The 144,179-nt window shown below is 42.8% G+C and overlaps 2 protein-coding genes across 4 annotated transcripts; one reads left to right on the plus strand and one right to left on the minus strand.

Annotated features, from left to right (window-relative positions):
- Positions 1-17,914: 17,914 nt before the first annotated feature.
- On the minus strand, positions 17,915-18,874 carry LOC116979398 (gamma-gliadin-like). 3 transcript variants are annotated; one of them, XR_004413710.1, is made up of 4 exons: positions 18,860-18,874; positions 18,569-18,754; positions 18,348-18,449; positions 17,915-18,228 (listed from the first exon to the last, which is right to left on the minus strand). XR_004413710.1 is itself a non-coding variant. In XM_033030970.1 (3 exons), the coding sequence occupies exons 2-3, from the start codon at positions 18,441-18,443 to the stop codon at positions 17,947-17,949; spliced, it is 378 nt and encodes a 125-aa protein (XP_032886861.1). In that variant the 5' UTR covers positions 18,444-18,449; positions 18,569-18,764; the 3' UTR covers positions 17,915-17,946. The 3 variants fall into 3 exon arrangements, 2 of the variants coding, with proteins under 2 accessions (XP_032886861.1, XP_032886860.1); XM_033030970.1 differs by lacking the exon at positions 18,860-18,874 and having other exon boundaries at positions 18,569-18,764; XM_033030969.1 differs by lacking the exons at positions 18,569-18,754; positions 18,860-18,874 and having other exon boundaries at positions 18,348-18,510.
- Positions 18,875-21,074: 2,200 nt separating this feature from the next.
- Positions 21,075-72,238, plus strand: LOC116979077 (TNFAIP3-interacting protein 1-like). Its single transcript, XM_033030525.1, has 8 exons — positions 21,075-21,190; positions 21,227-21,833; positions 40,195-40,369; positions 48,808-48,951; positions 54,612-54,734; positions 58,111-58,356; positions 62,059-62,184; positions 68,458-72,238. The coding sequence occupies exons 2-8, from the start codon at positions 21,703-21,705 to the stop codon at positions 68,710-68,712; spliced, it is 1,200 nt and encodes a 399-aa protein (XP_032886416.1). The 5' UTR covers positions 21,075-21,190; positions 21,227-21,702; the 3' UTR covers positions 68,713-72,238.
- Positions 72,239-144,179: the final 71,941 nt, after the last annotated feature.

Here is a 144,179-nt window from a genome sequence, read left to right on the forward strand (position 1 = left end):
GCCCTCTGGAAACCAGTCCCTTCAGCACACAACACCCATACTAGCGCTCTTGAAAGCCCCGCCACCCTAACTGACCACCAATATTAGAATTGGTGGAGAGGTGGAATATTGCGTTGGATGACCAGCCCTCCTGTGTGATGCTGGGACCCAACGGGTCCCACTTAGTCTAGTATCAGATACAAATTGTCTTCTGTCACTGAAAATACTTTTAGGAACATGTAAAACAGGCTTAGAAACCCAAATTTCCAGTTGATTATCTTTTAACCTCACATTTTATAAATTGTTCAACTAGTTCTGCGAGACTAAAGGAAATTATTTATCTTGACTGTGCTGCTCATTCCTAACGTTGACACAGTAAAGGTGAGTTTTGAGAGCAAGTACAGTGAATTCAAATACGTTCAGGGGTTACAGATTAGGTGTGCTCTGTCTGAGAAATGGAATAAGAGAGGGACACAACATCGGCAGAGAGCAGGAGAGGAGTGGATAGGCTAAAGGAAAAATAATTCAAGCAACATGCAAAAATCTGGAGCTTTGTAAAGGGCTTGGCCTGTCTACAATTCAGGAAAGTCCAGTCTTTTGCACATTGTTTGAACTATTTTTCTCCATTATGGCAATCCCTAATTCCCTTTCAACTGGTTCTGATACATCTCCCACACCCTTCATCTCACCATTGGCAAGGACGACTCCTGCAATCCAGGGTCATATCATACTGTACACTTATTAGGGTTCGGAGTTCTATTAAAATGAAGCTCTGTCCATAATAAGGCTGGAGTGTCAGAATAACACCTAATGTTATGCAGTCGAGGAATCAAATCTTTAGAGCTCTTTATGCATTGTTACTTTTTGCCCCCTTGAAGTTCACTTTTCTCAACCAACATTCTTTACCTTGATGCCTAGGGCTTCTCTCCCACAAAACCCAGAATGCCTCGCCATGTGGGGAAATGCGTGTAGCGCTGGTTTCACGAGCTGTTTACTGAGTAAGAATGGACAGAACAAACATGCATAGATATCCCCACAATGCAGACAAGTGCAGATTCTTTACATTCCTTTAACATCAGCTGAGAAGTATCGACATGAAACACTGTAGTTTTGCCCCCTGCACATTCATAATTTAGCCTACAACCAGATGTGAAGAATTCGAGCCCATTGGATAGGCAACAGAGTGGGGCCTAGCTGGATAGAAGTTGTAGAAATTGAAGAAATATTGGACTGCTTTAAGTGTTTTGCAAATATGAGTTCCAGAGTCTGCAAGAATAATTATTTCATATCTAGCAAGAAATGTTGCTTCCTAGTAATAAAAAGGAACGGTAGTGGCCTGGGGTCACCATTTGTTGTCCAGGCCGAGGTCAGGAAAAGGCCAGACGTCAGGCAGGTTCAACAGTAGTTTTTAATGTCACAGCGAGAATACACACATCCCCAAGCAGGACCTCGGGAAACCCCGTGGCAGACCAACTCCCCTGTCCCTCAATAGCCAAGGGGGATGACCCAAAGAGTGGCCTAACCCCCAGGGACTGCCACAGAACTTCAGATGCTGGTTTATACCAAAGATAGACACAAAATGCAAGAGTAACCCAGTGGATTAGGCAGCATCTCTGGAGAAAATGGATAGGTGATATTTCGGGTCAGGACCCTTCTGTCCCGACCCGAAATATCACCTATCCATTTCTCCAGAACTGCTGCCTGACCCGCTGAGTTACTCCAGCATTTTGTGTCTATTTATAGCTTCCTTCAATTCTCCCTCTGGTCTGTGTTTGCAATTCAATTTGCATCATTGATTTGCCGATCGAATATTAAGCTACATCCATTTCAGATCCACAATCAGTCCACATAGACATTAATCTCACTCTTCCCCTCACACGGAGAAGCAGTAAACTTCCACACTCCTTTACTGACTCATCGTCTACTGCTCCCAAGATTTATAATGCTCCGGAGATTCAGATTTATAAATTAAGCATAAAATCTCTCATAATACCATTCCAAAATCTGTTGTTTTGAATATGATTTAGTCTCCTACACATGCTCTGCCTGTTAAAGGATTACATCTAAGTGCAACCGTGAATGTTGCTGGACTGATAAAACCAACTCTGGAGAAATGAGACTTCTAGATTTTCTTTAAATGTACAAATTATCCCTCATGTGTAGGATAGTGATAGTGTGCAGGTTCGCTGGTCAGGGTGGACTCGATGGGCCAAAGGGCCCGTTTCCGTACTGTATCTCTAAACTAAACTAAACTAAATATCAAGGAGGATATTAACATCTAAGTGCAACCGTGCAGACTTTAACAATAAAGCAGACTTTAAAAAAAATTGGAATTCCCATTCTCTGTTCTGCTCCTGTGTCTCTGGTCACTGCTCTCTGGTGGTGACTGTTCTCTCCCTGGTATCTGTCCTTCACTCTCATCTATCCAGGGCTTGTTCTTGATCTCTGATCCAGACTCTGCCCCTGGGTGTGTGCTGCAGACTCCTAGTTTCCTCCTGTTCTATGGTTTCCCATTTCTCATTATATCCCCAGTCTCCAGCCCCTTATCCTTGATACCTTACTTCTCCGCACCTGCACCATAGGTAGTGCTGCTACCTTTTTTTATCGGTTGTGAAATTACATCAATTGGTTTCTTAAATTGCAACCAGTAAACAGCTTGTATACACTGCTGACAGATGCCGGTTAATGAAAGGATGCAGCATTCATTTCCATCATAGTTCAAAAGTCGATTCTCAGTGAAAATGAAGGCTTGAAACAATTCTCAAACCTTTTAGTCTATTGCAATAAATTCACCTTACCTATATTCAAATATAGTTGTGCCCAGTTCCAAATTTTCCAAGGACACCAATTTCCTTGCAATACACTCATATACTGGAATTTCCAACGCAATCATTTGATGGTGTTTTCCTAGTTACCACCACACCACTCACTCAGACTGACTGATCAGTTAATTGAATCACATGTTGCTGTGGTTTGGTAGTTTTTTTTGGCAAGGGTTTAGATTGGGAGGATTGCTTCCTGTATGAACATTCCTACCATGTTTCCATGTTTGCAATATTTTGTTTCCATGTTTGCAATATTAACCGACTTCTAAAACACTACTTGAAAAATAGAAGAATGTAAATGTTGCACAATATTATTTTTATTCAAATTAGCCAGCAACATTAGGGAATAAATGTGAATGTTAAAGCTCCTAAACCGGATGGTTAATCTATACTGCACCCCAATGGTGACCACTTAGCCTCCATCCTTTTAAAAAGTATATTTTGTTGGATATACATATTGATTGCTAAATGAACTCATTACATTATCTGTGTAGGAAGGAACTGCAGATGATGGTTTATACCAAAGATAGACACAAAATGCTGGAGAAACTCAGTGGGTCAGGCAGCATCTCTGGAGAAAAGGAACAGGTAACTTTCATTGGTCAGAACCCTTCTTTAGACTGATACGACCACATCATTACATTATCCATAGTTACTAGTGAAAATACCCTTCAAATAGTGATCCTTGTTAATGCTGCCATTTAACTTCACAGACCCAGAAAAGTGGCCTCTTATTCCTTGAATGAGTAAACTATTCTGCCTACAGACAGGAAGTGATACAACTGGCAGCCTGGTGCCATCGCAACAACATGGAGCTCAATGCTCTTAAGAGAGTGGAATTGATAGTAGACTTTAGGAGGGCTCCCCCTCCCCTCACCCCACTCACCATCAACAACACCAGTCACATCTGTGGAGTCTTTTAAGTTCCTGGGAACCATCATCTCCAAGGAGCTTAAATAGGGGGCTACCATCGACACCACAGTCAAAAAGGCACAACAGAGGATGTACTTCCTGCGGGAGCTGAGGAAGCACATTATGCCACAGGCAATGATGGTCCAATTCTATACGGCCATCATCGAGTCTGTCCTCACCTTCTCCATCATGGTCTGGTTTGGCTCAGCCACCAAGCGTGACATCCGGAGACTGCAGCAATTCGTCCAATCACCTGAGAAGGTTATTGGCTGCAACCTTCCCCCCATTGACGAACTGTACACTGCAAGGGCCAGTAAGCGAGCGGGTAAGATCATCTCTGACCACTCTCACCCTGGCCACAAACTCTTTGAATCACTTCCCTCTGGAAGGTGACTCCGGACTGTCAAAGCTGCCACAGCCAGACATAAAAACAGCTTTTTTCCACGAATAGTAGCACTACTCAATAACCAAAAATCTGTAGCCTCCTTTTGCTCTGGTATTTTATTTAATTCACATGTTTAATCAATAATGTTTGATTATTAATGTTTAATGTTTTATGTGTCATTCCTAACTGTCACTGTATGTCATTGTCATTTGCGGGCGGAGCACCAAGGCAAATTCCTTGTATGTGAATACTTGGCCAATAAACTTATTCATTCATTCATTCATTCATTCATTCATTCATTCATTCTATTGCTAATGACAGGGAAGTCCCAGTGAATCCCCATCTCCCCCATCACAGATTTCTTGTAGACATTTGCTAGGAGGCCCAGGATAGTCCTCTTCTAGTCCAGACCAATTATAGCCCTGTTTAAATAATTTTCGGTCTACCCTGGGGACATCCACAGTGTGGTTTCTCACTAGATATATTCAATTAGTTATCAGGAATGCCCTAGGTTTATAAATGTTGTCTCATACCAGATGTTATCATCTGTACAAATATATTAAAAAAAGGAAAAGGTGTGATAAATCTCATGTAAAATGTGTTTGCCCTGGAGCTTTTCTCAGTTTTGTGGTACAGTGTACTAATTATGTTAATTTTCAGTTTTGTTTATTTAAAATAATTACAATGTTTATATTTTACCTGTATAGTGGTCAAACAGACGGCTCATAGGGGAGAGAATGAGGCATGAGGCCTGATGCACAGCAGTCCCGAAATCCATGTTCAATAAATTAGCTATTCTCAGCAATGCAGAAGGTGCCACAACCAGATGCAAAGCATGTCTGAACATAAAACAATACTGCAGTACAGGAACAGGCCTTTCAGCCCACAACATCTGTGCCAAACCTGACTAGATTTCTACCTCCAATTGTTAAACCCACTTTCTACCTCTGAGCCATGAGTTGCATCATCAAGCCAATACTCAGGTGCTTCTTCGCCATTCATCCTTTGTCACCCATTGGAAAATTGGCTGGATGAGGTCTGCTGTGAAACCTCTTGGTGGTTTTGTGCGAATGATCTGCGAAAATTAACCCCTTCCAGTATATTACATTGACCCCTCTTGTGATTCCAATAGGACGCTTATCCTTTCAATCTGGGAATGACAACTACTGTTCCATCTCTCCACCTTCACTTTAATTTTAGACTTATTACACCAGAAGCCCACATACATAGAAACATAGAAACATAGAAAATAGGTCCAGGAGTAGGCCATTCGGCCCTTCTAGCCTACACCGCCATTCAATATGATCATGGCTGATACTGCTCTGCATCCACATTTATTTGATATCATGGTGCACTCTGCAGAAGGATAGTATGGAAAGGGAAAGCCTTTGATCATACAATGTATTTTCAGTACTGCACAACGCTGACTGGCACAAGGTACTAAACTTTCAACAAACCCACCATCTGAAGAAAGGATCAGTCTGAAGAAGGGTTTCGACCCGAAACGTTGCCTATTTCCTTCGCTCCATAGATGCTGCTGCACCCGCTGAGTTTCTCCAGCATTTTTGTGTACCTTCGATTTTCCAGCATCTGCAGTTCCTTCTTAATCAGAAGAAAGGATGCCAGTTCACAACAGCACGGTTGCCATACCATACCACTTCAAGGCAATTCTCGCTTTCAAATTTTCATAGCTAAGAAGATAGCTTCACACTTCTCCACATTACAACTCCATGGCACCATGGCGCAGCGGTAGTTGCTGCCTAACAGCACCAGAGACCCGGGTTCGATCCTGACTATGGGTGCTGTCTGTACGTAGTTTGTTCTTTCTAACTCTGACTGTGTGAGTTTTCTCCGGGTGCTCTGGGTTCGCACACATTCCAAAGACATGCAGGTCTGTAGGTTAATTGGCTTCTTTAAATTGATCCCTAGTGTATGGGTGGCCTCGGTGGGCAGAAAGGTCTGTTTTCACATTGTATCTCCAAACTAAACTGAACAAAATTATTCTGCCACACTTTTGCCAGATCACCTAACCTGCCATTCTCCCTAAATCTAAATTAAATTCCATATGAAACAACATTTCTATTTCTGTTCGAGCTGTGGAACTCTCAATGGAATGCCTTAAAATGTCGTCAAATTAATTTACTGTTAAATGTTGGTTAGCTGAACCAAAACTCTCAAAACATTATAACCAGGTTGATTGTGAATGCAAGTGGTAAAGGGGCCACTGTGCGACTGAAAACACATTATGGTAGACTTCTGGTTTAATTTAGTTAAACATAAAAATAAAAATTCATTCACAGAACTCGAATCGAAAATGATGCAGCTCTGTTAATAATTGGGTCGCCTACAATTTTTTTTTGGTGTGATTTTTGTTTCTTCCAACACTTTTGTGCTCGATCCCCTCCTGACTGACATTATTAGTGCTGCCTGCACACAGTAGGCCACTCAGTACCCTCAAACCTGTCCCGTCATTCAATACGATCGTGACTACTCTGCCCCAGGCCAGAACTCCGCTTCTATCCCGATGTCTCCAGCTATGTTTACAACCTGAATGTTCTTATTCTATGAACAATAACATCTTGCAATTTCCCCAGGAACTAAATAACCTATACTGTAACATTTTTAAAAACGGAGGCTGAAAATATTGCCAAAAAGAACTTGTATTAAATGAGATAATATATATAAAATATCACAAACTCCCTGCTGGACCCTCTGCAGTTTGCATATCGGGCCAATAAATCTGTGGATGATGCAGTCAACCGGGGCCTGCATTTCATCCTACAGCACCTAGACCGCCAGGGGACCTATGCGAAGATCCTGTTTGTTGATTTTAGCTCTGCATTCAACACCATTGTGCCAGAGATACTACACACCAAACTTTCTGAGTTGACTGTGCCTGAACCCCTCTGTTAGTGGATCATCAACTTCCTGACGGACAGGAAGCAGCATGTGAGGCTGGGAAAGCACATCTCGGACCCACAAACACTCAGCATAGGAGCACCGCAAGGCTGCGTACTCTCTCTGCTCCTCTACTCTCTCTACACCAACGACTGCACCTCCACAGACACCTCTGTCAAGCTTCTCAAGTTTGCGGATGACACAACCCTGATGGGAAGGAATCTGCCTACAGACAGGAAGTATCACAGCTGGCGTCCTGACGCCAACGCAACAACCTAGAGCTCAATGCTCTTAAGACAGTGGAATTGATTGTAGACTTTAGGAGAGCCCGTCCTCCCCTCACCCCACTCACCATCAACAACACCACAGTCACATCTGTGGAGTCTTTTAAGTTCCTGGGAACCATCATCTCCAGGGACCTTAAGTGGGGGCTACCATCGACTCCACAGTCAAAAAGGCACAACAGAGGATGTACTTCCTGCGGCAGCTGAGGAAGCACAATCAGCCACAGGCAATGATGGTCCAATTCGACACGGCCATCGTAGAGTCGGTTCTCACCTTCTCCATCTGGTCTGGTTTGGCTCAGCCACCAAGCACGACACCTGGAGGCTGCAGCGAATTGTCCGATCAGTAGAGAAGATTATTGGCTGCAACCTTCCCTCCATTGATGAACTGTACATTGCAAGGGCCAGGAAGCGAGCGGGCAAGATCATCTCTGGCCCCTCTCACCCTGGCCACAAACTCTTTGAATCATTTCCCTCTGGAAGGTGACTCTGGACTGTCAAAGCTGCCACAGACAGACATAAAAACTGTTTTTATCCACGAGTAGTTGCTCTACTCTACAGCCAAAAATCTGTAGCCTCTCTTTGATCTGGTATTTTGTTGGTTCACATGCTTGATCAATGGTGTTTTATCATAAATGATTTATTATTATTAATGTTTAGTGTTTTCTGAGTCATTCGTAACTGTCACTGTATGTCATGTTGTTACTTGTGGGCAGAGCACCAAGGCAAATTCCTTGTATGTGAATACTTGCCCAATAAACGTACTTAAATAACAAGCAAACATAAACAACGGCAGATATGAGTCTCAATACAAGAACACAGGAACATAGGAGAAGGAGTAGGCCACTCAGTACCCTCAAACCTGTCCCGTCATTTAATAAGTTCATGACTACTCTGCCCCAGGCCAGAACTCCGCTTCTACCGCAATTCTCTGATCTTTCAAAAATGTATTTACCCCTTTTAAAATACATCCATTAATATAGCCTCACAATCTTCTTGAGTATGAAATTCCAGAGAATCGCAACCTTCTGTGAGAAGAAGTTCCCACATACCTGTTTCAAATAGCTGGTAACTATGTCTCCTTATTTGTGACTCTCCCAGTAAAGGATGCATCCCAGTGTCTACTCCATCATGTCCCCTTAGGCTTATATGTTTCATTAAGATGTTTCCTCATCCTTCAACACTCCAAAGAGAGTAGGTCCAACTTTTTTACCTATTCATGGACGATTCTCTCATGGTAGGAATCAGCTGTGGTGCCCTATACATGGCGACTCTGCATACTTTCTGTATAGTATGCAAAACAATGAATTTCACTGTGACATATCACAGGTGATAATAAAGTATCAATCAATCAACCCCCAGATGTAGAAAGCAGAGGAGTCACAAAAGTAAAATGGTTCTCTTAGGGCAGGGACAGGAGTGATTATGTTGTGGAATGAGGAAATGGCTGGTATTAAAAGAAACTTTCTCTCATAGAGAACAAAAAAACATACATTCCAGGAACAGTGGGAAAGCAAGTCTGGTAGCAATGAGGAACTTAAAGAAAATAAGTACAAAAATAGTGCAAGAGAAACTCATTAGACCTATCACCTGCAAACTCCCATTATATGCTAGCTGAATCAAGTTTTCCAAGAGGCGGTTGCAGAGAAAGTGAGTCCATTGACTATGATCTGGCAGTTTCCCTAACTTTAAAAATCTTGTTATAAATGGGAAAGCAGTAGATATGACCCCATCTTCCAAGACTTGAAAGAGAAAGCACGAGCCAAATTGATCTGAGAGTAGTGGGAGGGAGAAAGCTGGGTTCTATTAAACCATTGGTAAAAGACCACATTGGAGGAATTGGCTCGCTATCTATCTAAGCCCAGCCCCTGTTCGCCCCATGGACCAGGCAGAAGGGAGTCAGAGTCGGAGTTGGACAGAATTTTATCCTCCGGCTCTAATGGTAATAAATATTGGATTAACATTGGTATATTCCAACAACATTAATCCGGGTCCACATGCAGATTTTGCTTGTCCAAAGTCTTGACTTCTAATATGGAATTGATGAGTTGGTGAGAGGGGTGGGCAGGAACCCTATGAAGTATGCAGTAAAGGAAGAGGGCAGCCCAATTATACAAAGCTATATTCTAATACAGCTTTGGAGTTTCTAAAGCTATATTCAATATTGATAAGTGGAGAATGATAAGGGAAGGGATGGAGTACACAACATTTTCTGAAGTTGTACACAGAAGTAGTTAGGGAATTTCTGTCCCAACTAATGGGTGTTTCTGTTTCCATTTGTCTCCCTGTAAGGTCATGTCTGAGCTACGTTTATCATCTCCAAAAGCACCATCCAAAAAAGGGAACTCAATTATGGCTGCAAGCCCACTCATAACTGAAGAGCCAGCCTTTACTCTGAGTATTGGGGGAGTTTTAGCCTGAATGAGTTTTCACCAGCAGCAAAGTGGTGACATTGGAGCGACTAGGACTTTATTCCTTGGAGCACAGGAGGCTGACGGGTGCTCTTATAGAGGTGTATAATATCATGAGGATGATTGATAGGGTAAATGCACAGTCTTTTATCTAGAGTAGGGGAATCGAGAACTGGTGGACATAGAAACATAGAAAATAGGTGCAGGAATAGGGCATCCGGCCCTTTGGGCCAGCACCACCATTCAATATGATCATGGCTAATCATCCAGAATCAGTACCGCTTTCCTGCTTTCTCCCCATATCCCTTGATTCCATTAGCCCTAAGAAGTATATCCAACATAGGTTTAAGCTGAGAGTGGAAAGATAGGAACCTCAGGGGCAACTTTCTCACACAGAGGGTGGTAGGTATACGCACTGAGCTGCCAGAGGAGTAGTTAGGGCAGGTACTACAAGAAGGCATTTGAACAGGTACAGGGATGGGAAAGGTTTAGAGGGATGTGGGCCTAACGTGGGCAGGTGGGACTAGTGTAGATGAGGCATTTTGTTCGGTATGGGCAAGTTGGGCATAAGGGCCTATTTCTGTGCTGTATGACTCTATATCATATCATATACTTATTACAACTCTGATCTTGTTAGTGTGTATATGTGTGTGTATATGTGGTTGTCTTTAAATCTTCATGAAAAATCTACGCGGTAACGATAACATTATTACATATTCTGGTTGATATTTTTCCCGTTTCTCGAATTATTACTGATTAAAATTTAAAAACATCAAAGGACTTTGAAATTAAATCCACCGGCTTCAAATGATGATGTCACAATGGCTCAGCTGGCAGAGAAAACCCCTGAATGAAGATTTCATCCTATATTTGACACGTTATTCACGATTAAAGCTTTAATTTCACAAGACTTTTACATATTCTGATTCACATTGTTCCCCTCGGGGCAGAGATCACGTTCACTGAACATTTTATGCTTTATTTCTCGACTTATTACTGATTAAAGTTTTAAAAAATCAAAATACTTTTAATTTCAAACCAACCATTTCAAATGATGATGTCACATTGTTCGACTAGCAGGGGGAGTGCTAATTGCTATTGCAACACGCAGGGCAAGTGCAATTGGAATTTTTTTTAAAGATCACTGCTGAGGAAGACAAGGGGATCTTACGTTCGGGGACGGCTTGAGTTGGAGGACCAATCCTCCCGTTGGGGAGTATTATGCAAAGTAATATCTGGGAAACATAGAAAGTCAAAATGTTGTTTGGGTTATTCAAGGTCCCATATACAGATGAAAAAATATAAGAACAAACATGGAAGGCAGAAATATATTTGCTCGCTTCTCCGTGATTTAAAAAAAATGGAATATCAATATTATATTGGCAGCAATTCAGACAAATCATTGATAGTAACTTATTTGATAATCTAGTCAATTGGAGAAAAGTGCAAAGAAATTGCAGAATATATGAAATTCTTATTTCCTCCACATTCTCTGTTTAAGGATTCAGCATTAACTTTCTCGAAGCAAATGTATGTGGTAATTAGTTCCCAAAATATGAAGCTCATCATTACAGGCCTTTATCTCATATTTAAATATGTGAGGTTGAAACTTAGCTGGAAGATACAATCGGGGAATGCAGACACAGTTTGTACTTTCCCTATATTTTACTCACCTTGTACTCACTGGGACACCCTGGGGCTGCCCAGGACCCATGCCATGATGAAATTATGTGGAAATGGGGCTCCATGGAAAATCTTTCAAGCAACCGTTCAATTTCCATCTATCCCTGTTATTGTAATCTTTAATTTAAAAGGCTACTTTGTGTTGCAAGTACTATTTACTATTTTTACCAGCCGGTTGCTGTGGTACATCTAGGTACCAATTACATAGTAGGAGAAAGGATATGTTTACAACATGAGTTTACAGAGAGAGGCAGCCCTTTAAAGAGCAGGATCTCACAGATTGCAATCTCTTGGCTGTTCCCAGTGCAACGAGCTACTGAGTATAGGAATAAAATAGGATAGATCATATGATGGCGTGGCTGACAGGATGCTGCAAGAAGATAGGCTTTAGGTTCTTGGATCACAGGGAATGTTTCTCAGGAAGTTAAGACCTTTACAAGCGGGTCATGTTGCACCAGAGTGGGATCAACATCCTTGCAGGGAGGTTTCTTCATGCTCATGTGGAAGTCAAATGATCCTGAGCGGTATAAGAAAGCTTGCTATAATCTCTGCAAAGCTATCAAGGTTGGATTAGTAGGTTAATTACTTTAAATTGCTCTTAGTGGGCAGGTGGACTGGGGAATCTGGGGGAATGGATGGGAATGTGGGGAGAATAAAATGCAATTAATGTAGGATTTGTGTAAATGGATGTTTAATGGTTAGCGTGCACTCACAATCTCACACACGTCATGTCTGCTCCCTATTCATTATCATATCTCATTTTCACTTACTGTCCAAAAATCAATCAACTTGAGTCTTGGAAATATTCAACAACTGAGCATCCTTGGCTATCAGAGGAAGACAATTCCAAAGATTTACCCCTATCTGTGTAAGTAAATTTATTTTCATTTATCTTAATTGGCTGATTCCTTATCCTGAGACTGTGCTCTAGTTTCAGACTCCAGATTATTTTTTGTCTCAGTTCATTCTGGGGGACAATTTCAAATAACTCACTCGGAATCTGCCTATGACACCAGCCAACTATAAACTATTCAGCCCAACCTTTCTCCCACCTCTCCCAGGCTTATAACAACACCTTTCAAAGATCTGCATCGAGATTGAAGAAAATGTGAATCATTTGTCAAATCCCAGGAGACACCACTCACTGAAGAGCAATGATGAAATCGGCCAATGTCATCCGTACATTGACCATCCATTAGCACAGAGGAAAATCAAGTTGAAGATCAAGTTCTCAAACCTAGCACAGAACTAATGGCTAACAGTCATGATGGAGCTCTATAGGACTTTGGTTAGGCCGCATTTGGAAGATCTCGTGCAGTTCTGGTCACCCCATTACAGGGAAGAATTTAAGGGTTTGGAGATGGTGCTGAGGAGGTTTACCAGAATGCGGCCTGGCTTGGAGGGTTTCAGCTACTGGGGGAGGTTCGATAGACTTTGATTATTTTCTCTGGAATGTTGGAGGTTGAGAGGAGACTTGATAGAAGTATATAAAATTATGAGAGGCATAGATAGGGTCAGAACCTTTTTCCCCAGGGTGGAAATGTCTTACCCTGTAGGGCTTAGCTATAAGGTAAGAGGGGGAAAGTTTAATGGGGATGTGCTGGCAAGTTTATTTTACACAGAGAGCAGTGGGGACCAGTAGTGGTGAAGGCGGATACAATAGTGGCATGGAAGAGGCTTTTAGATAGGCACATTGAAGTACAGGGAATAGAGGGATATGGGTTATGCACACACAGATGGGATCAGTTTAAACTGGGGTCATTTCAGCACAAACATGTGGCCAAAGGGCCCATTCCTGTGCTATACACTTCAATGTTTTATGTTCTATATTCTAACAGGTAATTGGTACCCACCTATATGGTTCTGAGTTATGGTCTACATACCATAGGCACCTCAAAGGTTGAAGTGATGCCATCAATGCTGCCACTGCAAAAATCCCTTGGCAAGATTAGCAAAGGAACATGGATATCCTCACCCAGCAAGGAGACCCTTAGGCACTCAGCCACCTAGCTCCTATGTCCAGGCCATTTTATTCGTGGTTGACTTCAAACACTCCATTCCAAGTTTGGTCGGGGAAAGAGCTTACCAAACAATTAATGACTCACCGTACAATGACATTCTCAAAGACTCCTTGAAAAAAGTGTAAGACCCGTAACACCACATGGGGATGACGATGGTATCAGGAATCCCAGGTCCCTAGATTGAGAACACATACTTCTAGTGTAAAAAGTCAAAGGAGCACCACTCCTGAATTGGCACCTTCCCCCCTCCCTACAACATCAGTAGGCCACACATGACGAGCCTCATCAACCACCCAACAACCCACAGAAACATTTCATCCACAAACCCGAGGGATTACCCAACAGGATGAAGTAACAGAATGAACAGACAGAAACCAAGGGTAGTGGTTAGACGTCAGACAAGAAAAAAAGAAGTGGTATTTGACAGAGATCATTGCTGACACCGTTGTGGTTAACAATTTTCATAAATGGTTTGATCTCATGAATTGCAATAACTAAATTTCTGAAAATGAAGGGGACGGCCTCCTCTCCATCACCCCCGCCTGATCATCTGTTACACTGGTGGGTGGGCTTACTCTCGCGGAAGCCACGATTGGCCGGCCCTCCGCTGCTTTTCACCATCCTCAGATCGCTCCGGGCCTCACTCTGGGGGGGAGGAGAGGGGAGAATAGAGGGGGGGAGGGAGGAGGAGAGGGGGGATGACGGGGGGAAGGGGCCCTCCCTCTCTGCCCCCCCCCCACTCTGTCCCCCTCCCTTTCTGCCCCCTCCTCTCTGCCCCCCCCCTCTCTGCTCCCCGTCTCTCGGGAGTGGTGAATATTGGGACCTATGGGTGAGTGGGGGAGTATTGCATTCGGGAACCAGCCCTCCCCTGTGGTGCCGCACCCCCGCACCCACCCCTCAATCTCTACCCCCCTCCCTCACCCTCTCTACCACCCTCTCCCTCCCTCCCCACCAGTTGGGGGCTATGCGTGAGTGGATAGGGGTAAAAGGTTGGCCTTGTAACAGGCGTGATCTGCCCTCAGACTTGATTCCGTTTCATGCATACCATTTTGTTGTAGTTGGTTGAAGTAGATGGATTAGTCTTAAGGGAAAACCGAATCGTAGTCCCCCAAAGCATGCGCTGGCAGATGCTGAATGCGCTACATGAATCACATCTGGGAGTAGTGAAACTTAAACAACGAGCCCGCAATTTATTTGCGTGGCCAGGAATTAATGCACAGATTGAGGACACAGTGGGAACTTGCTCGATATAATAATAATAATAATAATAATAATATCTTTTATTGTCATTGCACGTCAGTGCAACAAGATTTAGTGTGCAGCTCCACTGATGTACAAGAAAGGTAAATAAATACAATACATAAATATGCAAGCTGAATTGATTGACGTGACCATCTGAGGGAGACTGTCCAAAGGGGGTGGGTGGGGGGGCACTCATTAGGGCCGGTCGACTAGGAAAGCACAAGCAAGCTAGCCGCTACAACCGCACTTCATCTCTAGCAGGCCTTGGTCTAAAGTTGGGGCAGACATCTTCCATCTGGATGAAGTTGACCATTTGCTTGTAGTGGACTATTACTCCAATTTCCCAGAAATAGCATAACTGCCAGACATGATGTCACATTCGGTGATATGAGAGATGAAGGGCATGTTTGCCCAGAATGGCATTCCTGACTTGGTGATGACTGACAACGCTAGACAATTTGACTGTACTGAGTTTCGCAAGTTCAAGGATGAATGGGAAAATATCCTCAGAGCAACGGGCAGGTGGAGCGCTGTGTGCAAGCCATGAAAAATATCATGAAGAAAGCCAAACGCAGCGACCGTGACCCGGTGTACGCCATCCTCGAATACCGCAACACCCCCCTTGACAGGCGGTTATGCCCCCTCACAGCTACTGAACAGTAGACTGATAAGAAGCAAATTGCCATCGCCTCTATCGCTCCTACTGCCACATCATGTACCTCCCATGGGACTGCAACTGGCCGTCCGGCAAGAAAAACAGGCAACATACTTCAGTAAGAAGGCAAGCGTCGAGCTGCTGCCATGCCTGGAACAACAACAACAGGTGAGGTTTCGTGCCAAACCTACCGAGTGGCAACATGGCTGGATTGCACGAGAAAATCTGGCCCCTCGGAGCTACTCCATTTCTACACCGAGCGGTACTGAGTACCGCAGAAACAGGAAGGACATACGATTATATATTAATGATCTGGATGAGGGAATTGAAGGCAATATCTCCAAGTTTGCGGATTACACTAAGCTGGGGGGCAGTGTTAGCTGTGAGGAGGATGCTAGGAGACTGCAAGGTGACTTGGATAGGCTGGGTGAGTGGGCAAATGTTTGGCAGATGCAGTATAATGTGGATAAATGTGAGGTTATCCATTTTGGTGGCAAAAACAGGAAAGCAGACTATTATCTAAATGGTGGCCGACTAGGAAAAGGGGAGATGCAGCGAGACCTGGGTGTCATGGTACACCAGTCATTGAAAGTGGGCATGCAGGTGCAGCAGGCAGTGAAGAAAGCGAATGGTATGTTAGCTTTCATAGCAAAAGGATTTGAGTATAGGAGCAGGGAGGTTCCACTGCAGTTGTACAGGGTCTTGGTGAGACCACACCTGGAGTATTGCGTACAGTTTTGGTCTCCAAATCTGAGGAAGGACATTATTGCCATAGAGGGAGTGCAGAGAAGGTTCACCAGACTGATTCCTGGGATGTCAGGACTGTCTTATGAAGAAAGACTGGATAGACTTGGTTTATACTCTCTAGAATTTAGGAGATTGAGAGGGGATCTTATAGAAACTTACAAAATTCTTAAGGGGTTGGACAGGCTAGATGCAGGAAGATTGCTCCCGATGTTGGGTATGCACTGTGTTAATTGTGGTGCTTTATCCACATTAAAATGATTAAAGGTTCAAGTTATTAGTATTGAAAATAAGTTGTATTGACCCCAAAGTGAATGGGGGGATGTAATGTAAATAAATCGAAGGGGGAGATGTAATGTAAATAAATCGAAGGGGGAGATGTAATGTTATGTAATGTAAATGCCAACGCCCCCTGAGGCCAAGAGCAGAAGCTGGTTTATGTGCCTGTGCCTCGTGACTGAGGTCAGGTGACCTTCTAGAAGTTTCAGTTGGTTTCAGATTAAAGCTTTCTTACAAGATGTCGGACGTATATTCATTGTGCTAGTCACAACAGGATCTTACAGTGGACATTACAGGCAACATCACACCAGGCTCATGGAGAACTGGAGGACAGGCTCCACCAATGGTGGGACTGGAGAGATTGCCAGGAAACACCTCCAACAAGAGAGCCAAGGACCAGAGAGACAATCTCTGCATTTACCATAACTCCGAACTAGGCAGTGTACCATGGCAGAACGACATGATGTGAAGACCAGCAGCAAACAGCCCACACCACAAACAGAAATCCACCACTCCAGGAAGAGAGTACACAACAGACCACAAGAAAAGGCCCTTTTCAGGGCCACCCACATCCTCCCAAAAGAGTTTAATTTCCAATGCAGTACAATGCTTGTATTTGTGTTTGTTTTATTGATCAAAATATATGAAAAGAGTTTGCTTTTCAAAGCAGTGCAATGCTTGTGTTTGTGTTTGTTTTATTGATCAAAAAATTATGACGGTAAAATAATTGAAAGAGATTCCATGAGACACTACTCTGAAATATAATACATCAATTTGCCGTCAAAATGTCAAGTATTTCCTTTATTGATATTGAAATAAACAAAAGTTTTAACAACAAGAAAAGGTTGATAAGAACGTACAACAGTGTATATACAAATATTATAATCACATAAAATTTTAAATTATCTATAATAAATCTATAACAACAAAAAAAGTTTGATTTATTATTAGAAAAGGCAATCATGTAGCGGCGCCTGTTAGCGCACGCAGATATCGAACCCGGCATTCGGAAGCCGCGTCACGTGACTCGGGAGGGGCTTTGGTTTTTCCCTTGCACGCGTTAGTTCAGCGCTGACCACCGTTGTAGGCAGACGTGTCTGATAAGCCTGTATGCTGCAACTTGAACTTTTGACTAAAGATCTGTTGAAAACTCCAGTAGTCGTTTCTCAGACCACTAAAATAATATCAAATAATGGCACATCTGTGACATTGTATTTACATCTATTCACAACGTTCCCTGTATTTCTCTCCATAAAACTTGTAACTTCAACGGGTCTGGCAGGCATGTTACAGATACCTTTAACTAACATTTTACAAAATAGACTGATTATAGAAAGCTCAAACATGACATTACAAAGATGTGAGATACAAATAAAAATACAACATTTCAAAATTAGAATACACCAATACTCGGGTTATCTTTCCTTCTTTCTTCATTTTGCTTGTACTGATAATGAGATATTGTATGACCTTTGTGTATATGTATTGTTTTTCAATTATTTATCTACTCCCATACCCCAAGGAAGGTTGTTGAGTTTCAATAAACTTCAAACATAACACAAGTACAAAAACATTCAACATCATTTATAGACACATTACATCGATGGGTGATCTGTGTCCTGCAAAACTCAATTCCCCACTTGCGTCCTGGGTCTCTGTTTCTGGGGCACCCCCTGGTGGCACTGGTGCAGATCTGGGTGTGTCAAGGCTGGGGTAGTCTGTGAATGCAGCTGAGAATGCAGAGAAGCTACTATTTTCAGTAGAAGCTGCTGTTTCTGTGAGTACTGCTGCTGTGAGTAGGGCTGCTGCTGTCCTGTGGAACTGGGTGACCTGCCCATGGGTGAGGTGGCCATTGGTGAGCATGACATCATTGGTGGTGGCATCTGTGGTGGTCCCATCAGTGACTTTGGCTGCAACACAGAAACATATCAATATTAAGTGGCAGGCAAATAAATCAAAACTTTTCACAAGCTGTGTGTGACAAAGAATTTCAAGTCCAATTCCCAAAAAGTATTATAAAATTAGATACCTGGTGAGCCTGCTGATGTGGTGGTCCCATAAGTGGCATCTGTTGAGGTAGTCCCATCTGTGGCTGTCCCATCTGTTGCTGTCCCATGTGTCCCATCTACTGCTAAGTCTGCAACACACATGAATTCATTGTGAATATTTAATACAAAAACATAAATTTTAAGGTCAAATATTAAAACTAAATTTTCCCAAAATTCCACAAAAATTATTTTTAAAAATTACCGGCTGGGAGAAGTTATAGGCCATCATCATGGTAGCCAGTGTGTAGTTGAACCACACGTTCTCTGGTACCTTGAGCAGCTCAGTCTTTAAGAATCCCTGGAAGGTGTCAACAGCCCTCTCTTGTGGTGTCTGGGGCTGTATCATGGCCTGTCTGACCTCCTTGGCCTCTGTTGCCTGTTGCATGAGCTGCAACATAAATGAGTATGATACAGGTAAGGAACTTTGGGATAAATAAGATGGATGGATGGATGAGAAGGGAAATCTGCCAAAAAAATTCCCAAAAGTACTTACCGCCTTGATCAGCTCAGTGCGACTTGCCTCTCTCCCCTACCTCATTTGCATTTGAGGTGGAGCCTCCAATGGAGCTGGCAGTGGTCCTGCTCCTCTTACTGTGCTGCTGACTGGTGGAGAAGGTGGATCCAGAGGTTCCCTCAAGTGGATCAAACTCCTCTTCACTGGACATACTGGGCAGTGGCTTCTTCTTGTCAAACTAGAAGAAAATAAATGTGTTTTACAAACTTTGTAAACCATCAGGACATGGCAAGCAAGATGACAATCAAATTATCAATTTCACAATAACAATTTTATAATAAATACCTTCTTGGTGCCGTTTTTGCCAGCAGATCCTGACTTGGTCCCACTATGAGGCAGCTTGCCATATCTTGATCTCTGTCCTTTGAACCACAGACAGAGTTGGTCATCTGAAAAAATAAATAAATAAAGAGCAGTGTGAAATGCCTGCTTGCAAGAGAATGGAAGAGCTACTGCTTGAAACTTGCAAGTTTTAACAGACTGTACATGTTAGCACATATGGCAAAAAAAAAACCCAGAAAAAAAATAACCCCAAAAATACAAAATGCAACTGGTAGGCAAAATGTACAGGCAAACCTGCTGGAGTCTTATGGCACTATTATCTATCCACAATGTCATGTCTTGGTAAACAAGATGACAAACACATTTTTAGTTTTATAGTTTCATTGATTCTGGATCAGGAGACAGCAGCAGCAGTAGTATTAGTAGTCAGTAGTTTTCATTTTATTTTTATGGCTGCTATGCAACATGAAATTGCAAATTTCTGGAGCAGAAACACACATACAAACAACCCAGTAAGTAGGTACTTACAGGTGCAGTCGGGGAACTCCTTGGCCTTGGAGTCACCTAGTGAGTTTTTCCTGTCCTTCTTTCAATCATGTTGGTAGTTCTTGTCATACAACTCTGGGTTTGACAGATACCACTCGACCAGCTCTCCTTCTTGTTCCCTGCTGAATTCATAAGAAACTACCTTGGGTCTCCTGCATTTCTTCACCTCACTTGAGGCATCATTGTCCTGAGCATCATCTGATGGTGAGTCTGGGTCAGCAGCAGCAGTACTTGTAGTCTTAGCAGGGTGGCCAGTCCGGGCTGAGGTGATGGGGACACGGGCCACCTCCCTAGTCTCCTCCTGGGCCTCCTCCTCCTGGGCCTCCAGTCTTCTCCTGTCTGGTGGGTGGGGATGGGGGATGGGGGTTGGGCCCAGCCCTTGGGCTGCCCCTTCCTTCTCCTTGGAGCCATGTTGCACTATCCAATGTCCCCAACACAATATGCACAATGTTCACGCACTATAGTCGCCTGACCATGTGGAGCAGTGGACGAGATTTTCCAATGCGCCAATGGAATTCACCTTAGTCAGCACCGGCGACAACCCATGTTAACCTGGAGACAACCTACGTTAACATGGCGACAACCCACGACAGCACCTATGTCACATCCTACAAGATCCATCCACCGACAGTGCTGCACTTTACACAATGTCCGCAAGATGTCTATGGTATTGTATGCACCCACCACGGCAGCGCAGTATAGGGAGGCTGCACGGCAGTCGAGGTCAAGACCCGTAACCCATACTGTTGCCATGCTATGCCTTCTGGAGTACATGCGGTGAACTGCAGGTAAACACCGTGGCAGCGGGCCCGTCTTCTGTCCCCGTATCGGGGTGACGGTGCAGTGACTCTGGGTGGGCGGAGGGACCAAACTGTCCCCAACTCTGCTGCAGCTGACGGGGATGTTGCCGCGTTTTGTCCCCGTGTGTCCGCTGCCCGGAGCTGCGGCCCCGCTCCACCCGGCCCCATGTGTGGGCGCTGCCGATGACAGTACGGCCGCACAGGGGGGGGGACGGGGCGGTGGGCGGCCGTGGCCGGACAGCGCTGACCCCGGGGGGAGAGTGGGGGCTGGCCTGAGGGATGCGCTCCTTCGGCCGCTTACACCTTGCTGCTCGGGTTCAGAGCAAGGATACTAGAGCATTTGGTTCAGAGCGCTCGATCATCCTCCACAATTATTTACAGCGCAAAAATTGACCATTTCGGTGGTTTTTAACAGGTAAGAAAGCACGCGTTTCGTATGTTAACAGTGTATGCCGAGGCTGCCATGTCCTCCAGAAGCATTGAGCTGCTACATGTGTCACGCCCTTTGACCCAATTACCTTACGTGCAACATATGTGCATCTGTGCCTATATAAGAGGCGCAGATGCAATGCCTCGGGTTCACAGAAACTCTAGGGGACTTTCCAAAGCATAAAGGAAAGCGGAAGGAGGGGAACTAGGACGGATGGGCGGTGGGGGTTTGCGCTACCTTTTGCTGGAACAAGTAGTGGTGGCCAAAGATCCTATAGCGGAGACTTAGGTGGTGGCTTGGGGCGAGAGAGCTTGTCATGGATAGCCCGGGCTGACCTCCCCGCCCACCCCCTTCCTGCCTCAGGCCGCTGCATGAGAACTACTTTCGTGCCCCCTCCACCCTAACGACGGGGAACTGTACTTTCCGAGACGTTTACACGTTGATTAAACCTTAAACGGTGTACTTTCCCTTAAAAATAAATCGGCTTGAGCTGTGAGTCAGGCTTGCCCGATAAAGCGAATGTATCCATCATGTGGAGCGAGTCATTTCCAGTCACGTTTATGGTCGATGGTTACTTTGATGACCGGATTGTTTTTAATATAAAAGTTTAAGTGTTGTGATTGCCAACTACCGGGCGGTCCGGACACAGTTACTAAGCTGCACCCGACCTTGAGTAAACGCAACACTTCCCCTTTATAATCAGTTCGGGCGAAGCGGGGGTGACAAGAGGCTGTGCAGTGAGTGAGCTGGAGTATCGGTGGAGAATGGATACAGGGGCAGCGCTAATGCCCCACTCTGCTCCCAACCTGGCGATGTCGCCGACACTGGACAAACCTTTCCAGTTCCAGCGCCTGGTCATAAGCAAAGGCACCGCGGCACCAGAAGCTGCTTTTGGGTAAGTCATCGGAGAGATTGCTCCACTTTATCGAGATTCCTCTCCGTCACCCGGCCAGTTTGGACATTAAGATCCTAATTTCGAATATACCAAGCTCCTCGTTATCCTGGATGGAGGACGCTGTCGGTGGAGGGGAGTACGGGAACAGCGGGAGAGATCCTTTCCCCCCCCCCCTGGGTGGAAATTCAGAAGTTCATAAGCTCATAAATTATGATAGCACAATAGGGCCATTCGGCACATCGTCTATTCTGCCATTCAACCATGGCTGATCTGTCTTTCCCTCGCACCCCCATTCTTCTGCCTTCTCCCCATAATCCCTGACACCCTTACTAATCAATAATCTGTCAATCTAAAAAATATCCATTGACTTGGTCTTCACAAACGTCTGTGGCAATGAATTCCACAGATTCACCACCCTCTGACTAAAGACATTCCTTATCTAATGTCGATGACTAGAGGGCATAGCTTTAAGCTGAGAGGGTTCTTTAGTTGACCAAAGAAACCCACAAAATGCTGGAGTAACTCAGTGGGCCAGGCAGCATCTCTGGAGAATATGGATAGGTGACATTTCGGGTCAGGTCCCTTTTTCCTATTTAAAAAAATCTCTTCAAGGTAGGGAAAAGGGACTGACTTGAAACGTCACCTGTCCATGTTCTCCATAAATGCTGCCTGACCCACTGAGTTACTCCAGCATTTTGTGTCTTTTTTTTGGAGATGTACAGGGTGAGTGTTTTACACAGCATGGTGGGTGCCTGGAGCACACTGGAGGCAGAGAGGATTATGGCGTTTAAGATGCCCAATCTAAGTTACCCCCATTTGCCTACGTTTGACTGATATCCCTCTAAACATCTCCCATCCACTAAAGAGAAGTTCTTAGAAATTTTACAGCAAACAAAATCATAATGCACGAATTGTCATTGAAGATGCACCAGTGAGAGAGGCCTGCAAATCAGAAAACAGTTGGACCATTTGTGAACAACATTAGTGAAAAAGGTATTACTAATATCAGAGCCCATGACAATGTTTAAACGTATATCTAGATTATATCTAGATTATATCTAGGTGCTGGCTCGAAGGGATGAATGGCCTACTCCTGCACCTATTGTCTATTATTTTTCAAAGAAATTCATTTTTCAGGACATAGGCATTGCTGACAAAGCCAGCACTTATTGGCAAACGGCATTTGCTCTTGAAGGTGATGGTGCTTCATGAACTGCTGCTGTGGTTTCTGGTTGAACATGGAGGTTTTGCGACAACTAAAGGACTTTACAGGCTAATTCAGAGGTCACTTAAGAGACAACCACTGCACTTTATCTAGAATCCCATACAGGTTAAACACCAACAGCAGATTTCTTCCCTTGAAGAACATTATTGAACAAGATGAATGATACAATGATACAATTTATTTGCTGTCATTTTAACCTCATTGAGGTTCAAACGAAATTTGGTTTCTGCAGTCATACACACAAGAAAAAGAACCAAGACTCAACACAATTTACACATACATCCATCACAGTGATGGAAGGCAAAGTCTTATCTCTCCCCTGCACTCTTCATTCTCCTCCCGATGTCAGAGTCAAAGCCCCCGGCGGGCAATGGTAAGTAAGTCCCGCGGCCATTAAAGCCGCGCCGGGCGATGCAAGGCCACGCTCCGGGTCTTGGTGTTGGAGCCACCGGCGTGCGCTAGCAAGTCCCGCAGCCATTTAAAGCCGCGCCGGGCGATGTAAGGTCCCGCTCCAGGTAATTTTCAACCCCGGTCGGGCGGGAGAAGTCGCCGGTGCGGAAGCCCCGAAAAGCGGTCTCCCACGAGGGACCCGCGGGCTCCCGGTATTACTGTCCACCAGACCTGCGGTTGGAGCCTCCGAATCTCCAGGGTCGGGCCGCAGCACCGTGCCACCACAGCTCCTCCCGCTCCGAACTCGGCCAGCTCCGCGATGGTAAGCAGCTCCGTGACTGGAGCCCCAGGTCATTCCGGTTGGAGACCGCTCCACGGTGCTAGGCCCCAACGACAACGGAGACCCGACAGAGAAAAGGTCGGGTTCTCCGTGCAGGGGAAAGATTTTAAAAGTTTCCCCACCCCCCGCCCCCACACACATAACCAGTTATTTTTAAAAAAGCACTTTAAACTACATTCAAACGAGACAACATTTTTTTAAAAACAACAGACGGACTGCAGAGGCCGCTGCGACGTGAGTCGCGCCGCCCACCCATGATAATCCTGTCTCTAACCTAGTATCAGATATTTACCCGTTAGCGATTTCTAGGGTGGTAGAGTTGGTAGAGTTGCTGTCTCACGGTACCAAAGACTTGGGTTAATCCTGAGCTTGGGTGCTGTCGGTGTAAAGTTTGCATGTTCTCTCTATGACTGTGGGATGTAGAAATTTCCTTCTGCATCCCAAAAGACATGCAGGATGTAGGTTGGTCTTTGTAAATTACCCCTAGTGTTGGGAGTGGATGAGAAAGTGCGATAACATAGAACTAGTGTTAACAGGTGATCAATGGTCGGTGTGGATCCGGTAGGCCGTAGGGCTGTTTCCATGCTATATCTTTCAATCCAATTCAATTAAAGATGCTGATGCCTTTCAAGTGGAAATATTTGTCTTGTATGAGTGTAAAATAAGCCAAATGTGATAAATAATATATAATTCTAGTCTCTGACAAGCCTTCTTATAATGTAAGCCCTTCTCTGTTCGTTTTAATTTCAATATTTGTTTTTTTTGTAAAAGCTAATTTAACTTTTCATTTTATTTCCCATTTGAAAATGAACATTAAGCACTTTTGAGTATCTTATCTTTTTTTCAGGCTCCCACATTCCATTCTTGAGATGTACTAGAAAGATTACCTTTTAAATAATTTTGATTAAAGATTCTTTGTTTTCAACTCATTCAAAAGTTCGATATTATAGTTAAATTTTATTAATAGTTATGGTGGCATGTTAGGTTTAGTTTAGCGAAAACTTGGATAAAGTTATAAAGTAAATATGCTTTTAAAATTATTCTTAATTAAAAAAAAATAATAATAATAGTTGTTGAGTTCGACAAGTGCTCATGGCAAAACCGACCGAACCTCAGTACATATTACCTACTCTGCCAGTTAACACTTTTATGTGAATGGATAAAACCAAGGATGATGTAATTAACGATTCCATATCTACTTGGAGCTTATGAAAATAATTCAGGATTTTATGGCAGAATAATACCTCCTGCACATTTATTTGTAAAGACACATTAAAATGGAAGTAAAAGTGCTTTGTAGATCAGTTTGTTGAAATGTATGCATTGAAATTGCAGACAATCTTTTGAAGTTGTGATCGCACTGCACAGTATTTGTAACAAAGTTTTAATATTTTCACATGATATTCACTTTTTGCTACATTAACAAAAGAATGACGCCTATTTGAAGTTACTGTGTTTACATCTGTGCCTTGCAGTTCTCTGCTCCACTCCTGTCTCCTGCTCTGCACTAATCTTTGCGTTCCTGATAACCTTGTGACCGGGCCATCATAACCGTTCTGTGAAGTAAAGTGACTTGCAAGAATGTCTTGATTAGAGTTTTCTGATGCTCTACTGACACTGCCCTGATGGCATCAGATGTTCATTAAATTATTAAAATAAAAAACATTAAACTACTATGAATAAATTGTACCCAGCACAGTGCTGCTGCTTATAGAGCTGCTGTCTTGCATTACCAGCAACATTGGTTCATTCCTGATACTGAATGTTGTCTGTGTGGAATTTGCAATGGAATTTGCAATTCTCTAGTGTGGCTGTGAATTTCTCACAGATGCTCCAGTTTCGCCCCCATATCCCTGAAATATGCATTATGGCAGATTAATTGACCACTGTAAGTTGCCCCTAATTTGCAGATCAGTGATAGAATATTTGTGGAGGATTGTGGGAGAGGTATGGGAAGAATAGAATCGGTTAGGTTGGGAATAATGTAAATATGGGTGTTTGATGGCTGGTACACAAAAATGCTGGAGAAACTCAGCGGGTGCAGCAGCATCTATGGAGCAAAGGAAATGGGTTTGATGGCTGGAATGGACAGGGTGAGAGATGGGGAATATCACCTTGTGTTATTATCTTTATTCTGTATCTGTACAATGTGGCTTGATTGTAAACATGTAGAATCTCTCCACTGACTGGATAGCACACAACAAAAAAAAACTTTTCATTGTATTTTGTTACACATGACAATTGAATTGAATTGAATAAATGTTATTAGCCAAATATGTATACATGCAAGGAATTTGCCTCAGTGCTTTGCTCGCAACTAACAACACGATGTAAGGTAAACAATTCAAAGTAAAACATAATTTAAACATGTGAAGAATTAAATAAAATACCCGAGCAAAAGGAGGTTACAGACTTTTGGCTGTTGTGTAGAGCTACTGCTCATGGGGGGGAAAAGCTGTTTTTATGTCTGGCTGTGCAGCTTCGACTGTCCGGAGTCACCTTCCAGAGGGAAGTGCTTCAAAGAGTTTGTGGCCAGGGTGAGAGAGGTCAGAGATGATCTTACCCGCTTGCTTCCTTGCCCTTGCAGTATGCAATTCTTCGATGGGGGGAAGGTTGCTGCCAACAACCTTCTCGGTTGATCGAACGATGCGCTGCAGTCTCTGGATGTCGTGCTTTGCGGCTGAGCCAAACCAGACCATGATGGAGAAGGCAAGGTCAGACTCTATGATGGCAGTATAAAACTGGACCATCATTGCCTGTGGCAGATTGTGTTTTTTCAGCTGCTGCAGGAAGTACATCCTCTGTTGAGCCTTTGACTGTGGAGTCGATGGTGGCCTCCCAATTAAGGTCCCTGGAGTTGATGGTTCCAAGGAACTTAAATGACTCCACAGATGTGACTGTGGTGTTGTTGATGGTGAGTGGGGGGAGGGGAGGGAGAGCTCTCCTAATGTCTACAATCAATTCCACTGTCTTAAGATCATTGAGCTCCAGGTTGTTGCGATGGCACCAGGCCGCCAGCTGTGTCACTTCGTGTTAGTAACTTAACTAACTAAGAAGTGAACATAGTGTTGACTAACTATGGCTTTGTACAGCTATTGCATACTTTTATCTTTAGTTAGCTGATGCTACAGCGAGCATGGAAAAATAAGAATTGGGAGGTGGGGCACTTGTGAGGTCAAATTCACAGTCTTTAAGAGGGTTCTGGGGCTGAAGCGATTTACAGAGATACAGAGCTGGGTTTCCCCACCGCCTAGAATGTCAAACTGGCTTTTCTCTGTTTCATTTTCTGTCTGCTGGAGATTGTGTTTGATCCCAACTTTTCAACCTGCCCTTTTGTTTCTGTCACTTTATTTCCATTTCAGAACGTTATTGATAAGAATCTGTCGCACTTAGAATTTAACTGCTTAAATAATTCTATGAACATTGAGGGAACTGCAGGGCTGCCAACATTGGGTGAGAGTTGAGAGTGAGAAATTGCGAGCGTAGCGACCGAGGGGGGGAGGGTGTGGGAGGGGGTGTTCCCCCTCCCATAGTAGGCTCCGGAGGCGGCACCAACGCCCCCAATCACTCGGTCCGCTCCTGGCTCCGGGCCGGGGTTAAAACTCCATGGGGTGTGGATAGAGCGGTCGACGGACATAGAGCCGCCGGAGGTGAGGGTGGGAGGTGTGTGCCATGCCTCAGGGAGGAAGGGGGAGGGGGGTTGGTGCTGGTAGTTTGATAGCCCTACTTTAAACCAATCCCCTCTAGTGCTTGAATCACATATCCTGGGAAAAAGACAGTGCATTCATCTGATATTCCCCTCATGGTTTTTACTCACCTCTAAAACAATTTTTGCCTTATTTTGAACTTTCAGCACCCGCAGATATTTGAGCGAGAGAAATCTTGTGATCAGCGTGAGAGCATGAGAATTTTGTGAAATACGTGAGAGTTGGCAGTCCTGCTAATAATGCAAACATTTTATGCAAGTTCCAATTGTTTGGACAAAAATCACTTGTTACTGCTTTATAACAGTTAAGTTACTTTAAGACCATTTCAGAAATTATGGCACTCAACAAACAATCAAATAACAAATTAAAGCAAACTAAAAAGAAATAACATGTTCCCTTTCCTGACTCTACCTCATAAGTACTTTAACGCTGTTAACAGAGCAAAGGGATATTAATCTCAAGAATCAAAATGGGGAAAGTGGGGGCAATTTTGCCTAAATGGTCATTCTAAGCCCATTCAGATCTTCATAGACTCAGAGTTATACAACATGTACATGGCTGGCCCAATTTGTCCATAATGATCAAGTTGGCATTCTGCGTGCCCAGGGACTGGCTGCCGTTCAAAGATCGGACAGACACACACACACACACACACACACTCACACACACACACACACACACACACACACACACACACACACACACACACACACACACACACACACACACACACACACACACACACACAGAGACAGACACACACACACACACAGGGAGACAGACACACACACACACACAGGGAGACAGACAGACACACACACACACACACACACACACACACACACACACACAGGGAGACACACACACACGGGGAGACACACACAGACACGCACACACACACAGGGACACACACACACACACACACAGGGAGACGCACAGACAGACAGACACACACACACACACAGGGAGACAGACACACACACACACACACACACACGGAGACACACACAGGGAAACACACACCTTTCCTTCCCCCCCCCCTCCATCCTCCCCCTCCCTCCCTCTTTCCTCCCCTTCCTCCCTCCTCCCTCTTTCCTCCCCCAATCCCTCCCTCTTTCTTCCCCTCTCTCTCTTTCCTCACCCTCCCTCTTTTTCCTCACGCTTCCTCTTTCTCCTTCCCTCCCTTCAATCCCTTACTACATTCCCTCCCCCTGTCTCTCTTTGCCTTGATCCCTCCCTTTTTGTCGTTCTCTCTCTCTCTCTCTTTCTCCCCTCCCTCTCTTTCCCCGGCCGCCCAATGGGGAGTCTGGCGGGCACGGTGTAGCGTGGATTGGCGGCGCTGGCGCTGCCATGTGAGTTGAAGGGCAGGAAGGAGGGAGGGAGCGAGGTTGGCGCGGCAGCCGGAAGCACAGCACTCGCAGACGGCGCACAAAAGCGCTGATACCCGCTGCCCGGGACTGACGCGCTTCCCAAATCCGTGCAGATCGCTGTCATGTGGCGCAAAGAGACAAACTGTGCAGCGGAGCCCCGCTATAGGATCTTTGCTGTGCAGGGACCGAAGACAGCGTGAGAATTCTGTCTTCAGCGCGAGGGCGTGAGAATTGGCTGAAATGCGTGAGTGTCAGGCTCAAAGTGTGAGAGTTGGCAACCCTGGAACTGGTATCTATTGGAATTTAATTTTGAAAACTGGACTCATTTAAAAAAAAAACGATTTCATTCACTAAACTAAAATGTGTAATCATGGTGTTTTTCTCGCTCGTTTCATACACTTTTATATAAAAATAAATGATATGAAAGGTTGTAGAAAGTGCTGGACCTCCAAGGTAAAACATAGAAGTCTGGAGAAATTAGGCATACTGTATGTGCTCAGATTGTGCAACAAAAAATTATCTCTGAGAGCCCAACTAAGTGAAGTTAAGGGCCCGTCCCACTTGCGTGTCCTTGGCACGCAAATTACGCAACCTCATGGTCGCATTGAGGTGCACGGGCATCGTATGGCCGCACGAGGCCGGTCCCACTTAGAAGCGGGGAGGGGTATGTAGTTGTGCACGACATCGCGCGGGGCTCCGAAATTTTTGTGCGCCATCGGCCTGTCGAGTAACTGACGGCCAAAGTGGGACAGGCCCAAGATCCTGGCGCGACGCAACGTCTCACCTCCAACAGCAGCAGAAGCAGGCAAACGATTGCCGAACTCGGCCTGGGGATCATGGCCGTTGCGGTCCGGATCCGCCCCCACTCCTACTCCCTGAGCGGGGCCAAGAAAATTGAAGATGGTCACAAAATGCAGGAGTAACTCAGCGGGACCGGCAGCATCTCTGGAGAGAAGCAATGGGTGACGTTTCGGGTCAAGACCCTTCTTTTCAGACTGAAGAAGGGTCTCAACCCGAAACGTCACCCATTGCTTCTCTCCAGAGATGCTGCCAGTCCCGCTGTGTTACTCCAGCTTTGTGTCCATCTTCAAATGACGTCACGCGCTCCAGACGGCTGTGCGTACGCATGAAATCGCGCGCAACCTTCGCGTGACCATTGCGGTTTAACGCGACCACGAGGTTGCGTAATTTGCGTGCCAACGACACGTAAGTGGGACAGGCCCTTTAAACTATCTCTTGTTATTGGAGGAGGTTTAAATCTAAGTTACCATTTTGAAGGAATCTTGAATTTTAAGATTTTGGTTACCTCTGTAGATAATTGTGTCTGAATAAAGAGTATCAGATATGTACTTAAACCATTTGTGGGAATGAATTGCAAAGGTTCTTTGTGGCTTTTGAGGTGTTCATCATTTCCAAAGTGACTTCTTTTAAAATGGAGGTAATGTTTGTGGTTTATTCTGGACTACCAGATATAATGCTTGAATGAAATTACTAGCTAATACTTACTTAAAGGGCAGTTAAACATTATGTGTGGATGGTTTTGGAGAAAAATTACAAATTAAAAGACTTTTCTAAATTGATCAGCAGTACCTGCTAGAAGATCATTGTGATGTTTTTTCCATATAAAACAGCTTAGATTAACCAATTTGCATGTTATTTTATGGACAAATCTAAAGTTTATTTTGATCTGTAAAGGAATTTTCTTAATACTGCTACTGTAATATGATTTACATTGAAGCAATATTATCTATCTGTATTCCTGCAAATTGCCAATAATGAATTGCCAATAAAACCACTTGAACGGGAAAATAAATTCTGGAAAATGTTGCACCTATTATTGTGTTAGGCTTTTAAAATATGAATCAGGTCCCTAAATTGAATAAATTATAATGTCACCCATCATTGAATATTAAGCAAAGCTCACTGCAAAAAATAATTTATTCTCCAACAGATACAAAGGGAATGTGGGACATTCTTACTGCCATAGATAATATGAGGGAACTGAAACTTTGTATAAAAATTGTTTGATAAATTGAGATTACCAAACATTCCATGAATTTCAAAAATTGGTCATTAAAAAATCGTTAGTAAATTGCCGACCAGTGATACACAAATCTCATATTACCAACTTCAGTACGGCAATGAAAGCATGTCAAGTCACAGTCACAGTCAAGAGAGAACAACAGGAAATTGAGTCAATATTGTTAGAATTGTCACCAGGGAAGCATTATAAATATCTGTCTTTGGCCAACCAAGCATGTGACTTGATCCTGCTTTAGAAAAATATGTGAGATTTACAGTCCTTAATGCCTCACTTCTGCATAGTATGGGTAGTATACCTCATGTGTTGAAAGATTCTCAAGATAGATATGATTTAAATCCAATTTATAACCATATAACCATATACCAATTACAGCACGGAAAATTTTAACAGTAATTTTTTCTTCACTTTATAATTTTGAGCTGTACTATAAATATATTGGCAGATCTGCACCTATATTTAAACCCCAAGTCTACAGAAAACTGCCTATGGTTTTGCTAGTATTCTTTGTCTAATAATTATTAAAATATGTTGCTTTACCAGATACTTAATTCACTACATAACACTGCATTATCAAGGACTGAAAGTGTTAGCACAGCAAGATCAACGGCAGAAGTTGGTCATTTCAGCCTAAAAAGTAACATTTATCATCCCACAATAATGGGAGGTCTTCTACCCCAGTTGCATCATCCTGCAATTCATAACCCTTCATTTTCTTATTTTTGAAATATCTACTAACTTCTATAATGTAGCAGCCACAATCCTTTAGGATAGAGAATTCCAAGTGACATGACATAACTCCCTCACGTTAATAACATAATTATTTCACTTGTAAGCAACAGGCTTCCTTTTATGTAAGACTGATACATTCTTCAAATTGGGCTTCTTGGGAAAACATGCTTTCCGTATCTACGCTGTAAAAAAAATCCCTTCGGTGATTTATCTGTTTTAAGAAGATCACCAAAACTCTGGAGAATATATGACTAATCTCGTTATTAGGAAAATTTCTTAATTCTTGAAATCAAGCCAGTGAGCCCTTATTTCAGTTCCCCTTCTTAATCCCACACCGACTGTCTGCCCTTGGTCTTCTCCACAGCCAGTACGAGGCTAAGCACAAACTGGAAGAACAACATCACATAAATGGCGGCATGGTATCGCAGCCATAAAGTTGTGGCCTTACAGCGTCGGACACACGGGTCCCAGTTTCAATCCTGACTACGGGTGCTGTCTGTGTGGGAACTTTCATTTCCTCCCACAGCACAAAGGGGGTTTACCAGAATGATGCCTGGATTAGGGGATATCAGCTACAGGGAGATGTTGGACACACTTGAATTGTTTTCTCTGGAACGCTAGAGGTTGTGGGGGAACCTGGTAGAAGAATATAAAATGATGAGTAGATAGTCGGAACCTTTTTCCCAGGATGGATCAATGGGAAAATTAAATACTAGAGGGCATAGTTTTGAAGTGAGAGGGACAAAGTTTAAAGGAGATGTGCAGGGAAAGTTTTCTTTACAAAGAGTGCGGTGAGCGCCTGTTGGGGGTGGTAGTTGAGGCAGATAGGATAGTGGTATTTAAGGGACTTTGGGATAGGCACATAGATATGCAGGAAAGAGGGGATATGGATTATGTTCTTGGCACCTGAGTTTCTGGAGAGGTGTAAACTATTAAGGAACGTGGCAATATTCTCAAGCATGGAAGAAATGGTGCAAGGCAGCACAGCATGACCTTTGATCGGCCTTCATAAGTTGCTTTATTGATGTCTAATTTAATGTAAACTCATCTTCCCACTTCCCCATTTGAACCTGAATGGGAAAGAGAAGTGAAACTGTCATTATTCCATTGCTCATCGTAGACTGATCATCATGAGCTGTAAACTATTGTTGGGCATGATGTTTTCCAGAAAACCATGGTTACAACATAGAAACATAGAAAATAGGTGCAGGAGCAGAACATTTGGCTCTTCATGGCTGATCATCCAGAATCAGTATCCTGTTCCTGCTTTCTCCCCATATCCCTTGATTTCGTTAGTCATAAGAGCACAAAGATGGATCTTAATTCCTCTTTCAGATGTTCAGTGGTGGTGACTCCACATGCTTTATTTCTAACTGCTTTGAATGGCTGTTGAATAATACTAACATGTTTGTCCCTGCTTTTTTTAACAAAAATTTACAATGGCACACACGAATGATGTTGCAGGTCATGACAAGATCTTCAATATCAATGTCCATGCAAAACCAATGGACAAATCCACAGCTGCGGTCTCAATATTTCTAATCCCCAAGTGTCCTCCAAGTTATTCCATAATCTTGCTTTGCAATTCCTCTGGTATCCTTACCCAGGGTTCCCACAATGCAATAACAATGGTTGTTGAATAAGTCATAGCACCTGAGGCAATGGGTTGATGGAGATCTTCATTCAGGTCGAAGGTAGACACAAAATGCTGGAGTAACTCAGCGGGACAGGCAGCATCTCTGGAGAGAAGGAAACGCGTCCATTCCTTCTCACCAGAGATGCTTTAATTTTGCATCATGGCTCCTTTGTAAAGAGTTTCAACAAGGCATCAACTGTTGCACTTTGCTTGGATAGTCCAAACTCAATGTCACAGCTGTATTGGAACAGTTGGAGGCCTAAATCTGTATCCTTGACATTACCATTATGGGAATTGCTGACTTTGGTTTCAGAATGGCAAACAATGGTCAAAACCGAACATAACTAGTCGTCCCAGTAAGAATAAGCAAAATCTTGCAAATATATATATATGTATAATTATCAGTGGCCCCTTCTCATTATGAGTTTTTCAAATTTTTGAAATGCAAATACTAGCTTTTTCATGACTGCTGTATTTGACGTGACCAATCACACCAGAACTTGATAATTTGAACAACTGTAAGCTCAGCATGCAAATGATATAATAATGCACCAATCAGGACTCGCACATTTCTTGCACATATTGGTGGCCTTTTGCTAATCTATCCTTCACTGATATGCTTCATATTGGTGGCCTTTTGCTAATCTATCCTTCACTGATATGCTTCATATTACTTCAACACTGGATGACGTGGTTCGGTACCGTGGAAGGTTTGCACAGAAATCTGACGGCATTGATACTTCTCTACAAATGTCCAGAATTGGGTAAATGTTGAGGTCTTTGTCTTTGTCTTTGTCTGCGATCTGAAAGAAAAAAATTCTACCCATCTCAGTTTTAAATAATTGTCTCCCAAATTGAAAACCATAGACTCCCCCATCAGTGAAAACATGTCCCCCCCCCCCCCCCCCCGTGGTCTCATATATATTTGAATAAAGTCATCTCTCAGTTTTCTAAATTCCAACTAATACAGAACCAAACTGTCTAGCCTCTCCTGTGAGGATAAAACTCAGACCAATTTGTTCTCATTGTATGAGGCACATCAAGTGCCACTACTTTGGCTTGCTGTACAGTGTAACACAGTAGGTAGAGGTCATGTGGTCTTCATTACTATATTTAAAACATCTCGCTTCTATGAACTGACCTTCTTGTTTAGTTTGGTTTAGTGATACAGTGTGGAAACAGGCCCTTCGACCCACCGAGTCCATGCCGACCAGCGATTCCCGCACACTTACACTATTTTAAACACACTAAGGATAATTTACAATTGTACCAAGCCAATTAGCCGACAAACCTGTATTTCTTTGGAGTGTGGAATTAAAAACCGGAGATCCCGGAGAAAACCCATGCAGATCACAGGGACAACGTGCAAAATCCGTACAGACGTCACCCATAGAACTCTGGTCTCTGGCGCTATAAGGCAGCAACACTACTGCCGTGCCGCCCTTGTGTTGAATGATTCCCATTACAATAGTAACAGAGCATCCCGTCAAACTTGTTATCTGTGTTAAGAGCCTATCCCACTTGGGCATTATTTGCGCATCATTTACGCGTCATGATGCATGACGCAACATCATTTACGCATGACGTGCACGTGAAGCGCGCATGACGTGCATTACGCGCGCATGGCGTGAGATGAGACGTGGTGGCGCAGGCAGTTGCGCGTGGTGCCCTAGGATTTAGGGATTCACAAAATCTTCACGCTCCACCTGCATGATGCGCAAATGACACCCAACTGGGACAGGCCCTTTACTCGCTCCCTATCAATCTAGACTCAGTGTTGGATTTCACAGCATTACATAGGGCACTTGTGGTATTTATTAACATTCTATGCCAGCAAAATCTCCTTTACGTCATTAGAGGTGATTTCCCTTTATGTAGATTTCTTACATACCTGTTCTAATGTTGGCTCTTGCACTGACGAGATATTAATGTTCATTAATTTGCACACAAATGTATCCATCAACATGCCATCCAAGAATGTGTTGAAGTTTCAATGCCGCATTAGCATTTGGGAATATTTAACTGTGTAAGCATGAATCATTTCTCCTGACCTCTCTGTGGTTGAGATTTGTGCTTATTGAGTTGAGATTGTATCGCAGCTTTTCTATTGGTTTGTTGAATGGAACATCAATCTCCCACAATGCTTACATGAGTCTGCCAAAAGTTAATCATAACTGGCTGTATATGGGGTCGTAGGATTTCTGTCTTATATTTGTATCTTAACTTCATTCTGAACATTTTTGTCCTGGCCTATTTCTTTATGTACATATGGAAGGGTTTTTTGAATTTGTCATCACTACTGAGTCATCAGGAGGAGGAGCCATCTTGGGAAACAGCTGCTAACCAGCAGCCGTCCGTTTAATTCATTTTTTTTCCAGTTTTTAGTTAGTTTTGTTCGTCGTTTTTTCGGAGAAATGGACTTCTTATTGTGGGGGGAAGGAGGTTACCTTACTTCTAGGTCCCTACCTGGTCGGTGAGGCAGCTTTTTCTCTGGGCTGCCCGTCGACCCGTCCTCGTGGCCTACCAGCGGGCTTGGAGCGCCGTTTCCTGGTGGGGACTGCCCAGCACCTCGGCTTCGGTGGCGGCACAGCGCTGGAGCGCCATCGCGGAGCGGAGCGGGCGATGCCTTGCCTGGGTCGCCGCGCTGGATCGATGCGCTGGAGCTCCGGTGAGCTGGACCGCCGAGAGCAACACCTCCGGGCTGCGGGTCTGCGGAGCGGAGCGGGCGGCGCCGACATTAACATCGGGAGCCTGGGAGCTCCAACTCGGTGCGTCCTTGTCGGCTTCGGAAGCCGACAATCCCCTGCTAGGAAGCGGCCGTTCCAGGTGGCCCAGCCGCTGTGAGGACTCTCCCGACGCCGGGGCAAGACCACCCGGCTAGAACGGCCAGGAACATCGGGCCTCAGCGGTGGCCTTAATAGGCCTGACTTTTGGGGAACTGGGGTTGGGGACTGGACTTTTGTGCCTTCCCCCACAGTGGTAACCACTGTGGGGGGATGATTTTTCTGTGTGTAAGGTACTTTGTTAGTCTGTGTCCAAGATGGCTGTCGGAAGTGAGAGTGGACACTGGCGCGCTTTAGCTGCCGCTGCTCTCTGTTCACACTGTTTTTTTTGATTTTTTGATTTTGTGTCTTTGGAGCGATTTCTATCTATAATTTGTGTATTGATGATGTCCTTATTATTTATTTTTCTCTGATTATATATTTTTTTTCTTCTGTTTAATCTTTGTAAGGTGACCTTGAGATTTGAAAGGCGCCCGAAAATAAAATTTATTATTATTATTATTATAGTCATAGAGTCTAATGCCATGGATGCAGGTACTTTAGCCCAATTTACCCATGCCAGACAAGATGCCCATCTATGCTAGTTCACCCATGTTTGATCCATATTCCTCTAAACCCTTTCGTTCCATGTACCTGTCCAAATGGGTTATAATATTACGTAGCTCAACCAAGTTGGCTTGTTACATTTATAAATCACCCTCTGTGTGAAAAAGTTGCCCTTGGGTTCTTATTAAATCTTTGCTCCATCACCTTGTACCCATGCCTTGATACCCTAACCCTGGGAGATAGACTGCATTCACCCTATTTAATGTCTCACAGGATTTTGTACACATCTATAATGTCACTCCTTGGTCTCAAATGCCCCAAGGAATAAAGTTCTAGACTGCACAATCTCTCCCTATAACTTAGTGCCTCAAGTCCTGGCAACATAAATCTTTTTTGAACCCTTTCTAGTTTAATGGCACCTTTCATGCTAAAACATGACTAAACGTGAGCACAATACTCCAGATACAAAACAAGATTGCGCCCAAGCCCAACTAGCATAGGGATGTTCGATGATTGGCATAGACTCGGTGGGCAGAAGGGCCTGTTTTCATGCTGTATCTCTAAATTAAACTTATGAGCAACTTGCAAATGGCCTCTGCAACCATCGATGTTCATGTGCATCTTAGAGAGCAGTTAGTCACATAACATATTACACCTAGGAAACATTACTGCTCACAATCTACTGTATATTAGATGCACCACTATAAAACACACTAAATAAAACACCACTAGCAAACACAGTGAAAAATTGATGAAACATAATTTATTTTGGAAATTAAAGTAAAATTAAAGTATATTAAAATTTTAAATTTTAAATTAAATTAAAAATAAATAAAAAATTAAAAAATAGGGCGACATGGCGGAGCAGTGGTAGAGTTGCTGCTGTACAGCAAATGCAGCGCTGGAAAACTGGGTTCGATCCCGACTAAGGGGGCTGTCTGTATGGAGTTTGTACATTCACATCCGTGACCTGCGTGGGTTTTCTCCGAGATCTTTGTTTTTCTCCCACACTCCAGATGTGCAGGTTTGTAGGTTAATTAGCTTGGTAAATGTGAAAATTGGCCCTAGTATGTGGAGGATACTGTTAATATGCGGGGATCGCTGGTCGGCGCGGATTTGGTGGGCCGAAGGGCTTGTTTCCGCGCTGTGTCATTAAACTAAACTAAAGATGTTTGGAGAATAACTGAGAATAAATTAGTGTTTTGTTTAAACGTTGACCAGTTGCTGAACATATAGGCCTCAGTAAAGCTCATAATGCTGTGCTTAATCTGTGATTGTACACTGTAAGAAGTTATATTGCGTACCACAATTTATTTCAGTAGTTGTGCCATGGAGTGAAACATAGTAACATCATTTCACGTTACCTTGGAAATGCAATCAGACAGTTAAGGACATGAATCACACTTGTGAGTCTTGACATGATTTCTGCATTAAATTATGTTATTAGAACATAGCTGGGAGTTGATGGAAAGGGGGATGGGGGTGGGGAAGGGCAGGATAGTGATGGAGTGTTGATCCATGCTGTCTAGGGAAAGACTTTTAGGATAACAAGCTGTTCATAAAATGATGATAACTATGAGCCCATTGAGGTAAGGGAACTAGTTAGAAACATAGAAACATAGAAATTAGGTGCAGGAGTAGGCCATTCGGCCCTTCGAGCCTGCACCGCCATTCAATATGATCATGGCCGATCATCCACAATCAGTACCCTGTTCCTGCCTTCTCCCCATATTCCCTGACTCCGCTATCTTTAAGAACACTATCTAGCTCTCTCTTGAAAGTATCCAGAGAACCGGCCTTCACCGCCCTCTGAGGCAGAGAATTCCAGTCTATTTCCCAGGATTAGGGTATCAAGAACTAGCAGGCATAGGCATAAGGTGGGAGGACAAAGATTTAATAAGGACTCGAGGGCAACTTTTTCACACAGAGGGTGATACATATATGTTACAAGCTACCAGAGGTTGAGCCACATAATATTTGGAGGAACAGCATCTTATATTTTGCTTGGGCAGCTTACAGCCCAGTGGTATGAATATTAATTTCTCTCACTTCAGGTAGCCCCGGCATTCCCTCTCTCTCTATCACTCCCCCATCCAAGTTGCACAAGCTTCTCATTTTCACCCTACAAACAGCTTACTTTCCTGTTTCCTTTATCATCGTTATTATTTCGCATATCTTTCATTCATTGTTCTTTTTCTCTCCACATCACCATCTATATCTCTCATTTCCTTTATGATTAACCAGTCTGAAGAAGGGTCTCGACCCGAAACATCACCCATTCCTTCTCTCCAGAGATGCTGCCTGTCCCGCTGAGTTACTCCAATTTTATGTGTCTACCTTCGGTTTAAACCAGTATCTGCAGTTCCTTCTTACACATAATATTTAAAACTCATTTGGGACAGGTACATGGATAGGTACACCGATCACTACACTCGAACACTTAGTTCCTGACCGTCAAGTTAATATTATGGAGGAGGATGGTATTTAGTTTTTTTTATTTTGTCTCCTGCAGAGTATGTAATTGTTTTGTCATATACTTTAAGACAGGTACCATTATTGTGAGAAACAGCAGCTTTGAAAGATGAATACTGGAATTTAATGTTAATTTGGTAAATTAAATTAATTGAAGTGAAAATGTCTGAGTTAAAGATCGAAATTTGATTGAAGAGTTTGAACATTGTCGTCAATAGAAACAAGATGTTTATCTCACAATAGGAAAATTCTGCACATACAGTCTGCTGCCAATAATACTTGCTTTGACTTGGAGTTAATTGGTAATTACAATTTAAAAATCATTCAATCACATCTACAAAAAGCCAACCAAAGACTTCTGACGCCCGAAACGTCGCCTATTTCCTTCGCTCCATAGATGCTGCTGCACCCGCTGAGTTTCCCCAGCAATTTTGTGTACTCTTCTTCCTCCGCCAGCTCAAGAAGTTTAGAGTAAGGAAACACCTCCTAATCCGATTCTACACAGCCATCATCCAAAGCATGCTCACTTCATCAATTACAGTCTGGTTCAGCAGTTTAGACACTCACTCCCGTAATAAATTACAGCGCATAGTTAACAAAGCATCCAAAATCATCAGCACTCCCCTTCCATCAATAGAATCACTCCATCCACAACGGTCCGTGTCAAGGGTGAAGAAAATAATCTCTGATCCCTCCCACCCAGCTCACCACATCTTCCACCTGCTGCCATCAGGAAGGCGCTACAGCTCACTGCCCGCCAAGACATCTCGATTTAAAAACAGTTCTTACCCTCACGCAATCCGAATTCTGAACACACTATGATAACAGCACATATCCTCCCCATGCATGTACTGTATATTGTATGATGTTGTGTTTTATGTTATGTTTGACGGGAATCAGCCTACCTTGTAACATCCTGTACTGAACCTGAATTCCACCAGCTTGACTGTGTGGTCATTAAATAATCTAATCTAATCTAATCTAATCTAACTTTGTCTTCTGAATCCATCCAGATTACCTAAGTTTTACAGTGCTACTGATTTTGTCCTTTGTATTGTATGATTGACAAAAATATCCCAGTTAATAACCTCTGATATTAAACAATATCTTTTTGTTTAGGGGAGGCATCGCAAGAAAACCAAGTGAGCCATTCCAGTTGGGACAAAATGGGACTGAGATAGGAGAGGAGGAGAATCTGACCTCCATCACAGATAGCATGAGCGTTACTGCAGCCGATGAGGAGAAGCTACTCCTTTTGAACAGGAACACTGAACTGAGACGTATTAACCAAAAGGTATCTGCCCTCTTGCACTTCTCTATTTTGTTAAGGAACTTGTGCACTATTTAGTTATTTGCATAGGCAAAGTCTATTGAGTAACAGCCTGCTGATGTTTCACTTCTGTGTAAAGTACAAAGCAGAAAGTGGTTTATAATTAGTACAGGCTGCTTCTCAGCTGCTAAGTAATCAATCACATGTCTTGACTGCTGAATGCTTGCCCTTTTGATGTCAATGGTATTTCCAGCATCATTGCACATTAGTAACTGGAATGTCAAGTCCATTATTATCAACTCATTGAGGGAACGATTGCTTGCTGTTGTTTGTTGCAGCAAGATATTTGTCTCTTTTTTTGGTTTCACTCAATTTCATTCTCTAATTAAATAATTTGCTGTTTGTTTCTCCCTGATTAATTAAGCAAACTATCAATCTGGGTGATTATTAGAAAAGTATGAAGGGTAAAAAATGTCCAACTTTTAGAAGATATAGTAGAGGTGAGCGCACTTTTTGCTCTCGCTCTAAGCCTATCACCAGCCCCTGGGATAGTGAAGTTTGATATTCCCATCTAAACTAGGTAATAGGCTATAGGCTGACAGCACACTGCAGCTGACAATGACAGGCCTATACCATTGTGTCCAATTTATTTAATGACCTTAGGACATCCTAAGGCTGGATATAATCAATGAATGTCATAATATGATTGTTGTTAAAATGGAACCACCCTGTGCATGCACAGCAAGTTTCAAATTAAACCCAATTTCACAGATCACCTATTTTAAATGTGATTAGAAAAACAAAATAAGCTTGGTGATTGGAGAATACTTCTGTTAGAATATTTGAAATTTTATCAAGTTTGAATAATTCAGATTCTACCTGTTAAAATCCTATAGAAATCCATATAGAGAGTAGCTATACAGTCAACATTGTGTTTTAATGTTAGGTGATCTTCTTTGTGTAAGAGGGAAGTGCCCAACCCAGTCGACTATTTGCATGCTAGCCACAGAAGCAGATCTACAAACTCGTATTATAATTGCTCCACACTTAAATCTCTATTGTTACAGCAACATGTCTTCCCTTTTGTATCTATTCACTGTATATGGATCAATTGTAATCATGTATTGTCTTTCTACTGACTGGTTAGCACGCAACAAAAGCGTTTCACTGTACCTCAGTACACTTGACAATAAGCTAAACTGAAACAAAGTAAACTTTGTTTCGGGGGCACTGTGATTTTCAGCAGAATGTGTCCACTGGAGAAGCTTGTGTTTGGCAGAGCTATTCTACTCACTTTGGGGTATTTGTTAATGAGTATTGTCAAGAAAGTCAGTGGAAGAGAGGAGATAGACTAATTTTAACAGTGCATGAAAATATGTCAGAACCAGGGGCGTGCCGTCAGGGTGGGCAAGGCAGGCACTGCCTACCCTGACTAAAATTATAACATGGTAATTATTAAATACAAATAGTAAAGGCATGGGAAAATAATGCCTACCTAAGAGATCGATCTCTTAGGTAGGCATAATTCTCCGTGCTTCATCCGCAGTGCATGTAACAAGTCAAGTCAAGTTTATTCGTCACATACACATACGAGATGTGCAGTGAAATGAAAAGTGGCAAGTGGAGGTCTGTGCAGCCCACGTGCCGTCGACGATGTTCAAGCTGTCAATTTCCAAGGGACTGAAGACAGCTGAAATTCTGCCTTTGCAGTACTGCACATGTGCATCAGCCTACTGCGCATGCACAGCGCAAGTTTCTTGGTGGGTTTTTCCAAACATGGATTGTCATTATCTTAAGAATATCTTAGGAAACAAAGAGAAAAGAATGGAGTTTGTGTACAAATTAAGTGGTAAGTAGATTTCTTGGTGCTATATATTTTTAAATACCGTATTTCCCAGCAATGAAGACGCTATTTTTTTACCCAAAAATAAGGCACCAAAATTTACATGTGTCTTGGAAGCCGAAGTTGGAAGGTTGTTAGCCAAGAAATATAGACTTGGCTATCCCTCAGTACAGCAACATCAAGAACGATGTTGTTGTACTGAGGGATAGCCAAGTCTATCCGTCATTGCTGGCAGCTGATGGGAAGCGGCTGTAAAAGGACAGCACCGCTGGGGATGGGAGAAGGAGGGGGTCAGGGATCATGCCAGCAACTGACTTGCCGCGACGCTCCAGGCGCGGAGCCACTTCATTGTGTCTGGGGGGAGAAGTAGCTCGGGTGGCTGCGAGTGGCCGCCGGGACCGGACAGCTCGGGTGACTGCAAGCGGTCGCCACCTCAGCTCCTTCTGCCGGCCCCCGCTCACCTCTGGCAGTGCTCTCCGTCTGAAAACCTCTCTCCTGCCGTTCGCCAGCCTCGCTCATGTCAGCCGCTTCCCGCAAATCCTTAAATTCCGACAGCGCGATCAAGGGACCAATTGAGGTTACTCGGCTGTCGGAATTTAAGGATTTGCGGGAAGCGGCTGACATAAGCGAAGCCGGCGAGCGGCAGGTGAGAGATGTTCAGACGGAGAGAACAATTGGAGCATGTGCGGTTTAAGATTTTTTTAAAGCTGACTGACAGCCTACCCTGAGTAATTACTCACGGCACGTGCCTGATTATAACCTTGGGAATAGAGATACACAACTTAACCTGGGCATACTTAGCGATTGGTCAGATGTCTTGTCTAACACAAATGTCAATTTCGCCAATTTGAGATGGCAGTACTGTATTTGACTATACCTTGAGATTAGAAGGTAATTTATCAGTGTACTGTTTTAATGTTCAACGTCATTGGGAGAGATTGCTTACTTTGTTCTTTACTGTTCTCTAAACAATACTTTATATTCATCAGGTGATTACGGAAGGTAATGATACAGGTTGTTACCACTCAACATATATGCCCATGCAAGATATTTTTTATGTTTATTTCCACAGTGAGGAGAGGACAACATAAATTGCAGAGAAAAACATATTGGATTTACTATGTAATAAAGTGAAATGGACAAAATAATGTAATTTTGAATAATAATCCAGAGCCTAATTTTATAACCAAGGGAGGAAATTAAAAGTGGGAATTGCAAAATTACTCATTGTAATTTTCACAGTTCTCTAGAATGGGCTTTTATAGAGTTCGATTGGAAATGCTATGATGTTACTTCATTATTTAAGGCAGGAGAAAGAAATTAAGTAACTAAGAAACGTCACCTGTCCTGAGTCACTCCAGGACTTGTGTCCTAAATTTATGTTGAAAAGGTGCGAGTGGAGATTCTCCAGAATGGTTCTATTCAAAAGTTAGATTGACTGGTAATTCTCATGCATCATAGAGTGATAAGCATCCTAATCAAGATTTTAAGATGTCAAGGGGATTTAATAGAACATACAGAGAAAGCTTTTTCTGAACTGAGAGTACTGTCAAGTAGTGTAATCAATGATCTGAATTGATGGTGAAGTATCATTCATATAATAGTAAGATTAAACGAGAACTTACCAGTTTGAAGTTTGATCTTTATTTTATGAGGAGGAACGTTGAGGGAATACGTGAAGAACCCCGCCTACGGCGCATGCGTGTCATTCTTCAAAGCAGCGGTGTGAGGTCACAGATAGAAAATAATGACCTAAGATAGTAAGATTATTAAAGAGATACCAGTTTAAGATATGACCATATAAGGGTGGGAGCGGAGGGCACGTATTCCCTCAACGTTCCTCCTCATAAAATAAAGATCAAACTTCAAACTGGTAAGTTCTCGTTTAATCTTACTATTTTACTTCGGAGTCACGTGAGTGACTTCGTGAAGACTTCAAAGCTCTGTGACCTCATGCCGTGGAACGAGTCCAATCTTCACAACTGCCTTGGTAGTTTGGGAGAAATTGTTACTGGTATTTAAAAAAAAAAAACACAATGATACCAACATTTTTAAGCAAAAATTGTAAATAATATTTATTAAATCAATTTATAAACCTTATAAGCTTCAGGTGTAAATTAAATAGAACTCAAAATTTTGCCCGAAAACGTTTCTTCTTTTCTAACTGGTTTGTTGTAATATGTGCGAAACGTTTTCTCTGATGACCATCCTGCAGTTCTGAGGATATTGTCCATCGGTACCTCCAGGCGATTAGCTGCTGATGTAGATGCAGCCCTGGTGGAGTGAGATTTGAATACATTAGTGTCCACTCCTGCCTGAACTAAGCAATATCTCAGCCACCGTGAAATGGTCTGAGTCGAGACTTTATGGTATGGCTTCTTATGGCTAATTAAAAGAGCCTTTTCATTGCCTCTGATAGCCTTCGTTCTGTCCATATATAACATGATGTGTTTTACTACACAGAGACGTTCATCCTGTGGATAGGCTATGAACTCTATCACCTGACCCGCTGATCCTGGTCTATTTTGCTTAATAAGGCCCTGGATCACGAAAATCAGCCTTCCTGTCGCCTCCGTCAAGTTATCCAATCTTAACTTCTGTAATGACTGGACCCTTTGCGCTGTGACCAGCGCCATAAGCATAACCATTTTCATAGTTAGATAGTTTAGCGGTAATGCCGTAGCCGGTGACCAATTCCGTAACATTTTTAGGACTACGCTCACATCCCAGATTTGGCTATATCTAGCCCTTGGTGGGTTAGTGTTAAAGATGCCTCGTAGCAGTTTTATTACTAGAGGATGTGAGCCGACACCCTGTCTTTCTGTGCCTTCCCATAAATAACTGGACAAGGCACTCCTAGCACTATTGACCGTGCTGTAACTGAGTCCTTCAAAGTGCAGGCTTGTGAGGAATTCTAGGACAGCTGGAATATCCACCTTTCTGTGGTCTAGATTGTTGTCCAGGCAGTATTTAGTCCATTTCTTGACATGACATAAATATTGTTTTTGAGTGGAAAGTCTCTGTGCTGCTGTGATCATGTCCACAGTTCTATCAGATAAACCCATATGCCGAAATGGTTCCTTCAGAGTCTACAAACCAATAAATTTAGATAATTATGGCAAGGATGGCTGTCCCCAGTCACCGGATGCACCAGCAACTGAGGACTATGTTTTAAAGTAATATATGGTGTAAGCACCAAATCCTGCAGCACCGAGAACCATGGTTGGGTAGGCCAATCAGGTACTATGAGAATCCCAGATGCCGAGTCTAGCTGAATTTTCCGTAGTACCCGATTGATGAGGCAGAAAGGAGGAAATGCATAAATGAACCATTTCCCCCCAGTGCAAAGAGAATGCATCTGTAGCTTCTGCCTCAGGATCTGGTTCCCATGATATATACCTAGGTAACTGATGATTTAACCTGGATGCAAAAAGATCAATATCCGGCCTTCCGTACTTTGCTGTGATATCAGCAAATATCTTTCTGTCTAACATCCATTCCGTATTTTCATTAAATTTTCGTGACCTGGCGTCTGCCACTGAATTAAGTATCCCTGGTAGATACGTAGCCGATAACCAAATATTCCTTTGGATACACCATTCCCAAATATGGTTTGCCAATTCATCACAGGATATTGATATATTTCCACCCATATGATTTATATATGCCACCACCGTGGTATTGTCTATCTGCAATCTAACATGCTGGTTAATCATTCCCGAGCAATAAGATTTTAAACCATAAAAAGCACTCAACATTTCTAAGTAATTTATACCCTTTGTGGTAAGTAGGTTAGTTTCCTGTATATTCCATCTCCCTCCAGAGCTCGAGATGGTATCCGTTGCTCCCCAACCCAGTGCACTGGCATCTGTTTGTAATACCACAGATGGGTTTGGAATAACTATTGGGTTGGAGCTATATATAACATTTTGTTCCCACCATTGTAGTTCTTTTATAGCTCTAATTGTTAGCTCCATAGGCCTATCAAAATGGCCTCTATTAATTTTTAGTGCTCTAATTTTTTCTCTCTGTAAATTTTGGTAATGCAATCGTCCAAATTGAATGGCAGGAAACGTGGCTATAATTTTCCCAATAATCCTGGCTACCCGTCTAATGGATGGTTTAACGGTATTAATAAGCTCTGTGCAATCCTTTTGGAACTCAGTGGCTTTCCCTATAGGTAAAGTCACTAACATATCAAGTGTGTTAATAGTGAACCCCAAGTAATCAATATTAGTTGCAGGTGTTAATCTTGACTTAATTGGATGGATAATGAATCCCAGCTGTTCCATCAATTTTCTTGTGGCAACCACTGCTCTACTAGCCAATTCATAAGTTTTCCCCACAATCAAGATATCATCCAAATATGCCATCACTCCATTTTAAAATGAGCATATTGTACAAACTTATTAAGTGTTGATAAATCAATAATTATCCGGCAACCCCCATCTTTCTTATGTCTAATGAATATATTTGAGACAAATTCCTGTTGTTCATGTTTGGTTTTTTCAATTACTCCTTTCGTGAACAACCTTTGTATTTCAATTTTTGCTTTAGCTCTGTCTAATTTGGTAAGCATATAAGTTCTGTCCGGTGTATGTTGTACTGGAGGTTCTTGTATGTGTATAAACTCTATAAGATATCCCTTAATACTGCTAAGGATATACCTATCCACAGTTAACTTACACCATGCTTCCAAATGAAATTGCAACCTCCCTCCAAGTTCTGTGCTCCTTATTAATTTTTGAGGCACAGACCCACCTACCTCCATGGTTATCGGTGGTGTTACTTTCTTGGTCTTAACCGAGGTTGCGGAGGGCCTTGAGGTTGAAAGTGGGGTAAATGTTGAAGTGGAGGCTTCCGCATTTTCCATTGTGGGCGTCCCGGGCCAACCCCTAAAAAAGGACGCTGTTGCTGGTTTCCTCTGGCCTCTCTCCAATTTTTCGTACTATACATACTAGTACTTGCTTTTTTAGTCGTCCCATAAGGATGATACCGTTTTCCGACATATCCTTTGGTCGCTTTTATTAGGCCCAACGTTTTGGCCTCTTCCTCCAAATCTTTGACCTGTTTTGATAGGTCACCCCCAAACAACAAATTTTGAGGTTTTATGGCTTTCTGTTTGCACAGGATTGCAAATTTTGGGTCTAACGTTGGCTGAATAGCCCCTTTCCTGATGTTGTTCAGTTCAAATTGAACATTGCAAAACAGTGCTAAAGCGTCTTTCATGTCATTGGACATATCCACATTTTCCAGCGTACGGGCCAAAGCTGTTATACCCGCCGAGAGTCCTTTACTAGCATTCTGTATTTTTATATCCAGACTCCGAATATCCTGCCCCACGTGTCTCCAAATGCTTCGGTTCACCTTGGGTACATTCAGAGCCGCACAATTTCGCGGAGGTAAATGTCTTGCCCATACCTCAGCTAAGGTATCAGTTTTGAGGTGATGGGTCGTCATATAATCAATGCTGGCCGCCATCCTGGCCTCTAGGTCTTTTCCAGTTTCTTCTTGCTGGAAATATGTGTGCACCATGTCCAGCAACTGTGTTCCCTCATCCTCCATATGGGAACGTGGCTCTGACTCTTGTTCAGAGTCCGAGTCAGGCAGCCCTTGAACACCCTCTTCAGATGAGGATGATATGTCCAGCAGCCTTTTCTGGCCATGCTCTGAGGGACTTACACCTGTATGTGTGCGGCTTTTATCCATTTTCTGGAGCCTGACACTATGGAGATGTTCCTCCCACAACCGCTCCAGCCGACTTTCGTGCTCTCCCGCACTAGTCGCTCGCGGGTGTTTCTTTTTAGCCCACCGCTCCTGCCGACTTTCGTGCCCTCGGGCACTAGTCGCACGCGGTTTAAATCGCAACTCGTCGCCATGCCTACCGGCTCTGGTTGCTCCCGGCCGCTGCAAACGCCGTTTTTCGCCGTCCCGGTACTCCTCCAAACAGATAGATGACGGCCCCACATGCTGCAGCCACTCGTACTGTTTTCCGAGCTCTGCAGATGCGATCGCTGCCGGCTGCTCTATGCCCTGCAGCTGGTCATCATCACTGCTATACAAGTAAGTATTTACCGGCGATTTTTCGGGCTCACTTTCCCAGCGGTTCGTTTTGCGTTTCGCCTTCCCGCCCGGTCTAGAATTAGTTTTTCCCGGCGCGGGGTTTGAACCTGGCACAGCTGGCTCAACGCAAACTGCCTGTGCCGTCGGCTGCTGCTGCGGGTCCCCGGCACCTTTACCGCCGACATCCTGCAGCTTCTTCACAGCCTTTCTGCGTCCTCTATCCATTCCTAAAAAACGGTGAAAATGCAGAATCACTTACCTGCCGTCGACCGGCTTTTTTCCTCTCCCGTTCAAGGGGACGTCCTCCCCAGGTCCGACACGTTCAATGCGTGTATGCGATATGACACGCATGCGCCGTAGGCGGGGTTCTTCACGAAGTCACTCACGTGACTCCGAAGTAAAATCACTCCTCTTTGCTCACTAAGGCAATGATGGGCAATTGATTGGGAATTCTCTCCAGTAATTCATATCATTCAGTAAAGACAAATTGAACTTACTGAACACAAACTAATAGCATTATTTTCTTCCATTCTTATCATATGCGTTCTTCTTTCAGCTGATGAAACTCAACCAAGACTGGGACCAGTTCTATCGAGTCAACACCAGTGAACTTCAGCAAAGAGTGGCAATACTGCAGATGGAGGTTTCTGAGACCAACCAACATGCATGTGCACTTTCTAAGAAACTAGACAGTGAGCAGGTACAGACAGTTTACTCTGGAACACATCGGTTTCTAGTAAATTATATGAAGCATTGGGTCTCGCTGTCTTTCACAGTTTCTGGGACAAATCAATCTCACCAACTGGCAACACTAGCTATCTCTTGAGGTCACTGGAATGGACACCAGTTGGACCTGAGTCCAGTTGGACCTGGCCCAGAATACCATAGATAAACATTGTAAGCAAGAGCAAGAAGTCCTGCATAGTTGTCATTCCCTGTAATGAGATTGCCAGGCCACGTTGGGGGAAATGAATAACAAGGCGAAAGAAGAAATGTTTGGCAAGAAAAAAATGGCAAATGTTACAATATGGAATGACATTTAAAAAAAAAAATAGATTGTAGAAAATGGGATTGGATGTGAATGAAATGGGAAAATTAGATGAATGGGAAAATTATTTCGTTTGGAATTTTTTTTTTTAAACTTTGAGCATTATCACCTTAAAGTTGCATTTTTTTTCAAAGCACATTTTAAAGTTTATATATCCTGAAAAAGTTATCATCAGAATTGCTAAATTGTTAAAGCATCCATTAACTATATTATCTATTGGCAAATGAGGGAAAGGTTATGCTTTTAGTTCAATCACTGTAAAGGGAGTGCAAGCAGACCAATAGAATCTTGCAGTTCTAAAGTATCCCTTTGACTGAAGTCAATAGCAGATTACTTATCTCAGTTGTGTTGTGATGAAGGTCATGCTACTGAGTCTGTGGTGAATGCCAAAAGTAATTGCAACATTGTGCTGGATGGATTTAACACAACACTGCCTTTGTTGTTACCAAACACACAGTTGCACAAACAAAGGCATTATGTATTGTGGTGCTGTAGTCTGTGTCCCTGTTTCAAGCAGATTGCTTGTGATGAAATGGTAATCAAGAAAGAACATATCATTGGTGATCACTCAAAGTCGTCCTGGTGGGTCCTTTCTGTGGTTTAGTTCTCGGGATCTTGGGCATATGAAAACTTGACCACTACAAAGTGGGAACCCTCAGAGAAGAGGAAAGAACATAAGAGACAAAGTTCTTTCCTTTTGAGCAGATTAAGTATTCTGCTTCTATCTAAAACTGCTCAGTGAGTTCTACACTATCTTTGTGACTCTTCCACATCGGATTCCTACTGTTTACCCATCTTACTCCAGGGTAACATTCCTGCCTCTTAGAAACCTGAGGGTTCAAAAAACATATTTTTTAAAACTGTAAATGCTCGAAATCTGATCTAAAATATGGTGTTTGCCTGGAAATTCTGGAAACACTTAGCCAGTGAGTAAGGGAAATAATTTGCATTTCAGGTCTGGGATCCTTCAACAGAATTGGGAAAGAGAAATGTTAGTTTAGGTAACATAGAAGTGAGACCAGGTGACAAAATGCATGGCCGTCCGAAGGCGGGGGTGCGTTGGGTGCGAATGCACCCCCCCTCCCCCCCCCCCCCCCCCCCCACCAGAGTAAGAAAAAATCAAAAACAATTTTTTTTTAAATCAGCGTTTCCACTTTGGAAACGGCCAGTTCTCCGTTCTCCCGTTGCCGGGCGGGAGTGGCTGAATCTGAACCCAGCGTCTGTAACCCCAACACCAGACGCCGCTGCGGCAGGGCCCGCTCCCCTCGCCTCCTCCCGCCGCCAGGGCCCAAGCCATCTCCTGCCCACGCCATCCTTGCTGACCCCCACTGGGCCCACGCCACCCCCGCTCACCCCCACTGGGCCCACGCCTCCCCCGCTGGGCCCACGCCACCCCCGCTGACCCCCACTGGGCCCACGCCACCCCCGCTGGGCCCACGCCACCCCCACCACCCTCACTGGGAGGAGATTGATAGATTCTTGATTGCTACGGGTGTCGGAGGTAATGGGGAGAAAGCAGGAGTCTTTTGCCCAGAGTAAGTGAATCGAGGAGCAGAGGACATAAGTGAAGGGCAAAAGATTTAATAGGAATCTGTGGGGTATATTTTTCACACAAAGGGTGGTAGGTGTATGGAACAAGCTGCCAGAGGAGGTAGTTGAGGCAGGGACTATCACAACATTTAAGAAACAGTTAGACAGGTACATGGATAGGACAGATTCGGAGGGATATGGATCAAACGTGGGCAGGTGGGACTAGTGCAGATGAGACATGCTGGGCCGAAGGGCCTGTTTCCACACTGTATCACTCTATGACTCTATCTATCTTTCCCTCTCAAACCCATTCTCCTGCCTTCTCCCCATTACCTCCGACACCCGTATCAATCAAGAATCTATCAATCTCCTCCTGAAAAATGTCCATTGACTTGACCTCCACAGCTGTCTGTGGCAATGAATTCCACAGTTCACCACCCTCTGACTTAAGAAATTCCTGCTCATCTCCTTCCTAAAGGAATGTCTTTTAATTCTCAGGCCACTTGCCCTAGACTCTCCCACTAGTGGAAACAGCCTCTCCACATCCACTCCATCCAGGTTTTTACCAAGCTGGGACAGACGGCAACAGCTTCACACCGTGTCCCAAAGCTTGTGTCCTGTCCTGCATCACCCAAGGCAGCAGAGACGTTATAGGAGAGGGCAAGCACCGTAACAAAGTAGCTCACGATGGTTTGGGTAACATTGAGGAATGTCTATGCATGTCACATCATGAATATTTCTGAAGAATGGTCTTGACCCGAAATATAATCTATACCTTTTCTCCAGAGATGCTGCCTGACTCACTGAGTTACTCCAGCACTCTGTGACATGTCACCTTTCCATGTTCTCCAGAGATGCTGCCTGATCCGTTGAGTTACTCCAGCACTCTGTGAAACGTCGCCTATTCATATTCTCCGCAGATGCTGCCTGACCCACTGAGTTACTCCAGCACTTTGTGACTATTTTCCCTACAACCATCTGCCCAAGCCCACTCTCCCTCCTCCTTTCCAATGTTCCTTTCCACCCATAAACCCCTTTCTGCCTTTACATTTCACTCCACTTTCAAATCTGTTCTACTTATCTACATGCATTTTTGTTCTTAATTTTTTAGTCATAGAATGATGCAGTGTGGAAACAGGCCCTTCAGCCCAACGTGCCCACACTGACCAACATGTCCCATCTACACTAGTCCCACTCACACGCGTTTGGCCCATATCCATCTAAATCTGTCCTATCCATGTACGTGTCCAAATGTCTCTTAAACATTAGGATAGTCCCAGCCTTAACTACCTCCTCTGGCAGCTCGTTACATACACCCAGCACCCTTTGTGTGAAAAAGCTACCTCTCAGGTTCCTGTTAATTTCTGAAATATTGGTCATGAATTTGGTGCAAAAATGCTCCAAAATAAGGCTCAGAATGCATCAGAGAACATCTAAAACCCCTGAGCTTCCAGGGCCCTTATGCGTGCCCTGGACCCTGGCATCGAGGGACTTCACGCTTTGCGCCCATGATGTGCGCAGTGCGCACATTATTTCACATTAAGTTTTTTGTAATCCTGTCATGCCACCCCCCTTTTTGAAAAGCTTCGTATGTGCCTGAATTGTGGCAGTAAAGGGGCAGTTATGATCAGATTAAGCTTCTTGCCTGTATAATGTGTTGCTAATGGAAAGCCCGGTTGCTCAAGGGTTCAAGCTCCATTCCAGAGCATTAGTCTAAGTCTTCACTGCAGTACTGAGGGAGTGATGTGCTGCCATAGCTGCCAATTTTCAGAAATGATGCTGAGCCGAGGCCACTACTGTTTCCTACATGTAAATTAAATCTGGCACTGGCTTGATAAGAGAAGCAGGCAAAACCTCTTGGGTTCCAGGTCCCCGTTCACAGTCTATGTGGTGATTAATCTCATTGCTATATTCAAAACTATCTGCCATGTGATACTCCAATTAAACTGGAACTGTACTTCACAACTACATTGGTTTAAAGCAATTTACGGCACATTGAGAACAAGCAGCTGTCCTTATCTAGAGCTATTGATATCAACAATTGAGAGTTGGCGAGAAATTCAATTAACTGCTGAAAGATTCAAATACCATTCACAAGTGAAACCATTTTATACTTGCATTTGTTCCTAATTTCATTCCAGGTTGCTGAGTGTTAGTTTACTTCAGGCATTTTAGTCACAGACAAGTATAACAAATTATGGAAATTAAATTTCTAAGTTTGTTCATTGATTTATCGGCATTCAAAACATAATAGTAGACCCTGGCATTGTAGAGAAATTGCTCTCCTCATAAGAGTGATTTACTGACATGGGAAAAGCTGGATATTGAAGTTCACTGATCTTTGGATAATTCCAGAAGATCTTGTGAACAATGTTTAAATTAACCGAGATCATTGGAATTCTATATGCGTCCGAATCTAAATTTTTATATCGGTTAAGTCCGTGTAGAAATTTGAGGCTTGTGGTCTGAGCAATTGTTCCAACACAATACAAAGCTTAGTTTAAAAAGAAAACAATATTGAGTGGACATACCCCATATGTTGATGTTGCCCTGGATTTTACTATGAAAGGGAATTAGATTAAAATGCTTGCATGCCTTGATGTCCTTTATGTGTAACATGCTGCTGAACTGTTGTCTAAGGCGGTGCATTTAAACGGAACAAAATACAAAATAATTTTTGAGTTCCCTTTTGTTAAATCCTATTCAATTCTCACATGTTCTCTTTACTGGACTAATTTCCTTCTGTCATTTTTTATTCCTCATTTCAATTTATATTTGGCTTGGATCTTGCTTGAAGAATTTACCTGATGTGTATTATTTTTCTTCATTTTATTTTGTTCTGCATTTCCCTCATCATTCAAAGTGTGCAGACTTTTATTCATCTATCTTTTCCTCCAATGGGAATACACCTACCTTGTACCTAAATCATGTCCCTCTTTGAATGTTCTAGTTTTTCATTACATGTTTACTTTCAATCTTGTCTTCCTTTTAATCCTTTCTAAATCCTCTCATTCCATTGAAGTTAACCCTCTTCTAATTTATTTTTGATTGTTTCTTTCCCTTCTCCTTCACTAATGTAAACCTTATCTCACAGTGACCTCTCATTATATTCCCTAGTCAACTATTTGTACTTGTAATTTGACAGCCTCTTGCACCATAGTTTGTGCATTTACATTTACATTACAAATTGATCTTTGAATTCCTTATAGTCCTTCCTAGTTTTTCCACACCTGGGATCGCACCCATTCTCCCCTTTTCCTTCGCTTCCACCTATATTCGTTCCTTTGGCTTCACAATTCTCACCTGTTCTATCTTTATCTCTCATCTTTTATCTTTTCATTTCTGACCCTTTGACAAACCATCTGCCTATCAACCCCCCCCCCCCTCACCTGTGTCCACCTGTCACTTGCCAGACCATCCCCCCTCTCTTCCAGCTTTCTCCCCTTCATCGCCATCACCTATCTATGTTCCCCAGAGATGCTGCCTGACCAGCTGAGTAATTCCAGCATTTTGTGTCTTTCTTTGCAAACCAGTGTCTCCAATTCCTTGTGTCTACTCTCTAATCCTTCCTGGTCTTCTCCATTCTAATGCAGTACTACCTCCTTATCTAATTCCAGTGCTCTCACCCCATAATGACCATATTTCTTATTGCTGGTTTTCTATTAAATATTAGCACCTTCCCACCCTCATGTCAGTTTATATGATGCAAAACATTTTGTTTGTTAATCACTGCTGAATACTCATATTCAATCACTCCACATTTTTATTTATTTTTAAATTAGTGCAAAAGGGAGTACTATGAGCAATGCTTTATGCAAGAGATGAAAAGGAATCAACAGCTCCAAGATTATGTGAGACAGCTAGAAAATAATTTACGCACCACAAGAGGAGACCAACTACCACCGGTGAGTCTTTAACCTGCAGGTTGCTGGAATTGTACGCTGGGCAATATTTATCAGCCGCACAAAGGTTGACTGGAAAATTTAGCTTCAAGTTAGGGACAAAGACTACATCCCCTCCAGGCTTGCAACTCATAAAGTATTTAATTGAATTCCATTTTAAATTATCTTAATATTTCTAACACTAAATTAAAGCTCAAACGATTTGATGAAATGTAACATCCTGTGAATTTATATGCTTAAGCTATGTAATAGAATTGGCTGCAACAACATCTTGGGAGTAAAAATAACCACTCAGATATTTGGACAGGTGAATGGATGAGAAAGGTCTAGAGGGATATGAGCTGAACACAGGTAAATGGAATTACTTTAGATCCGGCATCTTCATCAGCCTGCCCAGTCTGTGATTCATGATTCTAACATTCATTTATAATCATAAGTTGCAACAAATATGCCACAAAATATATTGTGATCCGACTTGCTTTTCTAACAGTTGCTGTCAAATTAGTTATATTTCAATAATTTCTGTTTTGTGATATGACTGGCTTGGCACAACATAATCTGCTAGTGTAAAGCACTTAGTGTAAATGCTATGCACGCTCACAACATCAGCACCATTATGTCTATTTAGCTTCTGATATCATCTATTTCATTTAACACGGGGTGGCACGGTAGCTCGATGGTAGAGTTGCTGCCTTAGCGTCAGGGACCCAGGTTCGATCTTGACCACAGGTGCTGTCTGTACAGAGTGTGTATGTTCTCCCTGGTTTCCTTCTACACCCCAAAGATGTACAGGTTTGTAAAGATTATAAATTGCTCCTTGTGTGCACAAGAGTGTTAGTGTATGGGGATCGTTGATCAGCGTGGACTCGGTAGGCCAAATGGCCTGTTTCCACGCTGAATCTCTAAACTAAACCAAAATGTTCAGCATCCTTCATACAGCATCTCTTGCACATCGCTCTAAATAAGATGGATGATGCATGTCTAGTTTTTATTTTGTGTGTTTGTATGTGTGTGTGTACATACATGATACATCAGTGTTTTATAAAAGCGCAGACTAGTAATGTTACAATGTTTAAATTTTTGCAAGCTATTTTCAAATATTCTACTTAAAGGGCCTGTTCCACTGTACGAGGTAATTCAAGCACTCTCCGAAGTTTAAAAAAAAATCAAACTCGTGGAATGTACGTAGCGGCTACGTTGGAGCTCGTGGATGTCTCGTAGCGGCTCGTAATGCTAACGGCAGGTACTCGGGAAACGCTGTAACTCGTGAAGTTTTTTCGGCACTGTGAAAAATGTCCACGAGAGCCCCGAGTACCTACGAATGGCTATTACCGTATTTCTCCGTTTGAATCGGGGGAAACTCGGGAGAACTCTTGAATTACCTCGGACAGTGGGACAGGCCCTTAAACCTCTGAATTATTACTTCATGAAAGATTGATATAGTACTTGAGCATTTATAGAGAAGATTATTTGCAGCAAGTTGTAGTTATTTTACACTTTTAACATCTAAAAATATTCCAAAAGCTTCATAATACTTTAAAAAATTGACACCAAATCCTGAGAACAATGATCAGAGAGACCATTTTAAAAGAGGAAGAGTAATACAGACATTTAGAGGGAAATTCCAGAGATTAGGGCTTTGACAACTGAATGTAATGGACTTGAATGTTCTGGAAAATTTCACCATCAATTCAAAACGATTCATTTTGTTTGAGATTCAGAAACTCCAGGAAACTGATGCTTATAACTTCTGCTTTCGTATCCTTCATACCAGTGTCCAGTGGTAGAAATTTAGCAGCACTCGACCACTCCCATTCACTCACTGGGACGACAGATGGCACAATGGGCTAAGTGTTCGGCTGGCGACCGGAAGGTGGCCGGTTCGAATCCCGCTTGGAGTGCATAATGTCGTTGTGTCCTTGGGCAAGACACTTCACCCACCTTTGCCTGTGTGTGAATGTGTGTGAGTGATTGGTGGTGGTCGGAGGGGCCGTAGGCGCAGAATGGCAGCCACGCTTCCGTCAGTCTGCCCCAGGGCAGCTGTGGCTACAGAAGTAGCTTACCACCACCGAGTGTGACTGAGGAGTGAATGAATAATGCGATGTAAAGCGCCTTGAGTATTAGAAAGGCGCTATATAAATCCCATCCATTATTATTATTATTATAATGATGCTCTAGTTATCATAAACACATTCCTTTTTGTCTGGGCTGAGTTTGCTGAATTATCAACAACAGACTCTGAGCAATTCAGATGTTGCTCGATTCCCAGAATTATTATTCAAACTATCTGCTGATTGCCTGAGGTGGGGGCTTCCTCCAGAGACGTAATTGGATTTTAAATCATGATTAACTAACAGCATATATGTTCCGAATGCCGAACATGCTTTGATTTTCCTTGGAGTGATGTTATTTGTTTATTAATATTAATTGAGCTTTTGCTGCAGGCACAATAGGCATTAAGAAATACTCAAATGTTCAGAGTCAAGCAACTATTAAGAAGGTCACACAGAGTCACAAGGAACTGCAGTTGCTGGAATCTTGAGCAAAGCACAAAGTGCTGAAGGAACCCAGTGAGTCAGGCAGCATCTGTGGAGGGAAAGGTCCTGAAGAAGGCTTCCGATCTGAAACGTCACCTATCCATTCCCTCTACAGATGCTGCTTCATCCGTTTAGTTCCTCCCGCATTTTAGGTTTTGCTGTTTGATATGCTCAGTTTTATTTCAGAATAAACTCATCAGTTACATTAAATGTGACCAGAGCATTTCATCCAAACAGACTTCTACCCATTCTGACTTCATCAGATCGGTGCTAATGTCCCTTTACAAGATTCTATTACAGAACACATTGTTCAGTTTAGTCTCATTCCATGCTTTCTTGAATACCTGTCTAATGCTCTTGACTGTGCTCACTAAATCGTTTCAGAATAAAAGGATATACCTTTAGAAAGGAGATGAGGAACAATTTTGGTAGAAAGACAGTGGTGAAACTGTGGAATTCACTGCAACAGATAGCTGTGGAAGCGAAGTCATTGGATATTTTTTAAATGGATAGGTTCTTGCAGGTTCTTGATTAGCAAGGATGTCAAAGGTTACAGGGAGCAGGCAGGGGAATTGGGTTGAGAAGGAAAGATAGATCTGCCCTGATTGAATTGCCATGGACTCGATGGGTCGAATGCCCTAATTCAGCTCCTATAATTTCTGAATTTATGATCTTTTTGATTGACTCTTCTGACAATTCTTAAGTATGTAATTGGAGGATTAAGGAAAATAATAATCTAATTTGTAGCATTTGCCACTAACATCATGAGGCACCACAAATTCTAAGCTAGGTTTTACATCTGTTGACATCGTATGAACTTCTCGTGTGTGCATCTTGTTTAGAAAGATGAGCCATGGAGACCAATTGTAAACGATGAAAAAGCTGCCAATGGCCCTCAACAACAAGAAGCAGATCAAAAGGAAGCTGCACCCTCACCGGCAAAACATGTGCGGGTCTTGGCAAAGTCAAAGGAACAAGACCAATGCAAACTGACAAAGCCGGATGTGGTTCAGCATGTATCTCCCTATGAGATCTCCCAGAAAGGGTGTAAAGAGCTTCTGGATCAAATGGCTGCTCTTGTGTGTCAGGTAGGGTGTAATTCTTATTTTCTAGGAGTTTGTTCATTTTGTTCAGTCTGCAGTGGTATTCCGATTAAAATGCAGCTGAAAAAAATATTAAAAAGATAGCCATCTCTAGCCTAGCATTGCTTTAGGGAGCAAACAACTGAAAATAACAATGAAAGAATCTGAAAAAGAGTCTTGACCCGAAATGTCGCCTATTTCCTTCGCTTCATAGATGCTGCCTCACCCGCTGAGTTTCTCCAGCATCTTTGTCTACCTATGAAAGAATCTGACCTCTTTTACCATCCGAATTTTGTTCACTCTTGCCTTTCATTTACCTTAAAGCTATGTTTACATACCTGTTGTGCTGCTGCAAATAAGAATTTCACTGTTCTGTTTCGGGACATATGACAATAAAACACTCTATACTCTTTTTATACTCTAAATACCGAATACTAAAATTAAAAAAAAATTAAACATGCAGCGGTATCTGACTGACAGTATAGCAGTTAATTCTTTTGTTTCGGAATATTCATGTAACAGAAACAAACTGTTGCACAGACACAGCTCTATGGACTTTGCATTCTTGTTAGCCAAGACCAGCCACTGATTGTAGTGTAAGCTGTTGACTACAGATAATTCAAATCCAAAAGTAGTCCTATGCCCATGAACGAAAGGCTGGCTTTTGTAGATAAATGGCAGCAGTCCAAAACAAGGGAAAATCTGGGACTGATGCAACCACTGGAAAGTGGTGAAATCATTGGACAAAGTCAGCATGGATTTACGAAAGGTAAATCATGTCTGACGAATCTTATAGAATTTTTCGAGGATGTAACTAGTAGAGTGGATAGGGGAGTGGATAGGGGAGAACCAGTGGATGTGTTATATCTGGACTTTCAGAAGGCTTTCTTAATGGATTGGACAGGCTAGATGCAGGAAGATTGTTCCCGATGTTGGGGAAGTCCAGGACAAGGGGTCACAGCTTAAGGATAGAGGGGAAATCCTTTCGAACCGAGATGAGAAAAACATTTTTCACGCAGAGATGGTGAATCTCTGGAACTCTCTGCCACAGAAGGTAGTTGAGGCCAGTTCATTGGCTATATTTAAGAGGGAGTTAGATGTGGCCCTTGTGGCTAGAGGGATCAGGGGGTATGGAGAGAAGGCAGGTACGGGATACTGAGTTGGATGATCACCCATGATCATATTGAATGGCGGTACAGGCTCGAAGGGCCGAATAGCCTACTCCTGCACCTATTTTCTATGTTTCTATGTTTCTATGTAAATGCATTGCTGAACAATATGGAGTTCTTGATCTGTCAATACCTTGTGGTTTGGAGAATCAGCTCTTGGATTTTGACCCAGCTTAGATGTGCAGGATTCAAATCCTTGTGAGATTTCAATTGCTTTCTGGAAGCAAGGCATGAAAATTGTTCTCTTTCTTTTAATCCTTAAATAGTTTGGGATGTCAGATGCTTTCAGAAACCTTTAAATTCCATGCAGCCAATAACTCTAGAGGTAGGACCTTGTCGTATGTTAAAGCTATTAAAGGACTTGAGAGGCCAGGCCCCAGCAGTGTGCAATTGGAGGCCTTCGCATCCAGAGCAAGTAAATTCACATGTAAGGTCATCTTGATTTGTGATTGCAGGAGGGAAGCCCATGTCAGCATGATCTATTCAAGATCTATGATTAAACAGGAACTAAAATTTTGGTGTCTACAGTGGCTTGCAAAAGTTTTCATACCCCTTGAACTTTTCCACATTTTGTCACGTTACAACCACAAACGTAAATGTGTTTTATTGGGATTTTATGTGATAGACCAACACAAAGTAGCGCATAATTGTGAAGTGGAAGGAAAATGATACATGGTTTTCAAATTTTTTTACAAATAAAAAACTGAAAAGTGTGGCGTGCAAATGTATTCAGCCCCCTTTACTCTGATACCCCTAAATAAAATCCCGTGCAACCAATTGCCTTCAGAAGTCACCTAATTAGTAAATAGAGTCCACTTGTGTGTAATCTAATCTCAGTATAAATACAGCTGTTCTGTGAAGGCCTCAGAGGTTTGTTAGAGAACATTAGTGAACAAACAGCATCATGAAGCCCAAGGAACACACCAGACAGGTCAGGGATAAAGTTGTGGAGAAGTTTAAAGCAGGATTAGGTTATAAAAAAATATCCCAAGCTTTGAACATCTCACAGAGCACTGTTCAATCCATCATCCGAAAATGGAAAGAGTATGGCACAACTGCAAACCTACCAAGACATGGCCGTCCACCTAAACTGACAGGCCGGGCAAGGAGAGCATTGATCAGAGAAGCAGCCAAGAGGCCCATGGTGACTCTGGAGGAGCTGCAGAGATCCACAGCTCAGGTGGGAGAATCTGTTCACAGGACAACTATTAGTCGTGCACTCCACAAAATCGGGCCTTTATGGAAGAGTGGCAAGAAGAAAGCCATTGTTGAAAAAAAGCCATAAGAAGTCCTGTTTGCAGTTTGCCACAAGCCATGTGGGGGACACAGCAAACATGTGGAGGAAGGTGCTCTGGTCAGATGAGACCAAAATTGAAGTTTTTGGCCTAAATGCAAAACGCTATGTGTGGCGGAAAACTAACACTGCACATCACCCTGAACACACCATCCCCACTGTGAAACATGCTGGTGGCAGCATCATGCTGTGGGGATGCTTTTCTTCAGCAGGAAAGCTGGTCAGAGTTGATGGGAAGATGGATGGAGCCAAATACAGGGCAATCTTGGAAGAAAACCTGTTAGAGTCTGCAAAAAACTTGACACTGGGGCGGAGGTTCACCTTCCAGCAGGACAATGACCCTAAACATACAGTCAGAGCTACAATGGAATGGTTTAGATCAAAGCAAATGTTAGAATGGCCCAGTCAAAGTCCAGACCTAAATCCAATTGAGAATCTCTGGCAAGACTTGAAAATTGCTGTTCACAGATGCTCTCCATCCAATCTGACTGAGCTTGAGCTATTTTGCAAAGAAGAATGTGCAAACATTTCAGTCTCTAGATGTGCAAAGCTGGTAGAGACATACCCCAAAAGACTTGCAGCTGTAATTGCAGCGAAAGGTGGTTCTACAAAGTATTGACTCAGGGAAGCTGAATACTTTTGCACGCCACACTTTTCAGTTTTTTTGTTGTAAAAAAATTTGAAAACCATGTGTCATTTTCCTTCCACTTCACAATTATGCACCACTTTGTGTTGGTCTATCACATAAAATCCCAATAAAATACATTTACGTTTGTGGTTGTAACGTGACAAAATGTGGAAAGGTTCAAGGGGTATGAAAACTTTTGCAAGCCACTGTAGGTATCTCCCAGGTACTGTGGCTGACTGGCGAGGTCCTAGGTGTCTCTGGTAACCCTCAGACCACATTGGCCTTGAGGACCACAGAGCCTACAGGAAGGAATTGACACCAAGTTTCCCACTGTTTCCAATGTGGACAGATTGGGATTCAGGATCAAAATCTGTGAGTTTTTCAAAAATGTGTCATCTTGTTCGTTTGCGATCCCAAAATCTAGTTTGACTGAGTGAAAATGATGCTAGCATTGCAGACGATCTCTGAAATAAACCATTAAACATTTTGAAAAAGACTATAGGCCCTTTCAAACCCGAGGGGACAATTTTCTCTTTTTTGTGACTTTTTATATTAACAATGATTGAAATGAATAAAATTTGATCCAATGTTGAATTTCATTATTTATTTAAATGTAGACAAAGCTCTTTGAATCAGATTATAAAACAGAGCGCAAAGATCGACAACATACTCAAGCTGAAAATGAGAAACTAAAGAAAGTATCAGAAGATATGTATTTGCAGATGAACCTCCTTCAGGAACAGGTTTGTTGCACTCATTTTAATTCCCTCTATCACCACCCACCCTCCATGATGCAGACCTTAAGTAAATTCTGGTTACTGCTTTTGATGCATCATGAATCTGTTTGGTCATCGGAAGTAGGTATTTGACAGAAGACCAGTAGAGAGGTACTATTTCTGTTTGCAATTTCCATCAACATTTCATCGGATACCAACTAATTTTGTGAAGGGTTCCTAAACTCGCATGAGGACCTTTCCCTCTATAAAACTGTTGTCGTGCCACTTTTGAGCGCCTGACCTGGACAACAACTTGTTGCACGGATACGCTGCACTTCAAGAGAGGAATGAAACATGGCAATGCCATTTTTAATGCTTAATACCCATTTTCAGCTTTCAGGACGCAATGTCTAGGCACTAGTTTCACTCGTACAGAGGAATGGGTAAGTGCTTTAGAAAGTGGATATTGAATATGAAGAGAAGATTTTAAGGGGCTGTTGAAGACGCTTTTTCCAATATTTTTTCTTTCATTTTCCACTAAAGTTTTAATATAACATAAACAAAGGCACAAAGTACTGGAGTAACTCGGTGAGTCAGGCAGCATTTCTGGAGAACATGGACAGGTGATGCTTCGGGTTGGGACCGTTTGGATTATTTGGGAGTTAGAAAGCTGGAAGGGGTAGAACTGAGTGTTCAAGAAGGAGCTACAGATGCTGGAAAATCGAAGGTACACAAAAATGCTGGAGAAACTCTGCGGGTGCAGCAGCATCTATGGAGCGAAGGAGATAGGCATCGTTTCGGGCCGAAACCCTTCTTCAGGAACTGAGCCTAGTGAATGATAGGTGGATAGAGGAAAAGGGGGATTGGATAAGCAGATGGTTGGATAAAGGCCAGAGATAAAGCCAAAAGGTGCGAGGTAAGGATAGAGGTGTTGAGAATTGTGAAGCCAAATATAGGAATATATGAGGGAGGGAGCGGAAATGGAAACATGGTTATGTCCAGGTGGGCAACAGGGAAGGAAGGGGGGGGGGGGGGGGGGGGGGGGAGAAAAACAAGTTTTTTTGTAGATTAGATACCTAAAATTGGGGAATTGCTGTTCCTTGGGATGTAGATAAGGCTCTGCTAGCATCATCTACTGCTCCCGACATGGCCTCCTTTATAGTGGCTAGATCAAGTGTAGACTTACGCTTGGACTGCTACGGTCTACTGGATCTCCCCACTGCTCACCATCTTAATGCCCCTTCCATTCCCATACTAACCTTTCTGTCCTGTGTCTCCTCCATTGCCAGAATGAGGCCATATGCAAACCGGAGGAACAGCACTTCATATTCTGCTTGGTAGCTTACAACTCACCACTGAATTCTCCAATTTAGTAACATAGTAAGATGGCGGCACCTCGCGGCAGCGGCCTATGCAGTCCGTCTGTCTTTTTTTTTTCTTTTGTCCTGTTAAGTGTATGTTTTGGTTGTAGTTTATATATTATTTTTAGATATGTATATGGGGGTGGGGGGGGGGGGGGTGGGGGAAACTTTAAAATCTCTTCCCTGTACGGGGTCCCAACCTTTCCCTGTCGGGTCTCCGTTGTCGTTGGGGCCTAGCACCGTGGAGCGGCCTCCAACCGGAATCGACCTGGGGCTCCAGTCGTGGAGCCTGCGGCTCACCTTCGCGGAGCTGACCGACTTCGGAGCTTGGAGAGCTGTGGTGACGCGCGGCTGCAACCCGACTTCGGAGCTCAGAGGCTCCAGCTGCAGGCCCGGTGGACGTTAACATCGGGAGCTCGCGCGTCCCTGGTGGGAGACCGCTTTTCGGAGCTCCAGCAACGGCAACTTCTCCGTCCCGAATTGCGGGGTTAAAAACAACCCAGGGCGGGGCCTTACATCGCCCAATGCGGCTTTAACGGCCGCGGGACTTACCATCGCCCACCGGGGGCTCCAACATCAAGACCCGGAGCAAGGCCTTACATCGCCCGGCGCGGGACTTACCATCGCCGCGGGGCCTTTAACATCGGGAGAAGAATAAGGAACAGTGGAGAGACAAGACTTTGCCTTCCATCACAGTGAGGAGGTGTTTGGAGATTCACTGTGATGGATGTTTATGTTAATTGTTTTTTTTCTTGTTTGTATGACTGCAGAAATGTAATTTCGTTTGAACTTAGGTTCAAATGACAACAAACGGTATCTTACCTTATTTTAAGTAACTAACTTAATACCCCCCTCTCTTCCCCGTGCCCATCTTGAGCACACCTATTTATTCCCTTCCACTTACATTGCTACTTCTGGCTTCACCATGCACAGCTTTTCTATCCTTAACTCACACCTATTGATTTTTCATCTGATCTGTTTTCCAACCATCTGCCTATTAAAAACTGCCCTCGCATGTATCCATCTATCATTCGACAGGGGTTGTCCTGCCCTTCCTGTTGGGTAGCTTTCTTGAACCCACCCACCACAATTAGTCAACCCGAAATGTCACAAATCCACATTGTTTGTAAACCAGTGTCAAGCTTGCTTCGGTGAAATTGCAAGAACATTGAACGGCTTTGAACCATATTTTTGCAGCGTTATTTTTCTAATTTACAGAAAATCACTTTCCTTGGTTAAGCTGTTATTGTAAAAGCAGTGAAGGGGTTCCCCTTGTTTCCACAACCTGTCCTCAGAAATGGCATTCTTGAGGCTGTGCTGTTTGCTCAATCAATCAGAAGAACAGTGTAGTGATCTTGCACTTAGTTTGTGCTCTAACTGGTGTGAGACGCCTGTCCCACAGGCAAGTCATGGTTGCTTGGAGAGATACCAAAGCTCAGTGCAAATGCATTTTTAAAATAAATAGCTGCCTCGCTTTTGCGCTACTGGGAGCATTGGAAGCTAAGGTTTAATATTTCAATTATGGTACTGCTTTGAGTTTATTTCCCATTTCATATTTTGACTTATGGAGCCCAATGGAGCTCATGCAAATGCTGAGAAACTGAGTTTTGCTTTTCCCCACATTCTAAGTGTGCTTCGCTGTTTTATTGTGTCAAGGCATTGTGTAGGTAGGTGAAAGTCCTTTATAAGCCAGTAAAATAGGGTGACTTCAAACGGCATTAAAATCACTGTCAGTAAAACTAGACTGCCTTCATTACATCGGTGAAGTTATGCACGGCCATTTTGTGAACCAATGTAGCCCTTCCTTCTGCATTGTAACCAGAGCATTGAACAGAATAGGGACAGGATAAATACTATTTATTTGTAGTAGTTGTATATTATCTGAAATGCAGTCATGCACAGGTCATGATTTTAATGTCACCGTTGGATCATGAGGCTTGCCAGCAGCGTGTCGGTTTTATCTACTTTTTTTGTTTTTTTAGTGTGTCTTAATGTGTGTTTTTAATGTCTCTCTGTGTGTCTTGTGTGGGGGGTGGTGTGGGGGGGTAAGGGAGAAACCGCTTCGGTCGCCTCCTCCACGACTTTTTCCATGTTGCCTCCCCCGTGGTCTAGCAGCAAGGATCGGTGCGGCCTTTCCCGGAAAAGCGCCCAGGGCTTCAGCGGCGGGCGTAGCGTGGACTCTCGGCATGGAGCGGGTGAGCCTCGCCAGGGCTCGCCGGAGGGGAGGGCTCCCTTCGCTGGCCCGCGGCAGCCTGAAGCAGCAGTTCGCAGAGCTCCGGCCGGCGCGGCATCCTGGGCTTGGGATCCCTCGTTGGGGACCAGGGAGGAGAAGAAGCTCCGACCGCCGGCCCTGCGGTCTGCGGTGTTCAGGTTGGGGCGCGGCGGGAACTTTAAATCTTCGACCGCTGGCCTGCGGCCTACACCAACCTGAAGCCGCGGTCTCCAGGAGGGAAGCACCGATTCAGGACTTATCTGGACTTTTTACCTTGTCTGCACATCTGGAAGCCCGCAGCGGCGGCTGCAGAGGGTTGAGGTCCCGACTACGGGGGAAAGTGGAGGAGGACTGGCCAAATGTTGTGCCGTTCACCACAGTGATGAATGCTGTGGTGGATGTTTGTGTTCAATTTTTATTGTGTTTTTGTGTGTTCTTTTTCATTGTACAGCTGCTGGCAAATTCATTTCAAGTGACAAATAAAACTGATTGATTGATTGATGAGATACCGTGTCATGTGTTGGAGGAGATGCTATGGTTGTTGCTTCTTTTAAATTTGCAGTAGGCGTGTTCCCCATTAATTGCAACTCACTGCAGCCCAGGCAAAAATAATGACATTTCCATGATGTGACCATACTCCCACAATAATATATCTACCAAGTCGGTGGGAAGCTGTGAATGTTTCAATGCAAAAATTGTTACTGTGAATATTAAGAAGAGTGGGACAAAGAAATGTTCACTTGTGATTTTAGAAATATTCAATTCTGCCTCTTGGAACAAAGTATGTACTCAGTGAGTAATTCCCATTTTATCGTATATATTTTTTGCAAAAACATATATAGAAAGAATAACACAAAGCGCTGGAGTAACTAAGTGGATCTGGAAACATCTATGAAGGAAATTGATAGGGCATGTTTCAGATCGGGATCTTTCAAAAAATGTCTGAAGGGTCCTGACATGTAACCTCACCTATGCATTCCTTCTGAAGATGTTGCCTGATCTGTTGAGTTACTCCAGCACTTTGTGTTTTACTCATGATTCCAGCATCTGCTGTTCCTTGTATCTCCATATAGAGAAAGAACCTGTGGCTCTGACTTATTCTTTTGCTGTTTGGGGATTTCACACAATGAACTTTCCACCTTATTCAGAGCAGTAGAGAAACCACTATCTTTTTTAGCAACATCTTAATGTGAACGATCCCTCAACGCCTGTGGTCACTATTGCCTGGCAGTGCAATTAATCCAGAGATTTCAACCTATTTGAGGTCCTGTTTACTAGTATTGTTCTTGTCTGTATAATTTGCCCAGAGGTCCTCGTCCTTTGTTCTCACGTTATTTCCATATTGTTAGCATGGATCCAGACCTCTGACTATTAACTGTGTGGTCCATCAGAAATTCCTATTACCTTTACCCTGAAATTGTGTCTATGGCCCCAAAAACACCTCACTGACAAATATTTTCCACATCATAACTATTTTTCTTCTCTTCCTCTACGCTGCTAAGTCACCAGTTGTTTCATAGACTTGGTTCTTGCTCTGCCACCCCATGGCACATTCTTTCCTAACTAGATTAATTCTGGTTAAGTATGGAGAGAAAAGCACCTGAGAGACTCTTGCACTACCTGGCCTGTCTTCCCTACCCATCTGTTGATAACTTTTTCCCTCACTGTCCACACACTCTTAATCCACTAAGGGACAACCTTGTGGAACATAATAAATGTGCAGCTCTCTTGGTCACATTGATGCCCTGCGCCAAGAGCCAGGCTCCTCACCCTGTCAACCTGTCCAGGTCTTGCACAACTGCAGGAGATGAGAAGCTTCTAAGAACCCCACAAGGCATGATCGTGCTCAGGACTCACTACCCTGCCATCTTTCAAGTAAATTATTCAATAAATCTACCAAAACTAAATTGGAAATTCCTGATCTGGACAATCAGTAGATGTGTGCAACAAACATCCTTACATGTGCTCAGCCATAAATCACATTCCCTTGAAGTTCCATTCTCAGGCCCTCCTTTATCTTCCATCTCTTCATATAAAGGCATTTTGTTTTGTGTTCCTGAGTCGCTGTCTGCTTCCATTCAACACACCTTTTAGGTGGCTTGTCTAACTGATGTCAACTGTGCCAACTGACTTTAACCACATTCACAGCTTCTCCACACAGAATACATGGACAATGGCTTCCTCCTCACGGATGAACCAAACACATTACTTTTAACAAAATTCCACGCTGGCATAATATGCATCATTATTTTCATGGTTTGAAGGAATTTTCCTACTAACACCCCTAGTACTCTTTGAATATATATTTCATGGCTTTAGGTCTTGCAGCCTAATGTATCTAATCAGGCATGTATTCCCTGGGACTGGCTATATGGGTAGTAATGACATAATGTGTGCGGAGGTATCCATGAGACCACATGCCACATATCCTGTTTAGCTTCATTTTTCTCTACTGTAGCAGCATTATTATTTGCTAATAACTACCTCTAATGCATAATTGTTATCTTGTCTTCAGTGGGAAAGACCACAATCCGCAATGATAAGCATTTTCACAGTCAAATGTCTGGTTGTCCATGTTTGTTTCTGCTGTGAATGGTCGTCCCATACTGCAAAGGATGTTGATCTTTGTACAACCTAGCTGCGTGAGTTGGAGTAGGGACAAAGATAGAGAGGAACAGAATATATTGTAAAGTGCAATAAAAAACTAACTCTTTTTTACTTTCCCAGCTCAAGATTTATGAGGATGACTTTAAAAGGGAAAGGTCTGATAAGCAAATACTTCAGCGACTGCTTAAGAGTAAATCGGAAAATAAGGAGCCAGTTCTTGTCCATCGGTGCAACAACACTCATCAGAAATCTCCAGACATCAAGAAAACACCATGCAGCAAGCATTGTGTCGAACGACACTCCAGCTGTTCAACCCACCATAGATGTAAAGGTGCAGAGATTCAAGCGGTACCGTACTCCATTGACTATCATTAGAGTGGAGCTTTGGAAGGTTTTACTGAAAAGATTACTATCAGAATTCTGGGACATCTGGCACATGGATGTCCTTTATTACAAATGGAGAAAAATCATGACCAGTAAATATGGTGCACAAGTTATAACTATGAGTGAATTTCATGCCCTCCAAATTTAGAACGACTCGTACACATGGAATCATGTGTATGCATTTTATCTGTAAAAAAAGGTCACTTTGTATTAGATCACTAATGGTTTAATTTAATACTGAAGTTAAAATGCTATACTGACATCTGTGTTATTTGTCAACAGTAGCTTGGTAATTAGCACTGGTGGATCACCATATGATTGCTCACTATCTCGCCACCCAGCCTAACTATAGAGAATGGTGATGGGCAGGACAGATCTTGGCAAAAGTAAATGGTCCATTCGGACATGAAAGTCACTAAGAACAACTTAATGTATAATAGATGTCTGTTTAAATTACTTCTCCAAAAGTGGTCATATTTAGGTTTCTATACACATATCTGCTTAACTGCAAAGAACAAGGCTTAGAAACATAGAAAATAGGTGCAGGAGTAGGCCATTCGGCCCTTCGAGCCTGCACCGCCATTCAATATGATCATGGCTGATCATCCAACTCAGTATCCTGTACCTGCCTTCTCTCCATACCCCCTGATCCCTTTAGCCACAAGGGCCACATCTAACTCCCTCTTAAATATAGCCAATGAACTGGCCTCAACTACCTTCTGCGGGAGAGAATTCCAGAGATTCACCACTCTCTGTGTGAAAAACGTTTTCCTCATCTCGGTCCTAAAAGATTTCCCCCTTATCCTTAAACTGTGACCCCTTGTTCTGGACTTCCCCAACATCGGGAACAATCTTCCTGCATCTAGCCTGTACAACCCCTTAAGAATTTTGTAAGTTTCTATAAGATCCCCCCTCAATCTTCTAAATTCTAGCGAGTACAAACCGAGTCTATCCAGTCTTTCTTCATATGAAAGTCCTGACATCCCAGGAATCAGTCTGGTGAACCTTCTCTGTACTCCCTCTATGGCAAGAATGTCTTTCCTCAGATTAGGAGACCGAAACTGTACGCAATACTCCAGGTGTGGTCTCACCAAGACCCTGTACAACTGCAGTAGAACCTTCCTGCTCCTATACTCAAATCCTTTTGCTAAGACCTTGAATGGCAAACAAAAGATACTAAAATACAATAAAGTGTTCAACTTCCTTCACGCCCCCTTTCTGATCACCATGTCGTCCCACGAATGGGAGTTCCCCAGCAAGAGGTTAGATTGTGGCCATTCTTTAATCAAGAAAAGAACCAACTTCTGGTTACATAAACATGCTTTCATATTTGGTTTCCAGGTAATGTTACCTGCAATTACCAACTAACATTTCTTCATGTGAGAGGCATAGTACAAACTTGATGTTCTAGAGACTCTAATCTAGATACTAATCTGTAATACTAAAATCGTTTAGTATTACAGATATACTAATAGATGCAGGAGGAGGCCATTCGACCCTTCAAGCCAGCACCACCATTCATTGTGATCATGGCTGATCATTCACAATCAGTAACCTGTGCCTGCCTTCACCCCATACCCTTGATTCCGCTAGCCCCAAGAGCTCTAACTGTCTTTTAAATTCATCCAGTGAATTGGCCTCCACTGCCCTCTCCACAACAACCAGTTCATTAAAAACGTTTAAGAAATTAAAGAACCTTTTCCAAGTTGATTCACTCTACACATGTTAAATGAAAGCCTTCTAACCTGGATAAGGTTTACCCTTCAAAGTAACATAAAATGAAAGGATTATTTGATAATTACTTTGTTGATGTTCGTAGAATCTCTTCTGTTGAGTGAATCAGCTGCATTCACTTCTACTAAACAGCAAGGGTTAACTCTTCAAAAGTTGAAGTGTAAAGTGCTTAATTTCTCTACGGCTGCGATGTGCTATACAAGTGCAATGCTTTCTATCTAATATAAATTTTAAAAATGCACTTTATTTTGCTAATGCTGTACTTTATTTCTACCATTCATATTTACATATTATTTCATGTATCTACTGTTTAACTATATACTTGGGGAGATGTATCAAATAAAATGGGGGTAAGCCTATATTGTGTTTGTAACAAACTTAACGTGGTAGCCTTTTGTGCACAAGGTCATTGACTGTTAAAACATGAAAACTTTGGGTGCAAAATTGAGAAGTTTCTATTGGTTTCAACAGTCGTGTAGAACATATAAATGGATTCCAAGATTATGTTCCAGAGTATGGTTTGTAACTTGTATCTAATATGACTCCATTAGGAGTTAATAATATTTGTGCTTTCTGTAATAATTTAAGAACTTTGTTAGCTTATTCAGGGACAAATGATACCAGAATGAGGAAGAAACAAAGGACTGAGGCACTGACTCTGGTGTCTCTGGAATAATTTTATTATTGAACAAAAAAATAATCTTAACACCAGTCATCTGTGATCTGCAGCATTTTCCACAATTTCAGCAATGTTATTTTTTTTAAATATAAGCTTATTCTTCCCATATGTAGTTTCAAACTGTAGCGTGCAGGTGGTCATATTTTTTTTAACGCACTAGGCACTCCAGGGAAATATTTTAACACTTCTGCTTTTTACACACATTTCTCAAAATAAAACATTTTGTGATGCAAATTATGATCGAATGGTGTTCTCAGCTGTAATTATCTAGAAAATTAACTCAATGGGGCAAATTGGTCAGCATGGATGAGTTGGGCCGAAGGGCCTTTTTGCAAGCTGTATCACTCTGTGAATCTATGAACTTGAATCTGATGCAAAGAGAAAAATAACTTGAATGTAGCTGAGGCACATCCCATTTGATTTATTTGGGCTGCATCAAGGAAGCACAGTTATATTGACTGCCCTTTTAAGTATTATGGCAAACATTATGCCATTTTACTTTGCCAACATAAAAAAAATTGAAAATGTTATCGTCATCATTCAATACTCGGGCTGTGAAAGATGGTATCTTAAATGTTTTTTTGTTAGGTTATAAAGAAGTATGGTACATGGGCATTCACAGCTTTTGTGCGACTTGCTTGTTGAAATGTCAAAGCTTCTGATTTATCTTTTCCCTGTTCTGTAAGCCTGTTGAAAGGTTAAATATATAAATGTCTTGTTGCATTGTTGTCCTGGGAGGGACAGATCTTTAATGATTTTTTTTATTAGATGAAGTTGAAATGCCTTTCCTTTGTGTGTTGGCGCAAAGCTAATCATCTCTGCAGTTTGTGGGGACCCTCTCTGTGCCTTAGAATACTAACGGCACAGCTGAGATGCACACCACAAATGAAGTGTATTGAATTCAATGCCACTTGTGGGCGGGCGGGCGTGCTGTGGGAGAATAGCTGGGTACTTTAATTTTTTTACAGATGCAATGTAAAATGGTGTATGTTATCTCTTACATTGCTTCTTTTGCAAAGCTTGCATTCACAAGATATGTAATATAAATAGATACTTAACTGATTATATATTTCTCTTACAATAAAGTTTCTGACTAATGATCAATGGATTGCATAACTTAAATATGAATTACAAATGTCATATGATGGTAACCACATTTTACCGAGTTTTGTTTTGGATTGTCTGTATTTTCCTTCCTTCAATTTAAGTAAGATGCACTTCCCTATGGTGTGCTAGGATTTCAGGAAGACTGACACCTCTTACTTCCCAACAGAGTTTAATCAAGTTAAATATTTTCCTGTGAGAATTTTAAAATTGAGCCTACGGTTCATTTTCCATTCCTTCCTTATGTGGACATTGCCCACAATTTCCACTGGAAGACACTTCCAGGCAATGGGAAGCTGGAGCTTGAATCATTACTGTCAAAACCAGAAGTGATTAACAGTTTTGAAAAGGACATCATTTCTGCCTTGTATGGCATAGCATGGCACCGGATAAGAAATAGGAGAATGGAATTGCATCTTCTGCCTTTTGTTTCACAAATGACCATTACTTTTGTAAAGTTCCACCCCACACACATAAATACTGTCAACTACATGTTGTGGAATTAGTCTTGGTTCTGAATCCATGATTGAAGTTTCAAGTCTCACTACAAAACTTAATCCCAACACCTAAACAGAAAATTGATTATTGAGGGTCTGTTGAAGATGCCAAAAAAACTCAATGTGTTATTATGTTGAGGATCATGGAAAAGCAAAATATCGCCCAAATAGAGCAAGTTCACAATGTGCTGCAATACAGAGGGATATGGCATTCCTTCACATATGAAACACAATGCACTGGGTAGGTCCAGTAAGTAAATGGGAAGTCATACAGTGATGTTCATTTTTTTTGCAAGAGGGATGGGGTACAGAAATAGGGAAGTCTCTGCAAATGGATTTGGGATATCCCAATGCTGTGGGGTTCTAATTTACCAGCTCCTTCAATACCTAGAAATGTGCTTATTGGAGAGGTTTCGGTTTCAGTCAGCTGACAAGTACTTCAGAGCAAGCAGATTTGAGTCAAAGCTGGAAGGGGAAGTTGGGCAGGAGAGAGTCTAGCCTGAGTTACTGATACCTATACTCAAGTTGGGGTCTGATTCCCAAGGGACTTTGTACCCCTTGCCCCAAGTAGGGTCTTGGTGAGGGGGTGAGGTAGTGCTGCTTTAAGGGAGGTTGGTGGGACGCACAGTAGTCCTGGCCCACAGTAGTCCTGGCTGTCATAATTTCTCTTGCAACCTACACTCATCTCACCTCTTTACGGGGGCTTCCTGAAGCCTTGGAAACTCAAATAGAGACTTGGTAATCATACAGGGGATCTTGATCTCACTTCAAACTTTAAAAGAGCTGCTCACCCATTAACAACTCTAGATTTGGAAATGATTACATTGGAGATGGGTTAGGTTCAGGTTTGAGAATTTTTCAAATTTGTGCCATCTTTCCCATTCCTAAACCACTGGGTTTGAAAGTTCGAGGTATAAGATTCACTCCAATTTCTTATCAGACATTAAACTACAATCCCATTTGCCCTCTCCAATGATGGGAAAAGATCCATAATACAATTCTGAAGAGAAAGGGAGTTAACCCAATAAATTGGCAACTTTTTAATAATTAATATTAATAAACTTTGACTATATGATCAAAATAGCACCACTATTCATGGGAACTTGGATAGCTACAAATTAGCTGCTGTATTTCCAAGCCAAGTAATGCTATACCAATGAAAAACACTATTCCAGGTACGATAATAACTAAATCAGACGGTTATGGTCTTAACGCCCTCCATTCCAGGCTGGATAACTGACAAAGATAGACACAAAGTGCTGGAGTAGCTCAGCAGCATCTCTGAAAATGGATAGGTGACATTTTGGGTCAGGACCCTTCTTCAGAACCCAAAATATCACCTATCCATGTTCTCCAGAGATGCTGCCTGACCCGCTGAGTTACTCTTACACTTTGTGTCTATCTTTGGTGTAAACTAGCACTTATTACATTTTGGAGGAGGGACAACATTGTTGTATCTTACTACTGGTCTCATGGATCATGTGGTCAATGTTATGCTTCACTCCAATGAAAAGGTCAACAATAATTTGGACGTCTATGTACAGGGTATATGAACATGTTTTTAGATTTGCTCTTTAAATACCTAAAGGTATTTTGCAGCAAAATGGTCGCACTATACAAGTGAGAATCTACTTGTATATATATTTTTTCTGAATCACAGTACTTAGCTACTCATTATCTTTACTTACTGGATTATTGGAGGGGTCCCTCAACACAACGTCAATTTCATTAGGCCAATGTGATAGCCACAAATAGGAATAGCATGTTATCGAGAAGAAGAGTTAAAATTCTACTTGTTTTAAACATGCTTGTACATTACTGTGTCACAGGATGGTGCTGTGGTGCACAACTTTAAAATAACAAAAGTATCTTCATGGCCAGATAAAATCCATAGCCCAGAATGTAGAGTGTAACATCGAACAATGATATACATACTAATGCACACACACACAAAGCACCGTGTATAAATAATACATTAACCAGCTTGTATTATAAGAAAGGAAGAAACCTAACATCAGCAGGCTTGAAACTGGAGTGTCATTGCTTTAGATATTTCTTAGCACAGGCTCTTAGAGGGTGCAGACAATGGATTCATGCAATTTTTGGACATTAATAAGCATTAGCTCAGAGATTAGAAAGCAGATACTAATATGTTCATGATTAAGATATAGCGTAATCAAATCTATTGGACGACAGCCCTCTGAACATAATCAAAATGTTTTGTTATCTTCATGATTTAATTACCAATATTCCAAACATTAGGATACATTTTTGCAAAACAGGCCCCTTTTTTACATGGTTGAACTTTTCTATTTTCTAGGACTGTGCTGATTTTGTTTTGCAGGATGCAAACCGATGCTGGTTTAACAGTGAGTGTCCAGGGGCATCCAGCACTACAAGTGAATGACAGGGTCAACAGTTTGCCTCCTGAATCATGGTGAAACATGAAACAGAGAGGATGTTAAAGTGACTGATTTAGTGAATTAGATCTAGTCATAAAGCATAGGAAAAGGCCCAACTCGTCTACACTGACCAATTTAAGCTAGTCCCAGTTGCATGCATTTGGCCCTTATCTCTTGAAATCGTTCCTATCCATGCGCCTGCCCGTATGTCTTTAAATGCAGTTATAGTACCTGCATCAACTACTTCCTCTGGCAGCCCAATCCATATACCCACCACCCTCCCAGTAAAAAAGTTGCCCCTCAGGTTCCTATTATTTTTGCCCCGCTCACCTTACACCTATGTTCTCTGATTCTTGCTTACTGTAACCTGGGTAAAAGGCACTGTGCATTCACTCTATCAATTTCATCATGATTTTAGACACCTCTATAAGATCAGCTTCCCAAAATCCAAGGAATAAATCGCTACCCAGCCAAACATTTCATCAGAGCTCAATCCCTCGTGTCTTGACAATACCTTCATCAATCTTCTTGGCACTCTTTCCAGTTTAATGACATCCTTCCTCTAGTTGGGAGGCCAAAACTGTACACAATAGTTTTAGCCTTTAGTTTTGGAGATACACTGCGGAAACAGGCCCTTCGGCCCACTGGGTCCGCGCTGACCAGTGATCCCCGCATATTAACACTATCCTACACATACGAGGGACATTTTTTTACATTTACAAAGCAAGTTACCTACAAACCTGTACATCTTTGGAATGTGGGAGGAAACCGAAGATCTCAGAGAAAACCCACGCAGGTCAGGGGGAAAATGAACAATCTCCGTACAGACAGCACCCATAGTCGGTATTGAACCTGGGTCTCCGGTGCTGCATTCGCTGTAAGGCAGCAACCCTACCGCTGCGCCACCGTGCCACCCCTCCAAATACTCCAAATGCGTCCTCACCAATGTCTTGTACATAACATATTATCTCTACTTCTTCACTCAATACCCTGTTTGTTGAAGGCCAATGCTAAGCATGTGGTCATGCAAACACGACATAGGCAGCATTGGAGTTCAGGATTGAACCTGGTTCCCTGCAGCTCAGAGACTACAGCACTACCACTGTGCTTCACTTGTTAACATAATTTTTCCCCAAGATGCCCACACGGGCCTATCTTTCCTCTTTTTTTGCGAAACGTAAAAGCATAGCACGTGGAAAGGACCTGGCTCAGCTCCTGACAGCAAACAATAGAATCATGTCCTTTGTCTAATGGCAGCAGTCATAGTTTAAAATAGCCTCATATGTTCCACTTGAGTGGTGATCAGAAGATGCTACAACCCAGAGAGCTGACACTGTCAGGACGTCACTTCCAGTTGCCATTCCACTGAATACGGGTTTGCAGCCCGGTTTAGTAATGGATGGCTCAGTTAATAAGAACCATCACCTGCTGTAACCTCTGAGGAGCCATGCATTGAACCTGGGTCCCTGCAGCTCTGCAAACCCAGGTTCAATCCTAAACTCCAATGCTGCCTACGTCGTTTGGAAACTCCACTGCTGGCTGTTTTGTGCTCCCTCATACTTTTCAGCCTCTGCAGAGTCACTTTTTCCCAGATGTTCCTGCAATAAAATTCAAGCTAATTGAGTTTGATTGCAATTTAGTTTAGTATAGAGATACAGTGTGGAAACAGGCCCTTCAGCCCCCCGAGTCCACACTGACCATTGAGAAACCTGCTTCAGAATTTGCTTCTTTCACTGGAAGTAACAAACAAATGCCTTGTTTGCACATTATCAATGTCATTTCTGTCTGTAAGGCTGAAATGAGGCTGCTGCTAGTTGATAACTTTGCAAGTATAAGAACTCAAAAGATTTTGAGCAGGAAAAGCTAACCTACCCCCTCATTCAATGTGATCATGAATCATCTGTGTTGGCCTCAAATTCTCTGTGAATGATGTTGGAGAAATATTAGTTGCATTGCGTAGAATCTCGCTTGGAAATTTTGTGATGGGTGTGACATATTCACATGGGTTTTACTCTATTGAAACATGCACACAATATTTTTTGTCCATAATTAGCACGTAAAAACCAATGATGCGCAATGGAATTTCTAGGCCCAGAAGTTTAAAGAATGCTAGACCAAGTGCAGACCCGTTGGGTCTGCTCCCCCAACGCAGCCGTTCCCTACCCGTAGCCCCCACGGGAGATGTGGTCATCCAACTCAAGCGGCTCAGGAATCAGCAGTGTGGCTGTTTTTAAATGGCGTCTTTGAGGCAAGATGCGGGCGCCAGCAGCCGTTATGGTCGCTGGCCAGCAAGAGGTGACAAAATGAGTGAGTGGGGGAGGGAGGGAGAAGGATTTTATTAAAAATGTGTACATAAACACGACGAAATTTAATGAGGAGTGGATACTTGGAATGAAAAGTGAAATCTCTACCGAAATGGAAAAAATCAGGGCGTTTGTGGGGTGTGTGTTGGCGTGGCAACGAATCAAAGGCTGGCAGCCACAAGTCAGAAACACACACAGCCACAGCCAGACACACACAGAGTTTTAAATATAGATAGATTGATAGATAGATAATTCCCCCTCTAGTGGCCAATCTCTGTTAAGCACCATGTGCCACCCAATTCAATAAAAAATGGTAAGGCTGACCATAGAGGCAAGGAAAAACATCATGGAAACGGGCCCTTTGGACTACCGAGTCCATACCGACTAACAGCGACCTGTTTTATACACTAACTCTACCCTATTTCATTTCAGCTCCCCACTTTCCAATCTATTTGTTTAACTGGAGCTCAGTTATTTATGTAGAAATACATTGTGAAGGATATTGATGTGCAGTTAGACAAGGCTGAGGGATGGTGCGGTAAAATTCCATTGTGGATCTGGGAGTAGGAAGAAGTGTTAATGCACAAAAGGGCATAAAGTGCTGGAGTAACCACATGGGTCAGGCAGCAGACTCTATCAGAGGTCTGAGGCTTTTGAAAACAAGGAGAAGGATTGGGAACATTGGATTTGTTGGTACCTTTAAAGAGGCTCCACCACCAGACACATCTTCTCCTTTGAGTGAAAAAATATTAAAAATGTTTAATGGATTTTGCTACATATTCCTTCTCTAACCCTAATTATGTAGCTACATCCATAACTCTCCATGCAGAAAATGATTATTTGCAGTTAAAAATAAGCTGTCATGCAGAACGATGTTCAAAGATATTTCACAATAAAATAGTTAGACAGAAATTTACACTAATCCAGAGAAGGAGGCATTATAAATATTCGATACATGCATACAGATGGGGCTAGCTTAAAGGGGCATCTTGGACGACCTGAATGAATTGGGCTTAACGGCCTGTTTCCATTGTGTATGACTACATGATTGTCAGGATTGGTTAAAGGTTTGCCTCAATGGGTATATTTTAAGGATAGGTACACATAATAGTCTTTCCGCTGACTGGTAAGCACGCAAACACAAGCTTTTCACTGCTGAATGGATGGAAAGTTGACTTCATGGAAGGAAGCAGAGGATAATGGTGGAAGGTTGCTTATCTGAACGGAGGCCTGTGATTAGTGGTGTGCCTCAGGGTTGGGTGCTGGCCCCCTTTACTGTTTGTCATCTTTATCAATGATTTGGATGAGAACATACATGGCAAGATTAGCAAGTTTGCGGATGATACAAAAGTTGGTGGTGTTGCAAATAGTGAAGGTAGTTATGAAAAATTGCAGCAGGATCTTGATCGATTCGCCAGGTGGGCGGAGGAATGGTTGATGGAATTTAATACAGAGAAATGTGAGGTGTTGCATTTTGGGAAGTAACATTGGCAGAACCTACACAGTGAATGGTAGGGCTCTGTGGAGTGTTGTAGAGCAGAGGGATCTAGGAGTGCAGGTGCATGGTTCCTTGAGTCGTAGGTAGATAAGGTGGTCAAAAAGGCTTTTGGCATTGTCATTTATCAGTCAGAGTATAGAAGTTGGGAAGTCATTTTGCAGTTGTATAAGATGTTGGTGAGGCCACATATGAACCAAACATGGACATGTTGGTCGGTGTGGGCAAGTTGGGTCAAAGGGCCTGTTTCCTTGCTGTATGACTCCATGACTCTACCTCAGTACACGTGACAATAAACAAAGTAAACTTAACTAAATTATACAGACAAAAACACTAGGATGAATAAGAACTGTTTTGAGGGATGTGGGTCAAATGCAGAGAAATAGGACTAACTCAGGGAGGTACCTTGATCGGCATAGATGAGTTGGACCACAAGGCCTATTTATGTTCAGTACAACTCTAGGACTTTGTCTATGACAATCTACAAATTATTAATCTATCAGGATTTATTCCAGCCATGATTCCAGAACAGTGAGAGGCTATGTAGGCAAGGCAACTGCAGTAGATGTCAACAATAGTCAAAAGGCCCATTTCTGATAAAACAACATTTTCGATTTCCTTTGTACAGTCTGTTCCAAGGGATATGTGGAAATCATTAATTTTTAATAAACTGAGAGCATTCTGCGCATAGGACAAAGATGTTTTATGTATCCAAGATCACCAAAGTATAATGCAGATTCACAACACAAGAGCTGTAAGGAAATGCATTTGTCATTCTGACAGGTTTGTGAATACTATACCATTCAGTAATGTATTCAAGAGTAAAGCAACATTTTAATATAAATTAAATTAGTATTGAAAATACAGTTCAAAACTTTTGTTTGTTCATCTTTCTGAAAGATCCAAAAACATTTTGGGTCAGATTAGAAACATAGAAACTAGGTGCAGGAGTAGGCCATTCAGCCTTTCGAGCCAGCACCACTATTCAATATGATCATGGCTGATCATCTAAAATCAGTACCATGTTCCGGCTTTTTCCCATATCCCTCGAGTCCCTTAGCCCTAAGAGCTAAATCTAACTCTTGAAAACATCCGTGAATTGGCCTCCACTGCCTTCTGTGGCAGAGAATTCCACAGATTCACAATTCTCTGGGTGAAAACGTTTTTCCTCATCTCACTCCTAAATGGCCTACCCCTTATTCTTAAACTGTGACCCCTGGTTCTGGACTCCCCCATCATCAGGAACATTTTTCCTGCATTTACCCTGACCAATCCTCTAAGAATGTTATATATTTCTATAAGATCCCCTCTCTTCCTTCTAAATTCCAGCGAATACAAGCCCAGTCAACTCATTCTTTCATCGTACATCAGTCCCGCCATCCCGGGAATAAACCTGGTGAAGCTCTGCAGCACTCCCTCAATAGCAAGAATGTCCTTCCTCAAATTAGGAGACTAAAATTGCACTCAATACTCCAGGTGCGGTCTCACCAGGGCCCTGTACAACTGCAGTAGGACCTGCTTGCTCCTAAACTCAAATCCTCTCGCAATGAAGGCCAATATGCCATTGGCTTTCTTCACCGCCTGCTGTACCGGCATGCTTACTTTCAGTGACTGATGTACAAGAACACCCAGGACTCATTGCACCTCCTCTTCTCCTAATCTTGCACCATTCAGATAATAATCTACCTTCCTGTTCTTGCCACCAAGGTGGATAACCTCACATTTATCCACATTGTACTGCATCCGCCATGCTTCTGCCCACTCACCCAACCTATCGAAGTCACCATGCAGCCTCATAGCATCCTCCTCGCTGCTCACTACTGCCTCCCAGCTTTGTGTCATCCCCAAACTTGGAGATGTTACATTTAATTCCCTCATCTAAATTGTTAATCTATATTACTAAAAGTCTGTTCTTGACCGGTTTTGGCGATCTGTGCTGCGATTTCCGAGAGAACGCCGCTACCTACGGCCGTCATTTTTGGCCACCTCGCTCAGAGCCCCCCTCCGCCGCATGTGTGCCGAGGATTTTTCCAGTCGATCAAAAATGACAGAGATATTAATGATTTTACAAAACTCCCCATTCTCTCTGCTGCCCCCGCTGGCGGCAGGGGGGATGGAATATAAAACCAGGAAGTGGTGTGCCTCAATTAGACTGCAAGCTGGAGGAAGGCAGAGGGTCACGTTTCTCTGAGCTGTGAATAACACTGAACACATGTCCACACAACTGTGAGTAAGTACCCTTAATGTGGTTTGAAAATGAAAATATGGTTAAAGTAAAAAAGCACTGCCTGCAAATGGTTGTTTGGGGGGTTTGGCTTGAAATAAAAATGCACTCTCTCTCCCACCCTCTCCTCTCCTCTCCCCCTCCTCTCCTCTCCCCCTCCCCCCCCCCCCTCCCCCCTCTCCTCTCCTCCCCCTCTCCTCTCCCCCCTCTCCTCTCCTCTCCCCTCCCTCTCCTCTCCCCCCCCACCCTCTCCTCTCTCCCCCCCTCTCCTCTCCCCCCCTCTCCTCTCCTCCCCTCCTCTCCCCCCTCTCCTCTCCCCCCCTCTCCTCTCCCCCCTCCTCTCCTCTCCATTCCCCCCTCTCTCTCTCCACTCTTTTTCTCCCCTCCTCCCCTCCTCCCCTCCATCCCCTCCCCCACCGTCCCTCCCCTAAACCCCCCTCCCCTCCACACACCCCTACCCCGTTCCCTCCACCCCCCTCCCCCTCCCTGCTCCCTGCTCCCCACCTCTCCCCCTCCCCTCACCTCACACCCCTCTCAGCACACCCCCTCACTTCCCCCTCTCCTCTCTCCCCCCCTCTCCTCTCCCTCTCCTCTCCCCCCTCTCCTCTCCCCCCTCTCCTCTCCCCCCTCTCCTCACCCCCTGTCCTCAATCCACTCTCCTCTCCCCCTCTCTCCTCTCCCCCCCCCTCTCCTCTCCCCCCCTCTCTCTCCCCTCTTTTTCTTCCACTCCTCCCCTCCATCCCCTCCCCCACCGTCCCTCCCCTAAACCCCCCTCCCCTCCACACACCCCTACCCCCTTCCCTCCCTGCTCCCCACCTCTCCCCCTCCCCTCACCTCTCCCCCTCCCCTCTCCCCCTTCCCCTCACCTCTTCCCCCCCCTCACTCTCACCCTCTCTCTCTCCTCCCCTCCACCCCCACCTTTCCCCTCTCACCCACCCTCGCTCTTCTCCTCCTCGCCACCCCCTCTCCCTCTTGCCCCTCTCTCTGTGTCTCTGCCCCTTCTCTCTCTGCCCTCACTCTCTACCCCCCCCCCCCCCCCCTCGCCCCCTCTCTAGATGTGACTGCAAGTTGGGGGCTATGCGTCAGTAGATAGAGTGGATATGGGGTAAAAGGAGCAAATTAATAATATTAATATCATATCAAGGTGCGGGGGGGGGGGGATAGTTAGTGTGTGTGACGCTGCATGCCGCCTCCCCCCCCACAACCGCATGTTGGGGGAACAGACCTGCACGGGTCTGCACTTGGTCTAGTATATATGTCACCGGGGCAAGACCACCCGGTGACAACGGCCAGGGACATCGGGCCTCCGTAGAGGCAATTGCGGTGGCCTCAATAGGCCTGACTTTGGGGTGAACATGGGGTGGGGACTGGACATTGTGCCTTCCTCCACAGTGCTACCCACTGTGGGGGGATGATTTTTTTTGTCTAAGTGTAGTCCTGTAGGTCTGTGTCCAAGATGGCTGCCGTGAAGAGAGAGTGGACGCTGGCGCGCTTTGGCTGCTGCTGCTCTCTCTTCACACTGTGTTTTTGATTTTCTGTTTTTGGATTGAATTCTGTTTTTAATTTGTGTCTCTGTGATGTCTTTTTTACCTGTTCTATTCCGATTATATGTTTTTATTCCGATTACTATGTAAGGTGTCCTTGAGATGTCTGAAAGGCGCCCATTAAATAAAATTTATTATTATTATTATTATATATTGTAAACAACTGGGCTCCCAGCACTGAGCATTGTGGAACCCCATTCTGCCTTTCTGAAAAGGACCTGTTAATTCCTACTCTTTGCTTCCTGTCTGCCAACCAGTTCTCTATCCATGTCAATACCCTTCCCCCCCCAATTCCATGTGCTCTAATTTTGCACACTAATCTCTTGTGTGGGACCTTGTTAAAGGTTTTTTGAAAGTCCAGATACACCATATCCACTGGCTTTCCCTTATCCATTCTACTTGTTACATTCTCAAAAAATTCCAAAAGATTAATCAAGCATGATTTCCCTTCATAAATCCATGCTAACTGACCGATCCCGTGACTGCTTTCCAAATGCGCTGCTATAACATCTTTAATAATCAACTCCAGCATCTTTCCCACTACCGATGTAAGGCTAACTGGTCTATAATTCCCCGTTTTTTCTCTCCGTCCTTTCTTAATAAGTGGAGTCACAATGGCGACCCTCCAATTCACAGGAACTGATCCAGAGACGAGAGAACATTGGAAAATGATGACTAATACATCCACGATTTCTAGGGCCACCTCCTTGAGTACTCTGGGATGCAGACAATCAGGCCCTGGGGATTTATCTGCCTTCAGTCCCAACAGTTTACCTAACACCATTTTCTGATTAATGTGGATTCCCTTCAGTTCCTCCCTCCTACTAGATCCTCGGTCCCCTAGTATTTCCGGGAGATTGTTTGTGTCTTTCTTAGTGAAGACAGAACCAATGTACTCGTTTAGATGTTCCGCCATTTACTTGTTTCCATTTATAAATTCACCAGTCTCTGACTGTAAGGGAACTACATTCGTCTTCACTAATCTTTTCCTTTTTACATACCTATAGAAACTTTTAAGTCAGTTTTTATATTCCCCGCAAGCTTTCTTTCATGTTCTTTTCCCCCCTTTAATTATTCTCCCAGTCCTCTGGTTTGCTGCTTCGTCTGGCCAATTTATATGCCTCTTCCTTGGCTTTAACACTATCCTTGACTTCCCTCATCAGCCACGGTTGAGTTGCCTTCCCAGTTTTATTTTTTCATCAGACATGAATGAACAATTTCTGGAGTTCATCCATGCGGTCTTTAAATCTTCGTTGTTGCATCTCCACTGTCAACTCTTTAAGTATAATTTGCCAGTCTACCCTAGCCAATTCCCATCTCATACCGTCAAGGTCTCCATTATTCAAGTTCAGGACCCTAGTCACTGAATTAACCGTGTCACTCTCCAATTCCACCATATTATGGTCACTGTTGCCCTAGTGGCCTTCCTCAACAAGATCGCTAACTAATCCTTCCTCATTACACAATACCCAGTCTAGGATGGCCAGCTCTCTAGTCGGTTCCTTTACATATTGGTGTAAAAACCCATCCCGTATCCATTCCAGGAAATCCTCCTCCTCAGCACTTTTACTAATTTGGTTGGCCCAATCTATATGTTGATTAAAGTCACCCATGATAACCGCTGTACCTTTGCTACACACATCTCTAATTTCCTGCTTGATGTTATCCCCACCCTCCCTACTGCTGTTTGGTGGTCTGTACACCACTCCAACAAGGGATTTCTGCCTTGGCTATTTTGCAGTTCCACCCATAGCGATGCTTCAGCATCCAAGCTAATGTCTCTCCTTGCTATTGCATTAATCTCCTCTTTAATTAGCAATGCTACCCCACCTCCTCTTCCGTTCTGTCCATCCTTCCTGAATATCAAATACCCTGCATGTTTAGCTCCTAGCCTTGGTCACCCAGGAGCCATGTCAACGTAATCCCATAATTCCAACTATCTCATATCCCTTAACTCCACCTCCAGTTTAAATTCCATTTGGAATATTTTGGAGGACCAAGAAACCAAGAACTACTAACTGCGCATTCAATTCATCCACCTTATTTTGAACGATCCTTGCATTAAGGCACAAAGCTTTCAGGTTAGTTTTTCTTATCTCCCTTCTACCTTTTGCTTCTGTCCTCCTTTTTGGTATCCTAATATGAGGAAAGACATTCTTGCCATAGAGGGAGTACAGAGAAGGTTCACCAGACTGATTCCTGGGATGTCAGGACTTTCATATGAAGAAAGACTGGATAGACTCGGTTTGTACTCGCTAGAATTTAGAAGATTGAGGGGGGGTTTAAATAGAAACTTACAAAATTCTTAAGGGGTTGTACAGGCTAGATGCAGGAAGATTGTTCCCGATGTTGGGGAAGTCCAGAACAAGGGGTCACAGTTTAAGGATAAGGGGGAAATCTATCAGAGGGCTGAGGCTTTTGAAAACAAGGAGAAGGATTGGGAACATTGGATTTGTTGGTACCTTTAAAGAGGCTCCACCACCAGACACATCTTCTCCTTTGAGTGAAAAAATATTAAAAATGTTTGATGGATTTTGCTACATATTCCTTCTCTAACCCTAATTATGTAGCTACATCCATAACTCTCCATGCAGAAAATGATTATTTGCAGTTAAAAATAAGCTGTCATGCAGAACGATGTTCAAGGATATTTCACAATAAAATAGTTAGACAGAAATTTACACTAATCCAGAGAAGGAGGCATTATAAATATTTGATACATGCATACAGATGGGGCTAGCTTAAAGGGGCATCTTGGACGACCTGAATGAATTGGGCTTAACGGCCTGTTTCCATTGTGTATGACTACATGATTCAATGTCAGGATTGGTTAAAGGTTTGCCTCAATGGGTATATTTTAAGGATAGGTACACATAATAGTCTTTCCGCTGACTGGTAAGCACGCAAATACAAGCTTTTCACTGCTGAATGGATGGAAAGTTGACTTCATGGAAGGAAGCAGAGGATAATGGTGGAAGGTTGCTTATCTGACCGGAGGCCTGTGATTAGTGGTGTGCCTCAGGGTTGGGTGCTGGCCCCCTTTACTGTTTGTCATCTTTATCAAAGATTTGGATGAGAACATACATGGCAAGATTAGCAAGTTTGCGGATGATACAAAAGTTGGTGGTGTTGCAAATAGTGAAGGTGGTTATGAAAAATTGCAGCAGGATCTTGATCGATTTGCCAGGTGGGCGGAGGAATGGTTGATGGAATTTAATACAGAGAAATGTGAGGTGTTGCATTTTGGGAAGTAACATTGGCAGAACCTACACAGTGAATGGTAGGGCTCTGTGGAGTGTTGTAGAGCAGAGGGATCTAGGAGTGCAGGTGCATGGTTCCTTGAGTCGTAGGTAGATAAGGTGGTCAAAAAGGCTTTTGGCACATTGTCATTTATCAGTCAGAGTATAGAAGTTGGGAAGTCATTTTGCAGTTGTATAAGATGTTGGTGAGGCCACATTTAGAGCATTGTGTTCAGTTCTGGGCACCATGTTATTGGAAAGGTGTTGCCAAGATTGAAAGGGTACAGAGAAGATTCATGAGGATGTTGCCAGGACTAGAAGGTCTGAGCTGTAGGGAGAGGTTGAGTAGGCTGGGATTCTATTCCTTGGAGTGCAGGAGAATGAGGGGTGATCTTATAGAGGTGTATAAAATCATGAGAGGAATAGATCAGGTAGATGCACAGTCTCTTGTCCAGAGTAGGTGAATCGAGGACCAGAGGACATATTGTAGGTTTAAGGTGAAGGGGAAAAGATTTAATAGGAATCTGAGGGGTGACTTGTGCGCACAAAACCTGGTGGGTGTGTGGAACAAGCTGGCGGAGGAGGTAGTTGAGGCAGGGACTACCCCAACATTTAGGGGTAGTCCCTGCCTAAACAGTTAGGCAGGTATATGGATAGGTCAGGTTTGGAGGGATATGAACCAAACATGGACATGTTGGTCGGTGTGGGCAAGTTGGGTCAAAGGGCCTGTTTCCTTGTTGTATGACTCCATGACTCTACCTCAGTACACGTGACAATAAACAAAGTAAACTTAACTAAATTATACAGACAAAAACACTAGGATGAATAAGAACTGTTTTGAGGGATGTGGGTCAAATGCAGAGAAATAGGACTAACTCAGGGAGGTACCTTGATCGGCATAGATGAGTTGGACAACAAGGCCTATTTATGTTCAGTACAACTCTAGGACTTTGTCTATGACAATCTACAAATTATTAATCTATCAGGATTTATTCCAGCCATGATTCCAGAACAGTGAGAGGCTATGTAGGCAAGGCGACTGCAGTAGATGTCAACAATAGTCAAAAGGCCCATTTCTGATAAAACAACATTTTCGATTTCCTTTGTACAGTCTGTTCCAAGGGATATGTGGAAATCATTAATTTTTAATAAACTGAGAGCATTCTGCGCATAGGACAAAGATGTTTTATGTATCCAAGTTCACCAAAGTATAATGCAGATTCACAACACAAGAGCTGTAAGGAAATGCATTTGTCATTCTGACAGGTTTGTGAATACTATACCATTCAGTGATGTATTCAAGAGTAAAGCAACATTTTAATATAAATTAAATTAGTATTGAAAATACAGTTCAAAACTTTTGTTAGTTCATCTTTCTGAAAGATCCAAAAACATTTTGGGTCAGATTAGAAACATAGAAACTAGGTGCAGGAGTAGGCCATTCAGCCTTTCGAGCCAGCACCACTATTCAATATGATCATGGCTGATCATCTAAAATCAGTACCCCGTTCCGGCTTTTTCCCATATCCCTCGAGTCTCTTAGCCCTAAGAGCTAAATCTAACTCTCTTGAAAACATCCGTGAATTGGCCTCCACCGCCTTCTGTGGCAGAGAATTCCACAGATTCACAATTCTCTGGGTGAAAAAGTTTTTCCTCATCTCACTCCTAAATGGCCTACCCCTTATTCTTAAACTGTGACCCCTGGTTCTGGACTCCCCCATTATCAGGAAAAATATTCCTGCATTTACCCTGACCAATCCTCTAAGAATGTTATATATTTCACATAAGATCCCCCCTCTTCCTTCTAAATTCCAGCGAATACAAGCCCAGTCAACTCATTCTTTCATCATACATCAGTCCCGCCATCCCGGGAATAAACCTGGTGAAGCTCTGCAGCACTCCCTCAATAGCAAGAATGTCCTTCCTCAAATTAGGAGACCAAAATTGCACTCAATACTCCAGGTGCGGTCTCACCAGGGCCCTGTACAACTGCAGTAGGACCTGCTTGCTCCTAAACTCAAATCCTCTCGCAATGAAGGCCAATATGCCATTGGCTTTCTTCACCGCCTGCTGTACCGGCATGCTTACTTTCAGTGACTGATGTACAAGAACAACCAGGACTCATTGCACCTCCTCTTCTCCTAATCTTGCACCATTCAGATAATAATCTACCTTCCTGTTCTTGCCACCAAGGTGGATAACCTCACATTTATCCACATTGTACTGCATCCGCCATGCTTCTGCCCACTCACCCAACCTATCGATGTCACCATGCAGCCTCATAGCATCCTCCTCGCTGCTCACTACTGCCTCCCAGCTTTGTGTCATCCCCAAACTTGGAGATGTTACATTTAATTCCCTCATCTAAATTGTAAATCTATATTACTAAAAGTCTGTTCTTGACCGGTTTTTGGCGATCTGTGCTGCGATTTCCGAGAGAATGCAGCCACCTACGGCCGTCATTTTTGGCCACCTCGCTCAGAGCCCCCCTCCGCCGCATGTGTGTTGAGGATTTTTCCAGTCGATCAAAAATGACAGAGATATTAATGATTTTACAAAATTCCCCATTCTCTCTGCTGCCCCCGCTGGCGGCAGGGGGGATGGAATATAAAACCAGGAAGTGGTGTGCCTCAATTAGACTGCAAGCTGGAGGAAGGCAGAGGGTCACGTTTATCTGAGCTGTGAATAACACTGAACACATGTTCACACAACTGTGAGTAAGTACCCTTAATGTGGTTTGAAAATGAAAATATGGTTTCATATCCACTGTGGGGGGATGATTTTTTTTTTGTCTAACTGTAGTCTTGTAGGTCTGTGTCCAAGATGGCTGCCGTGAAGGGAGAGTGGACGCTGGCACGAATTGGTTGCCGCTGCTCTCTCTTCACACTGTGTTTTTGATTTTCTGTTTTTGGATTGAATTCTGTTTTTAATTTGTGTCATTGTGATGTCTTTAATTACTTGTTTTACTCCGATTATATGTTTTTATTCCGATTACTATGTAAGGTGTCCTTGAGATTTTGTATGAAAGGCGCCCATTAAAAATAAAATTTATTATTATTATTATATTTAATAATGGTTTCATAAGTAAAAAAGCACTGCCTGCAAATGGTTGTTTGGGGGGTTTGGGTTGAAATAAAAATGCACTCTCTCTCCCACCCTCTCCTCTCCCCCTCCTCTCCTCTCCCCCTCCCCCCCCTCCCCCCTCTCCTCTCCTCCCCCTCTCCTCTCCCCCCTCTCCTCTCCTCTCCCCTCCCTCTCCTCTCCCCCCCCACCCTCTCCTCTCTCCCCCCTCTCCTCTCCCCCCCTCTCCTCTCCTCCCCTCCTCTCCCCCCTCTCCTCTCCCCCCCTCTCCTCTCCCCCCCTCCTCTCCTCTCCATTCCCCCCTCTCTCTCTCCACTCTTTTTCTCCCCTCCTCCCTCCTCCCCTCCATCCCCTCCCCCCCGTCCCTCCCCTAAACCCCCCTCCCCTCCACACACCCCTCCCCCCTTCCCTCCACCCCCCTCCCCCTCCCTGCTTCCCACCTCTCCCCCTCCCCTCACGCCCCTCTCAGCACACCCCCTCACTCCCCCCTCTCCTCTCTCCCCCCCTCTCCTCACCCTCTCCTCACCCCCCTCTCCTCTCCCCCCTCTCCTCTTCCCCCCTCTCCTCCCCCGTCCTCAACCCCCTCTCCTCTCCCCCCCTCTGCTCTCCCCCCCTCTCCTCTCCCCCCCTCTCTCTCCCCTCTTTTTCTTCCACTCCTCCCCTCCATCCCCTCCCCCACCGTCCCTCCCCTAAACCCCCTTCCCCTCCACACACCCCTACCCCCTTCCCTCCCTGCTCCCCACCTCTCCCGCTCCCCTCACCTCTCCCCCTCATCTCACCTCTCCCCCCTCCCCTCACCTCTCTCCCCTCCCCTCACCTCTCGCCCCCTCTCTCCCCCTCACTCTCACCCTCTCTCTCTCCTCCCCTCCACCCCCACCTTTCCCCTCTCACCCACCCTCCCTCTTCTCCTCCTCGCCACTCCCTCTTACCCCTCTCTCTGTGGCTCTGCCCCTTCTCTCTCTGCCCTCACTCTTTAGCCCCCTCTCTCCCCCCCCTCTCTAGATGTGACTGCAAGTTGGGGGCTATGCGTCAGTAGATAGGGTGGTTATGGGGTAAAAGGAGCAAATTAATAATATTAATATCATATCAAGGGGGGTAATTAGTGTGAGTGCGGGGGGGGGGGGTGGGGTGGGGGGGATAGTTATTGTGTGTGATGCTGCATGCTGCCTCCCCCCCCCCACAACCGCATGTTGGGGGAACAGACCCAACGGGTCTGCACTTGGTCTAGTATATATTGTAAACAACTGGGCTCCCAGCACCGAGCATTGTGGAACCCCATTAGTCACTGTCTGCCTTTCTGAAAAGGACCTGTTAATTCCTACTCTTTGCTTCCTGTCTGCTAACCAGTTCTCTATCCATGTCAATACCCTTCCCCCCCAATTCCATGTGCTCTAATTTTGCACACTAATCTCTTGTGTGGGACCTTGTTAAAGGTTTTTTGAAAATCCAGATACACCATATCCACTGGCTTTCCCTTATCCATTCTACTTGTTACATTCTCAAAAAATTCCAAAAGATTAATCAAGCATGATTTCCCTTCATAAATCCATGCTAACTGACCGATCCCGTGACTGCTTTCCAAATGCGTTGCTATAACATCTTTAATAATCGACTCCAGCATCTTTCCCACTACCGATGTAAGGCTAACTGGTCTATAATTCCCCATTTTTTCTCTCTGTCCTTTCTTAATAAGTGGAGTCACAATGGCGACCCTCCAATTCACAGGAACTGATCCAGAGACGAGAGAACATTGGAAAATGATGACTAATACATCCATGATTTCTAGGGCCACCTCCTTGAGTACTCTGGGATGCAGACAATCAGGCCCTGGGGATTTATCTGCCTTCAGTCCCAACAGTTTACCTAACACCATTTTCTGATTAATGTGGATTCCCTTCAGTTCCTCCCTCCTACTAGATCCTCGGTCCCCTAGTATTTCCGGGAGATTGTTTGTGTCTTTCTTAGTGAAGACAGAACCAATGTACTCGTTTAGATGTTCCGCCATTTACTTGTTTCCATTTATAAATTCACCAGTCTCTGACTGTAAGGGAACTACATTCGTCTTCACTAATCTTTTCCTTTTTACATACCTATAGAAACTTTTAAGTCAGTTTTTATATTCCCCACAAGCTTTCTTTCATGTTCTTTTCCCCCCTCTTAATTATTCTCCCAGTCCTCTGGTTTGCTGCTTCGTCTGGCCAATTTATATGCCTCTTCCTTGGCTTTAACACTATCCTTGACTTCCCTCATCAGCCACGGTTGAGTTGCCTTCCCAGTTTTATTTTTTCATCAGACATGAATGAACAATTTCTGGAGTTCATCCATGCGGTCTTTAAATCTTCGTTGTTGCATCTCCACTGTCAACTCTTTAAGTATAATTTGCCAGTCTAACCTAGCCAATTCCCATCTCATACCGTCAAGGTCTCCATTATTCAAGTTCAGGACCCTAGTCACTGAATTAACCGTGTCACTCTCCAATTCCACCATATTATGGTCACTGTTGCCCTAGTGGCCTTGCACAACAAGATCGCTAACTAATCCTTCCTCATTACACAATACCCAGTCTAGGATAGCCAGCCCTCTAGTCGGTTCCTTTACATATTGGTGTAAAAACCCATCCCGTATCCATTCCAGGAAATCCTCCTCCTCAGCACTTTTACTAATTTGGTTGGCCCAATCTATATGTTGATTAAAGTCACCCATGATAACCGCTGTACCTTTGCTACACACATCTCTAATTTCCTGCTTGATGTTATCCCCACCCTCCCTACTGTTGTTTGGTGGTCTGTACACCACTCCAACAAGGGTTTTCTGCCTTGGCTATTTTGCAGTTCCACCCATAGCGATGCTTCAGCATACAAGCTAATGTCTCTCCTTGCTATTGCATTAATCTCCTCTTTAATTAGCAATGCTACCCCACCTCCTCTTCCTTTCTGTCCATCCTTCCTGAATATCAAATACCCTGCATGTTTAGCTCCTATCCTTGGTCACCCAGGAGCCATGTCTCCGTAATCCCATAATTCCAACTCTCATATCCCTTAACTCCACCTCCAGTTTAAATTCCATTTGGAATATTTTGGAGGACCAAGAAACCAAGAACTACTAACTGCGCATTCAATTCATCCACCTTATTTTGAACGATCCTTGCATTAAGGCACAAAGCTTTCAGGTTAGTTTTTCTTATCTCCCTTCTACCTTTTGCTTCTGTCCTCCTTTTTGGCCCTCTGTCTCCATGCATTGGGTCCCACCCCCCTGCCCTGGTAGTTTAAACATGACCTTTCCTACACTCTCTTTCCCGTTAGCTGCACAGATACACGTCCACATTGTTGAATCCACCCCCACACTTTTTAGTTTAAACCCACCCATGTAGTACTAGCAAAACTGCCTGCCAGAATGTCGGTCACCTTCCTGAGAAATGCTGACATTTAACTTGTCAACATACATGTTGGTTAATCTACCCACCAATGGAGTTAGTGATGCTGGCTTATGTGTGATTGGTCCACATGCATCATCAATCTACAACCAGTGTTATCATTAACAACTCCATTTGTTTCAATGGAAATCAAGCTACCTAAGTATGGTTTAAATAATTTACTTTTTCTTTAATTGATTAAGTTCACTTAACTGTTTTGAAGTGTATTAAGATATTTCAATCTTTTTTTTATTTTAGTAAATTGAAATCATTTAATAGTTTTCATTTATTTTTAATAGACTTTAAATGTAAAGGATGGGCATTAACGTTTTTCGAACATTTCTGTGATCATGGCCCAAAAAAGTATAGCATCACATTGCGGATGTCAGAAATTGTGAAGGATATTAAATGTGCAGTTGGACAAGGCTGTGGGATGTTGAGGGAAGTTCTATCTTGGATCTTGGAGTAGGAAAAAGTGGGAAGGAATGGGAAATGGAACAGATATGATTAAGGTCATCATTTGCAGAAGGGGTGGGGTTGCATGGTTAAGGAAGAAAGAAGACAAGGGGAGCACTGGTATCAAAGGTAGCATCATCAAAACAGAGGCAAGAGACAGATAATCTGGGTGAATACAGAAACCTTGTTGTTGTTAAGGCCTTGTTGTTAATTGAATTGATTTAAAAGAAACAGCATGGAAACAGGCCCTTCTACCCATCAAGTCCACGCTGACCATCCATCACCCATTCACACTAATTCTACGTTGTCCCTCTTTCGTATCCATTCCCTACACACTAATGGGTATTTACAGAGGCCAAGTAATGTACAAACCCACAGGTCTCTGGAATGTGGGAGGAAACTGGAACACCCGTAGGAAACATACGCAGGCATTGGGAGAATGTGCACACTCCACACAGACAGCACACAGTGCAAGGATCAAATCTGGGTCTCTATTTCTGAGGGAAAGCAACTCTACCAGCTGCGCCACTGTTCCTTATGTTTGACAGCTTTTCCCAGACGATACTCATCTTTAATATTATGGGGTGAACATATTCAGATAGCTCTAACATCATTTTTCATTTTTTGTGGTGTCAACTGGGGAAATCCATGTTCTTGCTTCAGTCTTTTGCTTATGCCCCTGAGAGAATGGGAAGAAATCCTTTTATGATAAATATAGAAGACCCACAGCGTGTACTGAAAACCTGTGCTTGTTTCTATCAACACTGTGAAAATCCCTAGTCGGCCTTTGTATCCCAAGGGCGCCATCTCATCCCGTAGACACAACACAAAGATAGCCTGACAAACTCTAGCCGATTTGTATTGCTGCTGTTTTAAACTACAGTCCTATGCATAGAAGAATCTGTGGCCTATCGTGTCCAGTTTTCAAACAACTGCGACACAGCATCGTATTTGCATCGTATATAAATTATTAAAGAATACTGCATATTGCAAAACAGTCCTGCACTGTATTTAAAGGTTGAGTTCACAAACTATAATATTGTAAGATATTACGGCTTCACCGTGTAGATAGAAACAAGCACAGGTTTTCAGTACACGCTGTGGGTCTTCTATATTTAGTCGAAGTACACTGCGCATACTCACACATACTCACGAGACTGATAAGATATTGAATATATTCCATGACACACATCATACCATTCTAGTACCCGGTTCTTAGTTACAGTTACCATTATATACACTACACTTATCTACCCTATCTCTCTTTCAATGGACAATTACACAGCAAGTTACATTATTAAAGCTGAAGAAACTGAGGATGACGATCAAGTGCACAAAACAAGACCATCCAGGAATGAAAGAAAGCCATTCTATTAACTGAAATTAGTCCTGAAGCTTGTGAAACTCTCACCAACATCCTCGCCCCAGAGAAAGCAAGGAATGTTTCATTGAGATTGTTCTTTCAAAACGATGCTCACCAGCCCAAAGCCCATTGAGGTTGCAGAAATTTACAAATTTCACACGAGAAACCAGAAGTCTGGTGTGACTGTGGGTGAGTACGGTATCTCATTGAAGAAGTTGTCTCGACTGTAATTTGGCGCAATTTCTGGATCGAGCTTTGCGTGATAACTGGTACAAGAGCAAAGCATAGACGAAGAAGCAGATCTGTCAGACTTTGGTATTATTCCAAGTTCAGATGTAAAATCAGAATCTCCAAAGAAAGTAGAGACAGAGGTAAATGATTCCTGAACTTGACTCTCTTTTAGAACCACAATCTGACCCCCCCTAAACCACTCAGGAGATCAGAAAGAGTGTGTAAACCAGTCGTCAGATTAAATTTATAAAATTATTCTTGTTTGTCTAATTTACAAGTTATTTTACTTTCTAAGGGGAGAGCAGTGTAGTGTATATAATGGTAATTGTAACTTTAAGAACTGAGTAATAAATAGTTTGATTTGTGCCATGTGATATATTCAATATTTTATCAATCTTATGAATATGTGTGAGTATGCACAGTGTACTTTGGCAAAATAAAGAATACCCACACTGGCAACAGCGTGAACTGAAAACCTGTGCTTGTTTCTATCTACATGCTGAAGCCGTAATATCGTACAATAACAAAGAGCATTTCCAGAATGTTTTCATTTTGTTTTGCATTTGCTTCTTTAATTGACTGAGTTCACTAAAATATTTTGAAGTGTTTTAGGCCATTTTAATCTTTTAACCATTCTAATAATATGAAATCATTCAATAGTTTTCATTGATTTTTAATACTGAGATTGGACATTAATGTCCTTTTTATTTTTCCTGTGAAAAATATATAGCATCACATTGGATCTTTATTGGAATGAACACAATGAGCCTGACACTCAACTGGACATTACTTGAGATTTCCTGAGCTGTTGAGTTCAGTGAGGCGTAATGAACAAGGGTTTTCCTCTTTCACTGATGCTTAAAAATAGGCCATTGCGTTAAATGTCACCGTGCCAGTGACCTTGCATTTAAATATTCTACAACTATCAAAGAATTTGCATAATGGAAGTGACCGGGCCATGAACCCGTACAGAGGGGGACTTATGCCTGACTTTAAATCTTTATTGAAAGCTGACTGCACGGGTTGCATTTCATTACTCATACATTCAAGAAGCAAATCTCTAATGTAATAATGAGACATGAATTAATGAATAAACTTATTACGTGGTAGGTTATATGGTGCTGTCAAACTGTGGATGCCATGCAATCGAATTTAAATTTGTATGCTGTTACCAGTGAAATATTTATACAAAACATATACAAAATTAATGCCCTGTGTGTACTTCATCTGAAAATTCCTTACCTAACAGAGCCTATTAATGATAGACAACATGGTGTTTGCTTTGTTAGTCAATCATATGCATCCAGAATACATTTTTGAAAGATAAGTAAATGAAGGTTTATTTTACAAAGAAAAAAAGCAACATTCTCCTGCATGTTTTGCAAATAACCGAGCGACATTTCTCCACTTGGCAGAAATATTTGTGTCAAGTTTTGATTCTGTTTTCCTCTGGATAAAGAACCTACATTTATTATTTCCTCAAGCTCCTAATATTGTACTGAGCTTTACTTTCAGTGTTTATTCACAGACACTTTTTAGGGTCTTTTCTCTCTTAAAGCTTATTACGATTTCTTTAATCCCATTTCAGGAGATCAACACTTGTCCCATATTGACTCAGTATGCCTCAATCTTGCATTTGTCAACCTATGCTCCCTGGTCTCATTTTCCCTCTGCGCTGTCAGGGCCCATTTCCTACTGCAGCATTTCCAAATCTTCTAGTTCATCGTCATGGAGTCATTGAATTGCACAGCACAGAAATTGAGCCTTTGGCCTACCATGTCTGTCAACCTTTTTGCCCATCTACACTATACCTTTTGCCTGGATGAGGACTTTGCATGCCTTGCTTTTAAACTATCTGCCTATATTCCTCTTAAATGTAGAAATTGTATCTGCTTCTATCAATTCTTCTGCTGGTGCATTCCAAATTTCAACCACTTTCAAACACTCTGTTCAAATCCTCTTTAAAAGTCCTTCCTCTCACCTCAAACCTATACCCACTTGTTTTGATATCCCTACCACCATTAAAAAAAGGACCCAATCTATGCCTCTCATAAATTAATATATTTCCATCAGGTCACCCCTCAGCCTCCTTCACTGCAGGGAAAGTAAGCCCACCAGATCCAATTTCTTCCCATAACTAAATCCTCCAATTCAGGCAACATCCCTTTGAATATCCTCTGAACTCATTCCAGCACAATATCACAATGGTGTGGCGACCACAACTGCACACTGTTCGTGTTCTGTGGCCTAACCAGTGTTTTTAAAATTGGAACATAACCTCCCAATTATGCCCTAATCTATAAAGGCACACATACAGTGGGACTCCTTTACTACCTTGTATTGACACTTTCAGGGAATTATGGACTCTTTATTTATCAACATTCCTAAGTACCCTTAATTTACCGTACATTTCCTACCTCTATTCGACTTCCATAAATGCATCACCACATTCGTCAGGAGTAAATTCCATCCGCCAATGTTCCTCCCAAACTTCAACCTAATCTATATACTCTTACACCCATAGAAAACCTTCCTCGCTATCCACAACACCAACAATTTTGTGTTATCTACAAGCTCACTAATCATGTCTCCTACAGGCACAAACAAATCATTAATATATATCACAAGCAGCAAAGGTCCCAGCACCAATCTTGTGGTGCACCACTAGTTTGCAAAGAGAAAACCATCCTACCACCGCCACCCTCTGCGTTCTATCATTAAGCCAGTTTTGGATCCTATTAGCCAGCTCTCTTTCAATCCCGTGTGCTTTAACTCTGTGGAGAAGCCTGGCATGTGGGATCTTGTCAAATGCCACACAGAACACCATATTGACAACATTCATTGCTCTACCTTCATCGAACTTCTTTGTTACCTTCTGAAAATTAATGGGGACTATACTGAGAAAGTTATACTGACTGTCCATAGTCAATCCCTGTCTTTCCAAATGTACACAAATGTTGCTAGGCGAATGTTCGACAAAACATTCCCTCCAGTTTAAAAGGAACATGTCATAACTAGGGGAGATAGGCGAGGAGTGGTGGGAAGGCATTTCAGTGAGATATAGAGGGATAATGAGAAATATGGAAATTAAACAGAAGAAGAAATGCACAAAGTAGCCTGCAATGTTACAAAGAACCAGAGACAAGTATTGAAATAGAAATGCCCAATTAAAATCCACAGATTTGACACTCCCAGAAAAGTTAAGCACAGGCAGATACATTAAAAATAGAAAATAATCACATGATCCTATTTACAGTAGGATTTACCTTTTATTGTGTGAGATTGTTGATATACTTCTATTTGTCTATGACTTATTTATCCTTCATCAGAGGAGAAGAATTATAACCATGCAGTTCTAATTTTATATTTTCCAAATAAAAAAGCAAAGCCTTTGACTCATAAGGTGCAATCATTGCTTGGGATCATAAACAAATAGGCAAAGCAAGGTATGGTAATGTTGAATACATCTTCTAGATAAATACATTTAACAGAGGTTTGTATTATATTGAAGATGATACAAAATGCTGGAGTAACTCAGCGGGAAAGGTAGCATCTCTGGAGAGAAGGAATGGGTGAGGTTTCGGGTCGAGACCCTTCTTATTGTCTGTTCACATTGTTAATAAATTAATAAAGCAATTTTAGAACAAATAATAATATACCATTCCTGTAATGTAAAATCTTCATAAGGTAATGAATCTACTATTATGATGAATAAAACTCAGGGATACTGGGACAGAATTTAATAACACATTGTGCTCAATGAGAGACATGCATACACTGGTTTAATTCTGAGTTGCTGTGAAAATTTTGGATCAACACAAAATTCCAAATGATGATCTGTGTCTTTGAATAATAGTTAGAAACTCCAAAAGCTGCACTCTGATACAAGATATCATAGCAGCTCAGATGAAAACCGTATTCAGTACATTATCCCTCATGTCTTGAACCTGGTACAACATAATGATTAGCAAAATCAATGATTAATCTGCCATTGCAAATTCTTTGACTATGTATATTCATAGTTGATTAATAAATAATTCCCACAAATGCACCTAACGTATTCAAAGTCCAGGCAGTTTTGATTATCTTTGGAAATTAGATTAATCACATTAATGATATGGACAAAAGTAATCTTTATTCATAATTTTGTATTCACTTGACCTTTAATTATGCAGTACTGGTACAGTTTTAGTAATGCAACATTAATATTGTTTTTGCAAAATTGACATCAATTTAATTTAGCGATGTCCTTAATAATTCAGGGTTTCATATTCACAAACACTCGAATGCATTCAATAAGAGTTCTGAACATCCAGACATTTACCGAGAGGAAAGCTGATGGTTCTCTTTGGAAATATTGTCTTAACTGAGAAAATACCAGGTTATCATTTCCAATTCTCCATCTTTTGCCACATTTATTCTTAACTCAGTCATTGACATTTAATCAATGATTTTGTTTTAGCTTCTGAGGGAATATCTCAATGGAATTTCTTGCTAACCCTGACAAAACTCTAAATTATACAAAAAAAACACATTTTGTCTCGCCATTGTTTGAGATTCGGTCCACTACAGTGTAAAAATGCTCTTCTCAGCTTCCCCCCAGTCTAGTTCAGTCAAAAAAGCACTGAGAAGCACTGGGGCAGCTAATCTTTATTTTTTGATTGCACAACAAATCCCCCTATACCATACCTAAACAACCACGGGTTCGATCCTTGTATCTGCCTGGCCAAGCCCTTCAGCCTCGTGCAAGCTGAAACACTACAAAAGGTCACGCAGTCCCAAGCGCTCTTCCAGAAGATCGACAAAGTACCTCGTGTGGGCTGCCTTTTATAGGTCCCTGAACCTTGAGGGACCAAACTACATAGGGGTGGTCTCTTTACAATCCAATCAAACATATTAATTAACAACAGTACATTATTGACAGTTCCTCAAACCAATAACAGAATCTCCCATACATTGTTTCAGGAAAAGCTTCTGGAAGAAGCTGACATAACTTGAATAATGCAACATTTACCATGGAATTCAAACAAACCTGCCAGGGCCCAACACTTTGTAATCAACAAACAGCAGGGGAACTGTCTCGCAACATTATGTGCAATATTTACAATGTTTTTTGCAGTAATCCAATCATATCAATGCATTTAAGTTTGTTTGCAGAGTTTCTATACATTTTATCAATTAAGGGAAAATGAGGAGAACACCTGGATCATTCACCATCCTGCATATCATTCTGTGGCTCAGACTAATCGGCGTCATCCAAACCCTTTAATTTCCACTGACAAAGGTTAAGCAATTCTGACAAATGCAGGGATCCTCCATTTTATGGTGTCTTTAATTTGGTCAATATTAACAACAGTGGTAGCCTCTGTAAACTTGTAAATGGAGTAAGAATTTGGGCTACCAGTTGTGAGTGTATAGGGACTGAGAATGTAGCCATATGGGACACCGACTTTGAGAATTAGTGTGGAAGATATTTTGTTACCTCGCTGACTGCAACCTATAGGTCAGGAAGTCAAGGATCCAATTGCCGAGGTGAATGCCGAGTTTCAGGTCCAGGAGTTTGGATAAGTGTGGTTGAAGGCAGAGCTATAATCAAGGAATAGGAGTCTGACACGTAGGTGTCCTTGTTACCAGATGTTCTCAGGATGAATGTAGGACCAGGGAGGTGGCACATGCATGGATCTGTTGCGAAGGTTGGAGGATTGCCGTGCATCTAAGTCTGGGTTGGAGTTGATGTTAAGTATGGCACTGCGCATGATATTGAATTTGTGATGGTATAATCTTTCTAAATCAGATTCATGTGCTGGCTATCCCTGTGTCTGTAAACCAACCAGGCAGTGTTTGTTTGATGCTAGGACAAATCTTAATAGTACTTTTAACCCAGTATCATACATAAAGAGTCCTGGTGTTTAGCTTCACTGGCTGGATAATTGACTGAAACAGTGTTTTTGATTCAATTACATCCACTGCAGAGAAATTCTGAGCACTTATTTTTTGTAAAGGTTTGGTAATCTGCCTCTGCAAGAACCAATATGTTTAGCAACATAATTTAATTTTCCTTTCTTTTTGACATTTGTGATGAAATCTGGAAGTGGAACTGAATAAGTTCATTGTGTGGATTCTTAACGTAACTTTATATGGAAACTGATAAACCAGTAAGATGTTAATTCTACGGTATTACAAGGACCATGGCTCCACAGCTGAATAAAATGCTTGACAATGTCAGACTTTTTAATGTACTCCACTTTGAGAGGTTTATTATAATTCTACTATAAACCTTGTACATGGTCTTTTTGAAGCCAGGAGTGGGAGTACCCCAAATGGAAGATATCCTTAACCCCTTCTCAAGGGACCTTTATAGGGGTGGCAGATCCCCATCATGTAGTCTTCTGTTAGGCCATAATAGAGTGCATATGAAATAATTTCAAAATGTCTGGCACACATCCGCCATAATTATGGTTGGAGTGCATTGGGAAAGTGATTTTTCATTTAAATCAGAAGTCAAAAGACATAATTGCCATTCAGCAACAAAATCTATATAATAAAAGTCTCAACTTGACCACTTCCTGTCTGCGCTGTATATTGATTTTAGAAAAAACGCTACCCTGTATCGCTGTGATTTTTGGCCATCTTACTCACAGTCCTCCTCCGCTGTGCCAGCCCTAAAAAAGTTATGAGAGTTTAAAAAACCTTGAAATCAATTGATTGGTCCTCTCGCCTATCAATCACCACGATGAAGGTAACTCCCCATCCGGGGGGGGGGGGGGGGGGGGCAGGACTATAAAACCCCCGATGCCTGGACGTGAGTCAGTCACTCTGCAAGATCGCGAGGGAGAGACCACGACTGTCATTCTAAGCTGTGAATCAACTGAACTGTGAGTCTGCAATGTACTTGCAATAAATGATTTGTTAGCCCTTAATGACAATGCCATAAGTTGTTTGGCCTGTGTGTGTGTGTGTGTGTGTGTGTGTGTGTGTGTGTGTGTGTGTGTGTGTGTGTGTGTGTGTGTGTGTGTGTGTGTGTGTGTGTGTGTGAGTGAGTACATGTGTGTGTGTGTGAGTGAGTGTATGTGTGTGTGTGTGTATATGTATATGTGAGTGTATATGTGTGTGTGTGTGTATATGTATGTGTGAGTGTATGTGTGTATGTGTGAGTGTATGTGTGTGTGTGTGTGTGTGAGTGTATGTGTGTGTGTGTGTGTGTGTAAGTGTATGTGTGTGTGCATGAGTGTATGTGTGTGTGAGTCTGTGTGTGTGTGTGAGTGTATGTGTGTGAGTGTATGTGTGTGAGTGTATGTGTGTGTGAGTGTGAGTCTGTGTGTGTGTGAGTGAATGTGTGTGAGTGTATGTGTGTGTGTGTGTGTGAGTGTATGTGTGTGAGTCTGTATGCATGTGAGAGTGTCTGTGTGTGTGAGTGTATGTGTGTGCGTGAGTGTATGTGTGAGTGTGTGAGTGCATGTGTGAGTGTGTATGAGTGTGTGAGTATGTGTGAGAGTGTGTGTGTGTGTGTGAGTGAGTGTGTGTGTGTGTGAGTGAGTGTGTGAGTAAGTGAGTGAGTATGTGTGTGTGGATGTGTGTGTGGATGTGAGTGTATGTGTGTGTGTGTGTTTGTGTGTGTGTGTGTGTGTGTGTGTGTGTGTGTGTGTGTGTGTGTGTGTGTGTGTGTGTGTGTGTGTGTGTGTGTGGTGGTGGGTGTGTGTATGTGTGTGTGTGTGTGTGTGTGTGTGTAAGTGTGTGTGAGTGTGTGAGTGTGTATGAGTGTATGTGTGTGAGTGTGAGTGTGTGTGAGGTGTGTGTGGAGTCTGTGTGAGTGTATGTGTGAGTGTGCGTGTGTATGTGTGTGTGTGAGTGTATGTGTGTGTGAGTGTGTGGAATTGGTGGAGAGGTGGAATATTGCGTTGGGGGACCAGCCCTCCCATGTGAAGTAATATTTAGTAAAGTAATATTTAGAGGGGGCGCAGAAGTAGACTTCAGATGTGCAAGGAGATTAGAAAAACTGGGACTGTCCTCTACATTAAAATTAACTTGAGGGTGTGGTTGGAATATTAAAGAGAAAACTATTTTCACCAGTCAGTGGGCCAGCAGCCAGGGAATACGGAATTATAGATAACTAATAAAAAATAAAGTACAGGGTGGAGGTGGGGTGACGGGGTTTGGAGAGATTTTTTGTGCAGTGCATGGGCATGATCTAGAGGATCAAATGTTGGAATAGTAGAAGATGTTTCAAAAATAACATTCAAAATTGAATTTGTTAGGAACTTGAAACTTGAAAATGTAAGGGTATGGGTAAAGAACATGAGTTCACAAGTAATATGTGAGCCCATACAATAATCTGGGGAAACTTTCAAGATCGCAGTGGCGGCGGATGGAGAAAAATGACGGTGCCAGTAAGAGGGCCGGGGTATTACCTCCAGCACACTTGGAGGTGCTCTGAGTGTTACAGGTATGGTTACAGGAGGCATGGAGGCCGAGCGATGGACATGTGAGGCAAGGGTAGACGTGAATGGATCGAGCTGTCGCTGGAGTGGGCCGTTAAAGGCCACGCTTGATCCTGAGGCTCGATAAGATTGGGTGCTGCTCCAAGTGGCTGAGCACCTGGATCAGTTGTGGCTGCAGCTGCATGGAGCGATGGAGCAACGAGGGTGGACACTGACAGCATCGCCTGACCAGGCCAAACCTTGCAACTCTAACCCAGTGTTGCTGCCAGGCCATTAGACCTTTATGGCCAAATCAAGCCTCTAACATTTTTAACAAATCTGAACTTGGAGTATAAGTTTAAGGGCGGTCACGGTGGCTCAGTGGTAGAGTTGCTGCCTTACAGCGAATGCAGCACCGGAGACCCGGGTTCGACCACGACTACGGGTGCTGTCTATAAGAAGTTTGTACGTTCTCCACGTGACCTGCGTGGGTTTTCTCCGAGATATTCGGTTTCCTCCCACACTCCAAAGACGTACAGGTTTGTATGTTAATTGGCTTAGTAAATGTAAAAATTGTCCTTCGTAGGATAGTGTTAATGTGCGGGGATTGCTGGTCCACGTGGACCCGGTGGGCCGAAGGGCTTGTTTCCACGCTGTATCTCTAAAACTAAAACTAAGATGGTGCCAGAAACATGGTGACTCTTGTATAGTGCATTTGTATAATCTACTATCTTACATTCTGGCTCCAATGGCTCCAGGTTGTTGCAGATCCGGCAAGGTGGCACAGTGGTGCAGTGGTAGAGTTGCTGCCTTACAGCGTCAGGGACCTGGGTTAGATCCTGACTACAGGTACTTGTCTGTACGGAGTTTGCATGTTCTCCCTGTGACCATGTGGGTTTCCTCTGGGTGCCCTACTTTTCTCTCACATTACAAAGACATGCAGGTTTGTAGGTTAATTGGCTTCTGTAAAATTGTCCTTGATGCATAGGATAGACCTTGTGTATGGGTGATTGCTGGTCGGCACGGACTCAGTGGGCCAAAGGGCCTGTTTCCATGCTATATCTTTAAACTAAACTATCCAAGAGCATCTAAACAAAGGAAAAGTCAATGACCAGCATGAAATCTATAAAGGATGATATCTATACTCTAATTCAGTATTGCAGTTCATAAATAATTACAATGATTTGGATTAGAACTGTGCTTTAAACAAATGTTTGTTTCTAAATAAAGCAAAAAATGCAACAGTGATCCAAATAATTTTTTTTTTAAATTAAAGGAAATTGCACTTTCTTAAAAATAACCTAAGCTTTAAATCATGGGAATATGCTATGACAGACATGCGGAGGTATTGAAAATCTCACACTGTGCCTATAAGAGTGGTACAAAGTACTGCAAGTCTGGCAAATAATAGAAACTGTGAAACTGTGACTGTAATAGATGTAGTGTTATGTAATCTGTTAATGTGTTTAGTTCACAACACTGAAAGATAGGAATTCAAAAGAGACAATTACATAAAATTATTTTAAATAAAATGAGACACAATGCCTGGTCAGATAACAACAAACTAGGCATCTTAACAGTGAGATATTAAATGGGAGTCTTGAATTCAGGCATTGATCCATTCTTTACACATCCCAAAGGAAAATGGTCTTGACAATGGAGGCTACTTTACAGGCACGATGGTTAATCTATCCTGCAACTGATCTGCACCAATGGGTCACCAGGGGTCTTTCAATGTGATTGGTTTTCTGGTCCACACAGGTACTTGCTCTCGAGGGAAGCACTGTACTGAGATGCCTTTCTAATGACAATTCTCTGTACAAAATACTGCCAAATGTCTGTGGAAAAGTGCATGCATAATAAATTGTCAGCTTTGTCTTTTACTACCGACAACAAAATATTGACAACAAAATTAATAGTAAGTTGCTCTGCGAAAGTATACCTTGAATTTACACAGGATTATGAGATTTGTTGCCCATGACACAAAAGACTGCTTTTTCAGATGCTCCGTGTATTTTGCAATGGCTGTTGCTGTTAGAAATCAAAGACAGTACGTATAAGTCTAAATATGCACTTCTTGGACAATAATGACATTGTTTTTTGGATGATGCACTAATGGGATATATTTGGGGGTGGGAGATTGCAACGTTCACGTGGTCCACCCTGTTTCGACGAATGCAATCAACCTGGCGTGCACAAACAGAAGATCAAACAGAACAAGGTGTCTGACAACTAGGTTGTGCACGCCATACACAAGACAGAGAAGGTATATATTTAAACAGGGCAGTGGATAGCGATGGCTCAAATATCCTAGTTATTCATCATCGTTGTGACCACAGAAAAATAATATTGATGATTAATATCGTCCATCTAAATGTAAATGCATCTGAGTTAGATGATCAACAGTTCCAATTAATTTTTTCTGTAAGAAAGAAAATTGGCAAGAAAATTAGGGCTTGAAAGGAAAATTATTTCTTCAAATATTTTCAAAGGTAAAGATAGCTGTCTCACTAAATAGTCTGTTCATTTATTTTACATTCTCTTCTTCAGATAGTAACTATTCACAAAAAAAAAGCAATTTATACATTCCCTCTCATCTATAGATTTGACGAAGAAATGGTGCTGATGGGGATCTTAGGAAGATGGCAAAAAGCAAAGACCTATAGATGCCCTTTAATAGAAGAAAACGTCTCAACATCTACATGGTAGGAAAACTATGTGATGCCTGTTCTTCCTTTAGATATATTTCAAACACAAATTTGGATGGGTCTTGTGCAAAATGATGGGATGTTTTGAGCCTATGGAAAATTCTTCCCCAATACTCCACATCACCAATTTGTCAATAAGCTCTCAGATAGAGACCAGCAGTGTTATGCCCCTGTCCCACTTAGGAAACCTGAATGGAAACCTCTGGAGACTTTGCTCCCCACCCAAGGTTTCCGTGCGGTTCCCAGAGGTTGCAGGTGGTTGCCAGAGGTTGCAGGTAGTGGAAGCAGGTAGGGAGACTGACAAAAACCTCCGGGAACCGCATGGAAACTTTGGGTGGGGCGCAAAGTCTCCAGAGGTTTCCGTTCAGGTTTCCTAAGTGCGACAGGGGCATTAACCTGCTAGTCCATCAGAAAAACCAAAGGAGTCATTTTCCTCACAATCAACTCTCAGTCAGAGACCTCATAACTTAACTAAAATTCATATATCCATCGGGAAAGCCCAAATGTATATGACAAATGGTATCCGCTATCCATACAATAGGTAGGAATCTATTGACAAAAAAGATAAATGGCATCTTTGGACATTGGCCTCTGCTGGAGTATCCAGTTTGCTGGCTGGAGCACACAAGCTTGGCCTTTGGTGACCTATGGCAGACATGGAGTTAAGGCTATTCTCTTGGCTCAACATCCCAGCACCACTGCAAATCTGTGCCAAAATACTGGTTCTGGTCAACCTTTTTGCAATTGGACACCAATTCGATGGCAGCCAAAATGAGATTGCAATTTAGATACTCAAGTTGCCATAGCAGCCCATTTCCATGAGAGCAGATATTTTTTAATATTTTCTACCCGCTAGCCATAACCGAAAAGTTGGCAGTTTGAATGGAAAGTTGTATGTGGAAGGAGTAGGGTTTTTTTAAATATTAAATTATGCATCTTTGGGACACTGAAGTTGTTCATCCATTCATAATGAGAAGTGTGTACAGATCACAGAGGCAGTAAGATTGAGGACTAAATAAGAGTATTTCTGTGGAGGAACAGAATGGTGTAAAATTAAAGTAGATAATGCAAGGCAAATTGAGGAGGATATTGAAATGACAGTGAGTATGGTATGAAGGAGAGGAATGAAACAAAATGACATGGTCAGAAGAAGCACAGGATGGGGTTTGACTGTGTAGCAGAGAACAAGACTTTTAAAGGTGATAAATGGAATGGAAAATGTTCAGCCAATTGAAGGAGGAGAGGGCACCCGAGAAGATTACCATGTGATTTAATGATAAGAGTGACCCCACATATACAGTGGAGATGATATAGATAAAAGTAAAATGCTATACTGAAGATATTTTTTTCTTTGCTTAAAATAATGTTAACTTTAAGCTTTGATGCCAAAATACACTTTGTATTGACGCATTACTGATGAACAATGTAAAAACAAGTTCAAACACAGTGCTGTCAAAGTATAGCAGATGTCAGAGCTGACACTCCCACTGTGTCCCTTGACTTAAATGAAACGTTCCTTGGAGATAGCTAACAAGAATGTAATTTTGGGGATATTAACTCATTATTAGAAAGATTGAGCAAACTGCTGGATTAATTCTCTCATTGACAATATATTCTGCATGAGTACTTTTGTTTAACATTTCCTGGCAATCGTGATGAACAAAATGATAACCCTGTCGATTTAATTAAAGGTTTGTTCCATAACACTGCCACTGTCCCTTTAACTGATGGTCAGTCAAAGCATGGCAGCTGATTGATTACTCCAATGTCAGTTTTGAGAACAGCAAGAGTAATGAGTGTTCCTTACTCAAGAACAATTTCAGTAACGTGTTTTGAACAAATCATTGTTTTCCACTCAGATAGGCCTTATTAAATGCTAACAAAAAGTTATTTATTGCATGTGCATCGGGCCAGTGCTACAATTACCATGAAAATTGTTAAGAAAATGCAACTAAAATCTGTCTGATTTGAATCATCAATATTTTGTTTGTTTTATGCTATCTAAATAGAGGAAAGGATCAGTGTTGGAGACTGAAGACTGAAATTATTTCACTTTTGGTTCAAAATATCTGGCCCATCATAAAAGACGATGTCTGGCCCATTATAAAAGACGATGTCAAGACATTTCATTTAGTAAAAATCAGAATATGATTCTGATGGAAGTGCAACTTTGTCAAATGGTCATTCAAAGATCTGAATTCAAGTCCCATAGTAGCTACTGTGGAAGTCAAATTTAGTCCTGAATTGGAAGTATATAATTGTTCATCTCTGCTGGATCTAATTCCAGAAAATTACTACTCAACACCATTTAATTATATCTTGAAGGATACAAGATGGTGGCAGAAACGTGGAAACTTGTATACTGCTTCAGTGCAATCTACTATTCTTACACTCTTGTACTTAAATATGATTGTGCCAATGTATAGTAAGATTTTTACTGAACTGCATGCAAAAAAAAATAATGTTGCTGTACCTAAATACATGTGACAATAAAGTACCAATGAGCTATTATGTGCATATCGCCACCAGAAGATGCGAACTGTGGTACCTGAAAAATACACCACACTGTAACCTTTAAAAGATTAATCAGTGAAAGCTTTTCCAGCGAGACTTAGATCTAACACTGAATTTAAAAAAAGCAATCAATAAACAAATCCTCCTCCCATTCCGTGCAACTGCCACTTCCTAGGTCTCTCTGCCCTCTGTGCTGACAAGTGCTCCCAGCCACCATTATTTCTCCTCAGCACACAAGTGACAAATATGAATTATTGTTTTGATAATTGTTGGTTTATTGATTTGTTATTTTTCTTTCCAAAATATAGATACAACATTAAAGCCCTAAAAACATTTGCAGTCCAGATTACTGCAGTCAGTTAAACCCGGTATAATATTACAAGCTTAACTGTTGTCACAATTGGGAGAAGAACAGTTTAAACAATCCCGTGTAATTGATTCTGTTCCTATACCACTGGACGTTTCTTTTAAAACGTAACAACTTCATTTTTTTTTCAAAATCAGATCATGGATTCAATTCTAAGAGTAAATGTGACCAGAAGACAAGGCCACACATTGCAAGAAAGGAGGCAGAAAGAACAGTAACCTGACATCATTTGCAGAGGAAATTTGAGAATTCATGATTAAGGACATGATAGCAGAACACATAAAAATCATGTTCTGATTAGGCAAAATCATGGAAAGGAAGATAGACACAAAATCATTTAGACTGGAGAGGAGTTCCCACCCGACGTTCCTCCAGAGATGCTGCCTAACCCGCTCAGTTACTCCAGCATTTTGTGTCTATCTTCGGTATAAACCAGCATCTCCAATTCCTTCCAAGGCATCATGGAAAGGAAGTCTGGCTCGACAAAACCAATAGATTTAAAAAAAAGTCATAATGCTCATGGTAGAAAAGAGGGAGCCAATGGATGCAGTATATATAGATTGTCAAATAACATTTGAAAGATGACACTTGTATGCCGAGAATATTCTGGGCCTTTACAGCGTAAGCAAGTGACAAGTCAGAAGTGTGATGGAACACTCTCCACAAATTCTAAACCCTCAATCTCTACAAGATTAAGCAGTGATTGGGAAAACCATGGCCTGCTTCTTCCCCTACAAGTAGTGCATGATCCTGATCTGGAAATGTATCGCTGGTCATTCACAGCTGATGGTTTTACTTTATGAACCTCTTCCCCCCACCCACCCCCCCCCCCCCCCCCTCCCCTCAACAGTATCGGGGAGCTTCTGCTTCAGAAGCTCTGTTGCAGTTCAAGAGGAAAGCTTATCACCATATTCCGAAGGGCAATTGGGGATGGATAATAACTGCTGGCCATTGATAACTCGATCCTTAGAATGAAGTCATTTTTTAAAAGGTAGTCACTAAAACATCCCCAAAGAAGGCATGCATATCTCTGCAGAAAGCCCATCAATGTCTCTATTTCCTTGGAAGATTAAGCAGATTCCATATGTTGACAAATACTTTATTGAATTTCTACAGGTGTAGGGTAGAGAGCAAAACATCCAGGAATGATTATAAAAAGAGATGAAAGCTGCCGAGTCTATCATGGACCTCCCACCGTCAAAGGGATCTATAGGAGGCACTGCCTCAAAAGGCAGCCAGTATCATCAAGGCCCCATACCACCCTGGCCATGCACTCGTTTCACTATTGCCATTGGGAAGAAGGTATAGGAGCCTGAAAACTGTGCAGGTTCAAGAACAACTTCTTCCCAACAAACATCAGGCTATTGAGCACTACCAACTCCAACTCTAACTCCGGCAGATGGAATACAGCATAGCGTGTGGGGTCACGCATTTTGGTAGTAGGAATAAAGGTGAAGACTATTTTCTAAATGGGGAGAGAATTCAGAAATCGGAGGTAAAAAGGGACTTTGGTGTGATGGTACCGGATTCCTAAAAAGTTAATTTGCAATTCGAATCCGTAGTAAGGAAGGCAAATGCCATGCTAGCATTTATTTTGAGAGGACTTGCTGGGGCTTTATAAGGAACTTTTCAGACCATATTTGGAGCATTGTGAGCAATTTTGGGCTCCATATCTGAGGGGCATTGGAGAGGGTCCAGGGGAGGTTTGCGAGAATTATCCTAAGATGATTGGGTTAACATATGATTAGCGTTTGACTTTCTACAGGGGCACGATAGAGAGCATTCTGACCAGCTGCATCTCTGTCTGGTTTGGGGACTGTAAAGCCTCCGACTGGAAGTCTGTGCAGAGAGTGGTGAGAACGGCTGAAAAAAATCATCGGGGCTTCTCTCCCCTCAATCGGGGACATTGCCAGCAAATGTTGCTTGTCTAAGGCCAGCAGTATTATAAAGGACCCCACACATCTCCATCATGGACTGTTCACTCTGCTGCCCTCGGGCAAAAGATATCATAGCATAAGGAGCAGAACGGCCAGGTTTTGCAACAGCTTCTTCCCCCGAGCCATCAGACTCTTGAATGCCATGTAATGGGCCGCCACCATTATCTATTTTATCTTTTTATCCATTTTATCTTTTTATTCATTTTATCCATTTTATCCTTCTGTTATTTTTGTGTTGCACGGGGAGCCAGATGTAATGAATCTTGTTTAGAATTGCTTTTACTGATGTATTTCTGAATGACAATAAAGGTTTGATTGATTAATTTATTGCAGTCTTGCTGGAGTTTAGAAGGATGAGAGGGGACCTCATTGGATCTTACCGAATAATGAAAGGCCTGGATAGAATGGAGAAAGTGTTTCCACTAGTGGGAAAGACTAGGATCAGAGGCCATAGTCTCAGAATAAAAGGACGATGAGGAGGAATTCAGAAAGGAGATGAGGGGGAATTTCTTTAGTCAGAGGGTGGTGAATCTTTGGAATTCATTGCCACAGAACGCTGTGGAGGCTGCCAATGTACAGTTTTAAGGTGGAGATTGAGAGATTCTTGATTAGTGCGGATGTCAAGGGTTATGGGGAGGAGGCAGGAGAATGAAATTGCGAGAAAAGATAGATCAACCATGATTGAATGGCAGAGTAGACTTCTTGGGTCGAATGGCCTAATTCAGCTCCTATAACCTATGAACTAAACTCCGAACTATGAATTGCCTTGATTGCACTATGGATTTAGGGCCTTGTTTTCGTTTTTGCATTATATTCTAACTTTTCAATTTATGAAACATTTTTGTTGTTGTTTGTTATGGTATATACTGAGTACCATGTTTACATACTTGTTGTGCTGCTATAAATAAGAATTGCATTATTCTGTTTGAGGACATGTGAAGATAAAACACTTGACTCTTCTCTTTCGATCCATCTGCATTCAAAAATCAATTTTGCCTAAATCTGAGAGGGAATTTATTAGCAGGAGATAAGAAATGAATCAATTTCAAAATCACTTCAAGGAACAAACGTATTGGCTTTCAACTCCAGAGAGAGAACACCTCAGTGAAGGTAAATGCCTGCAGTGGGAAATATTTAAGGAACAAAATATTTTTTACTAAAACAAATAAGAAGCACGGCATTTATATTATGATGCTTTTTTTTTTGCTTTTCATACCCCAAAGGGTACATAGAAAGATTTATTTTCACTGACATTTATCGATTTACAAGTCTTTTTTTTTTACTAAATTAGCTGTAAAAGCAAGATCTGTAAGTGTAATAATGAAAGATCCGAGAAATATACAGGTTAGCTCAATAGCCAAAAATAAGCAAATTCATTTTTTCTTCCCCCTCCCCTCAGGCATTTGAAAAAATGCTTATCTAATCCATCAGATTTGTAGAGATAGTCGAGGTCTGAAGAGTTGAAAGTCATCCAAGAATATCGTCTAAAGCAAGAAGAATAAATCTGTGAAACGACCTATACCTCGGAAACATCAAACATCTGTTGTGGTGCACTGAAACTCTCTCCTTTAGTAATGTGAAACCAATGATTGATTCATAAGGAAAATGTAGAATTCACTTAGAAGAATTTCAGAAGATGTGGTAAGCTCAGAAAGGTACAGAGAAGATTTTTGAGGATGCTGTCAGGACTCGAGGGCCTGATCTATAGGGCGAGATCGAGCAGACTAGGATTTTATTCCTTGGAGCACTGTAGGATGAGGGGTGGTTTTATTGAGGTGTATAAAATCATGAGAGGAATAGATTGGGTACACTCAGATCTTTTTCCCAGATTAGCAGAGTCAAGAACTAGAGAACAAAGGTTTAAGGTGACAAAGGAAAGATTTAATAGGAATCTGAGGAGCATTTTTTTTACACAAAGGGTGGTAGGTATATGGAACAAGCTGCCGGAGGATGTAGTTGATGCAGTACTATTACAACATTTAAGGAACATTTACTAATGTTTAGAGGAATATGGGCTAAATGCAGGCAGATGGGATTAATGTAGATGGGGCATGTTGTTTGACTTGGACAGGCTGTGCCGAAGGGTCTGTTTCCATGCTGTATGACTTTAGGACTCTATAAATGCAGGAGACTGTGTGGAAATCTGTCAAAGTATACACACCGGGATAAAGATCAGCAACAGAAATAGGCAGAGAAATGACATGTGTAGTTTAATCCATGAAAGTGTGACACTTTGGGAGGTCGAATGCAAGGGGAAAACATACAATTAAATGGCATGACGCTTAACAGCATTGATGTACAGAGAGACCTTGGGCCCTAGGTCCATAATTCCCTGAACGTGGCATTACAAGAAGATAGAGTGGTAAGAAAGACATATAGTATGCTTGCCTTCATTGCTCGGGGCATTGGGTATAAGAGTCTGATTATAGGTGCTGTCTGTACGGAGTTTGTACGTTCTCCGTGTGACCACGTGGGTTGTCTCTGAGTGCTCTGGTTTCTTTCCACACTCCAAAGACATACAGGTTAAGAGGTTATTTGTCTTCAGTAAAATTGTAAAATTGTCCCTAGTGTGTAGGATAGTGTTAGTGTACGGTAATGGGGTGATCGTTGGCTGGCCTGGATACTGTCAGCTGAAGGTCCTGTTTTCGCTGAAGATACGCTGTATCTCTAAAGTCTAAAGCAAAGTCTAACCAGATATGTAATCAATACAATACAATAATACTTTATTAGCCAAGTATGTTTTGCAGCATATGAGGAATTCCATTTGCCAAGTCAGTCATACAAATAAAAAGCAATGGAACATACAAAATACATTTTAATGTAAACATCCACCACAGTGACTCCTCCACATTCCTCACTGTGATGGAAGGCGAAAAAAAGTTCAATCTCTTCCCTTCTTTGTTCTCCCGTGATCAGGGGCCTCGAGCCCTCCGTTGACTGGACGATCTTGACTCCCGTAGCCAGTGGCGATTGGGCCCTCTGCGTCGGGACGACTAGCTCCCACATTGGGGGGATGTCAGCTCCCCCGCGCTGGGCGATCGGGCCCCAGGTTGGGGCTTGTCAAACCTCTGCATCGTTGGAGCTCCCGACTCGGCCACTGAGACTGTGAGCTTCCGATGCAAAGTTCACAGGACATGGTTGGCGCGATCCTAGGCAAGGGATCGGCTCTGATGTTAAGTCCACGCACCGCAATGGAGCTCATAGTCAGTCCAAGGAGGCCTCCAGCTCCACGATGTTGGGCCGCACAGTGACCGGAGACACGATCCGGAAAACAATCGCATCTACGGCAAGGTAAGAGACTGAAAAAAAGTTTCCTCTGACCCCCTCCCCCTCCCCCACCCCCACATAAAGCAACTGGAGAACAATTACAAACTTTTTAAATGCACTAAAAATAAAAAGACGAAAAAACAGACAGACTGTTGGCGGGGCTGCAAATCATGTGGCGTCCCTGCTGGTACCATCGAGCTGGCTGAGCAGCCAAATACATTAAAGAATTCCCAAAAACAACAAAGCAGGAAGGCAAGTACATGTAAACATGTATGTATGTAATTCAGAAACCTATCTCAGTTGTGGAGGGGAGACTGTAAAACAGAACAGTCATTGTGATAGCACAGAATCATTGATAGGCATTTGGGATTTTTGCATTAAATTGCACACATACAAACATCATCACAAAGGTGTTATCAGTTTCAATGTATAATGGGCCAGTCCCACTGACGACTTTTTAGGCGACTGCAGGAGACTATGCAGTCGCCACATGGTCGCCACATGTTCGCGAGTAGTTACCAGGGAGTCCCCTTCATGGTCGCGAGGAGTTCCCGCATTCTGGGAACTAGTCGCGGCCTCATGTTGAAAAATTAGCGGCGACTAAAATGAAGCCGCCATGGAGAGTAGCGAGAATTCTCGTGCCGTAGGTGGGTTGCCAGGAGGTCCTAATGAGTTGCCAGGAGGTCGAAGGTTCTCGGAGGTTCTCGTAGGTTCAAGCTGGTGCTGACCAGTGAATTTCATTGGCTCATTGGGGAAAAAAAGATAAGCAGTAGTTTTCAGAACCAAGGATAACCGACTTCGTAATGTTAAATGTCCGCCGAACTTCACAGCTGTGTATCTCTGGCTTCTTAAAAGTTGTCTCCACTCCTTCTCCCCCTCTCCCCCTCTTTTAAAGGACTTACCGTACACTGTGCTTTAGCAGTCTTTTTACAGCACCAACCTTCCTGTTCATCATGGTGTGTCACCTTGGCTTTGCACTGTGTGAATTTTTTAGACAGCGCTCCCCCGCTTGCCCTGTGCCCCACCTGCATAACGGGCTGGTGAAGGAGGTGATGTGTTTGTGTGTGTGTGTTCCACTCTGACAGTCGCCGTTCCGGTTACTGTTTTTTAGGCGACTGCCGGCAACGTGACTGTCGCCGGCAGTCCACTGAAAAATTGCCTAAGTGGGACAGGCCCATAAAGATGACAAATACGAATTGTTTTGCTATTATTGCAATCACAAAATTCAACTTATAATTACCGAATATATTTATGATCAGCCGACCCAAAACGACATTGTGACCTTGTCGACTAATGGAAATGTATTACAATGTTACTTCAGGAATCATTTGGGCAGATTACTTTTTATGTTTAAAGCATTACAATGAATTTACCAACCACATCAATTCAAGACCCATTTAGATGTAGAAACTACAAACACTACTGTAATCCTTTCTTCAGAAAGTCATGTTTTCTTTGATGGCTTCAGATGAGTGCTAGCTCTCAGGGGAAGAAAGGAAAATCAATTTCCCAGGAAGTTATGTTCACTCCATGGATAGGTTGCAGAGTGTGGATATAACTAATAGGTCAAACTTGCTTTCTGAGATGAGCTGGTTTAATTCTTTGTTCAAAACTATTTTTTTCCCTGCACAACTGAGTTGCAATGTTTAATGTTTTTCTTTGCTAATGTCGTGACAATTCCCCTGTGCATCCTCCCTTGTTGTGTGTATGTTTGTGCTGCTTTGTTAGCAATCACCATCCTAGTGGCAGGATGTATCATTTTTCCACTCCATAATTCTTCCTCTTCTAACTCAAATGAAGGTGGGCTTTAATTCGGATTTCCTACCATTCTGCTATATAGGTTATAAGAAACTACAAGCTTTTCTTAGATCAATGGAGGTAGAAATTGGAAAACTAATAAAGCAAACTGTCGTTTCACTAAGATGTATTTTACAGTTTACACTGGCAAATAGAAGGGAAATGACTGCCAATCCATATTCTCCAGGGATACTGGCTGACTGGCTGAATTACTCCAGCACTTTGTGTTTTTTTTTGTAAACCAGCATGTTATGTCTATCACTAGTGCAGGTATTCTGACGATGCAATGCCAGCAGTGACTTGCCATTCAGGTGGTCACTCCTCATATATGCATTTAATACCAACGACGGCTGAATTCTCCAATTCACCTGCCCAGTCTATGGATCTACTTCTAGAGAATGGTGACACAAGAAACTGCAGGTGTTGGAATCTTGAGCAAAATACAAAAAAAGTGCTGGAGAAGCAAACAAGGACAAGCTGGACTGATTGAACAATCTGTCTCTCACCAAGATATAAAGAGCCAGAGATATGGAAAAAAATCTCAGTCTGTCCTTTATTTCTTATTCCTGTGCGTAAACATTCATGAAATTACCAATTTAAAACAGTGTGCTCCTTTAAGCGGCCTTTTCACGGGGCGACTTGACGCAAGAGTTAACCAGAGTTTAACATCGTGGGAACCTCGTGCGATAACAGTACGGCATTCGTGGACCACCGTGGACCATCGTAGCGCTAACGGCAGGTAATCGTGTACCTTGGTCACTCGGGAGAAAATTCAAGAAAGTTTGAATTTCTCCAAGAGTGACTTGTACACTTGTGGTTGAGCATTGCAACATTATATGGACGTAGTGGCCAGTGCGATATCCGTAATAACTCTTGCGGGTACCGTGGGAACTCCTGCGAACGGTGAACCCGGAAGCTGGACAGAGGGGACAGAAGGTGAGTAAAAATTGTCTTCTGTGGGATTGAATTTTAAAAATAAATAAAAATAAAGATTTGCATCCGCTTATGGACATCAACTTATTCATGTTATGTTAATGAGATTCAAGAAAATAACTATAATCTTTAAAAGGGACTTTAAAAGGGACTTTACTGAAAGGTTACGCATTTTTATGGTCCGTGAGAAATTTTTCACATGTACTTCTTTGAGAGATACAGGTCGGAGTCCTCGCCGACTAGCGATCGATGCTTTCCGAAGCAGGGTCCGGAACGCTACCAATCAATGTTGTACAGAGACCCGTGTAAGGAGTGAACTGCACATGCTGGTTTAAACCGAAGACAGACACAAAAAGCTGGAGTAACTCAGCGAGTCAAGCAGCATCTCTGGAGAAAAATAGCTGATGTTTCGGGGCGAGACACATCCTCAGACTCAATTCCGATTAGGCTGTCTGAAGAAGGGTTCCGATTCGAATCGCCACCTATTCTTTTTCTCCAGAGATGCTGCCTGACCCGCTGACTTACTCCAGCTTTTTATGTTTTTCTTCCCAGATCTGACTTACCTGCTGAGTTACATCAACATTTTGTGTCCTTCTGTGCGTATTAACCAACATTAACCAGCGTCTGCAGTTCCTTTAGACATTACCTAACTTCAGATTTTAGAGATATAGCGCGTGGGAACTCCTGCGAACGGTAAACCCGGAAGCTGGACAGAGGGGACAGAAGGTGAGTAAAAAAGGTGGTCTCAATATCGACAAGGGAACATGTGTCCTTCGAGGACGTCCCACCTAATTGTCATGGTTGGATAATCTTTTTAACAGGAACACTTGCAGAGATGGCTCCCAGAAAATCTCAAAGAAAGGGGGTAAAGCGTGTCAGAGATGTTTTTGCCATGTTGCTCTATTCAGTTTCTATATTGTTTCAGTTTCTATATCTATATTGTTGCTCTATTCAGTTTCCCAGGGGGTCGGGACGGGACTGGAGTTGGGAGGGAAAGGTGGGGGAGTCGAGGGAGAGGAGGGGGAGACAGATGGGGGTGTCTTAATTTACTGGCGGCGGGTGTCTGTCACTGAAACAGGCAGGTGAGATTTCACATCCACCTTGTGTGTGCCTCTCTCTCTCTCTCCCTCCCTCTTACACAGGCTGAGAGACTCTGCCTCTGTGAGTGTACGTCTCTTTCTCCCCCCTCCCACACACAGTAAGACCGAGGTACTGTGCTCAGTCCATCTGTGTCTCCCACATACACAGTAAAACATGTCTCCAAATGAGCCAATTCAACCAAGGGAGGATATTTATAGTGTGTGAAAAAAAAAGTTACATCATTTGTGTCATGTGTAGTTCACGATGTTCATTCAAGATTTAACGCGAAAGCTCGGGAGATGGACAAGTCACTCGCACAAATAACAGAAATGCCGAGTACCGTGGGAACTCTTTATCTACCCCCCGTTATATCGTGCGAGACTCGTGCTGGACCACGACCACTTCACTCTGGTGACATCTTGCGTCAACTCGCCCCGTGAAAATGCCCCATTAGAACAGTGCTCTCTTGGGAGTGCCTAGTGTATGTATACAGAACAAACATTTATACCACAGTCTGCAGAATTGACTCTGGGCATTTTCATTCCTTATCCCACTCTGACTTATCTTTATGAGGCCTCCAGCACTCTCATGATGAGGCCCAACTTAAGCTTGAGGAGCAACATCTCAACTTCTGTCCAGGCACTTTGCAGCCTTCCTGACTCAGTATCAAAGGCAGGGTGGGGTAAAACTTCATCCTCAATCTAAACTGTGAGTGAGTTTTACAGGGTTTTAAATATCTGACATTCAAATGTTTTTAACTGCATCACAGTCTGATATGATGCATGTAGTGTGCAGGTGCAAAGACATAGTGTAGCACTCACTGCTCGGTTTGGTGTGTGAGTTGTTGGTGAACTTTTCACTTTCACCCCATTTCATTGGCAAGTTACATCGTGAGAAAGATAGCCGAGCGAGCAAGGCTGTCCCTACTCCGCACGATCCCTCCTTTGTCATGCCCCAGTGTGAAGACGTAATGAAACGTATGCTCACAGCCCCAAGCGAAAGCTTCTGACCAGCTTGAAGGAAGTCTGGATACCAGACATCGAACACACGGGTCTGCCGGAGTATGGGCAAACCATGGCACCCACCAACCAAACCCCCAATCATGGGCAAACTGCCCCATTAACTTGTACCTCAAGAAAATAGCCTTGAAACAAAAAAGACTGGAATGGAGTCCAAAGGCTGATGACTTTCTGGGGCATCTCTTCAGCTACTCTGCAACCAAGCCAGCTGCAAATATAGATCTCGACTTGAGGCGGAACGGTGGTGCAGTGGTAGATTTGCTGCCTTACGGCACCAGAGAATCGGGTGCTGTCTCTATGGAGTTTATGCATTCTCCCCGTGAGCATGTAGGTTTTTCACCAAGAGCTCTGGTTTCCTCCCACACTCCAAAGATCTATAGGTTTGCAGGTTAATTGGCTTCGGTAATAATTGTAAATTGTCCCTTGTGTGTAGGATAGTGATAGTGTACGGGGAATGCCAGACAGCGGGCCGAAGGGCCTGTTTCCGAGCCTAAACTAAACTAATCTTCCGGGAGGTCAAGGAGATACCTGATATTTCAGCAGCCCATGGTCTCCATGAATTTAGTTTGTGTCTAAAAATCAATAACATATTGAATATTTTTCACTTCCCTGGAAGAGTGGAGGGCTACAAATTCTTACAAAGCAGTTCACTTGATTATCAACCTCCTCCAACCATTCCCTCCATTATCAGTTCACGGGAATTGCAGTGTGGCAACTCCATCAACAGATGGAGTTAACATGTCCAGTCTTCTCTAGCTGCCCCTCCCAAACATGCCAGCTCAATCACCAGAAGGCAGCAAGTGAACTGGAGCCCCATCACCTGCTGTTTCCCCTTCACGATGCTCACCATCCTGTCAATCGGCTCTGTGTTTACTGTAACCCAAAAATCAAACTCTTTTGTCCCGTATGCAAAAAAATGCACAGAAAGTAAAAAGTGATTTGCTCAGTCCAACCACTCATACAATGCCTCGCTCATTTTACTGCAGTGGCAAATTAAAACTATCAATCAATCTGTAATAGTGCTCTGCAGTCCATTAAGGCTAAGCACAAATTCTGTTGCAAAAATAAGGCATAAGAGGTGCATTAAGTCATTAACACATCAGTAGGTGTGATTTGTTAAAATCCACCATCCATCAGGAATGTTTTACCGAGACTTTAGCGTTCATGGCAGATCAGTATCATTAATATTAAATAACCTTAACAAGAAGCTGCAAATCTTACATTTTACTTCGGAGTCACGTGTGTGACTACGTGAAGAACTCCACCAGGACGCATGCGTGTCATATCGCTACACGCATTGCGAAACGTCAGGCGGGGTGGAACGACGTTCCCCCGCAGCGGCAGTTTAAAAAAGCCAGAACCAGCAGGTAAGAGTTACTCTGCGGTCTTTTTTTGTGTTTCCTATACCAACTTACAGGTGGGAAGCATGGACAAGTCTAAGAAAGCAACAAGGGCTGCGACAAAGCTGGTGGGGGAGGACCGCGGAGTAGCGGGCAGCCAGCAGCGGCCAGCGGCACTTGAATCACCGATAATGGGATCAGCTGTGCCCGATGTCGCCTCCGCACCGGCCAGATCCACTCCGCGGCCGGGCGGTAAGGCAAGACAGAAAACTAACAAAGTCGTGGACTCAGATGAGTCCGACTTTGAGCAACCGCGGGCGGCCAGCGACCGTGAGCGCTGGAGCCGGATGGAGCGGTGTGTGGAGCATTTGCTCCAACGTGACAGGCTCCGGGAGATGGAGTCGAGTCACTGTGGGCTCTATGGAAAACCCACAGCAGCACCTCTTGTAGGGCTGCACAGTGCTTCTCCCTCATCAGAAGGGAGCACTGGGGGTCAGTACTGGGCTGATCCTGAAGAGGGGTTCGCAGAAGAAAAATCAAGTGTGCAGGGGATGCAGGAACGAGAAAATCTGCTGGACATGGTGTCCAACTTCATACAGCCAGACCAGACTGGCCAAAACCTGGAGCAAAAGCTTGCTGCCAGTATAGACTATATGTCTTTTAACCAGCTACAAGAACAGGCTGTATTGGACACCACGTCAAGACACCTGGCACCGGGTAACTGTATATCCCTGAATGTTCCAGTAGTCAATACTTGTATATGGAAACATATTGGAATAGGAGTTAGAGGCATGGATGTTAAATTCCAAAAGGTATTAAAACTCCTAACAGCAGGGATAACAGCATTCACCCGCACAGTGGATGAGAAGGACATGTCCCAGGACCAACAGGATGCACTGGCATTGCTTTGCAACACTCAATATGAGATAAACAGCATCAGGAAGAATGCCATCCGACCCACTTTAAATCCGAAATTCGCGGGTCTGTGCAAACCTGGGAACATAAAACCACCAATACTACTATTTGGAGGTAACCTATCGAAGCAAGTCAAGGAGCTCGATGAGGAAGCAAAAACCCTGGGCTCATAAAAGGGACTTCATCAAAAACCCACTACAGCCACAGACAGCATCCCTACGCACCCACCAGTAGAACAAGACCGACTGGTGAATGCTCGAAGGTCCGGTACACCAAACATGAGTCTTTTTTAGGCCATGGCCCAGGCCGGCCTTCTTGGAAGATACGCGAACCTCCAACATCAACCAAACCACAAACCCAGACACCACCGCCTCAACATCAACGAAGGATTTACAAAAAGAAGTAAACCTGCCACTGGTAACTATGGAGGTAGGTGGGTTTGGTTCCCTACAAAATACAGGGAGCATGGAGGTTGGGGGGAGATTACACTCCTTTCTGGATGCATGGAGCATGTTAACTACCGATACTTATATTTTAAGCAGTATCCAGGGATATACAATAGAATTTATACACAAGTACAGCCCTCCAGTTCAACATATACCGAACCGAATGTTCGTACTTTCTGGTAAAGAGAAATCAGAAGCGCATGCTGAACTGGAGCGGCTTTACGCAAAAGGTGTAATTGAAAAATCCCAACATGAACCGCTAGAATTCGTGTCCAATATATTTACCAAAAACAAAAAAGATGGTGGTTGTCGCATCATCATAGATCTGACCAAATTGAATACATTTGTACAATATATTCATTTTAAAATGGAAACCTTTGTTACTGCTAAACAATTGATTTCCAAAGGTTACTTCATGGCTAGCATCGATTTAAAAGATGCTTACTATTCAGTGCCTATACGAGGTGACCACAGATGTTTCTTAAAATTCAACTGGATGGGACAGCTCTGGCAGTATAGAGCGCTGCCAAATGAGTTAACATCAGCCCCCAGACTGTTCACAAAAATTTTGAAACCAGCCCTAGCGTTTCTACGGAAACGAAAACACATGGTCATGGCATATCTAGATGACATACTTATTGTGGGCAAAACTTTGGAATTGGCCAAACAAACTGTAACAGCCACAAAACAGTTATTTGAAAAACTGGGGTTTATTATCCATCCAGTTAAATCTAAATTAATGCCTTCCACTACAATGGACTATTTGGGGTTCACCATTGACTCAGTTCACATGTCGGTGACTTTGCCAAAGGGAAAGGCTATAGATTTAATAGAGGCTTGCAATAACCTCAATGACATCAGTAAACCATCCATCAGATTGGTAGCAAAAGTAATTGGCAAAATGGTGGCTGCCTTTCCAGCCACACAATTTGGACCTTTACATTACCAAACGTTACAGAGAGCAAAAATACAAGCACTCAAAATCAATGCTGGTCATTTTGACAGACCAATGAAGCTACCAATCAAAGCTATAATGGAACTAAAATGGTGGATAGATAACATTTGGCTTTGTTTCAATCCAATCATTATCAGCAACCCTTCAATGGTGCTACAAACTGATTCCAGTGCACTTGGTTGGGGTGCCACCAATTCTATCTCCTGCTGTGGAGGTAGATGGACTACTCAGGAGGCATCATTATTACTCACACTGGGCATAAACTACCTGGAAATGTTGGGTGCATTCTATGGCCTAAAGTCACATTGTACTGGGTCATATCACCAGCATGTTAGACTACAGATTGACAATACCACCGTGGTAGCATATATCAACCACATGGGTGGAAACAAATCGACATCATGTGACAATCTGGCTAATACAATTTGGCAGTGGTGTATCCAGAGAGATATTTGGATATCAGCTACTTACCTACCAGGTAAACTAAATTTAGTGGCAGACACCAGGTCACGCAAATTTAATGAAAACACCGAATGGATGTTGAATAAAAAAGTATTTGCTGATATTACAGCATGATATGGAACACCAGATATCGATCTATTCGCATCCAGGCTTAATCACCAGTTATCAAATTATGTTTCATGGGAACCAGACCCTGGGGCAGCAGCGACAGATGCATTTTCGCTGCATTGGGGGAAATTGTTTATTTATGCATTCCCTCCTTTCTGCCTCATCAGTCGGGTATTAAGGAAAATACAGCAGGACTCTGCGTCTGGTATTTTGGTAGTACCCGATTGGCCTACTCAACCATGGTTCTCAGTGATACTGAACATGGTATTAGAACCATGTATCACCATCCCGAATAGACCAGACTTGTTGGTTCATCCCGTAACAAGGGATAGCCACCCATGCCATAACTATTTGAATTTATTAATTTGTAGAGTTTAAAAATACCTCTACTACAGCTGGGACTGACGGACCGAACAGTGAACATGATTTCGGCGGCCCAAAGACAGTCCACCAAAAAACAGTATCTGGTCTATATCAGGAAGTGGGAGATGTATTGTAACAAAAACAGCATCACCTACAGAGATATGAACATCCTGTCTGTTCTGGAATACCTGGCAGGCCTCCATTATGATGAGGGGCTCAGTTATAGTGCCATCAACTGCGCCAGAAGTGCCTTATCAACTTATCTATGGCAAGGAACAGAGCGTCACTCTGTTGGGACTCACCCACTGGTAACAGACCTGCTGTAGCTTTGGGAGCAACAACAACAGCAGCAGCAGGAGGAGATTAGCAAGCGATACGACTGATTGGCTCTAGCCCAAGTGGGAGGAGAGAAGTGAGTCAGTGCTGGGAAAACAGCTGAAAACTGAGGAATTTGGTTTGTAAATTGGTAAATCAGGCAATTTATCAGTCAATTTAAGTAAGACTGCTCTTAGGGAGCGGCAGTGAGTGAGCGGCCTTGTGAGTGAAGTGCCCTGTGAGAAAAGTGCGAGTCTTTGGCTCGAGAGTCTTCGGAGAGGAGACTACGCAAAACACTGCAGAGGGAGAGACGAAAGAAGGAGATGTCAGGCAAGCTGATTCAGTGTGATGCTTGCAGTATGTGGGAGGTCAAGGACACCGCTTGTGCCTCTGGCTGCTACAAATGCGAAAAGTGCATCCAGGTAGAGCTCCTGAAGGGCCGTGTTGGGGAACTGGAGAAGCAAGTGGATGACCTCCGGTTCGTCCGAGAAACGGAGTCGTTCCTCGACAAGTCCTACAGTACGATTGTTACACCTAAGGTACTGGAAGAGAGAAGGTGGGAGACAGTGAGAACGGGAGGGAAGCATGGAATGCCAACGTCCCCGGGGGTTGTACCTCTTGTGAACAGGTTCACCCACTTAGAAGCTGTCGGGACAGAAGAGGTGTTTACACTGGGCGGCGGACTAGCTTGTGATGCGAATAGGGCTGTTGAGCCAAAACCAAAAAGGCCTAAGGCAGGCAACGCCATTGTAGTGGGAGACTCCATTGTGAGAGGTACGGACAGGGGTTTCTGCGGCAACAGACGGGATGCGAGGATGGTGTGCTGCCTTCCTGGTGCCAGGATCCAGGATGTCACGGACAGAGTGCAGAAAATCCTCAAGGGCGAAGGTGAACATCCGGAAGTGGTAGTGCATGTCGGCACAAACGATATCGGAAAGAAGGGGATGAATATTCTGCAGCGTGACTTTGGAGAGCTCGGAAAAATGCTGAAAACCAGGACCTCCAGGGTTGTTATCTCCGGTTTGCTTCCAGTTCCTCGTGCTGGCGAGAGCAGGAACAGGGAGATACGGGACCTGAACGTGTGGCTGAGGAACTGGTGCACGGGGCAGGGATTTAGATTCTTAGATCACTGGGATCTGTTTTGGGGTAAGGGGGAACTGTACAAAAGGGACGGATTGCATCTTAACAGGTGTGGGACCAGCATTCTGGCAGGCAGGTTTGCCACTGCTACACGGGTGGTTTTAAACTGAATAAGGGGGGTGGGGTGTCGAATGGGCTAGTGGAGGATGGAGTTAAAGGGAAAGGGTTTCTTAAATGTGTGAGCGTAGAGAGAGGGGTGTAAAATGAGGGTAGAAGCAATAGGTAGCAAGGTGAAAAGTAAAAGTGGCAGGCCGGAACATCCAGGGCAAAAATCAAAAAGGGCCACTTTTCAACATAATTGTATAAGGGGTAAGAGTGTTGTAAAAACAAGCCTGAAGGCTTTGTGTCTCAATGCAAGGAGCATTCGTAATAAGGTGGATGAGTTGAATGTGCAGATAGCTATTAATGACTATGATATAGTTGGGATCACGGAGACATGGCTCCAGGGTGACCAAGGCTGGGAGCTGAACATCCAGGGATATTCAATATTCAGGAGGGATAGAGAGAAAGGAAAAGGAGGTGGGGTAGCGTTGCTGATTAGAGAGGAGATTAACGCAATGGAAAGGAAGGACATTAGTTTGCAGGATGTGGAATCGGTATGGGTAGAGCTGCGAAACACTAAGGGGCTGGTGGGTGTTGTGTACAGGCCACCTAACAGTAGTAGTGAAGTTGGAGATGGTATCAAACAGGAAATTAGAAATGCGTGCGACAAAGGCAAAACCGTTATAATGGGTGACTTCAATCTACATATAGATTGGGTGAATCAAATTGGCAGGGGTGCTGAGGAAGAGGATTTTTTGGAATGTATGCGGGATAGTTATCTAAATCAACATGTAGAGGAACCAACGAGAGAGCAGGCTATTTTAGACTGGGTATTGAGTAATGAGGAAGGGTTAGTTAGCAGTCTTGTTGTACGTGCCCCCTTGGGCAAGAGTGACCATAATATGGTTGAGTTCTTCATTAGGATGGAGAGTGACATTGTTAATTCAGAAACAATGGTTCTGAACTTAAAGAAAGGTAACTTTGAGGGTATGAGACGTGAATTGGCCAAGATTGACTGGCAATTAATTCTAAAAGCGTTGACGGTGGATATGCAATGGAAGACATTTAAAGACTGCATGGATGAACTACAAAAATTGTTCATCCCAGTTTGGCAAAAGAATAAATCAGGGAAGGTAGTGCATCCGTGGATAACAAGGGAAATCAGGGATAGTATCAAAGCGAAGGATGATGCGTACAAATTAGCCAGAAAAAGCAGCATACCGGAGGACTGGGAGAAATTCAGAGACCAGCAAAGGGCTTAATTAGGAAAGGAAAAATAGATTATGAAAGAAAACTGGCAGGGAACATAAAAACTGACTGCAAAAGTTTTTATAGATATGTGAAAAGAAAGAGATTAGTTAAAACAAATGTAGGTCCCTTGCAGTCAGAAACGGGTGAGTTGATCATGGGGAACAAGGATATGGCGGACCAATTGAATAACTACTTTGGTTCCGTCTTCACTAAGGAAGACATAAACAATCTGCCGGAAATAGCAGGGGATCGCGGGTCAAAGGAGTTGGAGGAATTGAGTGAAATCCAGGTTAGCCGGGAAGTGGTGTTGGGTAAATTAAATGGATTAAAGGCCGATAAATCCCCAGGGCCAGATAGGCTGCATCCCAGAGTACTTAAGGAAGTAGCTCCAGAAATAGTGGATGCATTAGTAATAATCTTTCAAAACTCTTTAGATTCTGGAGTAGTTCCTGAGGATTGGCGGGTAGCAAACGTAACCCCACTTTTTAAGAAGGGAGGGAGAGAGAAAACGGGGAATTACAGACCAGTTAGTCTAACATCGGTAGTGGGGAAACTGCTAGAGTCAGTTATTAAAGATGGGATAGCAGCACATTTGGAAAGTGGTGAAATCATTGGACAAAGTCAGCATGGATTTACAAAAGGTAAATCATGTCTGACGAATCTTATAGAATTTTTCGAGGATGTAACTAGTAGCGTGGATAGGGGAGAACCAGTGGATGTGGTGTATCTGGACTTCCAGAAGGCTTTCGACAAGGTCCCACATAAGAGATTAGTTTACAAACTTAAAGCACACGGCATTGGGGGTTCAGTATTGATGTGGATAGAGAACTGGCTGGCAAACAGGAAGCAAAGAGTAGGAGTAAACGGGTCCTTTTCACAATGGCAGGCAGTGACTAGTGGGGTACCGCAAGGCTCAGTGCTGGGACCCCAGCTATTTACAATATATATTAATGATCTGGATGAGGGAATTGAAGGCAATATCTCCAAGTTTGCGGATGACACGAAGCTGGGGGGCAGTGTTAGCTGTGAGGAGGATGCTAGGAGACTGCAAGGTGACTTGGATAGGCTGGGTGAGTGGGCAAATGTTTGGCAGATGCAGTATAATGTGGATAAATGTGAGGTTATCCATTTTGGTGGCAAAAACAGGAAAGCAGACTATTATCTAAATGGTGGCCGACTAGGAAAAGGGGAGATGCAGCGAGACCTGGGTGTCATGGTACACCAGTCATTGAAAGTGGGCATGCAGGTGCAGCAGGCAGTGAAGAAAGCGAATGGTATGTTAGCTTTCATAGCAAAAGGATTTGAGTATAGGAGCAGGGAGGTTCTACTGCAGTTGTACAGGGTCTTGGTGAGACCACACCTGGAGTATTGCGTACAGTTTTGGTCTCCAAATCTGAGGAAGGACATTATTGCCATAGAGGGAGTGCAGAGAAGGTTCACCAGACTGATTCCTGGGATGTCAGGACTGTCTTATGAAGAAAGACTGGATAGACTTGGTTTATACTCTCTAGAATTTAGGAGATTGAGAGGGGATCTTATAGAAACTTACAAAATGCTTAAGGGGTTGGACAGGCTAGATGCAGGAAGATTGCTCCCGATGTTGGGGAAGTCCAGGACAAGGGGTCACAGCTTAAGGATAAGGGGGAAATCCTTTAAAACCGAGATGAGAAGAACTTTTTTCACACAGAGATTGGTGAATCTCTGGAACTCACTGCCACAGAGGGTAGTCGAGGCCAGTTCATTGGCTATATTTAAGAGGGAGTTAGATGTGGCCCTTGTGGCTAAGGGGATCAGAGGGTATGGAGAGAAGGCAGGTACGGGATACTGAGTTGGATGATCAGCCATGATCATATTGAATGGCGGTGCAGGCTCGAAGGGCCGAATGGCCTACTCCTGCACCTAATTTCTATGTTTCTATGTTTCTATGTTATGAGGGGAATTTTTAATACCAATCCCCCAAGAACCAGGTACTCCCAAATATGGGATGTGAGTATTGTCCTGAAGATGCTCAGGAATTGGTCTCCAGCAACAGCTCTGTCCCTACATAGACTGACATTAAAAACAGTCATGCTAATGGCATTGGTCACGGCACAAAGGGTACAGTCATTACATAAATTAAGACTGGACAACATGACTTCTTCATCTGAAAATATTACGTTTCATATTTATGAATTAGTAAAGCAGAACAGACAGGGATCAGCGGGCCTCTATATAGAATTTAGGTCTTACCCAACAGACGATCGTCTCTGTATAGTAAGACATTTGTCGTTATACATGGAGAAAACGAAAATCATCAGAGACAATGAGAAGGCACATTTAGTCAGCCATAAGCAACCACACAAAAGAGTGATGGTCCAGACCATCTCAAGATGGCTGAAACAGGTTCTAACACAGGCTGGGGTAGATACTAATATTTTAAAATCTCATTCCACCAGGGCTGCAGCTACATCGGCAGCTATGCAGTTGGATGTACCAATGGACCAAATCCTCAAGGCAGCAGGATGGTCAGGGGAAAAAACATTCCAACTATTTTATCATAAACCAGTCATGAAACCTGAAACGTTTGCAGAAACAATTTTAAGTTCTGTAATTTAATTTACCCCATAAATAGGGGTTATAATTTGTGTTAATAAATTTCATGGACTTTAATGTCGGATTCATGTCTAAATTATGTTGACACAATTCCTCCTACAGTCATTAAGGCAGATGTGATGCGTGGACTCGTTTCCACGGCATGAAATCACAGAGCTTTGAAATCTTCACGTAGTCACTCACGTGACTCCGAAGTAAAATAGTAAGATTAAACGAGAACTTACCAGTTCGAAGTTTGATCATTATTTTATGAGGAGTACGTTGAGGGAATACGTGCCCTCCGCTCCCACCCATGATCATATACTCAACTGGTATTTCTTTCTCTAATCTTACTATGTTTAAGTCATTATAGTTATCTGTGATTTCACACCGCTGCTTTGAAGAATGACACGCATGCGTCCTGGCGGGGTTCTTCACGTATTCCCTCAACCTAATCCTGCTTTCCCACAAGGATTCATTGGATAGAATGGTAATCAACATCTATGTTTTCCTTTCCCTTCCTTAAACAGTGAGGACTAACATATTCTTCCATCTTTTGCTCTAACCACAATCAGATCTAATTAAAATGCTCAAACAATACTGCAACTTGCCAGATTATTAAGCAAGCCTCACTGGTTTCTCCTTTATTCTACAACTTGCTGGGTCATCAAGCAAGCTTCAAGGATTATTTTTTCTCAACTCCTAATTTATAGCAAATCCTTTGCCAACTTTCACTTGTATTTGTATGATTGGAAACTTTGAAAGGTTTTCATCGTTACAGATGCGCCACTCAAACCTGTATCAGTTATTCTTTTATTTTATTTTATTTATTTATTTATTTATTAGAAGTAGACATATTATAAAATGTAGTTACATATTATAGTAAAAAACTTTTCATATACATCAGTCATACATTATTAAAATTTTCCATTATCAATTACTTCTGCTTCTAGTGTTTTTATTTTTTATAGAAAGAGGGAGAAAGAGAGGGTAGAAAGTTACAAATAAAAAAGAAAGAAAAAAAAACACAACAGAAAAACAAGGGAGGTGGAATGGGTTACCTGTAATACGTCAATGGAGATAGGCTGTATCAGTTATTCAATACTAAGTTCTGAAAAATCCTGTTTTCTTGTAGCTTGGAGCGGCGTTTCATAATCTGAATAAATAGATTCAGAAAATGCAGGAATGTGCTGTATGCCAAGAGGATGTAGAACGGATTCTAATGCAGAGTTGGTCAGAAAGTTTTAAAGATAAAAAGCAAACTGTTCTTCAAAGATGAACAGCTTTGAGAAGGGAATTGTGGTTTCCACCCACACTCCAAAGACGTACAGGTTTGTAGGTTAATTGGCTTTGGTAAAAATTGTAAAATAAAAATTGTCCCTAGTGTGTAGGATAGTGTTAGTGTCGGGGTGATTGCGGGTCAGTGCAGACTCAGTGTGCTGATGGGCCTGTTTCCACACTGTTTCTCTAAAGTCTAAAGGTTCAACAGTTGTGTACAAAGTGGTACATAATTCATCTATTTCTGATAGATCTTATGAAATATGGCCCTGTGTAGAGGGAAATAATGATTGAGCTCAGATTTAAAAAAACGCCTTGGATACAGTCTGACAACCATTTCCCCTCAATCTCAAAATCCCTGACGACAGGATTAAAAGAAAATGGACAAGGCTTTCAACATGAGACACCCTCCATCGTGAACTGAATTTTCTCTCACAATTAGATATTAAAAATTAAATATTTTCTGAACAGTGTTTTTGTAAAATGCATTTGTGTAAAACATAATGTTATTAAGAGGTGCTCTCCTCCATCAGCTGCTTTACATAAACATATAAGAACCTGGAGAATGTGCCAGCATTCAATTCTGGATCAATCCACTTTCCTATTTCTCTAACCCTGGATTTTCTCCTTGTTTGAAAATCTATTTCAGTTTCTGATAGTCAAAATGACTCAGTATACTATGCACTCTTAGAACTCTAGAGATTCACAATGCAATGAGAGAATACGTACCTTTGGAAAGGAGATGAGGAGATGAGGAGGAATTTTTTTAGCCATAGGGTGGTGAATCTGTGGAATTCATTGCCACAGACGGCTGTGGAGGACGTCTTTGGGTACTTATAAAGCGGAAATTGACAGGTACTTGATTAGTAAGGGTGTCAAAGGTTATGGGGATAAGACAAGAGAATGTTGTTGAGAGGGAAACATAGATCAGCCATGATTGAATGACAGAGTAGACTTGATGGGCTGAAGGCCTAATTCTGTTCCTATGACATAAATCATTAATATATTCCTCCTAATTTTAGTGCTTGGTCTACCGAGACCTTGTTGAAATATTTGTCATTAAAGCATGTTAAAGACAAGAACATGCAGTACTCAACCTTTAAGTACCGACTGGACCTGCCAAAAAATTAGTGTTTCTTCTTTTGAATAAACATGAAACTCTGAGAGAATGTTAACATTTTCATTATTGTAAAACTAGCATTTGGCTCTAAAGATTTACTTTTACACATGTGTAACTTTGTTCCTTTGGATTTTAATTAATATTGGAGGTGCATTATGGAACTGCTTGTTTGTAGCAACATCACAGGCGTATACTCAGAAAACACAAACTAATTACAACCAATTAGACATTAATTACATCCGACTAACAGGCAAATTCTACGCAATAATGAAAAGAAAAAGACTGTGCAAAATATAAGACTTTAGTGCAAAGCACATTAGAAAACAAGATCATGATAGTGCAAGAGGTGGCCCATAGTCTTCCGTTGTCACGTTAGGATTAGGGTTGTGCAGGTCATTTCAGGAACCTTATGGTTGTAGGAAAGTAGCTGTTGTTGGACTTGGTGTATGTTGTATGGCGGAGGTTTCTGGACCTACTGCCCCATGGTAACTATGAGAAGAAGGCATAGTCCAGGTGGACAGTGTAATGTATTCATACATATTCATGTATATGTTAAAGAGTTGCTGTTCAATATAAGCAGGGAATGTTGGGTAATAAATCTCTCTCGCTCGTGATCCAGGCAACCAGCGTGTAAGTTGCTATTCATTCTGCCGTCCGGAATATAACAAAATTGGCGATGAAGATGGGATAGAGTTTGTGAACTCATCCTTTAAATACAGTGCAGGACTGTTTTGTAACATGCAGTATTGTTTAACATTTTAAACAGTAAATACGGAGTTGTGTCGCAGTTGTTTGCGAGCTGGACACGATAGGCTGCAGATCCTTCTGTGCAGGGGACTATAAACAGCAGCTGGACAAATCGTCAAGAGTTTGTCAGGTTATCTCTGTTGTGTCTACGTGGCAAGATGCCGTCCTTGGGATTGTATAAGATTTTTTTTTGTCGAGTTCCTCAAGCTGAATAGTCTTTGTACAGCTACGTTTTAGGTAAATTGTTACACCAGAACAGACAGGAAATCAGGGTTTTTGAACGGACTTTAAAAAAAGAGAGAACGACACGATGGTTGCGTTCAAGGGCTACATCGGAAACCTTGGCACTTTCGACAAGAGTAGAGAGCCGTTCAGCTCCTATATGGAGAGAGCAAACATGTTTTTCACGGCAAACAACATAATGGAGATTAGTGGTGAAGATGAGATAGTAACTGAAACAAATAAGGCCGTTTACGAACACATGAAAGCGATTCTGCTCACGGAGATCAGTCCTGAAGTGTACGGACCTCTCGTGAATCGCCTTGCAGCCATAAAGGCACAAGACGTGGCATTCAATGACATTATGAAGAAGTTGGAGGAGCATTTCAACCCAAAGCCTCTGGAAAATGCAGAAAGCTATACATTTGGCACTAGAAACTCGAAGCAGAATGAGACAATCAATGAGTACGCTGTTGCCTTGAAAAACTTAACTTTGCACTGTAACTTTGGAACCTTTCTCAGACGCGCACTACGCAAAAGATTTGTTTGTGGTCTAGTGGATGAATGAATTCAGTCCAAACTCATGAACACTCCAGATCTTACATTCGAGAAAGCATGCAAGGTTGCTACCACAATGGAGATGGCATCAAAGAATGCTCATGAGTTTTGTCCCCAACGGACTGCAGTGGCTGTTTACAGTCACAAGGCAGTGCTTATGGCCAAACCAAGAGGCACTAAATCAAAACCATAGTATGGCGGGGAGCCGTGTTCAGCCCATTGTTATCATTGCAATGGTAATCACTCATCCCAATTTTGTCAGTTCAAAATGGTCAAGTGCTATAACTGCCAGAAGAAAGGCCATATCGCCTCAGCTTGTCGAGCCAAGCTTAAAGCAGGAAACCAACAATCTGCGGGAAACAAGCAACAACACCAGAAAGGAGTTCACAACTTGGAGATGAACCCAGATGGGAATGAACTTGGGTTGTACAACATTTATGCAACCAACATTGAGAAGCCTACAACCAGCCAAGGCAAGGACTTTTGAACTAAATTATTGATTAATGAACAGTTAATCGATATGTATGTTGACATGACAGCAGATAGTTCGGTCATGAGCAGAAACAAAGTTCCCACAGACACCATTGTTTGAGAGTAAGGTTAAGCTGAGAACCTACTCAGGCGAAGTTTTGGAGACATGTAGACAAATGAACTGTAACGTTCAGCATAATGGTCGGTCAGTAACACTGCCCATCATAGTGGCCAGTTACAGAAATAAACCAACCCTCCTTGGAAAGGATTGGCTGAGTAGAATAGTTAGACTGGAAGAACATTTTCAGCATTGATTTGTCCAAATCAAGTCTTGAAAACATCATAAGCAAACATGCAAACATTTTTGCTGACAGTTACACGGATTCGACTTAAGCAAGATGTGAGACCTGTGTATTGTCGACCAAGACCTGTATCATATGCACTAAAGCAACAAGTGGAGGAAGAACTCGACAGGTTAGAGCGGAATGGAATACTCGTGAAGACAGACAAGAGTAACTGGGCAACGCCAATTGTAGCCGTAACCAAGGCCGACAAAACTGTTCGACTATGTGGTGACTACAAAGTCACAATCAACCAAGCCGTTGATGATGAACAATGTCTGTTGCCAACCTCACAAGATCTGTACAGCAGAACTTAGCGGAGCAAGAGTCTTCACTAAACTGGATTTGTCTCACGCTTATGCCCAACTCAGTCAACAAGGAAAGTCACAGTACTTGACTATCAACACACATAAGGGCTTGTATTCGTATACAAAGCTGCCTTATGGTGTGAAATCCTCCCCGAAATGTTCCAGTCTGTCATGGACAAAATGTTACAAGGCATTCCGCACTGTGTGTGCAACCACGATGACCTACTGATATTCACAGAGGGCAAGGTAGAACATCTGGAAATCCTTGAGCAAGTTCTCACATGACTGAACTGCCACAATGTCAAACTGCGACAAAGTAAATGTGCATTTGTGCAGTCAGGGGTGGTCTACCTTGGACTTAAAGTAGATGCCAACGGACTTCGCCCTGTGAAGGCGAAAGTTGAAGCAATAGTGAATGCTCCAAAACCCAACAATGTGTCAGAACTACGATCATTCCTTGGGATGGTGCCGTTCTATGCACGATTCCTTCCAGAGTTAGCAACTGTGCTAAAGCCACCTCATCATCTGCTACAAAAAGATGTGAAATGGACATGGGGAAAGGAACAGCAACGTGCATATGACATCTGCAAGGAAAACTTGACGTGACAAACTCCTTGTTCACTACGATACGGCACGTGAGATGAAACTTGCTTGTGATGCTTCAAGTTATGGTGTAGGTGCAGTGATCTCCCACGTGATGAATGACAGACAGGAAAAGCCTATTGCTTTTGCATCCCGCACCCTATCACCGATAGGGTAATTATGCACAGATAGAAAAGGAAGCATAGAAACATAGAAACATAGAAAATAGGTGCAGGAGTAGGCCATTCGGCCCTTCGAGCCTGCACCGCCATTCAATATGATCATGGCTGATCATCCAAATCAATATCCCATACCTGCCTTCTCTCCATAGTCAGCATCGTGTTCGGAATCAGGAAATTCCATCAGTTTCTTCTCGGCAGACCATTCACCCTAGTGACTGATCACAAGCCACTACTAGTGATAATTGGTCCCAAGTCAGCTACACCTTCCATGGCTGCATCAAGGATGCAGTGCTGGGCAATGTTGCTGTCCGAGTATGACTACAAGGTTGAGTACAGGAGCTCCACGAGCAAGTGAGAACTTTGATGTGGGAAGTGAGAACTCAATCTACACACTGCAAGTTGTAGATGAAGACTTTCCAGTGACTGCAACAGAAATTACAGCAGAAGCAGAGAAAGACACTGTTCTGAAGTGGGTCTATGAACAGACATTGAACGGTTGGACTGAAAACAATAGTGGATTGAACTCAGTTCTGAACTCAGAGCTGAAGCCTTTCCATAATCGGCGCCATGAATAATCATGTGAGCAGGGATGCATTAAGTGGGGTTACAGAGTGGTTGTACCAGAGTCTTTGAGAAACAAAATTATGAATGAACTTCATGCCGAACATCCTGGCATAGTAAGTATGAAGTCAATTGCCAGACGTTTTGTGTATTGGCTTGGTATTGACAGTGACATCGAGTCACTGGTGAGCAAATGTAGTGTCTGCCAAAATTGCCGGAGTAAACCACCAAAAACACCACTGCAAACCTGGTCATGGCCAAGTAGACCTTTTCAGAGAGTTCGTGTAGATTTTTGTGAAAAGGGTAATGATCACTTTCTGGTACTAGTAGATAGTCATTCCAAATGGATTGAGGTTACGCATATGGGGTCAAGCACTACTACTGAGTGTACCATAGATGATTTGAGATCAATTTTGGCATGCCATGGTTCACCGGAAGAACTTGTTTCTGATAACAGGCCTCAGTTTCATTCAGAACGGTTCAAAGAATTCATGCAGTGGAATTGTGTAAAACACACACTTGTTCCCCCATACCATCCAGCCTCTAACGGCAGGCACGGAAATCGCTATTAAAATATGGAGGGGACCGGGGGTCAGGGGGGACACAATTTCTTGGCGGCCACGCATGCATGCGCACACTCACACACACATGCGCGAGGTTTCGGAAGCTCAATCCAGCGCTAAATGCAGCTCAACTCTGCCTGTCTCACCAGGTTAACCTACAGCCCTGACGGAACACCAGCGCTGCTTCTCCATGCTGGCTGCAAACCTGGGCCATATTTCCCGCAAGCCCAGGCAGGGCTGTAGGTTAACCTGGCGAGACAGGTAGAGTTGAGCTGGGTATTGCTCTGCTTCTCTGCGCTGGCTGTGGGTATGGGGCCGGGCACAACTCCCGTCTGACTCCCGACATCTCTGGCCACCCATGGGGGGGACACTTGGGCGGGGATGGGACAGCGCCGGAGAGCCGGGATCGATCCCGGCTGCGGATGAGGCGCAGGTCTGTGCCAAGAGTGTTTTGGCACGTCTCCCTCCTCCAATCACCGCGCTCTATCCTCACCCCCCCCCCCTCCCGGGATATCCCTATCCAATGGGGTGGCGGAAAGGTCTGATAGAGGTGTCAAAGATGTTCTCAAGAAACAGGTTTGGCAGGGTAGTTCAAAGCTCAGTATGAAACTTCGTTTGGCTAGTTTCTTGCTGAAGTACAGAATCACACAACACACAACAACAGGTTACTCACTTGCAGAACTGTTGATGAAGAGAAGGCTAAGAATATGCTTAAATCTAGTTCAACCCAATTTGGCCTTGAGAGTTGAGCAAAAACAGTTGTCAAAAATACCATTTTGACTCGCACAAAAAGGATCAAATGATTCCAGCCAAAGATGAAAGTGAGTTGGAAGAGACCACTGTGATTGAAACACAAAGTTCAGTTAGTACAGACAAAGAAACAGATTCCTCTGGTCAAAGTCAGGGTACTAAAACAGAGCCAAACAAGCCAACAGTTGAGTCAACACCTAAACCTGTTACACCTGTTACTGTTAGATGATCAGGCAGGATCCGTAAACCAGTAGCCAGGTTAGGTTTGTAAGCTAAATAAATCACTGCACAAGTAAAACAAAAATTTGTAGCTATGTAAAATAAATATATTATGTTATCATTTAGATTTTCATGAAAACTGGTTTAATTCGAGTATCACAATAACAAAATTGTAACTACTTAGATTTAATACTTAAAAAAGGAGAGCAGTGTAATGTATTCATACATATTCATGTATATGTTAATGAGTTTGTGTTCAATATAAGCAGGGAATGTTTGGTAATAAATCTCTCTCTCTCGTGATCCAGGCAACCAGCGTGTAAGTTATTCATTCTGCCATCCGGAATATAACAGTCAAGATCTTTGATGATAGATGCCACCCTTTGAGAGAGCCTTCCTAATCATTTTCCTTTTTTGGTGTTTGTTGGTTGAAGAGTATGACAATGGAAAAGGATATGAAGGCGCCTCTTGCTTTCAGCTGTCCAACGCAGGAAAAAATTCTGCTGCTCGAGTACTCCAGGGCTATCTGAGGGGGCAGCATCTGTCAACATAGATCCCTATCATCTGGGCCATGCCTTCTTCCTGCTTCTACCATTGAGCAGGAGGTGCAGAAACTTGAAGTACCATGCACCAAGTAACAGGCCTACAGGTTGTATATGCATTTCCACAATCACTGGAAGGATAGAGAAACAAATACCAGTGCCTCTCCAAGGCAAATGTCCACAGCATTATACTGTAATTCTCATTGAGTAGCAATGGGATGACCTGGTGTTTTGAATGATCACTTGAATGAAGGGCAGGACTGTAGCAAATGTGTTGCAGTGCCTTCTGGAAACAAAGTCAACAGGAAACAGAGTCAACTAGAACAAGACCATGTAAGGTATAATGTCTTGAATCATACCGCATGGAAACAGGCCCTCGGCCCAACTTGCCCACGCCAACCAAGATGCCCCATCTACATTAGTCCCACCAACTTGCAGTCACCCCATATCCCTCTAAACCTTTCTTATCCACATCCCTGTTACGACATCGGGTGGTGCCGCGACAGCCTCACCAGTAGCCCGTCTGCCCGTCTGGGATCCTTTGCCGAGGGTCGCCAGCTTTGGAGCTCCGACCATGGGGGCCTGCAGACTGTGGCGGTCTTTGGGGCTTCTAACCGCGGACGGGGCACGGACTTACCATTGTGGAGCCTGGGATCCCTTGCCGGGGATCGCCAGAAGAAGTGCACTGACCACTGGCCCGTGGTCTTTAACATCGTGAAGCTGCGGTCTCCAGTAAGAAGCGGCCGATTCGGGAACTCCAAGCCGCGAGTGTGTTCTGATCCGTTCCGAATTCGGAGTTTCGATCATCCCGACGAGAGGGCTTGTATATCGGGCACCCGTCATAGTCGCAGCAGGTCATCGAAAATTTTCAAGATGTTGAAAATCCAGCGGCGACTAGAAAAACGTACAATTCTTTGGGCCACTACTCACGACCAAATAGGTATCACCCCGCGACATTTCACCAAAACATAATTTGCCCCAAAAATCTTTGAATGTCTGAAGCTTTTTAAAAAAAATGATCAGCATCACACACGGTCTAGCAGTCTGCAGCTAAGGTAAACCTATTAAATTCCAACATACCAGGTGAATTCTTACCTGCCACAAATCATTCTCTTTGTGCTGATGCTTCCTTTTTTTTCTGAGAGGAATAGCTCCAATATCATTAATAAAGATGAATTTGAATCCAAACATTGAATTTATAATTAAATGTCTTTGTACTAGTTTTGCTGCAGTGAAAAGTTACCTCCCAACTTACTCCCATTGAACAACACTACATTGTGAAGATACTGGAAAATGTGGGTTACATTTGCTATCTTGGGAATAACGTCTCAAAGAAGGCAAACATCAAAAATACAGTCATATTGTCTTCAAAGCACTAGTGCAGCTTTTGGTCAATTGAGGAAATGTGTTTGAAGATCAAGATCTTAGACCTGACACAAAACTCTTGATATATCAGCAGAAATGATCACCACTCTCCTATAGGTTTCTGAGACCTGAAATACCTACGCTAATATTTCAAGATACTGAAAAGGATCACCAATGGATAAGGTAACCAGCCCTGGTGTACCAGCTCTCAGGTAAATATCCTCAGGAATGAGGCTGCAGATACACTCAATCTACACTGTTGACCAGGCTGCATCTTTTGCTAGATTCCCCTAACTCTCACTCTATTCTGAACATTTTTAAGCAAGGAGGACAGAGGAAATTGTACAATAATGCACTCCTTTAAAAAATGCAACAAAGTGAAGTAGGGACATTTGGGGTGGTATTGAGAACCTCACATGCATGCATTTGTGTCACAAAGAAACCCTGCATAAACGGCAGAGGTGTGATTACCTCACAAACTACACATCTGTCTGCACTTTCACCCATGACGTGTTCCATCTGAGAAAGAGTCTGCAGATCCCACCACAGTCACAACAGAACCTGCATATATGGAATGGAAGCACGGTCCTAATGGATAGACTTAAAAAAGGGATTGATAAATCAAGTCAATATAGTTCTTAGTCAAGTACTAGCGCAATTATGGCTGGAAAATTAAGATATTTTCCATCAGGAAACAAACATGATCTTCATGAATGAGACTCATCTTGAATGACAGAATTTCAGCTGCAAGGAAGCACTTGCAAAACATGTTTATCAGTGAGGCCATCTATGAAAAGTGAGGAAGGATATATTCTCAATCATTAAATTGAGGCATGGGAGCTGAAACAGAGGACAATTTTAAACTAGTTAAAAACAATTTTAAAATCGTAAAAGGAACATTACTCCTAGCTCCTTTGCTCCAATAGTAAATTACATATAAGCAGAAGAAACCCCTGACAGTAGATGATGAAAGTGAAAGATATTTTTGGAAAATTAAAAGATTTCAAACTTTTTCCCTGCGAATACTGAATTCCGTTTACAATATTCAAGTCACCCCATTTTTGAAAACCCTCTGTTCTATACCATATTTTTTCATGAAATATCACAATTCAGAGATTAAAAAGCATTAAATATTAAATAGTTGAAGATCATCATCAGCCAGGTTGTTCTTGGTGATTAATCAATAATTACCCATCATTTTTATCATCCAACTTATTCTCAGGGTTAAACAATGGATGTGAGATTCCCTTGCTGTAGAAGACAGAACATAATATGAGCGGAAATTTTTTTTAACATATGGTGGGTATATAAAATAAGCCACCAGAGGAAGCAATTGAGGCAGGGACCAGTCATGTTAGCAAAATTATCATCCTAATTGTTAATATAGATGATAAGCATAAAACAGTACAGCAAAAGAACAGGCCCTTGGGTGCACAATGTCTGTGTCGAACATAATGCCAAGACAATCACTTACAGTATCTACCTGCACATAACCCGAAGCACTCCATTGCTTATCCAACATTATTTTAAATGCCACTGATATATCTGCTTCACCCACCTTCCCGGCAGCGTTTTCCAGGCACTCACCACCCTTTCACCCAAGTAAAAAACCTTGCCCCGCACATCTCCTTTACACGTTGCATCTCTCATCTTAAAGCTAAGCCCTCTAGTGTAAGATTTTTCCATCCTGGGAAAAGATCCTGACTGTTCTATGCTTCTCATAATTGTATATACTTTGTTAAGTATATATACTCATGTGGTAATTATGTTTCAGCTTGTAGTGCACAAATCTCTACATTTGGAGTACAGCGTGCAGTTCTGAGTGCTGCATTACAAGAGGTTGGAGGTTTAAGCCCCATTTATAGTCCAAATAAACTGATAGGTTGACAATCCAGTGCCGACCCAAGGGAATGCTGCAATGTTGGAGATGCTGTCCTATAGAATAAATATTAAAATTAAATCAAAATGGTCTCTGCTAATTTCAAAATAGAGCAGGAGGGTTAGCCCTTGTAAGCCAATAAAAGTGTTGCAACCAACATCACTTGGAATACAGAACAATACAACACAGATCCCTCCGCAACTCCCTGGTTAACTCATCGCTTCCTACCCAAACCACCCCCTCCCCATGTACCTTCCCCTGCAACCGCAGAAGATGCAACACTTGTCGCTATTCCTTCCTCGACTCTGTCCAGGGATCCTGACGGTCCTTTCAGGTTAGGCAGAGGTTCACTTGCACCTCCTTCAACCTCATCTGCTGCATCCATTGTTCAAGATGTGGACTCTTATACATCGGCGAGACCAAACGCAGACTAGATGATCGTTTCACGGAACACCTTCGCTCAGCCCGCGTGAACCAACCTGATCTCCCGGTTGCTGGACACTTTAATTCTCCTTCTCATTCCTACACAGACCTTTCTGTCCTCAGTCTCCTCCACTGTCAGAGTGAGACTAAATGCAAATTGGAGGAACAGCATCTCATATTTCGCTTGGGCTGTTTACAGCCCAGTGGTATGATTATTGATTTCTCTCACTTCAGGTAGCCCCACCATTCCTCTCTCTCTATCCCTCTCCCACCCAAGTCACACTAGCTTCTCATTTTCACCCTACAAACAGCTTACAATGGCCTGCTTCCTTTATCATAGTTACTCTTTGCATATCTTTCATTCATTGTTCTTTATCTCTCCACATCACCATCTATATCTCTCATTTCCCTTATCCCTAACCAGTTTGAAGAAGGGTCTCGACCCGAAACATTACCCATTCCTTCTCTCCAGAGATGCTGCCTGTCCCACTGAGTTACTCCAGCTTTTTGTGTCTATCTTCGGTTTAAACCAGCATCTGCAGTTCCTTCTTACACACTACAACACAGGAACAGACCCATCTGCTTGCACGTGGTCCACCCCACACTTCTCTGTCTGTTCATATGTCCATCTAAATGATTCTGAAATTATACTATTGTATCTGCTTCCACCAACTCCCCTATAGCGTTCAGGCGTCTACAACATTGTGAAAGAACTTACCTTCTCATCTCACTTTAAACTTATACCCTTTAGTATTTGTAATTTCCACTCTGGAAAAAAGACCCTCTATCCCATCTACCCTTTTAAAAATCTTAGATATTTCTATCAGGTTTTCCCTCAACCTTTGCCACTCCAGAGAAAGTGATGCAAATGTGTCCACTGTTTACTTATATTTAGTACTCTAACACACAGTATGTTGTTCTCTTTACTCCACAGAGCGACATCCTGGTCAACTTCTCTTGCACCCTTTCCAAAGCCTCCATCCTCCTGTAATACAGCAATCAGAACTACACACAGTACTCCAAATGTTGACTAGCCAAACTTTTATTCAACTGTAACATGACTCCCCAACTTTTATACTTAATGCCCTGAACTATAAAGGCAAGTATATTGTCTAACTTATTTTGCCACCCTATCTATTGTGTTGCCATTTTCTAGTCTTTCACCCCAAGATACCTTTACAATGCTTCTAAGTGTCCTGCAATAGGCCAGAACATTGATTCAACCACTAAGAGAGCACATTAATCCTTTTATTTCCTCAGATGTTTGAGGAAATTCAGCATGTTCCCAAATACACTATCAAACCTCTACAAGATAGAAAGCATATGGTAGACAGCATACTGACTGGTTGCATTATGACCTGGTTCAGTAACTTAGCTGTTGGCTGCTTATGCTATTTTTTTTGTAAATGATTTTTATCAGCATCTAAATTAGATTCTGGAACAATGTCAATGGCAGCTTCATCAAGAATTCACAGATCAAATGAACCTCAGCTCAGTATAAATGACATTTCAGAGTGTTTCATGTACTTGTGGTTCTCACCTGGGTCTTAATTTAATTCCTAGTCCCAAGCAATATTGGCTTAGTGAAAAAATTTCCTGAACATAATTAAGCAATCTATTTACTTTAAATGTACTGGAGGAAAATAAATACCCGCTAAATAAATATTATCCTTATTTCATTTTAAAATAAATTACATTTCCATCTCAATAAATTCTATAATTTGCCATAAAAAGACTGAAGTTATAAAATCTTATATTCAAATGTTAGCAAAATGATAGTAAAAGAGGTCAGGAGAAATGTCTTTACTCAAGGAGAAGTTAGAATGTGAACAATCAACCTCAAGGGTTAAAGGGCCTGCCCCACTGCGGGGACCTAATTTGCGAGTTTGGAAGAGTTCAGGAGAGTCAAGTAGAGTGTCATGGTCTTGTTGTATCGCCAAAGTAGAACACCTCCTACGACCTCCTTCGACTATGTAGAGAACCTCCTGCGATTATGTAGAAGACCTCCTACGACCATGTAGAAGACCTCCTTCGATCTCCTTCGACTATGTTGAAGACTAGCTTTGACTATCTACGATTTTATCGCCGATGCTCTCTGGAAATTTGGACACCGAATAGTGGAGAGTGAAGATGACCACCTTCGACTACCTTCGACTATACTAACACTATCTACGACTACCTTTGATTACCTTCGATTACCTTTACTACCTACGATTACCTTTGATTGCCTTTGATTACCTGACGAATAACAAGCTGACCTACTACGACCTACTTCGACTAAACCTACGAGTAAAAAAAATATCGATTTTTTTTCCATGCCGACCAATTTTTACTCGTGGACAATTTTGAGCATGCTAAAAAATACTCCTCGACCAAACTGAGGCTGCGAGTGTACGGGAACATCTCTTGAGCTTGAAGGAGAGTTACATAGACCTCTTAGGATGACATGTCGACCATGCTGCGTGTTTAAGTCGAGCGCAAACTCTTCTAAACTCGCAAAATAAGTCCCCGCAGTGGGGCAGGCCCTTTAATATCAAACCGGATAAGCAGAAGAGGGTGGAAGGGACAGAAAATAATATTAATTCAGCTATATAAATAATGGAGGCTCACTTGTAGTACGAAGGATGGCGTTGAGCATTTGGGTTGATTGGTGTCTTTGTGTTTCTCCATGACACAGTTTTGTTTTGTCACGGTTGGTTTTAGAACACTCTAAAGCTTTTCTGTAAAAATGTTAAGGAATAATTTGTACGCACAAGCATTAAAATTCTGCTAAAGGAAGCTAGTTAGTATTAATAGTTAAGTGTGGAAAGAAAATTTATCCTGATTGATTTTACTGTTAATCAGTGGCACAACAATATCTTTAGACTACATGGCAGGTCAGTTTAGTTTAGTTTAGTTAAGAGATACAGCACAGAAACTAGCCCTTCGGCCCACCGAGTCTTCGCCGACCAGTGATCCCCGCACATTAATTCCATCCTACACACACTGGGTACAATTATATCTAAGGCAATTAACCTACAATCCTGTGTGTCTTTGGAGTGTGGGAGGAAACCGGTGATCCTGGAGAAAACCCACGCAGGTCATAGGGAGAATGTACTAACTCTGTACAGACAGCAACCGTAGTCAGGATCAAAGCTGGTCTCTGGCACCGTAAGGCAGCAACTCTACCGCTGCGCCGCCGTGCCGCCCCGAATGTCACTTGTACATTTTATATTCAATGAATTACTAGCTCTCATAATTTCCAGAGGGAATTTCAAAAGCCAGTTTTTTTTTTCTGAATTTTTATTTCTCTTCTATCTGAGCAGTTTGGTACTTTCAGGTTTCGGTGCCCTTAGGCCCATTCCAAATGATGCCTGAGCAACCTGCTGTCTGTACACTAACAAGTGCCAAGAGTGGGTGAGAGAACGACAGATGAAATTTTACATTGCTAATCATGAAGAGTCCCAAGGCATAGGAAAATAGTTTATTATTTTGTTTCACTTCAAGTGCTAACAAGAAATAAAATAACATTTGACATTTAGAATAATTGAATACAGCTTTCAGAAAACAACAGGAGGAAAGAAAATTGCTACATATCAACTTCAATGCACAACCCAAAAGTGGAAGGAAGTCACCGATTTCCATTCTTTATCCTAGATA

The sequence above is a fragment of the Amblyraja radiata genome, chromosome 12, assembly GCF_010909765.2.
Source record: "Amblyraja radiata isolate CabotCenter1 chromosome 12, sAmbRad1.1.pri, whole genome shotgun sequence".
In the NCBI taxonomy this organism is placed as follows: domain Eukaryota; kingdom Metazoa; phylum Chordata; class Chondrichthyes; order Rajiformes; family Rajidae; genus Amblyraja; species Amblyraja radiata.

Coding starts and splice junctions, on each gene's coding strand:
- LOC116979398 (XM_033030970.1), bottom strand. CDS start 18,443: ATGGGACACATGGGACAGCAACAGATGGGACAGCCACAGATGGGACTA. Junction 18,229..18,347: donor CACATCAGCAGGCTCACCAG/GTATCTAATTTT, acceptor TCTGTGTTGCAG/CCAAAGTCACTGATGGGACC.
- LOC116979077 (XM_033030525.1), top strand. CDS start 21,703: ATGGATACAGGGGCAGCGCTAATGCCCCACTCTGCTCCCAACCTGGCG. Junction 40,370..48,807: donor TGAGACGTATTAACCAAAAG/GTATCTGCCCTC, acceptor TTCTTCTTTCAG/CTGATGAAACTCAACCAAGA. Junction 48,952..54,611: donor AGAAACTAGACAGTGAGCAG/GTACAGACAGTT, acceptor TTTTTAAATTAG/TGCAAAAGGGAGTACTATGA.